This window comes from Aplidium turbinatum, chromosome 5 (genome assembly GCF_918807975.1).
Source record: "Aplidium turbinatum chromosome 5, kaAplTurb1.1, whole genome shotgun sequence".
NCBI classification, from domain to species: domain Eukaryota; kingdom Metazoa; phylum Chordata; class Ascidiacea; order Aplousobranchia; family Polyclinidae; genus Aplidium; species Aplidium turbinatum.
Window position 1 is genome coordinate 34,339,296 of NC_137476.1, and position 109,334 is coordinate 34,448,629.

The 109,334-nt window shown below is 37.8% G+C and overlaps 5 protein-coding genes across 6 annotated transcripts; 2 read left to right on the forward strand and 3 right to left on the reverse strand.

Moving 5' to 3' along the window:
* Nucleotides 1-7,953: 7,953 nt before the first annotated feature.
* LOC145770423 (uncharacterized) lies at nucleotides 7,954-13,396 on the forward strand. Its single transcript, XM_082582065.1, has 6 exons — nucleotides 7,954-8,132; nucleotides 9,159-9,252; nucleotides 9,396-9,529; nucleotides 9,927-10,115; nucleotides 11,297-11,442; nucleotides 11,992-13,396. Exons 1-6 carry the CDS (start codon nucleotides 8,064-8,066, stop codon nucleotides 12,092-12,094), a joined length of 735 nt encoding a protein of 244 aa, XP_082438191.1. The 5' UTR covers nucleotides 7,954-8,063; the 3' UTR covers nucleotides 12,095-13,396.
* Nucleotides 13,397-17,125: 3,729 nt separating this feature from the next.
* Nucleotides 17,126-27,806, reverse strand: LOC145771202 (alpha-1,3-mannosyl-glycoprotein 4-beta-N-acetylglucosaminyltransferase B-like). Its single transcript, XM_082582936.1, has 11 exons — nucleotides 27,693-27,806; nucleotides 26,867-27,040; nucleotides 26,321-26,437; nucleotides 25,432-25,658; nucleotides 23,726-23,959; nucleotides 21,918-22,037; nucleotides 21,395-21,558; nucleotides 20,545-20,645; nucleotides 19,917-20,128; nucleotides 19,072-19,207; nucleotides 17,126-17,569 (listed from the first exon to the last, which is right to left on the reverse strand). The coding sequence occupies exons 1-11, from the start codon at nucleotides 27,714-27,716 to the stop codon at nucleotides 17,126-17,128; spliced, it is 1,953 nt and encodes a 650-aa protein (XP_082439062.1). The 5' UTR covers nucleotides 27,717-27,806.
* Nucleotides 27,807-30,157: 2,351 nt separating this feature from the next.
* LOC145770759 (alpha-1,3-mannosyl-glycoprotein 4-beta-N-acetylglucosaminyltransferase A-like) lies at nucleotides 30,158-40,331 on the reverse strand. 2 transcript variants are annotated; one of them, XM_082582469.1, is made up of 10 exons: nucleotides 40,227-40,331; nucleotides 39,347-39,517; nucleotides 38,598-38,705; nucleotides 38,075-38,292; nucleotides 37,647-37,880; nucleotides 36,187-36,306; nucleotides 35,092-35,255; nucleotides 34,709-34,809; nucleotides 31,030-31,217; nucleotides 30,158-30,363 (listed from the first exon to the last, which is right to left on the reverse strand). In XM_082582469.1, the coding sequence occupies exons 1-10, from the start codon at nucleotides 40,263-40,265 to the stop codon at nucleotides 30,171-30,173; spliced, it is 1,536 nt and encodes a 511-aa protein (XP_082438595.1). In that variant the 5' UTR covers nucleotides 40,266-40,331; the 3' UTR covers nucleotides 30,158-30,170. The 2 variants fall into 2 exon arrangements, with proteins under 2 accessions (XP_082438595.1, XP_082438594.1); XM_082582468.1 differs by having other exon boundaries at nucleotides 38,598-38,708.
* A 5,550-nt stretch (nucleotides 40,332-45,881) lies between these two features.
* LOC145769899 (AP-3 complex subunit delta-1-like) lies at nucleotides 45,882-72,236 on the reverse strand. Its single transcript, XM_082581446.1, has 31 exons — nucleotides 72,139-72,236; nucleotides 71,726-71,821; nucleotides 68,627-68,707; nucleotides 67,573-67,761; nucleotides 66,966-67,095; nucleotides 66,396-66,535; nucleotides 65,798-65,871; nucleotides 65,363-65,412; nucleotides 64,761-64,789; nucleotides 64,027-64,047; nucleotides 62,976-63,024; nucleotides 62,454-62,599; nucleotides 61,942-62,090; nucleotides 61,429-61,558; nucleotides 59,999-60,102; nucleotides 59,371-59,602; nucleotides 58,797-58,942; nucleotides 58,111-58,258; nucleotides 57,959-58,015; nucleotides 56,295-56,414; nucleotides 55,640-55,807; nucleotides 53,067-53,143; nucleotides 52,524-52,662; nucleotides 52,072-52,191; nucleotides 51,560-51,639; nucleotides 50,979-51,105; nucleotides 49,996-50,180; nucleotides 49,423-49,662; nucleotides 48,994-49,118; nucleotides 48,464-48,546; nucleotides 45,882-48,073 (listed from the first exon to the last, which is right to left on the reverse strand). Exons 1-31 carry the CDS (start codon nucleotides 72,232-72,234, stop codon nucleotides 47,981-47,983), a joined length of 3,624 nt encoding a protein of 1,207 aa, XP_082437572.1. The 5' UTR covers nucleotides 72,235-72,236; the 3' UTR covers nucleotides 45,882-47,980.
* A 22,355-nt stretch (nucleotides 72,237-94,591) lies between these two features.
* On the forward strand, nucleotides 94,592-102,863 carry LOC145770299 (uncharacterized). Its single transcript, XM_082581897.1, has 6 exons — nucleotides 94,592-94,807; nucleotides 95,375-95,587; nucleotides 98,094-98,226; nucleotides 98,527-98,650; nucleotides 99,636-99,877; nucleotides 100,399-102,863. Exons 1-6 carry the CDS (start codon nucleotides 94,668-94,670, stop codon nucleotides 100,621-100,623), a joined length of 1,077 nt encoding a protein of 358 aa, XP_082438023.1. The 5' UTR covers nucleotides 94,592-94,667; the 3' UTR covers nucleotides 100,624-102,863.
* The last annotated feature ends 6,471 nt before the right edge of the window (nucleotides 102,864-109,334 follow it).

Consider the following 109,334-nt stretch of genomic DNA (forward strand, 5'->3'; position numbering starts at 1 on the left):
ATGCCGAAACTTTTTCAACGTAAGCAAATTTAGTGAGAGAAATGAAAGTGAAAAGATCGCTTTTCGTTTTTTTTTCAAAATTCATCAAGGTAATCACGGACCCCAGGTTGGAAACCACTGCTATAGTGCTTTTGCTTTTTCGGACATTACGCGTTGCATTGTCCAAATGTCGTAGAAATTTTGCTTTTTAAAAACTCTGATTTTTTTCCAACTTTTTGCCACATTCAGCATTGTCAGCATTCTTTTTTTTTCTAAAAAATAGTAGGCCTAATTAAGGTTGTTTACGGTTCCGTTCAGTAGTGATAAATAACGTAAAAATTACATAAAAAATAAGATAGGCTATATATACGGTACCGAATTTTATTTTTGGATTTGAATTATTTAAATAATTTAGGATTCGAGTCGATTCTAACCCACTATTCTAAATTTTCCATCCCTGGTTCAACACCAGTCACTACTCCGAGGATCAATTTTTGGTATATTGATGCCATCGCATCACACGTCGGTACGGAAAGACAAGTCAATTGTGGGGGCTTTTTTTCAGACAAAAGCAAGTCCTTGAGCTTTTCCAGTGCCTATTTAAAATGTCTCTTCATTCAATGCAACTTCCCATTCCCTCCAGTCTACCTCCAGTGCTGTGGTGGAGACGTTTCTTTGCGAGAAAAAACTCGGGAGAAAAAACGTGCAAGCCCAAGTAGGACTCAGCAACTCGCATTTCTAAATGCTCTTGTTTTTGAAAGATACGTAACAATAAATTCCACCTAAAATGTGTTGTCTATAACGCCTGTGAAATGGTAGTGTGAACTCTCGGGGTGTGTGCTTGAGCAACGCATTTCAGGAATGCTCTCCATTCAGCGGCACCTAGTGAATGGAATAATTCCCCGGTAACAATCGGAAAACTTCACTCTGTCAATCTCAGTAATCGGCCTTGCATCAAGAGCCTCTACAAGTAGGCTATGCAAAACTACCAGAATCAAACCAAACCACTCCATTAAGCGGGCTGAAGATGTTGCAGTCGTTGATGATGTGGTCTGCAGTCTGTTCCTCAGCACCACATTTGCAGTTAGAGAAAGATGCCGTTTCCCATTGGTGTATAGTTGAGTGGAAAAACCCGACGCCGGTACGGTCGAGACGGTTGAAAAGCGCACCCACGCCTGTCTTAGTTAGCCTACATCAGGCCGGTGGGACGGGTGTTAGCAATCTCGGCAGCCAGGATGAATGAGTGAAGTCTGGTGGTGCTTGATTTCCATTTACTGTCCGCTCAATTAGTTGCAAAGATATCTTATTTGTCAGCTTCGTCAAGCAGAAGTTGAGCGGCTGGCACGAATGGGTGTCTTGATTTCTATCGTCTGGGGAGCAGAGATCTTGGAGTGGAGAAGGTGGTTTAGTTCCAATGCATGTTGACCAAGAGACAGAATGGTTTCTTCGCGACAAAGCTCAGCAGGTTGGATGCAGCAAGAATAGGAAGATTGTCAAATGGTGTGGGACTCAGGCATCCGGTCACAGTGCGTTAGGCGCTGTCAAGAAGCATCAGACCAATAAGCTAGACGTACCATTAATGTTTTGCCGAGAAAAACAGTTTTATAATTGTGGGCGTTGAACCGACAACGTTTAATGTGTCGATTCAACGTGATCGTTGCGTAATTGTGCAATTTTGAGAGTTCATGCTTGGTTTTACCAACTTTGCAAACTTTCATAAACATAAAAATTGTTCATTCTGCCACAAGGTGACGCATTTCTATAGAGATAGTTTGTTGTTTTGCCATGGATGATGATTTACGTAGCCTACGGTACATCTCTGGTTTTGCGAAAATGTTGCTGTCCTGTTGGTCCATAATAGTCAGTAGCGTTGACTGGAGAGTCCAGGGGGAACTTTTGGACCCGGGCCCGTAGCCTTTCCAAAGGGTTCAAAAAATTGAAGAAATCACCACGTATTCTTTGAATACAGTGTGTTTTTCTTGAAAATGTGTTAATTTGGAGCCAAAGAATCTCATGAAAACTGGGTCCAAATTGTCCTCTCAACGGCCCTGCATATGATATAGTGTTTTATCATTTTGAACACGTTTTTGAAAAACAGTGAGAATGCATATTAAAAAAGATCTTTTACTTAGTTGGGTACCAAAATCTTAGAGGACATGCAAACGAATATTGGAAATTTTAGTCTCAAGAGTTTGACATCATATAGTACGGATGTGGAAGGCTGCTAAGCCTATGGAAATATAACAACCTATATTTTGCAAACGTGGGAGCACTTAGGAAAAATATTTGAACTTTTTCTGACATACCGTATAAAAGTTATAAGAAGCACAGACATTAGGCTGATTTGTGTTATTTTATAAAGAAAAAAAAAAAGATATGGAGCCAAAACATCAGGCAAGGCATGTGGCAATCCAGACAGTCTTCTCATAACAAAATAATTCATCTTTAAATGCAGGCATACAGCACCTGATTAATTTGTAAAAAATACGTTTTGACAACAACAAAAATTATTTACAACTTATTCTTTATGTAGGCCTATGCAGTAACTATTAGAAGCTTTTTAAATTTAACATTACGGTACACGCTTGGATGATGTAAGGTGTAGGCTACCATAAAATAATATATTGTTGCCTATTTTATGCTGTAAGGTTACAAAATAATCCTATTTATTAGTCTACTAAAAAGCTTACTTCTGTGTGAAAATCTTTTCTCCACATCTAAAAAGAGGCAATAAAACAGAGTGCTCACATTACTCATAAAATATCAATTTTTAATACACTCATGTTGTCACTAGGGATTGCTTGTATTGCCAAAGGTATAATCACCCAGTTGACGTGTTAAAGCTGGACTAGTTTTTAAAAAAAAAGAGGTTTTACCTTCAATAAACAAATATAACAATATCTTTAAAACATCAAAGAATAGAAACGTTTTCCTAATATTATCATTGATGAACGAAATAAGTTACGGTCTGAGAAAATTGTAACAGCATCTAGTCTAAACGGTTTAAGTTAAATTGGATCACTACTGGAAAATTGAAAAGTAAAGTTTGACTCACTTGGATAACCATAATATTTTTCAATTATTTTAAGTACCATACTGGGTTCATTTGCTAAACCTTTACCTGGTTGTGCTGTCTTATATGGCAGTACTCCCAGATGGTATTTCTAAACTGTTTTCTTTATTGTTTTACGAAATTGCAATATGTCTTGTATCCTGCTTTATATGATATACCTAAGGTACAGTTGTATATATACCACTGCTTTTTTTATTGTACCATAATGCAACTGCAATGTATCTCGCAGCAATCTCTGTTTTTTTTTTTTGGTACAGTAGGCTACCAGAATACTTAAGGAAAGCGGGCAAACATTTCTTATCACCCATTTGCCAGATGTTTTGATACAACTACCGATTGATGCCTTTAGCCAATTTGCTGAAGAAAAAATGTTTATCATGAATGAACAGTATTGTTAGGAATGTGTGTGTGCTAACTTGGCTGTAATGTGCATTATAACTGGGTGATACAATTGTACAACTATTTACAATGCTAGTTAAATTTGGAGAGCTCATTTTTGCTGTGTTGCACAATGTCAGCTGCATATCATAGCCAAGTAGTAAGATTCCTGGTACAACGCTCGAAAGGATGCCAGTTCGACACCGCTCAAGAGGCTGTCTTTGGCAGGACAATTAAAGGCATGCCTGAAAAGTGAAGGTGGACATGAAGATCGGCTTCCGTGCCTTCCCTTTCACTTAATCTAAATCTTCAATCACCAGGCGTAAGCTTGGATACAACAACAAAAAACAGCATAATGCATTGCCAGGTAACCTCCCAGGGAGCAAGTCTTTTAAGCGCAGACAGTTAGGCGCCGGTCAAGTAGGCGCGCACACTGTGGTGTCTGGATAGTTAGGTGTGGAGCACTGTGGCGCCCGTTCATTTAGGTGCTATTTGTAGTAAAGTCTGCAGATTGTATCAGCTTGGCAGGTAAGGCAATGCTTTTCACACAAAATGTTATATTGAACAGAAAATATATCGTTTTGTTAATGCGCGTGCATTTATTTGTTGTTAATCATGGCTTCAGTGAGTGAAGCTGCTTTATTTGGCAATGCTTTTTACTCAAAATGTTGTATTGAACACAAAAATATGTCATGGCTTCGGTATGTGAAGCTGCTTATACCGGCAATGCTTTTTACACAAAATCTTATATTGAACAGAAAAATATGTTGTTTTTTTAATGGGCGTGTTCGGCATTTATTTGTTGTTAGTCTAGTTTTGCATTGGCGAAAGCTTTATCAATAAATTATTTAAGTTTCCAAACATGACGAGTTCACTTTTAGTTATATAAGTCAAATAATAACTACACTAAACATCAGTAAAAAATGTGCTGTAACCTATTATATTCAAGCGGGTGGTAGGCTTGAGTGAAGAGTAACTTAATTTTCCATCAAAACCCTGACTAGGTTTTTCCAAAGCTGAGTTTGATTGATTGATTGAATTTTTATCCTCGGACTGGGAAAGCTTCTTGCAGAGCTTAATCCTGGCAGTTTCGCATACTTGTAGACTGTAGAGTAGGCTGGCGCAAAATCTCCAAAAAAAAATTTTTTTCTTTTAAATTTTTCGTCAGTTTGGAATATTGTTCCTTTTGGTAAATGTATCTCCTACACCAAATTTTACAAAAAAATATTAACGTTTGACCCTGGTTCACCTGGTTTGAATTTTTTCAAAATATAGAATTTTCGCTTATCCCTGAAACTGCTCACCCGCTATCTTCTAATGCACTCTAGCATCTTAATGGACACAATAAGAGGCAGTAACACAAACTTGTAGCAACCAAAGTGGTTTAATTAGCAGTTCCATGAACACTGACACATGCATTACTCTCAAAATGTCGAATTCTACCACATTTCAGACATGATTTTCTTTGTGCACTCTTCACGTAGTAAATATCTACTGCTTTCAGTTTCTTGAATCATTTGACGATGTTTATCGATTTTCACAGACCAACAAAACTTTTTTTATATAAAGACATGTGAGTCATTTTAAGGTATTTCGAGGCCCCTGATTCTGAAAATGCACAAAGTTTTCTCGAATTGGCTTTAGTTTTTGAATTACAGCAAAAATATTTTTTTCGCAATTTTGAGCCCCTCTCGATTTAACGTTGTGTCGTTTACTACATAGACAAAACTGGAAGTAATCCCAGGCACATTTCTGAGTTGTATAAACGCTATTTGGAACCAATCACGTTGATTACAACCCAAACAAACAGCTATTTAACGTTTACTGGCCTAGTAACAATCAAAATATGATGCGAAGTAAGCCTGAGGATACAAGATGTAGAATATATAACTTGCGTTTTGCATTAATATATTTGTTGATTTCAACAGTCTCAGACTTACTAAGTAAGCTTTTAAGTACAAACAAAATGCATACATTGTTTTGCTTAACAAACTAGACAAATAAACAAAACAAAGCTATCGATGAACAAACGCAACTCTTTATTATGATTGGCCTACTGAGCAACACACATCAAGGTACGAAGGCCATATATATAATTACAGAATACAAAGTTATGTTCTTCAGTGAAGTAGCTGCTTAGAATTTTATCCTTGCTGCGGAAGAACGTAATCTCGGCCTTGGAGTCAAGAATGCCATGTTGATCGAGATGAGGAGCCAAGATTGCAGCTACCACTTTTGATAACTAAATCTTTAACTACTACAGTAGGTGGTAGAAATGGTTTTGAGAAAAAAACTTGACCTTGCTCCAAAACATTACTGAAGGTATTGAGGTTACTCTCAGTCATGCCCGTTTTCCTATTGTTTCAAGCAAATCACCACTTGAAACTATAGAGAGGGCAAACAAAAAACAGAAATAGCAACGTCCGTGCAATGACTGCCTTGCACACTCCATGTAAACATGATGTTCCAACTTCCTTCGAACATCCTCACCGTGCAAAAGTACCAATTTTCATGGTGATTCCACGGCTCTCTTTATGCCATGGCACTCTGAACTTCTTAGCCTTGAGCCCATCAGAAACAGGTTTGAGTGCAATGTTTGCATACTTTAGGAGGAACCCAGGACTTATCTTGATCACCCAGCTTCATGTCAAAGTAATAATAATAATGCTTTTTTCATATAGCGCTGTATCTATCGCAGAATGTGTTGGTCCTCTGCGTTGCCTCATGCAGCAAAATATATCTGGGTTGTTTGTACAGCATCCTACTTGTCAAAGGCATATTTTATTAGCCTATATGCCATTTATTTAGCCTATAGACCAGAAAAAAATTCTTGCAGCAAAGACTTGGCCTTAGCAAAGGCTTGGAATAAAACTTCGTTTGTACAAGTATCCATTTCAGTAGGCCTACCTTTTCAATATAAAGCTGCATTCATAAACACATGACTTTCGAGCTATTTTTCTTGTGATGTAGGCCTACTGATTCACAACTGTTTTCATTGAGTATTTATGTCTCCCTTGCGTTAAACACAGTTCATGTCAACCTTTGCCTGCGTTTTGAACTTTCGTGCAATATGAACCAATTGAACTAGACAAGTGCAATTATGACATCATAATGGTAAACAGGGCTGAAAATAAGTAATTTGCTAATTGAAAGCTTTGGAGAAACGATTTCAAAAATAGTTTCATTGTCGAATATCTCGAAAACTAGAGACAACTTGAAAAAACTAAGTGCATTTTCGGAATGAGGGACCCTGAAATACTCTAAAATGACTCTCATCTTTTGTGCCAAAATTTTTTTGTTGGTCTATGTTATAGATTCACTGACCGCGAAAAGGCTGTAAAATCATCTAAAATGACACTAAAAGCATGCACTATTAGTGACTCTCAGACTTGGAGTAGGGTGAAGATGTTCCACGTGGAAGTTAACAGGGGAAGTGACGTCAAAGTTACGTGGTCAAATTTTGAGAAATCCTCTCTTCAGATACTGCTAAGCCACTTCGAAATTTACTAATTTTTCAGAAAAATTCAGAATTTCTCCTTGGGTGAACCAGGGTCAAAGGTCAAAACCCAACAAAAATTTTTGGTTTACAAATATCAGTGAGCAAAATGGAACATTATTCCAAACTGACAAAAATTTTAAAGAACATCAAGGAAAATGAGCCACCCTACTGTAGAGGCTTTTGAATCACTGACGCAGGCCCGGTCACCGAGATTGACAGAGTGAAGTTTCCGATTGTTGAAGTCTTGTTGCCGGGGAATTATTCCATCCATTAGATGCCGCTGAATGGAGAGCAGTTCTTAACATGTGTTGCTCAAGCGCACACCCCGAGAGTCGAACCAGCGCCGCTTGATCTTGAAGCTTCTTCGTTCCTGAAGTGACGCTAACCAATCGGAGCTATCAGAGTTGATACAATCTGCAGACTTTACTAGGAATAGCACCTAAATAAACGGGCGCCACAGTGCTCTGCACCTAAATATCCAGACGCCACAGTGTGGCGTGCCTGTTTGACCAGCACCTAATTGACGACTAGACGTGGACTCTCGTCCCAGAACAAGTTGTTCAATCAAGACATCTTTCCACAATCTGTGACAATCAGACTGTTTTTAATGATTTGTTATGTCACAACATAAAAACTCTTGACTACTTGACTTTTTTACCTAAATGAAATCAGGCCTGTGCAAAGATTGAATATTTGCAGCACAATGTCATGTACATGGTACCTGAGACAGTGCCAGAGGATTTCAGTTGCTTGTTTTTTTTTGACTGCACACATTTGTTTGTCACCTTATTTTCTATGCTTCATTTTTAAAAGTTGCAGACAATTGTGCAAAAGAAAATAGGTACGGTACATTCTCTTTTCCCTTACCGTACCAGTTATCATTTGTCACATGACTGTATTCCTTTGCTTCAGAACAACTCACCAAAGACAATTACATGAATACAGTATGCAAACGAAAAGCAAATTTTGATATAATTATTCCTTTAAGTGGTATACAACTAAATGATGGTTTTATTTAGTGTTACATAAGATTTGATGTGGGATTTTGGTAAAAAAAAGAAGATTGATACATTGCAAAATAGTGTTTGTATTTTGGATCATTAGTTGTTATAATTTCTCAAAGCACTTTTTATCATGAAGACGAAACCAATGGTTGTTGTTTCAGCACCAAAAGAAAGTGAGGACTTTATATTTCCATCAGAAGTAAGTACGGTACTTTTTATTTACATTGATATACTACCAAAGTTTGTAAGTAGAATTCAACATACTGATAACCCGAATGGCCCGTTTCGGTGAGTCCGATCCCTTAACGGGGGATTTTTTCAATTTTTTTTTTAAAATTATTGGGTACTGTAGCCTAATTATCATTGCCGTTTTAGGGTTAGGATTAGGGGTTAGAGGTTAGGAACTCACCAAATCAGACTCACCGAATCGGACTCACTGAATAGTAGCAGACCCACTGATAACAAAGCTTCAGACAACACCACAGGACATTGCCGTGGAAAACTCTAATAAAATTGCCTAATCTACATGCAACATTCTGAATTATTGCTCTTTTATGCTTATAGTTGCTTTTACATTGGCTTTTCGAATATATTGATTAAAAAAAAGGTATTTGATATTTAAGCAGATGCTGCTTTGACACAGCATTTGTCCATTAATTGCAGGGAAAAGTGAAGAATTTAAGAATATTTAAAGCCATGTTGTTAGCATCTAAATAAAATTTATGTTTTCTTACTTTTAAATAATAATCAACAAAGTTTTTATAATTTCCACCGAAATCAATTTATTGACAGTTGCATTTGTGTGTCAATGATGATTGGCTGAGGGAGAGACTTTTCTTCAAAAGTGTTATTTTTGGGAATATGCAGAGGTGCTGTGCAAAGGTCAAATAGGGGTGCCCGAGCTGTCATCATGCATTGTATATTAAGGTTAAAATGTAACATACTCTGAGGAGATGCCAAAAAAACAACAATATGATTGTGTATGATATTTACTATATTTCAAGGCTTACAAAATGTAGGGTCTTCTACTACTAATAATGTACTGTAAAGTTTTTATACGTAATTTATGTATTGGACCTGCCATCAGTTTTATCATACATTTTTGATGTGGCTTTCTTGTTAGATTTTAACAATACAAATACAAGAAACAAATTGGGTTTTAAATTTTAATTTCTGTTTTAAGTTTTCTGTTTAACTCTATTGAACTGTAATCGTTTTTTTTTAGCTTCCTGGAAATCATATGAAGCATGCAGTATGGCACCAACTTCCCAAGAACAAAGTAAAGGGAAGTGAACTACATTGCCCTCGAATTAGAAGAGGTAGGTATATATATTGTATTTTCAAAGGTATAATGACAATGTAAGAGTTGGCACAGCTACATAAAATGCTGAGAATTATCCAATGACACGGTTGGTGCAAGCTTAATTACATATTGATTCGTAGAGAAAAAATTGTTTTTAAGGACCCAAAGATGGGGAGAGCAGCAGTAGTAGCAGCAGCAGCTCAAGTAGTAGTGACAGTGATATAGAAGCAGGAAAACGTATAAAGTTGAGGCACGATTATAAAAGCAAACATGAAAACTGGAAAAAAGCTAAGGTATGTAATTCTTTTGCATACTGCTATTGTTTTTCACATAATGACTTTTCAAATCCCTGCGAAGGGTTCGATCCCTCACAGAGCACAACCCCGAAGAACTGCGACAGTTGGCTGAAAATCGCCAATTATGGAGACTTTTAATTGATGCTATTTTGCACCCAACTGGTGTGAAAAAAATTATTGTTATATACTGATTTTGTATTATAGAAAAAAGCAACTGTTTAGCACATGTACAATTTTAGTGATAACTTACATCGTACGCATAGAGTTATGTGAATTCAGTATAATATTTGGCTAAATGACGGGTAATTATGTTTTAGTAGACAAAGTGTAAAATTTGGTAACATGTTGACTGCTGGTTTTATTGGCTTCAAATGAAAACGAAATTTGAATTTAGGTGATTAACTTTTCCTACCAAGACTTGGGTCATGCTTTCCAAGTCAAGAACTTCTTACGAGTGCTCAAATCTCTCGAGTCGTGTGTGCAGCTCCACCTTGTGGATAACTCTCTCACAGATCTTCGGTCGGTGAAACTTCCAAGTTGCCACATGCTCAACACACAGAAAAATTACTTCAAGTCTTTTAAGGTACGTAGTCCACATGCGTCGTAACTAGTGATGCACCAGATGTTCGGCTAGAGAACTGCAACCTTGGTCGGCCCTTCCGGCCTTTGGGAATATTTACTTTGTACAACACGGGTCTGCAAAAAAAAATTATGCGGTTCGGACTTTAAGGACTGATTTAGGGTAATTTTGTGATGGTGAATTCGAACTCAGATTTTTTCTATTGCGTCACATTTTTAGATATGATTACAAAAATACTTTATTTTTGTCAAAAGTGGAAGATTTGACGTTGCGTTTACCACCAATATATGCTGCGCTATAGCGAAAGGTTAGTGTTGGACAGGCCAAAATAGCTTAAATAAAGTTAGGCTACTGGATAAGCATTGCCATAGGCTTGCTTCAATCCTTGTGATATGATGCAAAACTATGTTATACTTGTACCTTTCCTATTGGCTTGTGATTAGCCTGCATTTTGGTTAATAATTTTGAGTCAAAATTGTAGTTTTGGGATGTGTTTCAGCTAATTATGAACCCCCATGGTACGGATGGCTGGATGTAGCAATGTTGATCTGTGACAAACGCAACGTCAAATCTTCCACGTTTGGCTGAAGCAACAATTTGTTGTTATCACATCTCAAAAATTTGACGTGGTAGAATAAACCTAAGTCTGTCAGATTAGGATTCAGCACTCCAGAATTACTCTTTATCAGTTTTCAAAGTTTACACCGCAAAAATCGTGTTGACCAGTGATAATAATCAATGATCTAACTGAGCAGTTGTTAGTACAACACTCTCGGCAAGTAATCACCAAGCACTGTTAAAGAAGGTGCTTTATTGTAATGTTTATGGTCCATTTAAGAGTAAACGTTTTGGTAGATTTCAAATTTGTCCATATTTTCTATCCACTCGATGTAGCATTGTTTTTAAAATACACATTGAAGACTTTTGATTGAATTCCTTGACCCCATTTTCAAAAAACTGTTCAATAGAAGGTTTGACGTGAAATCTTTTCTCAATTTCTTTACTTTCATTTTCCCACAAAATGGAATCTTTTTAATAAAAACGTTGTTACAGTTGAACTAAAGATTTGATTAAACTATGTATTTTTAACAGTAGGAGCGCTTCAAGTAACCTAGTTTGGCATTTTCAAATCAACCTTTAATCTCACGCAATGCAGTTAACATAATGTGCCCTTCCATTTCCAGGACCTTCCTTCCTGTAAGGAATTGCTACATTTAAACCTGTACGAGAACAACCTCTCAACGCTAGATGGTAGTGAGCGCTTCAAAACCGTCGAATCGTTGGACCTTCGATTAAACCCGATCACATACACGTTGGACTACAGAAGCAGGTTGCTGGTCTGGCTAGCTGTATATTTGGAAATTTGATATGATTTGGTTGTCTAATGTCTATCAATGAATGGTGACTGAATAAAACAGTAACCGATTACCACTACAGGGTTTTGCGTTAATTTTGATTTATTTCAATAAATGTCAAACTGAGCCTCATAGAAAGTTTGAACATGTATTGGAGTCACTGTTAGAAAAAAAATTCTTCAATTTGTATTTCCTTAGTGTTGTATCTTAGTGGTACAACACAGTAAGCTGTACGGCACAGGTCTGAAGTAAAATATCTGCAAAAGATATAGCCACTTCAAGATGGTGAATTGTCCAATGCTGATGGTGTTTTCTACTTTGGTTTGTCTGCAATCGTCGATAAAATATTACATAACTAACACCAACTAAAATCTCAGAATTTGTTAACCTCTTGAGGTAATTGAGGTGTTCTGTAGGTTAAAGACCACAACAGCACAATCCCTATTGACCACTTCTGCATCAGCAATTTATGTAGACCATAAACCACATCTACCATTTCTGTCGTTGATAAGTTTTCTTCGCAGGGTAATCGCTGCGTTTCCAAACTTGAGGCAGTTGGATGGAATTCCAGTCACAATGGAAGATCGTTCAGGGAAGCCCAACAGCGATGCTTGCGTCATTTCTTAATTTGCAATATTACGTTGATAAAACTTGTAATAGTTAATTTTTTTATCATGTAAATACACTGTCTTTTGGAAGCCAATCATTCACAATTGAAATACTTGGCTGAGACATTCCTCAGCTGCTAACGACCCGTCCTAGGGTACACCAGACCAAGAGAAAGTGCAATGAAGGATTTGAGTTGATGTTTTTATCATATTTCATATAGCATGGTTCGTAATCGAAGTGATTAGTGAGAACGTATGTCACGTGTTAGGTCTGCATTTCAACAACTGACTCCCTTTTAATTTGTACATCACTATGTGAATGATAACGACGTATCGCAGTTTAACCTAGGAGCTTTGCTAATATCATGTGATGCCCGTAGTGGAAAAGTGTTGTGTCATTAGCACGTTGTGTTATATCTGTTGGGGAAACGTCACTGGGTTAAGACAATTGAGTTTGTTTGAAGAAAATAGCATCATTGTGATATTTTTAACAGCCCCAAGGCAACAACTGTTATAAGGATACTTTGTTTGTCTTTTTGTTTGTACTGTGATATTTTTGGATGGATGCGCTCTTCGACCATCTCCAAGAGGTGGACATCCTGTTACCAGGGTCGTCCAACTCGAACGACTTCGGTGTGTTAATTATGCGTTGTATCATAATTCAGCAGTGCACAATGCTATTTTTACTTCGCGATGTCAGTGAATGGTGCATACATTATCTAGTGTACTTGTTCTCAGACATGTCAACCTTGCATCGTTTCTCTTATTCGAACCTTGCGTTCGGGTTTTGCATTTGTGGGCACTTTAATCTTCATTACGACACTTTGCCACATCGCAATGAAATCTTAGTAGCCTATAGCAAATCCCAACAAAATGCAATTCCTTATCACATCAATGGAACTCAGAACGCATAATTTTTCTTGTGCTTCATTTGCTACCCTCTTTTGGCAGCACCAAAATACATCATTGGTGTTGTTTGTTATCAATATTTTGAGATGCAAAAGTATTGGTTGCTTCGTCGTGTTTTGTTACTTTACAATAATCGTCGCATCCCAAAGGTATTTGATATTTAATTTATGGTGTTTGGAAATATTTAGGTTGGTTTGTTCTTTTTCCAAATCTGAGTTAACATTGATTGGCCATTATACGAGAATGTTAGAATATCTGTGGAATGAATGTAAATAAATGTTGATACTATAACCACACATTTTATAGTTAAAGGTGGAGAAAATTAATTAATTTTGCTTCGGTATTATTTGCACTTCACTTTGAACATTTTTATCATTTGTTCAAAATAAACGTCAGACACGTAGCAGGCTCATTTGTCAGGAGCTCGAAGAAAAGTTTCAATGAACCTCAAGATTAATATGTAGGGTTATTGGAGTTGCACTTCCTCACACCACCCCGTTAGCTCAGTCGTTACCCGCCCGGCTCAAGATCACGCGGCACTGGTTTGTCTCTCGGGGTGTACGCTTGAGCTACTTGTCGGTTTGTTGTCATTAGTCGAATCCAGGGCTCACCACGTGGAGGTTGACAACTTGAGCCCTTGCGCATCATCACTGGCTGTCTCCGCCCCACACCTACTGCTTATCTGCCAACTTTGGCTGGCATTGCTCCTGCTCATGTCCGTAGGGAAGAAGCCTCTCACAAACTGGCTCTACATGCGAGACTCGATCCTCAACACCTTCTCTACAGTCACTCCCAAACAAATGGACCAGTCAGACCTCAACGCCTATCATCAAGGCGCCCATTCCATCGATATGCTACACAACTTGTGGATAAGAACTTCAGCTGCATGGAAACATGGACCCAAGAATGGAACGAGCTGCCACATATCCCTCCCCAGTTTTCAGTTATGCCAGCACTCTCCATCCCTCCTGGAGCAGACCTCTCAAGAAAGGCATGGGTCACATTGAACAGGATCAGATGTGACGTTGGCTGTACTGGAGCTAATTTGTTTAGGTGGGGGTTGCATAATTCGCCGATATGTGTCTGCGGAGCGGTAGAACAAACAATGCAACACATACTCCACGAATGTCCCATCTTACGACCCCCAAGTGGAATCACTGGTATTCGACAACTGGACCCAACTACCGTATCTTGGCTGCACGAGGAGGCATTGCCAATCTAAGCTACTGCAAGTCAAACGAGAGAAGAAGAAGTACGCTTGAGCAACGCATTTCAGGACTGCTCTCCATTCAGCGGCACCTAGTGAATGGAACAATTCCCCAGCAATAACACTTCAACAACCGGAAAGCTTCACTCTGCCAATCTCGGTAACCGGACCTGTGTCAAGAGTAGAGATGTAAAAAAACGTTTTTTTTTGTTTTTAAAAAAAACGAGCTCGTTTTTTTTGTTTTTTATCGTTTTTTTTGTTTTTTATTCGTTTTTTTTGTTTTTTTTACCTATTTTTTTATTAAATGTCACAATATGCAGCAATTAGGGTAAACTCATTGCAATAGCGTCTCTTTCAACAAAAAAATAGTCTCATAACTCGTATAACATCTTTCAAATGAGACAATATGTCTCTCAAGTCTCAACACACGAGCCATAAAGGTTTCTCATCGTCTCAAATAGTAACACAGTGTCCTATGGTTGGCACATCTCAAGTATTGTCTGTAATTTGGTTCAGCCAGTTGTTAAATGCAGTACCACACTCGTGTACAGTTTCGAAGCCACCTGGGATTTTGGTTAATGGGCATGTTACGTTAGGACCAGGTGGTCAGGGTCCTGTTTCTCTACTTCACAAAGGCACTTTTCACCAGCACACCACACCATTACCAGTACAACGTCAAGAGATTGTTCCAGTTGATGTGCATTTGGTGCAAACGTGATGAAAATCACACAAGCGGTTCTCGAGTTATAAGTGAAATAACCTTAGCCACTAAGTGGCTTTATAGATAAGGAGCAATAGAAAAACGGCCATATCTCAAGAACCGCTCAACATATTTACATAAGTTTTAGCTCTACCCCCATGTTTTATGGGGTGGGCTATCTGTTTATGAATATTAAAACAAGTTTTGGCTACTACTTTTTGAGCTAAAAAGAAATTAACCTCTTGTCGTTACGCACCAATAAAACCATGGTGCGTAAATTAAAAAAAAAATAATTGGGTAGAAGAAAGATTGATGACAAGTTTGGCAAAAGCAGTGTAGTGCTAAAGTCCCAACTTTTAGCCCAAATCACATTTAAATGTAGTGAAAGATGGAAACGTTTTGATGTTTTTTTATTTTCCCTGAAGAGATTCAATAATCCTTTGTGACGTCATAGTCATGTTTGTTTTCCCTTAATCACACCGTTGTGCTGTCATAGACATGTTTAAAAGAAGTATGGTTATTGGTTGCACTTAATCCATCCAATTTGAACTAGTTTGCAGAACTTTGAGACTTTAGCACTTTTTTTTGTTTTTGCCTAACTTTTCGTCAATCTTTCCTCTGCCCAATAAAAAAAATTAAAGTTTGCATCATGGTTTTATTGGTGCGTAACGACAAGAGGTCAATTTCTTTTTATCTCAAAAAACAGTAGGCCTAGTTCTCAAATAAAATAAGTTTTCATCTTTGATGTTTGTTTTGTATCTTTATCCTGCATTGTGGGAATATGGGTAAAACTTTATTCTTGTCAGGAAAAGCATTATAAAGCATTTATTCACTATGTGAACACTGAGCAGTGCTGAAAAACTCCACTTTAAAGGAAAAATTTCTTCATTCAAGGTTGGTAGAATGGTAGTTAGCCTACTAGCAATAGTCAACATGGGTGGTGGGCATTTGAAAGGAACATTAACCTAAACCTTTCCTGACAAATGCACTAACTTTTGACAGCTAAAAATATCAGTGATAAGGTCTCTTGCATTATATGTCCCAAATAATCTGCAAGAAGCATCAATGACGAAGTGTCCAATCCAAGATCTTACAACACACGAAAAGAATACTTCTGTTTCAACATTTATAAAGCATATACATCGTTGGCAAGCTATCAGTTACAAAACATGTTTAAACAAGCTATTGGCAATAGCTTGCATTAGTAAATTACCACGTCCACAAACAAGGTAAATGTGTGTACTGAATACTGCCACCTTGTTTTGTCAAAATTTCGTCAACCCATTGAGTGTGTACAAGAATAACCAGTACCACAGTATACTAACATCATAGGCTAACTTCCATAAAAGGAAAAAGAAATTAACTCATCTACATTATGTCATGTATCAAATTTCATTAATTCAATGTTTGTCAGGTCTACTGCCACAAACATGCCAGAGAATGAAGAAGAAAGCGAAACAACATAGGTCCTCATAGGACTATGCAAGAACATATGCTGCCAAACACAAACACTTAGGAATTTCAGCACACCAATAAAACTATTTTTAGTAATTTAATGTTTTTCAAGAGCACTATAATGAAACTAAGCTGTAAATTGCAAAAAAATTGCAACTTTTTCAGAAAAATATGAAAAAAAACAAAAAAAACCAAAAAACGAGTGTTTTTTTTGGCTCAAGTTTTTTTTGAAAAAAAACACGTTTTTTTTAAAAAAAAAACGGTTCGTTTTTTTTGCATTTACATCTCTAGTCAAGAGCCTCTACAACAGGGCTTCCCGATTCGTTTATCACCCCACACCCCATGGGATTGATGAAGCCAATCTCGCACCCCCTGTTTTGAAGCGAAGTAGTTCTGAGAAAAAAATTCAAAATACGTACGAAAACAACGCAGAAAAGCAGCTCAATGGCCTTTATATGGCTAATGAATAGAAAAAAGGGCAGCCTTCAACAACGCAATCACACAAAATACAAAAGCAAATAAATAAATAAATAAATAACACAAACTGAGAACATAATGAAAAAAAGGGAATTTCGACACTTTAAACCCTGATTAACGTAAAGTCAATAGAGGATCCGCGTAAAGCAGATACAAAAGCATCTAATTTAGTGGCGTTAATCAAGATCTTTGACTTTTCTCCTGTCTCTTCATTGCACTTATCTGTTCGAAACGTGGAACCTTGTGGGACAATGCAATGCGCAGATCATTTTCGGGGTCCAGGGCGTTGCGGTATTTATTCTTCATGTAAAGTAGAGACGAAAATCCCGATTCACACAGCCAAGTGGTAGCAAATGGAACCAAAACTTGCAATGCTTTCTTAGCCAGAGTTGGATGTCCAGTTGGAACGCTGCACCAGAAAGCTTCGAGTGAGCTGGACCCATAAAGCAGCTTTGTCGATTGGCATACTTGCAATCTTGCATATCTATCAGATGTTCCTTATCTTCATCCTCATCTCCCATCTTCTCTAATTTGAAGGCAAAGGGGGTGATGATCCAAGTTTCCGGTTTTTCCAGATCTCCTGGGAAGAAATATCCGTCAAATGACTCTCTCAGGCTTTCCAAGTGCTGACTGATTTCTGCCTTGACATATCGCATTATCCCGCCACCAATCACGTGACATTCGGACCACAGCCTTTCTGTTATCAGCAACTTGTCGAGTGGTATTTCTTGTTGTTTTGCATTGTGCTGTATGGACCAACATAGAATGCTCTGAGAGATAATCACCAACTCCCTCTTCAAATCACCAACAAAATCCATCTCTATATACGGTATGGCTCTTCTTCATCTGTGAATTCTCGCACCCCCAGTAACAGCTACTCGCACCCCCAGGGGGTGCGAGCACCCCCAATCGGGAAGCCCTGCTCTACAAGTATGCGAAACTACCAGAAATAACCTATCAAGGCTTTGTCAGTCCGGCCAGCGAAAAAATTTTTCCCACGAGATTTCTGTCTCATTTACATATGTTGGTAAAAGTTTGGATTAAAACCGTGTGAATGCAACAGTTTCTCGTTGGCACGGTTGGTTCAGTGGTTTCATCCTCTGCCTACTGATCGAGAGAACGGCGGTTCGACTCCCGACGTAGTCAAACTTTTTTTTTCTTTAAATTAATTTTTGCGGTGCACAAGAGCTTTTCAAAAAAGTAGGGTTAGGGAAAGCTTATATTTTATTATCATTGCACAATTTCATTGGCAAATAGTTATTTCGCAATCTGAATCAACCAATCTCTCAAAACACTTTCGGAAAATCTTACTTTTAGAGTGACTAGAATCAATGAGACAAAAATCTCGTGGGAAAAAAAATTTCGCGTCCGGCCACCCCCACTAGTGGGGAACAAACCGACGATGGATTATGATGATGATGAGGATAAAGATTCAAAATCAACCAACCAGTGTTTCAGTTTTTGAAGGGACCTCTGTGTTTGCTAGTTCCTCTGCCTTCAATTGTCCCCTTTTGTGTCATTACGTTTTAAAACTTTTTCGCAGTAACTGAAACTGTCTTATGTTTGCTTATTCTCTGTTGCTGTCAATTTTTGCTACTCTTAGCGGCTGAGAAACATGTTGATGGGAGTCTTAACGTCTTGCATGGAAGTTACATCGGTACGGTTAGTGCAACGCAATAGGCTACTCGCTCTTTTATCATAAGACTCAGCCTCGTCATAATAGCCAGGAACAAGTCAGACCGAAGCAAACTGATTAGTGATTCCTAAAGTAAAAAATATTAATTTATCTTCTGAATTGGGCTACTCTTGAAGTAAGCTACAAGAGATTTTTTCAGTGCCAATGCAGCCTACTACCTTTTCTTCTTCTTACTTATGAGGCAGCAATACAGGCAACATCTCCCAATTATTGCAACCAGTGCGATATCTTCATATCAGGGTCTATGAGATCCATAGGTTCTGCAGGTTGAAACACTGGACAGTGATTTATGATGTGCTGTATGACGTTCACCACAAACACAGGCTGGTGAGTCACACAATCCCCAGGAAAACATATTGTTGTGTTTGAAGCGACCAACACCAGTACGGAAGTGTTGGTGGCCATTAACAGCACATCTTTCCATAGTCTTTTTTAAATAGATCTATTGAAAAATGAAACTCAACACACACGCATAAAGTGAACTTAAAACTGAACATGAATAAGGTCCAGCCAAGCCAGGGAAGGATTACTTTTAACGATTCGTATTCTCACAGCGCCGACTTGAACGCTGTCAAAACGGCACTCAGCTTCCCCGTTGTGGTCAAACATACCACATTGCTGGAAGATCCACGATTGTGTTCCGTACCCGCGCGAGGCGTATTCAAGCACGGTAGAGTTCCTTAACAACCTGTGCAAAGAGATGTCGCAAAATGAACTCGAATCAGAAATTCTATTTTCAAAGCCTCTAACAGCTAACCTCAAGTGCGTACAAACAATAAACTATTTTTTACCAACTGCTCGTATTTCCTTACTTAAACATTGTGGTAAAAAACATAGGTAACAGCTGTCTCTGCTACCTCAGGAAAAACGTCGTGCTTTGGTCATCTTTCAAGCAGGCAAACATAGGAAAATTGACGATTATGGGAGTGAGTGAGGTAGGCTAACAACACGTCGCGTTATGCCTCCACTGTACAGAACTTAGCTGCATGACCATTGACCAAGTAGCATAGCCTTAGTTAGAATAAAACATTTTGAAGGTGCAAACAAAATTCATCAAATTTTGTCCTTGCAAATATAGTCTACTTTTATAAAGGCAACAATTTGCATTTTGTCCAATTAACTGGACATTTTTGCCTAAATTGCGACGTATTTTTGCAGCGGGCCACCCCCCATCTCCTACGGCTATGACCAAGTAGTGAGAGGTCGACAGGACGCAGGTTCGACTCCTACCGATCACAAGGTTTTGTTTTGGTAAGACACTTAATGACGTGCTTGAAAGTGCACACGAAAATTAGATTTCCTGTCGTCTGTCTGTTTGATCCAAATTCTTCACAACTAGCAATAATATTAGCTGTAGCCTACAAAAAATATTTAACTTCGTCATATAGAAAGCTTACGTGGTCACTTTGTTTAGAGATAGCTCAAAGATTTCCAACATTCCAGACTTGACCAGAATTTTAGTGATAGTCTGCATTGAACTGAATTTTATAGTGAGATGGTCTCCCACCGTTGTTGGCATGATTAAAAAGTGCTGATTCATGCTGCCACTGTCGTCGTACCAACTCTGACCTGCTGATGAGTCATCAACTGTTCGAAATGTTGTTGTGACCTAATAAAAATTAAAACTAAATCATGCTCTTGAAAAGCAATTTGTTGTGTTTCTTATGAAATTACCCTCTTTGGTATATCACACATCATGTCTACTTTCAATATTGCTCAGCAATATTAGCAACAAACGACTGAAGTCATCAACATTGAGTTTTTACCTTAAAATAGAAATCGGCAGAATAATGATAATGTAATCGCCCAGCTAGTAAATCAGTTATTTTTGTGTGTAAAAATAACTGATCTGGGAAATGGGGGCCTTGGTGCTAGTAACCGTCCTATATGCATGTCCTTCTGGATTACCTGTGTTTATTGCTAAACTACATTTTGAGGGTATTTGCTTGCGCTCATGCTCCGGTACTCCACAACTTTTCTTCAAAACTGGAATTTATTTACGAAAATTTCTGATGAAACACCAACCTTGGCCTCTGGGTTTCTGTGGGAGTTGTTTGTTACAGGAAGCGGAGAGAAATTTCTATCAATGGTGTACACGAACTTGCCACGCAAAGACGAATACTCACCTAAAACGCACATAACAAATCTTATGGTTCAAGTTGTGGCTTGTATCCCAGCAACAGTGCAAAAGGTTTTTTTTGTGTGTGTAGTTTTGTAAAGTTTAAATCGCCTTGTTGCAAGAGTTCATTGTACAGTAATATTCGGCCTATTTTTTCTTTTGTTAAAGAGAGGGTAAGAGAGTTTGAAATTGAATTGAAAGAGAGTTTGGGCTTGGGCTCAATTGAAAGAGGGATTGAGCTTGTTATGTTTAACTTCAGCTCGTGTTTAAAATCGCCCTTGTTGCACTGGCAAGTGTTGTTTGTAATTGTAGCCCTATTTTTGTAGGGTCTGCTACTACTCGGTGAGTCCGATTCGGTGAGTTCCAAACCTCTAACCCTAACCCTAAAACGGCAATGATAATTAGGCTACGGTACCCGATAATTTAAAAAAAAAATTGAAAAAATCCCCCGTTAAGGGATCGGACTCACCGAAACGGGCCATTCCGATTTTTGTAGGCCTATTATACTTCACATAATTTTTTTTATCTGTTTTCTAGGTTTGGTGGTTGTGCAAATTAAAAACAGTGACATCCAAACATTTTTTTTGCATATTTTAATCCTTTTGGTTTTGCCATCTTTCCCTTTTGTTGGTGCCAAATTCGTGCGTTTACTTTACCGTTCTCTACATGTTCGCGCCAGCAATGAAAAATAAATTGAATTGAAATATAATCTAAACATCACTGTTTACTGAATGAAAGTAGCCTACACCCACTTACCCATGTGTTGAAAAAGACCTTGGTTATAAAGAGGTTTCAATAATTCTTTTCTCTTCTCACAACGTTGCATGCTCATCTCGGGATAGCAAGCTTTGATGAACAAGAAGTCACTCATGAGCCAATCAATTGGTTTGATCCAGTAAAAGTTAAAGAAAAATGTGACCCTGCAATGCATTCACGAACCTGAATAATTATCACAATGTAGATTTGGCTTAAGAAACAACAACCTACATCCCACAGTCGTGGCATATGATTATGAAACTACATCGATTTTTATTGACCACTGAGGCTTAGAAATGAGATATCCCATAAGCCCCGCAAACCTATATGACATCAGAGATAGTGTTTGAATCCAAACGTAGGCTAACCCATGCAACAAAATAAAGCCCGGGAACAAATACTCAAACTATAACATAAAATAACGTTAAACAACTCAAATTTTAATGACGAAAAACAGATTTAGGTTCATACCGGGAAATACAGCCTACAATGTACATTATAATGACAAGAAATAGGCAAATACCAGGATGGAATATCTGATGACCGGAACAACTTTCCGATGGAGTTGAACATGCAAAAGGAGAGATACACGTATGGCGTTTCTTCATGGCTGCGGGCAAACTGATTGATCGCACCCATGAATCTGTGTGATGGAATTAGAATTACTAAGGATCAAAAAACAAATCACGTACTACATTTAAAGTTTTTGAAAAAAAAGATGATAATGGAAACCTTTTACGCGGAGAACGAAAGGTGTGCTTGAAACTGTGACCAGATTTTACCGTTTGCAGTTGCCACAAATGTCACAATGCACATAACTTGCAATTAAAAACTCTAGCTAAAAAGTGTGATTCGAACGGTAGGCACTTTGACATAGGACAGTTTTCCTTGCTAATTAGCTGATTTCAGTCATGCGACTCAGCACGTGATATTCTGACCGATCTTCTCGAAAGATTTTTGATAGAAAGAAAATTAAGTGAATGTATCGCCACCAGCAGCGTGGCCTAATGGGTTAAGGCAAGGAATTAGTCATTTCGATTGCATGGGTTCGATTCCCACACTCTGCTAATGTTGTTTTTTCTTCTGCAACTGAACTGAGTGCAAGAAGGATCTTAAAGGGTGGGGAAACCCAAACTAACTTTTTGCGAGTTTTTTGTTTCAGCGTGATGTCATTGTGTACAACATGCGTTTTAGCAAAAAAAAATCCAAATTTTGTTGCCTCGTCTCGCTAAGGCCGCTTTTGTTTGATACCCGTTTGCGAGGTCTCGTTGCGCATCAAGCTGTGATCCTGTTCGCTGTGACGTCACAAGGTACAGTTGTTGCCAAAATTTTAAGACCAGACTTGATTTATGACCATTTTTGCACTATTTCAAAATACTGGATCAGATATTGTTTCAGTTGCATCATCTTTATGCATCATCTTATATCTGATCCAGTATTTTGAAGTAATGCAAAAATGGTCATAAATCAAGTCTGGTCTTAAACTTTTGGCCACAACTATATGTACCTTGTGACGTCACAGCGAACAGGATCACAGCTTGATGCGCAACGAGACCTCGCAAACGGGTATCAAACAAAAGCGGCCTTAGCGAGACGAGGCAACAAAATTTGGATTTTTTTTTGCTAAAACGCATGTTGTACACAATGACATCACGCTGAAACAAAAAACTCGCAAAGTTAATTTGGGTTTCCCCGCTCTTTAATGACTGTAATCCATTGAGTTTATAAGGAAAATTGTCCTAGGCTTACCTTTCTTAACCAATGCGCCGTGGCGCAATGGTGGTTGCCGGTTCGCATGGAAAACTGTCCTATGTTAAAGTGCCTACCGATTAGAACAGTGTAAAGAAATAGTGACGTTGGCCGCACGCATGTGGCGGTTCCGTGTGGTTGTAATTGACCGCACGGTGATCGATAAGTCGTCATGTAATTCTGCCATGCATCTATAAGGGTAAAATAAACAAAAATATAACGGTAGTTCAGCTAAATAATGCAGTGTAACCCTTGTAAAAGAAACGAATAGGGCAGCCCTGGCATTCCACATCACTTGCCTAGACAGCGTTCCATCGCCTTCAGCAACTACGCGCGTAGCGGTGCAGGATTAGGCCTTGGCCGTGCTTACTACGTCTCTTTTGCCTACAATGAGGTGGCTTCTGTCTGCAGCCGAGTTCTGTAGCCTACCGCAACACGTGTGGTTACTAAAGGCGACGTGAACGCTATCTGGAAGCAATTAATGGAAGTGGAATACCAAGCCTACCACACGAGTCCACAAAGATGTAACAACCATCAGTTGTTTTGTGACTTAACACTACAGACTATACACTGGTAGTTTACCCTCGGGTGGCCCACAGATCGTCTTCCAACATGAGGTAATAGTTTCCTTTGTCTCGGCAATAGAACATTAGATAGGCCGCATCAAAGACCTCTTTTGATCTCCATCCTACTCTTCTAGCGCGTTCATTCAGAGTTGTAGGAAGATTATAAAATGAAGGGTAAAATTCATGTGGTGAAGAAATGATCTGTATCAACCCATTGTCAAATTCACGAGTAAAATTCTGATATATCGATCTGTAAAAAATTAAAAAAAGCTTGTTTGTCGTACATTTTTTTATATCATGTAATTGTAGGCTAACCTATCAAGTACCGTGCCGTAAAACAGCACAACTTTTTTCAAAATTTGTGAGTTAAAGTGTGAGCACATTATGGGCTTCATGTTTTATTGGATTTGGTCTAATGGATAATACTGTTGAGTATTATCCATTAGACAAACCCAATAAAACATGAAGCCAATATTGTGGCCAGACTTTAACTCACAAATGTTAGGCAAAGTTGTGTTGTTTTACGGTAGGCCTACATTCTTTGTTGGCATTAATAGTTAGGAAAAAAAACGGTCGTCAAACTATCTTTTGGTAGGACAGCCTCAATGGTCTCGAATTGAACAGTGACGATCGGTGAGGGAAAGCAAGGAAAGCAGTGCTTACCTGAGCAAAAACTATGCAAAATATAATGACTGAATTGTAAGTTTAACTTCTTATTATTTTTATCACGTCTATCTTAACTTGAAAATTACTGTATTCGTGACTAGAATTACTCGTAACGCTTGTGAGTAGTCTAAGTCCTCACCAAACCGCATGTCTTGCCTATAAATGCCAATTAACGCAAACGCTTCTGTCAGAAACAACCACTGAAGCTCCAGGGAAGCAACTATCAAATTCAAAGTTGGTTTCCCCAGGTTCAAAAATGTCAGAAAACGCCTTCGTTTTATCCAATCCTCACTCGTCTTGCAAAACGTCACCAGCTGCTTAGCCAATCAGATGTGTTATGGTTAAAGTTGCTTTCCCAGTGACGTCAATGCGTACATTCGCTAGAGCGGCTAGACTAACTCGTCAGAATGGTCTTTCGTCACGGTACACAGCACAGCATCATAATGCCGAAAAGATTGTTGCTGTTTTTTGATGTCTCCTCGCCATGTACTTTTTGGCCTACTAGCTTTCAAAGTCATGCTTTTGCCCTTTTTACAGCGTTGATATAACGTTACTTCGTCAATGAACGTTCATGAACGTTCGTTAAGCTTCTATACGCAGGAGGCAAACTTATCCAGCTTTTTGTACAAATTGCTTGCTGTTGTAATGTTTAGGCCTAAGTGTTAGTTTTTGTAGTGTAGGCCTAACTGAATATCTGAGAATGAACATTCATGACGAATTAAACATTTAGACAACTATTATTCCATGTCTAACACAGGATTTTGGTCCTGCAACGTTAAAATTAAGATTGTTCATGACTTCTAAACATTAAATGGATGTATGATCACGACATAGGAGAAGCACAATTTGACAGATTTTTATTTTTGATTTGTTTTAGAAATGCTCTCAGAGCGCACCAAATTGGAAGTGTTTTTCAAAAATTTCTGGGGGAGGCCCCTCAGACCCCAGAAAGAAGACAGGTTGGGTAACAGTTAATACATAGCCTAGCTGTTACTAGAAAAAAATAACATTGAGATGTCTCCACCACAACATAAAACATTTTAAAACCAAACAAACCTTGCTTCAGCTTCAACGTAAGACTCGTAGAAAGCCATTTCCTCTGCTAAAAATACAACGATTGCTACATCATCCTCCTCAACCGGGTACATGTTGCTTACAATGCTCCGCAGCGTGTCTTGAAGATAGCTATGATCATCAGGACGCCGTACTGATGGTATACCAATGACAACAGAAACTTTTTTTGAACGACCTTTACCCAAAATGTATCCAGGAGTGAAGTTTTTCTATGTACAAGTGTTGCCTTTTTACTAAAAAATCATATTCTGAAAATCTTGCAGTACAACAAGTTGTATTACAAAGAGACGTTACACTTATCCTATATTAAATGTGACTGTTTAACTGTTTATCAGATCTATTTAAAGTTTGACCCTGAATTTGGAGTTCAAAAAGAATAGTTATCATAAAAACAATAGACTAATTGTGACAGAAACAACTTAAAATTGATTGAAAGCAGAAAATCTGTGGATACTTAATTAGAATGGTAGGGTTCCTCATAGTTTTATGATTTCCAGTCTGATGTGCGGTGTCACAACAGTTCAACTGCATATCACATTGAATAATGTTGAAAACTTTTAAGCATAAAATAACCTTACCCAAACGGGGTCGCAAATGGTAATTCTAGGGTCGACAAACATTTTAAAAGTTGTATTACAGTGGGTAGTTTACACTATAAATTGCCCACCAAGGGGTCGTATAGAAAATTATTTTTTGAAATAGGGCAGCACAATAAAAAAGTTTGAGATGTCCTGATTTACCATACAAAATGAGTGGACAGCTGCTAACAAATAAATATTGGAAAGTGTATTGGAAAGTATATTGCAATGAGCCAATACATTTGTTAAATAATAAATTTTTCAACCATTATCTATTAGGAATGCTTACTTACATGAAATAAATAGGGAGTTGTGTAAACATATTTTCCATGATCAAACCTCCATTTTTTCTTCATTGTATCGTTTATATCATGGCGATATATTTCAGGTAATGAGAGATCTTGATCTCGCTAAAGCAGAAAAAGTGTTTGACAAGTTTTACACCAATTGTTTGCTAGGAGGCATTACTGCTTGCAAATTACTGTAATTGGTTGAAGTACTGCACAAAATATACCGTACTCAAAAATTTATAATAAACAAGTTGTCTTAAATCTGTTACTTAACCATGATACTGATGCAAGATATGTAGTTGAACATGCCAAAGCAATGAAGATTAAAATCTAGTTTCCATATTGCATGTACCGGTAAACAATATTATATATTTTATTCAAATAATAAAATTTTTATTAAATGCATGAAGCAAAGTCAGTGTTAACTTGAAATCAAAACACCAGCCAAAAATTAAAAACTATGTAGTATGTACGCCTATTCTGTCAAGCTTTTTCATCTGAAACAATTAAAATCAAAACAAAGTAAGCTACATACTCAGAATTTCTTACATAATGTTCTGATGGTTGAATGACATGCAAAGAGTCTTTTATCATTTCTAGCATTGCCTTGTGAAATAAATCAAGGTATTCCTTACTTCCAAAAGTACTTTGTACGGAAAACATGATCTTTACATTGAACACAATAAATCCAATATATACGACAACAAATGTCACAAAAACAACCTGAAATATCATTGAAAAGTTATTCTATCAAACAGCACAGAACTTTAGTGATTTTTAAACATTGTTCTTAACTAACTTTTATTTTTTATGTCATTTGCCTGATAGACAATATATCAATCCTGTTGTAGATCATTGAGAAAGTCGTTGACATTGCTCATAAAAAGTCATGATTACTGCAAGTAATTTCTGGTATGATTTTGATATAGACAAATGCAACGCATCTTGATCTTTTTAATTAATAGTTTTATGAATTTATTATTGCATAAAAAAAATAGCAGAAATAAAACTATGGTTACAAGAGAAGCAACTATTTGGGAGTTATATAATCATAATAAGTCTACCCTTTTAGACACTCTATCAAGAAGGCACGTTTTTCTTTTGAAATGCCTTCAACGATTAATACGCAGTTTTAACAGGTACTTTGACTACCAGTTGCAGCCTTATAGGTATATATAGGCCTAGTTAAAAATACTTTTGAAAACAATTTTTCTAGGGGGTCCACTTTGTAAGAAAAACCAATTCAACTAAATGTGCACAATCAATCCTCAATATCATGTTAATGAGTGTTGTCATACTTATTCAGCAAGCTCGACTTTCACTAAATGTGCAGTTACAACAAAGTGATATTACTTCAAATGTATAAAGGACTTACCTGCAGTCTACATGATGTAAACATGTTGCAAATAGCAAAAAATATCCAAGATATCAAATAAGGAATACGACCAGCAACAATCACCGACTGTAAAATGTGATATGAAAATACACAAAAGCTAAGAAAAAACAACAAAAAATAAGATGACAGTCCATAACAGCATAGTCAAAATGTAATTGAGCTTGTGAACCGACACTCTGACATCAATTTCCTGTTACCAGATGCCACGCATGATCTTTCCCACAACCGCTTCTAAACTTCCCCAACGGCAATGTCATTTAGCAGGAGGTTTTTCAAAAAACAGCATTTTATAATATTTATGTTCAATGTCTATTTGAAGAAAAATAAGAGACTTTCCTTTGTCATACGCTAGCATTATTAAGTTTCCAATTCTTAGCTATCTTTGTTGGTTTTTGCCAAAGCCTCGAAACTTTACCTCTGGCAACACTGTATCAGACAACAGTGTTGCCCAAATAAAAATCATGTATGGTGTTATCTTAATTTTGCAGTCGTTGTCTTCTGTCACATGAGGCTGAAAATTCATTCATCAACCATCTCGGGATGTCAATGTTTTCCTGACTATACTGAACGGCTGATCGAGGACAACCAATCTTTGGTCTCATCATTCAATTGTCTCCATTCAGCAAGTGCAGGGCCGAGTTACTCTTTTTTTCGTTTATTATGAATTCTTTCCGTGTTGCATTGGTTCAATTTTTTATTATTAAGTAATTAAACGTATATTTCAGACCTCGCGATTTATATGAAGCGAAGAAAACGATTCAACAAGGTTACTTGCATGCAACATACACCATAAGACATAGGCTATGCCAGCATAACACATTCAGAATAAGCTTTTAAAAAAATATTTTTTTCCCTGCGCACTATCCTATAATTATAAAAAAAAAAACTACTCAGTCAACTACAATCCATCAATGCTTAGCAATTTTGTTACAAGCAAAATATGAGCTATTTTATCCCTGCTTGTAATGTGAGCGTGGCTACGTATGAGCGTGTATGCTGAAAAGCAGCATCCGCTACATGACAAATGTCAAGCATCAGCATTAGGCTACGTTGAAACATAATAGGCTGATGTTCAGTAAAAATGACAACAAAAAGTTGTTTACTGCTGCGATAGTCTAGTGAAAGTGAAATCCTGTGGATGGCTGCATCCGCGATCTGTGAGAGTGGCAAGGAGGAACAAACCGCAGATCACACCATTTACCATGCGCCAAATAGTGTGTGTGGTCTTCGTGAACTGCATGACGAATTAATTCAATGGCTGCTCGACACCTGCCCGAACATTTAGACCGCGTTACCGCCCAAGGGTGGTAAAAGGCAGAGTCCCTCGAGTGGCGAAAAAGTTTCCAACGAAAAAGAGTTTAAATGTCAAAAATATGTCATGCCCTACAAAAGTAGTAGGCTACCGGTATGTGAAAAAAAACGAATAGCCTAAAAGCACAAAGCAAAAACACTAAAAGTAGGCCTAATCATAGCCAAACATGATTTTTCTTCAATTGTAAGCTTAATCTTTCAACTAAAACCAGTGCATTCATTATATTTTCCATCTTTCATTCTTTGATACAGCTACAGCCTATAGGCTACTACCATCTAATTGTTTAATAGCCCACTCATTGATGCAGTTTGAACTCTGACTAAGAATAGTTGTTCTGAAGTCCAACCAGTTTACATCCCAGCCAATAAAATTGATTCTTTCTATATTAAAAAAAAGAAGTTTTCTGGCTGGTTTCAAAAACGTACAAAATCTCTTTTGGTGTTTTCAGTTGGCAGTGGTTGGTAACCTTTCCCACAGAGCACAATAATAATATACGGTAATTAACAAGTTTAATAGTGAAAAATTGCGCAACAGAAAAGGTCCACCGAGTTGAAACAATTTTTAAAAAGATAGCCCAACACGAAATGTAAAAACACAGCGCTTAAAATAAAAATCAGGAAAAATCCTTAGGCTATACTGTGTAATTGTGCATATTATTTGTGAATTAGCCACCGCGGTTGCCTGACAATGCTGTACGGTAACGCAAAAAACAACAAGAAAGTAGGACCAAGAGTGCTAAGACCTACCCTAGGACCGTCAAGCCCAGCGCCGAACAGGTCACTTTTGGAGCGGCCCGACCTGATTTTCCTCTACGAAAAAGAGCAGCCTATGTTTAACAGTAGCACGAGAGGCTGTTCGATTATCCTATGACACTATGTTATTTTGTTTTTGCACTTTCCAATAACGCCAAATAGGACGTTTGTCGTCAGCCAATCTGTAATATGATGGTTCTGACGACGAAATCTTAAAATACACGAAGCGACTATACCGGCTGCGGTTAAATTCACAAAAAGAGTAAGACCAACGAGGTGACGCTACAATCTTGATTACGCCACCGAATGGTAGTCTACAGGCTACGTCTCCGTTTGACCTGAATACAAGCTGTTTAGTAAAAACCACGCGAGGATTATTTCATAAGCCTTTTATCAAATGACGAAAATAAGTCGAAATAACACAGAAAACACCCTTTCTGTCACCCGTATTCGTAGAGCCCTAATCTCGTAATGATGTAAGTGGCACTCTGCCAGCCCGTTGGCGTTGAAGTCGCTACACTTCTCGAATGGCTCATCCTGGTCGTCTTGTGTCATCACCTCCAGAACGCCATAGCCTTCCGTAAGCCTAAAAATTGCACGCTGATATAAATTTAAATGTAACGGCAACAAAGCGGCAATTCATCCTTCATCCGCATAAGTAAGTTTCAGAAATCACTACAAGCGTTGATTTGAAATCACAACATGGTTTGAAACAGGATATTTTAAAGGTTGAAATAGTAAAAAAATAGATATTGAGATCAATAAAATAAAATTTTGATAAATAGATATTATTTTGTAGTTGTTAAAGTGGTAGATAAAATAGGCATTAAGCTAGCATATAGGCCTAGCCTACAAAACGGTCAGTACCTGCATCTACTGTAGTTCGTACAATTCTTAAAATAGTCACTCTGTCATTGCTTAACATTAATATACAGTAAAAATTGACAGGCATTTACTGAAATAACATAATAATTATGCGTTCTTCTAGTGTGAACTAAGCTGAACTATCACAAGATGTATAAGATGATAATCTGCTTTCATTCCGACGTTTCGTCAATCAGACACGACTGACTTTTGACACAACAAACTTTATTTTATTGATCTTAATATTTTTTTTTTCTATTTTAACCTTTAAAATATCCTGTTAGGTAGGCCAGAAGAACGCATAATTATCATGCTATCTAATTAATATGCAGTGCCAAAGCTAAACAGGAAAAACAGGAATTTTCTTAATCACTCAACATCATCTCACATCGCCTTTCTATCCTGGTACCCTGTCTTGACCAATATCTTTGTAACCTTTAAGGGCTTGGCATAGTTCACAGTTAGGTAGTCATCGAAAGTGGATTCGGTAATCAACAACAACTTAACCATGCCTCCGCTGTCTTCATACCACAATACTGGATCCGTTTGATTCAGGAACATAAAAGATGAGTCGATCTGAAACCAAGCACTTGTTATAGGGAAACATTTAAATAAAATTTGGTTATGAGAAAAAATTGTTTGGTTATAAGAATAATTGGTCACTGAAAATAGTAACCAGGGAATACGTCGGCTGCATAGTCGAGAGTCATGATTCGATGTCCAAAAGGGCGCTGATTCAACACTGCTCATGAGTATGCGCTTGTGTCTTTGGTAGGACACTTAACCCATATGCTCCAGCATCGGTTTAAACTGATGAAGAATGCAGATGCAGCACAAAAAGAGAGATTCCAAGCTTATTGATGCTGATGGGAGTCCAGTGTTTGGGTTAAGTGGTCAAATTGATCTAAATAGATTTTTTATTATTAGATTAACCAAAAAGCTGGAATACTATCAGCATTAGCATGGTTGGAATCCTTCTTCTTACGCCGTCTGTTTAAACTGATGTTAGGGGGATACAGATTAATGACACGCCTGAAGACGGACACAAAGAAGATTGGCTTCAATTGAAGATTGGCTTCCTTACCTTCCGGTCTACTTAATCTAAATTGTCAACCACCGGTCTTAAGCCTGGAGATAACGATTGTCAACACAGAGTTATGTTCCAAACGCGTTTGACGGTTAGGTTTACAATTAGGGTTGCCAGATTTTTTTCCTCAAAATAGTGAACATTTTGAAAGCGCGCGACTGCATCCTCAAAGTTCTCAAAGCAGTGGCGTAGCCAGGAATTGTGAAAGGGGAGGTTGACGGCCGGCGGGCAAAGCCCGACGGCGTCTTCTCCAAAGGCGACACCCAGTGGCGGGGGGTCTGGGGGGCCTCCCCTAGAAAATTTTGAAAAATTACTTTGAATTTGGTGCATTCTGAGAGCATTTTCGACAAAAATGTGGGTATAAATATTCCTGTAAAATGGTGCTGTCTGGTGGCATAGCAAAAGGATAAGATCATGTTTTCTTGGGCATTTTTCGGTAATAGAGCTATGTCTCTATGTTTTCTTGTTGCTAATTCCTGACTGGGATATTTGAATGTTTGGTATTGGTAAAACTCGCTCTTTTAATGCAGTTTCGTTTAAAATTAGGCAAACTTTGTTTTAAAGACATAGAGACTAAAAGCATCATTCTCAATATAGTGACGTCACACGCGTGCCAAAAGGGGGTTGCAACCCCAAAAACTCCCTTCTTGGCTAGGCCACTGTCTCAAACACATGCCAAAGCCCAAAATACGCGCAATTGCACCCTCTAACGCATGCAACACGCCTAAATGAGTGCAACCACGCCCAAATATGCAAAGAATTATTGCATAAATTGTTGCAATACAATATGTGATGTTGTCTGACACAACAATTTGGTTCATAAGTGATACCACAGATGAAAATTAATAAAATTTTACTTTCTTGATCTTCTTTAGCAAGTATAGTGCTCTACTTATCACAGTTTGAATCCAGGTAATTGGCTAGCTAGTATCTTGCAGTGTAGGCCTACACACTACACAGCATATACCTACTGAACCAAAAAATGGCAAGAAAAGAGACCCACGATTAGAAGCGCTAATTAGAACACTCCTACTTGCTTATGTAACTTAGTTTACTTAACATACTTTTCATGCGACTGCTGCTTTCAATAAAGGTTTATTTGCAGAAATTTGTTCGTTAAATTCTAAGCAGCTAAAAGGTATGTTAAAGAATACACACAGCTAAACGGTTTCGCTCAGTGGCGTAGCCAGGAATTTTGAAAGGGGGGGGGGGGGGGTTTGACGGCTGTCGGGCGAAGCCCGATGGCGTCTTCGCCAAAGGCGACACCAAGCGGCGGGAAGTTTGGAGGACCTCTCCCAGAAAATTTTGAAAAATTACTTTGAATTTGGTGCATTCTGAGAGCATTTTCAACAAAAAATATGGGTATAAATATTCCTGTAAAATGGTGCTGTCCGGTGGCATATCAAAAGGATAAGATCACGTTTTCTTGGGCATTTTTCGGTAATAAAGCTAAGTCTCTACGTTTTCTTGTTGCTAATTCCCAGCTGAGATATTTGAATGTTTGGTATTGGCAAAACTCGCTCTGTTAATGCAGTTTCGTTTAAAATTAGGCAAACTTTGTTTTGAGGCATAAAGACTGAAAGCATCATTCTCAATATCATGACGTCACACGCGTGACAAAGGGGGGGGGGGGTTGTAACCCCCCCCCCTTGGCTACGCCACTGCGCTCATCTGTCAATATGTTACCCATAACACTGAAAATTCTCTCAACATTGGCATTAGATACAGGAATAGACATTGCATACTGGACAAATTTTAACAATTTAGGTGCAGTTTCTTTCTGAAAGAAGTCAGTCCACTTTTCCAGCGATGATCTTAACTTATAAGCACATCACACATGATTGAGTAGCTGGCCTACACAGTCTATAAACAAACAGTTAAATGGCCAAACTTCTAGGCTGTTAGTTGCTCAGGCTAGTGGCTTTCAGTTTGTCAGCTACCTAGGCTGTACGGTGGCCGGTCGATTGGTCGACAGACATTTGGTCGACAGTCATTTGGTCGATAGACATTTGGTCGACAGGACGTTTGGTCGACAGACAATTGGTCGACAGACATTTGGTCGACAGGACATTTGGTCGGCAGACATTTGGTCGACAGGACATTTGGTCGACAAGACATTTGGTCGACAAGACATTTGGTCGACAGGACATTTGAGTTAGAGTTAGGGTTAGGGCTAGAGTTAGGTTAGGGTTAGTTAACCCTAAAATGAATCGTTCTGTCGACCAAATGTCCTGTCGACGAAATATCTTGTCGACCAATTGTCTGTCGACCAAACGTCCTGTCGACCAAATGTCTGTCGACCAAATGTCTTGTCGACCAAATGTCTGTCGACCAAACGTCCTGTCGACCAATTGTCTGTCGACCAAATGACTGTCGACCAATTGTCTTTCGACCAATTGATCGGATACCGGCTGTACAGTGTACACTCCACTTTTGGACTTCGTGCTGGCCAAGCCTGGCTTTGGCGAAATTACACTGGGGTAGCATATTAGGGGTTTTTCCTCAAAGCACCAGACTCATGTGCTTTTACTCTCTAAGCAGCAGAAGTGTATAGTCACTGGTTAATCCATGGCTATTGGCTAAAATATATTGACAGAATTGTAGACAAAAATTAATTGTCAAAATAGTTTACAGTGAATATTTTCTTAAAATAGTGATTTGTTCACTAAAATAGTGAACATCTGGCAACCCTATTTACAATAGGGATTTCCAAAAACAGCAAAAACTATATGCTCAGAGTGGAATATGTTAAGAAAGTGTTGACAAATGTTTTTTAAATCAAAATACATGTTGACACTTGACATTTTTACAAAGGTTAGTCTCTTTGCATTCCCGCTTACGTAGCAAACCTTAACCGCCAATGTTAAGCAGAGACGCGGCTAAATATAATATCAATACAACGTCGGCATCATTATATGTCTTGGTTACTGGCCTGCCTCTGGGTTATGTGACTTGCAATGGAAATTCCAACAATGCTCACCGTTCCGATCGGATTCATGTGAGGATTACTGGATGCAGGATGAAAGATAAAGGAGGAATCATATAGATTTTGGTACTTCCCATCCAAAGAAGAATGAATTCCTTCAAATAAACGAAATATTGGACAAGACAAAAAACTAAAAAATTGTATGTGTCGTTTGCTATGTAGGCTATAACATCTACTGCATTCATTCAACCGAATTGCTGTACTTCATCGTCAACTATCTGTTTATAGTATAGAAAAACCTCTAACACACATTTGATAGCATGCTTGAAAGAGAGCGCAACCTCATCTCAAACTAAATCATCAATCACTGGAGCTGAATCAAATGCCTGGATACGACAAACGGTCTCTCAAAGCATGTTGCCATCACCCAATGTTACCTATATGCTGAAAGATTCCACGGCTAAGAGCAGGCTTTAAACTATCTTTAATCTGCCAGCACTCGGTGGGTTCCATCTCGGGATGGCAAGCCTTGATCGTTACAAAGTCATTCATGAGCCAGTCTATTGGCTTATCGCCGTAAAAGTTGAAAAGATATGTGACCCTGAAAAAACGAAAACAATCGAAAAAGTTCAAAAGATGAGTGGTGGGCTAAAAACAAGAAAATACAAACATAATTATTCTATAAAAAACTAATGTATTACTTAATAACATCAAGGAACCAAAACAAAAGCTGAGAGATATCAGCGTCTATTTCATTGTTTATACTGTATATGAAGAATTTATTTAGTAATATGAAATTACTTGCGTTCATCCGGTGGCTGCACTAGGCGACCACCTGATGGTAGTGGCAGGAAAACACCAGGCTACCTGTTCAGCAGTAAGTGGCATAACACCGGAAGAACGCAAATCATATTATAATCAATGCCTGGTGAATAATCTCTTTCTGTAAATCTAATTAATGTTAAACATATGATACATTTTTATTTCCTATTAAAACTATCAAACTTGAATACGATTACTGCTTTTCAGCTCATTGTGTAATGGCCAATGTTCAATCACCAATGCAACAACGTCCTCATAGATTGGCTAAATGAAAACTGTTTGACTTATAACGTCATAAGAAACAACAACGAAAATAAACGAAAAGCAAAATAATAGTCTTACAGTTAGAAAATAGAAAAAGCAAAGTTATCACATGCCCCCCACTAATGGCTTTATGAAGTTCGTGCGAACAATCCTTGCATTTGGTTCGTTATAACTTAGCTCTTGGGGAGTTGAGTTTCTGTTTTATTTTTCTTCTACGTTTTATGATATGGACCATTTGAGTCTGGTGCAAAATGTGAAGAAATAAATGTGAGAGTAGTTTTTGACAATTGCGGAAAAAGATGTCAAAGGCTTCCTAGCTTTACATGAGGTAACTTGTTCAAAATTTTGAAGAAATCCTAACCCAAATGACGTACACAAATTCCTAAGTTTTTTTTATATTTTATGACAACGTCACAATGGTTGAAAGTGACCTTGAGCTTACTTACCAGATGGGAATATCCGATGTTCTAAACAGTTTCCCGATAGAACTTAAGTCAGCCAGTGACAAATAGACGTATGGATTGTTTTTATGCATTGCGGCAAAATTTTGTAAAGCTCCGATGTAACTAAAACAAAGCAACACTCATATTTTAACTTTCTGGAATTTCATGCACATGAAATACAAAACAAAGTACAGTAAGTTTTTGTCGTCACCTGGAAGACATGTTAGACACAGAAACATACAAACGGAATTAACTCACCAAGTATCAGAATCAGGGTTGAGAAAAACCCGGTTTTTTTTAAAAAAGCCCAACCCGCCCGGATTTTTTTAAAAAAACCCGGGTTTTTTTGGGTTTTATTGTTTTTTTTTAAAACAGGTGCAAAAAAAGGTAGATTCATGCTTATTTCACCTCAAAACTACTTTTTACGAATGAAGTGCCTTTCACTCACAGTACATGCTTGCATAACTCAATAAAATAATGCACTAGGGCTGTTGTTGCTTGAATGTTGCATCATCCATTAATTTCAAGATCAAGTTGGATGTTGCATCATCCACCGATTTCTATACCAAGTTGATGCTACCGTGGTAGAAATCACATTATTGCATCATCATTTGCTTTAGATTTGAAGGCAAGGAGCATTTATGCCATCATGTTTAAACATTTTTTATCATTTATATATATATTATATATAGTAATGGATGAGCAATTGAGCGATTGCGTGGCCAATGGCCATTTAGGCAAATGCTCTGAAACAGCCATGGGTTAGAATCCAGAATCTGTAATTGGTAAATAGCCTCCTAAATTGCATTTCACATCATATTATATATACAGACTACAGCAGAGTAGTACTTTCACCAGTTTAACTATAAGGCCTTCTTGCATAAATGAGTTTTAATGTAGTATACACAAAGTGGCATTACTTGATTTTTGTGTACTGTACAATATCCACTGCGTGTTCAGTTTATTCTTGGAAATTTACTTCACAATCACATCCTTAAGTCCTAATTTAAAGTTTGTTTTAAGTGCCTTGTAGTGTTTTTGTTCATTTTTTTAATTTTTTAATAAAAACTGGAAAAATATGATGCTCTGGGTTTTTTTATGGGTTTTTTTAAGTGGGTTTTTTTAAAAAAACCCACCCGGTTTTTTTTGGGTCGGGTAAAATACCGACAACCCTGATCAGAATCAATTAAAGAATCTTGTTGCAAACTCATGTTTCATATCTTTTGTTAAACACTTTCTGTGCCATGAAACAATTTTCCACTCTGATTTCTGGTGCTCATAAAATTGATGCAAATAAAATAAACAGCTTGATGCACGAAACTGCTTGGCAAAGGTAAAAATTATATTTATTATGAAACGTCATCTTCCCAAGTCTAAAACGCTTACTTATTAGACATGCACGGAGTTAAAACTATTACTACTGTACATATCTATTGTGTCTACTTAGCACTTTACCCACTTACCCTATGGCAGCGATTACGTCATCTTCCATCATGAGGTAATATGGTGCAACATTTCGGCAATAGAACATTAGATAAGCCGCATCAAATACTTCTTTAGATCTCCATTGCAACCTTTTTGGGAGGTCTCCAAACGTTTGTGGCAGCCGACGAAAGTTTGGATAGAAATGTAAAGGGGGTGATATGATTTGCAACAACCCATTGTCAATTTCTCTTGAAAAGTTTGAATAAATGTGCCTGGACGAAATCAGGAGAGTCAATAAAATATAGAGAAAAGTAAACAACACACAATGACTGTAGGTCTATCAAAGGTATAAACATATGTTTTAGAATGAATCGATCCATTGTGATGTATTTTTCATTGTTGGAATGCAAAAGAAACAATGCAGTTAAAATAGAATACAGTGATGATGACTTTTGTAACAACTCACTCTGCTGTTCCGTACACGTAGTCCATATTGGTTTCAGCAAGTAAAACAACAATGGCAACATTTTTTTCCTTTACCGGGTACATATTGTCGATTAAACTCCGAAGTGTTTCATGCAAATAAGAAACCCCGTTTGGCCGCTTTATAGAAGGTATCCCAATCACCACAGAGACATTCTTTGTCCTTCCCTTCCCCATTATGTATTCAGGCTTAAAATTTTTCTGTAAAAAAAACATCACTGAAATTAATAAAACAGAAAAAATTATTATTCAACGTAAAATTGTTATCTTCAACAAATAAAAATGTAACTAATTCAACAACAGGTGATATCAGCTTTAATTTTATGACTTTTAAAGAAAAAACGGTTGGTAAAGAGGTGACTTTCTTCAACCATAGACAGATAAAACCAAGCAACCACACGGCATTTAACATTATACATTATATATTATGTAAATGCCGTGTGGTTGCTTGGTTTTATCTGTCTTTGGTTAAAGAATAAAAAAAAAGTTATTAATATTGTAAATACCTGAAATAAGTAAGGTACATTGTTAATGTCGTCTCCGGTTTTGTACTGTCCATTATCCTCCATGGCATCAAACCACTCGCGAAGACGTTCATCACGAACAGGCGACTCCTTCTAACCATCAATCCGTGTGTGTCAAATTCACTTTAAGTAACTTTGCTCTATCTATCATTCCATGTACCGGCACGCTTTTGCCAGGAAAAAGCCATGCTTCACCAAATTGAACATCTATTAGGCTACGTGAGCATAAGCTGGGACTTTACAAAACATGACATCACAATCCTTTTAAATATTGTAGGACAAGTTGCACAAAAATGACATTCATATAATTGTACTGTAAAATTGGCACATAAATCATGCTAATTCTATCACATGTTGAAGTTTTTAAAAGGCTAAAACGGAGTTATTAAATTACATCTGAGATTAAATTCACATTTTCAAAGACTAAACATTGTCAACATCTCTCATGCGTGTGAAAAGTGCAATGATAAAATGGGTGTTTAGAATGTTGAGTGTGTGAAATAAAAGTAAAAATTAACAACAGTGCTCCACTTCTTATTGTTATGATAAGCTTGTGAGGAAAGTAAAATTGACATCTTGCAAAACTTAACCATGAAACTTTAGTCGCTTTATGTGAAATCTTTCTGCTTTCTTTGTACTGATTAATCCAAAAAATTAAAAAAGGATGATAAAGCATCCTGCAAAAAAAGGAAAACATAATTGAATTGATTGATGAAAGAATAGAAGCTTACTGATTTTTCTGGCGAAGACAAAGCTTTATATTCTTGGATGACACGATGCATTTCATCATGAAATAAACTCCGAAGTTGGTTTCTACCCAACATATTTCTCATTGACAGCAAAATGTTGGTATTTATAAACATAGCACCAATGGACACCGCCAGAAAAAACACAAAAGTACTCTAAAAAATAGAAATGTGAAATAATATTGTAATTTTAAAGCAGCTTTACTGTAATTTTACTGTATGCTTGCAATTTGCATACTTGGGTTGTACAATGTACATTTATTCATAATCTTGAACCAATAATATCAGAACTTGGTGATAGCTAAAAGAGGTTGACAAAACATACTTTTGCCATGGGCCGAGCAAATAAGTCTATACTTGCAACTACTGTCATACAAAATGTATTGTTTACGACAAATATCAAACAAAGAAACAAACTGTCATTAAGGTATTTTCTATTGTCTTTACCACTTGGCTACTAATTAGTGGAATGTGAAAAGACAAACTTTGAAACTTTTCTTATGTCACAAAAAACTGTGTCTGTGAAACATATTTTGGAAAATCAAGTTGATTTAAAACTTAATGTTTAAAAACCTACCTTGGCTCGCACAAGTTTACAAAGTTCTGCAAATCATTACGGTACGGTGCTAACATACTTTCTGTTGAACAATCAATCATTGAAAGTTGAATAAACCACATTAATAGCATATGTTATATTTGTTGAATATAAGGTTTAAAAAGTATTGACAATATCATTGACCTACAACACACTAGCCCAGTAAAAATCAAAAACTTGTTTCTTTCAAACAGATTCAGGGTTAAAATCTCTATCATATTATGCAATAAATTGAGTTATAATATTAGGTTTTAAGCAAAACTTTCTTACCCGAAACTTTGTTCCCAAACTCATTATAGATGTCTTCATAACAACACTTAATCAAGGTTTTTTTATTCTTTTTTAATTGTCTAACAAAGATGCTCTTAAACCTGTGATAATATTGTTCATTAAACTGAAACCACGTTCACATTCTGCTTTTAAACAAGGTAAAGTTGAAATAGCTATCATTGTCAAGAAAGGCTTCAAATTATTGGGCACAATTTCAACTTTTTCATTAAAGTCTCTTAATCCTTGGATAAACTGTATTTCATCAATGTCAAACCATCTAAAAATTCTTCGCACTTCTGCTTTTCCATGACACAAATTTCCTTCTATCAGTTTTTCAGGTTGCAAGTTAGCAATATTAACCAATAGTTGACCATTTTCAGTGTCGGCATTATCGCAAAGTCTCATCTGCATTCTGCTGACATCTAACAATGCTCTAAATAAATTAATTCGCGTCAGTTGTCACCACTTTGGAAAACTCTCTTTGGAAAACCAGAGGGCATACTTTAGTTGCTCGAAAAAGCAGAGAGTATACTGAATATACCGCCGTATATTGCGTATACCACCGTATACCCTCAAATACAGCACTGCTTAAGTCTGAATTGATATTCTTTTTTTAACCATCAATTTGATGTTAAAAATTATAGAGACTGTCATAAACACAAGTGTAGAGTACAAAAGGGTGCTACACACCTACAAAATTTTCCATTTGTTTGATGTCCTTTTGCAGGCTCTTAGCTGTTGCGAAAATGCTTAGGGATGAAAAAATTGTCAAACTTTCACCACAGTTATATTTTAGAAAAGGTACCACAGTGCAGTATTTAGCCTAAAGCTTTGAGATCAACGCATATCTGTGATGGAAACAGCTATAAGTGAACACACCTCTTTATTAATACATTTTCATAAATTGCTGTCCTGCATCCTAGCTTTTCAGCAAGGCACAAGGTAACCCCGCAACTAGCTAGACCAGCAGAAAACATTTTGGCGCAATATAATCTGATACAATATTGTTGACATGTTATGGTTCATTGATGTTTGTGTTACGTGTTGCCATGTTTTTTTTTAATTCTCCAGAGGGTTTTTGTGTTCATTCGTTTCCAAATCGTAGCAACTTGGTTTCGTTGTGTACTCGATCAAATCTGAAACGAATGAAAATCTTAAAAAGCACAAAGCTTCGTGCAGTGAAAAATGAGCATCCTTGAATTAATAAAGAATTCATTCATAGTCTACGTTGTGTTGCGCACTAAACCCAGAACAACAACAAATTCACAATGTTTTTAACCAAAAACGTATCGTTGGATTAGATTTTACTCGACTATCTTGGAACATTGATCTTTCAGTTACAGGTTTACGTACCGTAGTTTATTTGTTTTACGTAGGTTTTTCTTAATCCACCCTAAAAATTTCTTGCGTTTGGCATATTGATTGATTGAACCTTTCCGGTGTGAGAAAACTTATTTGTAAGTTTATTCCGAAATATAGAGGTTTTGAACCACTGACGCAGGCCGGGTCACCAAAATTGACAGAGATAGGCTATGCAATCATAAGTTATCCAGACAGGCCTATAACGTAGCCTATGTGATAGGCCTACAAATCCGGATGAGTCGTTACATGCCTTGTGTTTATAGCCTACTTAGGTTTGTAGCCTACAGAATACTTTAGTAAGCCACATCTTCACATCAGCCTAGGCTGAAATTACATGAGATAACAAATATTGCTAATAGTCTACTTTATCAACAAAGATTTGTAATTTTAATTGTCATGTCACGTGGGGTATTAATTAGCTTCATTGAGCTGCTTTAATTACAGCGTCATCTGCATCTTATTGTTTCATGAATAAAGCAAAAAATATGCAGAATAAGCACAATTTGAATAAATGGTGATCAATTAATTTCACATTACGAAAATAAGAAACATTTTGTGCATATGCCCCATAGCCAGGGGCGCCGGAAGCAGGGGGGCAGTGGGGGCGAATGCCCCCCTGCCCTCAAAATTTCTGCAGATGGAGGGGCAGGGGGCAATGGTGCCCTTTTAAAGTCATGTAAGCTACTGCACATTTTGCAATACCGGTATACAATTTCTGCTATTCGCTTTTAGCCTAATTATAATCTTTCATTTTTGCCTCAAAATAATATTTATGGCACAAAAGTTTGCAACACAGTACAGGCCTTAAAACTCGTTTTTTTTTTCGGCAGCCATCGTGGCCTACCGGGAGCTCCTGCTCGGTTGCCAAATCTGCGTGCTTGGAGGCCAAAATACAAAATAAAAACAACGATAGCACAAGTAAATAGCATTAAACTTGCAACAATGCTAAAATGATCACTTAGCATTGTTGAAGTCTGGGCTTGGGCGACGTCCTACAATAGAATCGTTGCACCACGCAATAACTGTTTTATCGGGATTGTAATCCAGTACTGCGGGACCATCTAACGACATTCGCACGAGTGTCTCCAATGTGGTTGATTTTAAAGAAGTTCACCATTCCCCTAGAATTCTTTTTAGCAACGAAAAACAATCAATCAATCAATCAAGTTTATTTTCGGCATAGCTCCACATTCATTTTCAAAGTACACATCAGGAGATATAACAAATAGCTTTTTTTTTTATATGGAAACTACACCATGGAGGCACCGAAAAAACCATGCGGTTATCTATGTCAAGGTGCCCCCACATGGGATGTTTTACTGGATACAATATATAATTGGATTAATAGTACAGAAAAAACAAACAAACACAAAGAAAAACAACAACAACAACAAAAAAGGAAAAAAAAAGTTATCAACAACAGTAGCCTAAAGCAACAATATAATCACAAAATGACACTTAAATGGGTCAGTAACTGGTAGCCTAGGACAGTTTATCAATGCCAATAATGTAAATAATGCCAAAAATCAGCTTTAGTAATTTGAAATGAGTTGTTTTTTATATTCCTTTTTGAAAGAAGAAAACGACAACATTGTGATTTGCTTTGGGATATTATTCCACAAGGTTGCTCCAGCATATTTAATGCATTTTTTCCCAGAATTGGAATTTATTTGCTGAATATATATAGACTCTTTCTTAGCACTTCTGGTTGAATACTTGTGAATGTCTTTAGATTTTGTGAACATGTTTTCAAAATGATTTGGTAATATATTATGGTGGATTTTAAACATAAATTTTCCTAGTTCTAGTCGATGAATATCTTCTATCTTGAGTATATCAAACTCCTTATATTTGGGGGAAAGTTTTGTGTAGTAGTCACAGTTGGCTATACATCTCAGTGCATTGTTTTGCAAGGTGTTCAGAATTTTAAGATTGGAAGAGTCAGCTGTGCCCCAGCTTGTGAACGTTCGACATGTGTTGACGCCGGCAAGGTAATAAGTATTTCAATGATGTGAAAGACATTACTAAAAGAAGCATAATTTTTGCAAAATATGATCAAAAAATGTTTTCCCCTCGGATGTCAACTAACCTAGTTCTCCTTTTTAACAACGATTCAATGTCCGACAACATCGAATCGACATAAAAACTACAATATTGCCAGCCGATGTAAATTAGCACTTCGGATTAAGACTTTGTTAAAATAAACGTCGGGAATTACAAACAAGACTTACAGCGCTAGTGATCGCAGATGGATATATTCCATCAATAACAAATATTCCCGCACAATACAACAGTGGCGATTATATCGGGCTGACCTAATTTTGCATCACTTTTTGATACTACATATTTTCGACATTTAATCCACGATAATTCTATTGCGAAATTAAATAATTGGCTAGAAGAGACCGGCGGCCGAACTTGGCCGATTGAGGAGGTAGCACCGACGGTCATTCAAGCACTACTTAGCGGCCATGGCCGCAGGCTGTTTTAAGGCTTCACAGTAGGTGACATCATTATAATTTAGCATGATGCTCTTCTTTGTATACCGGACACTTGTAGGCTATCATTACTCAATACTTAGTGAGCTGATAGATTAGCATTGTCGCTATAACTTATCTTAAAACTTGAAAAAAATTGGCCTTTTAGTTAAAAAAAGTGCCCTTTTTTCGTAATCCTGCCCCCCCAGTCAAAAATCGTTCCGGCGCCTCTGAGTAGGCTACTATTCAAACGACACTCGCACGAGTGTCTCCAATGTGGCTGATTTAATAGAAGTTCGCCACTCCTCTAGAATTCTTTTTAGCAACGAATGAACGAAAAACAACGTTCGACATGATTGTGTTGACGATGACGGCAAGGTAATAAAATAAGTATTTCAATGATTAAAACATTAGCCTACTTGTAGGCTTTAACTGCTCTTCATCAGAACTGACGATGCACTAGCAAGTGCGAAATATTTTTTCTGTTACATCTACTGACATCTGATCCCTGTTGTCTTAGCAATTAAGGTTTTAGCTATTTCAATGATGTAGGCCTACATTACTAAAAGAAACATAATTTTTGCAAAATATGATCAAAAAATGTTTTCCTCATTGATGTCAACTAACTTAGTTCTTCTTTTTAACAACGGTTCAATGTCCGACAACATCGAATCGACATAAAAACGACAAAATTGCCAGTCGATTAGCACTTCGGATTAAGACTTTGTTAAAATAAACGTCGGGAATTACAAACAAGACTTACAGCGCTGGTGATCGCAGATGGATATATTCTTTCGCCATGATTCTATCAATAACAAATATCCCCGCACAATGCAACAGTGGCGATTACGACGCGCTGACCTAATTTTGCATCACTCTTTGATACTACGTATTTTCGACAGTTAATCCACGATCATTCTATTGCAAAATTAAATAATTGGCTAGAAGAGACCGCCGGCCAAACTTGGCCGATTGAGGAGGTAGCACCGGCGGTTCATTCAAGCACTACTTAGCGGCCATGGCCGCATGTTGCTTTAAAGCTTGACAGTAGGTTACATCATTATAACATAGCATGGTGCCCTTCTTTGTATACCGGATTATCATTATTGCTATACTTTATCTTAAAACTTCAAAAAAAAAATTGGCCTTTTAGTAAACAAAAGTGCCCTTTTTTGTAAACTTGCTCCCCCAGTCAAAAATCGTTCCCGCGCCCCTGCCCATAGCCTCTGTTGGCAGGCTATGAGGATGAATATTGAGATGCTGTTTGATAAAAATAGACTTAACCTATTTGATCTACACCTGATAGTAATAATAAGTTGACTTTTTTAATTCGGTAATTCTCATTTTGCACAGTCATGCTTTAGATTTAGACCAACAGAGCCCCACGCGTTCACGTTTTGCAATGTTCGTACCATACCTTATCAAGTCACCAGAGAAAGAATGTATCCTTTCCACCCAGAGTGACGTCACAGCAATGACTGCCAGATTCGCCGAAAGTTTGCAAGCGCGTAACTTAGTAGCCTGTTGATGTTTTTTACAATTGCCTGGTCAGGGAAGTTTGTTAGTGTCATCTTTTCGGTGTCTTCGCTGAATTTATTTACATGTCAGAGGCAATTAAGTAAAAACAACTATACTGTTATGTGTTGTTATTTAGCGTTGTATCTTTGGCGGACATGCGTTGCTTTACAGACCATGTCCGCACAGCCGTAAAGAGGTAGCCTACTGTCAAGTGCATAACCAGATTTCATGATACTCGTTTAACAACTAATTGCAGCTACATATTAACTCAAATAAATAATCAGACAACACTTTTGTCCTTGTGGTTTATTGCAACATTACCATGTCAACACATTAGTTAGCAATAAATAATACGATACCACAATTACAGTATTAAGCCATTCAACAATTTGCTTTGAAGTTAAACGGAAGCAACTCAGCTGATGAAACCGGTATTATCCGCCTGATAGAAGCCTTCTCTGCAATCCACAGCAACGTAGCAAGTATTTTTTAGCTTAGAGTGTAAGATTTCGTAGCCAAGGACACATCAAAGACCCCTTTAAACTTTGTCAAACCCAAAGCAGCATTTAGCTTAGTAACATATTGGTGTGGGTTACACTAATCAAGCATGCTGACTCTTCGCATAGGCTACAACTAATGTAAACGCTCCTTAAAAAGTAACAACATCACGACTATTTGTTACATTCACAAATTACGACACAACACCAACGTAATGACGTCACCGGGACGTCATTGTGACGCACGGGGATGGAATGACACCGCAGTAAGCAGAGACTACAGAAAAAGCAAGATAATGAAAATCTAATCAAAGACGGGGCAACATGCATGTGAAAACGTTTCGACAAATATAGTGTTCAACATCTTTACGAATAAACATTTGATCATCGACGTTTTCAAAGTGAGTAACTCTCTTTACTAAAAGGGTTCCTAAACGTCAGAGCGAGATATTAAAAGCATAATTGTGATCTATAAAATTGTAGAATTACATCTGAGAGTATAATAATTCATTTAAAAAATGCTATAAATTGTGGCGTAATCCTTTGTCAGTAACCAAAAACATGCAACAGGGTAGCGTCAATTGTTAGGTGCCAATTTTTTATGTCAAACTACAAAGCTGCGATACAGCAAGCTGAAGGTCTTGCTGTTCAATTCAATATTTGTAAACTCTGCGAAAAGAAAACGGCAACACGTAATGTTTTGGTTGTTTCTAGATTTACGGTCAAAAACGAATTCCAATTCTTTCAATTTTGCTCCCGAGAGAGGGTAATGCGTTTTCACAGGGACATCCTGACACTATTCCTTGCACCAACAAATGTAAGGTAATGCTTGAAACATGCCACAGTTTCCAGTTGTTATATAATGCCATTTGTTATAGGAAATATTTTCATTGTCAGGAGACTTTACAGCAGTAGTCCTCAACTTTTGTGTAACTGCAGGCCCCATTCCAAGAAAGTATCAAGCCTGCACAACCCCCCTAAAGATCTAGGGGGTGATTCTTGAGTGGAAATTGCTCTTAAAATACCACTGTTAGCACTTTTTCTCAAACCAATGCATTCTAGGACCCGCTTGAAACTTTTTATCGTGGACCCCGAGTTAGGATTCACTGCTCTACTGCAATACCACCAACCCGCATGGAGATAAACCCGGTGATTTCTCTACACGCAGTGTCATTTAAGGAAGCACAACTTCAGGTAAACCAAATTTTTCGTTGGTAACTTATATCGAGAAAAATCGTTTGTTGCATCACAAACGTACAATGTTGACCTACAAGGTAGAGATAGCACAGAACACGTGGAATCCTTGTAGTGTTGTTCAGTACGAAATCTTCATTAGAAAAAGGCGCATTTACTGAACATTTGAGTGGCAGAATTTTCCTGCTTGATATTGCAGCAACACACAAAAGCAAGTAAAACAATATATTTAAACGATAAATACACTTCAATTGGCTATTCACCAAAGACAAGCATAGACTTGACGCTGAGACATTATAAAGCAACTTTTACTAATCAGTCGTGTATGGAAAACTTTGTACTGTAGTTGTTTCGGCTGTAACGGAACGAAAGAAAGGCATTGAAAATTGAACCCAGCGTTTTCGGAGAAATTGGAGTGGAAATTCAAGATCAGACATTCAACAAAATCACTAATAAGTGATGCGGAAACGCTTCTTTCTAGCCGAAAGACTTCTTTACGTCAGTTTCACAAACTTCTAAGGAAAATAACTCAAAATTTTTTTAGCGAAGTGTAGCGGACAATTATATCTCAGCTTGAATGCCTTCCCGTCAGGCTTCAAAGCAAATATTTATATGAAGCATGATTCAACATATCTTCTTTTCAAAGGTTCGCTTTTCGTATCGTAGAACTTCTAAGAGTGTGAAAAAGCGTATTGCACCGGCTAATCTAACCCTGTAAGACCTCCTTGACCTGATCCATAATGTTGGAAAGAATCGACGAGTTGTTGCTTTTGCCATCGATCGAAAAAACCCCATTCGGCTGAAAACATGAACGCGATGTTTAGAACAGAGGTTCTAATGACAGAAATTGTCACCTATCAAGAGGCAACTCAAAGACTTGGGGATCGATGTTATTGTCTGCTCCAACTTGAGTATTTTAAAGGTTTATATACACGAAAGTTTTTTTTTATAAACTAAGAGGAATCACCACAAACAAAAAGATTAACTTCGCACTCATTAAAATACTTATTAACTCCTATCTGCAAAATTTGTTTTTTATCTTAACTTGTGTTTTTATTTTCACAAGCTATGGTATTCAAGAAAGAAAAGCTTTTTTATGAGATTTAAATATCTTAAAGAAAGTTATTACAGTTTATGCGACATTGCTAGACGATGAAAGACACAAAAAGGTTCACATGGAGTTTCTCACCATGGCTTTGACCAGAAGACAGATGTGATGGCGCTGGATGGAAGAGGAGTACAAGGAAGCAGTCTCTTCTATTTGCTCCACAACTGGAAGATAATATAATGTTGTGAGTGGAGGAAGATAATATTATAAATTCGAAAAAAAGGGACTATATAAGTTACCTAACATCCTAACTAACAAACGTAACTGGCCATCGTAAATAATAAGAACTTTTTTTTTTAACCCGTACTGGGAATCAATTGAAAGCAGTTGGAAGCAGCTCAGGAACAACTTAGTCATCTGCTCCCAATCCTTCGGACACGCTTTTCGGTGTCGTGCCGAGACACAGCCGCGTGAACTGGAGCTTTGTCGAATCGACATCTTTTCAAATGTCGCGCAAGCGCTTTGAGAACTCAGCCACGTGGTTGGCAGAACATAGAGCAATTTGTGACGCATGCAAGCGCGTCCAACAGAAGATTGCAGCAACCGGATTTGTCGGTGGATGTGGTGATTTACAACATCCGTAAACAAACAATTACCCAAACATAACCTACCTGAAAACTTAAGGAAGAAACAGAGCTTTTGCAGGGCGTGGTCAAGGGGAAGCCCCCCAAGTGTAAGCTTGAGCGACGACTTCTCGGAGACTTCGCCGGACGAGAGGAGCTTTGTGAAATTATTGCTGAAACGAAAGAAAATGGATTCATTTTGTCAAATTAAGTGGAAACTTAGCAACTACATTTAACCATCACAACAGAATTTGTGAATACGAAACTGATGCAGTCGAACTGGAAATCGAAAAGCTCTATTTCATTATTATAGGGCTGCGGTGTTAAACCGGAGCTGCATAAATAATTTCTTCCTGTCAACTCCACACTCGTTCTTGTTACGCCAGTCTAAGAGTATGCAGAGCACTAGAGTTACTTCTTGCACTTTTAACCGAAGGCGATTGCGAATCTAATAGCTTCAATAACCCACAAATTTACCTTGAGTATGGAGTGGGTACCAAATACGCTGAGCAAGGAATGTGGAGTTTAAAGTCCAGTTTCTCCTGTCGTGTGTGATCTCCGTCAGTCACCATGTAGGTAACAGTACCGCGCATGCGCTGTGGCATTGTCACACTGGTGGCAGTCAGTTCGAGCTGGCACTCGTTGCAAGAATTTCCAGGGAGTGTAAACGGTATTGGAACAGCGTCACGTGATGTTTCCCCTCCCGGACGAACAAGTCTGAAAGCAAAGCGTAAATTTTTAATAGTCGTCATGGCCAAACGTTCAGAGTGCTTAGTTGTCAATCATGCGACCTGCTTTTGAACCATAGCGATGCCTGATATAAAAAAAATGTTACTTTCTTTCCAAATTGTAAATCATCCGCTAAGAGTGATTCTGAATAGGCGAGATCGTTTTATTTCACAGTGGAACAAGCAGAGGCGGTTTGACTGAAAATCAATTGACGCTATTTTTAGTTTTCTTTTTTTGGTACTTGTATTCACCTCTCATGGCACGACACAGTATTGTGTCGGGGCACATAGCATGAAATTAAGGAGGACTTCGAAAGCTCACCTTGTGTTAAGTGTGTCCAGTACGTTGAATTCAATGGTTTTGATGTGGTTGTCAATCTGGTTTGAGAATACGCAAGAAATGACGATCTTCTTCTCTTGTCTGGATGAAGACCTCGTTTCAAATTCCACCTTAAGTTCCCGATTCTCTCCAAGAACTTTGTAATTATTAAGTTTCAGTAACGTTTTCTGGAAATAAAATTACAAACACAGTTGACTACTAAGAATCAAAAAATGAAGGGGTGTACCAGCAAACATCTATAGGATTGGCCCATGATACAAGAGAAGGATCCATAGAGGATACAAACTGATATGCATAAATCAACAAGTGACATCTCAATAGTTGACTACCTCTGTACCAGGCCTGCACAACTAGTCCAGTACGTAGGCCTACTTGTTCCTAATTAAAGTAATGCACCAAATATTAGTATTGCTGTAAGAAGCAAATACAAATTGGGAAATAATAAATTCGAATCTGCTTCTTCGTCGTGTGTCTCACGACCGTAGCCCAGATCATCACGCAAGCTCTTGGTCTATCGTTGAATTTGGCTAAATCCTGTGAAGAGCATCTTGCGTTTAGGCAGGACATTCAAGGAGATGTTGCATTTGTTTGCTCCAGTTTACGTTTGCAACTTGCGGTTCCTGAGGAATATCTCCAGTGTCGCATCAACGTCTTACATCTTCCAATATCAGTTCTTGAGCGGGTTGAGGCAGCGCCAATATTTCCAGGGTTCACGCTGTCCGAGAGAGAGCTCCATATTGGCCGATGTCGGCCTGGCTGCCAATTTCTCTTGCCACAGTTGGACCCGCACATTGAATATATTCGAATCATCTCGCAGCCGTATTAAAAGTTTGCCGCTCCCTGTTGTGCAGCTTTGCTCTGCATTCATGTTACAAATGCCTTTAGCCATTCCAACATGAACGCAACGAATCTAATTCCCACAGAAAACACTCAACATCTACCACAACCATGCAGATTGAACATACCTCCACTTCTGCAACCTCCTCTTCTTCTGCATCTCGGCGCTTCCTCTTGTGCTTCTTTCCTTCTTTCTTTTTGTGATGTTTCTTTTTATCCTTTACTCCACTCGCAGGGACGTCTTCGTTCACATCACTGAATAGCAAACAACTCAACATGAACGTGGCAATGAGCAATATTTTCAATAATAATTAAACATGAGCGCAGTAGCATTCTATCGAGTAAGGCCCAAGATGCAGAAAGACATGATAAAGATTTTTTGCCCAGACAAAAACGATCATTTCTAAATCGTGCTTGGTAAGAGACTCAACATTGAGGAGATTGAAAGGAAAGCATACTTTTGAAGTTGAATTGATCCGTTATGTTACGTTTTATTAATATCGCTAGATGTTTAACTGCCATATAAACTTGTATTATGATTTCTAATTGTTATTTGGGCAATCGATCATGGGAGCAGAAAAGATTAACACTACCACATACACAAGTTCAGGTCCTCAAACATCTCGTGAAGATAGCTGAGCTGCTAGGTAACAAGTGGTTAGGTTGGGACCTGTTAGACCACAAATCGATCTAATAACGAAAAACCTACCCGTTAACTTGGGTGACTTTCGTTTGTTTTTGGTTTTCGGCGTCAGGAGTGGATAGCCAGAAGCTATAGTCGTCACCCTGCTGGAAAGTAAATTAAAAACGGACATTTGAAATAAAAATACCACCATTACTGAATAATTACGATAAAATGGTATAGTAAAAATAAAGTAAACAATAAATCATATAACGAAATAATAATAAACTGCTTTAATTTATCCGAAATGCTAAGAATATGTGATGCAGCGCAGTAACATGAAGAGTAAAATATCATAATACGTCTTGTGACATCATTCAGCATTGTTCTTACTTAAAATGTCGTTGCAAACTGATGCGAGTTTATTATTTATATTGAGCCATACAGAGCGCAATGCATTGTTCTGAAACTGCCTGCATTGTACATCCACTAACATAGTTTAGATACCAGCAGTAAAAACATACAATTACAGAATAAGCCATCAAATGAATGCGCCTTTTAACTTCAACCAACCACAAGACTGGAAGAAATCTTCTTACCTCTTTCTTAGTTTCTTTCTTGTCTTCAGCAATCACGTCACCATTTACTTGGTTGTCATGGTTATCCTGTGGCTCGTCAACCAATAGGCTTTCAGCTTGGTGGTGTCTGCGGGATTTCTTCTACAACAGCCGAGTAAATTACACGTTGTGTTGACAGAACGTAAAAATGAAACAAGTTGTTAAAACACAAAGTCATCAACATATTTGAAGAGTCTCTCCCTTTTTGAAGTAACACCCTACAAAATCCTTCCAAACACTTTATGTCATTTTTAAAAATTAATGTATACACGGACCCCCAAAAACTTTCCCACACCCCCCAAAGAGTCTATGGGACTGTGGATAAGAGCAATTCATTTATATTCTTAGCGTTTATAGTTTTCCAAAATAACTTCACCTATGACAATAAACATAACATAGTGTTCATCTAGCTGGCATTTGAAGCAAGTCCCTACTTTTGTCTTCTTCTCTTTCTTTTTCTTTCGTTGTTTCTTCTCCGGCTTTTCATCAGCAACTTCTTCGTTCTGTACTTTCAAGGAAGCCTTCACTTCTCTGTGACGTGGCTTTGGAAGGGCCTCTGCTGCCGTTAGTGGCCTGTAAAATAGACATAAATAATGTGAGAGCCTTCTTGCTAATACGGATATACAAAAACAGCAAAAAATGAAGTTTGTAGTTAGCACATTGAGCAGCCCACTTACTACAACGCGAAAAGTAGGTGCTTTTAAATTCATCACTTTCAGAAGAGGTAGTCCCGTAAATTTCAGTTAAGCTTTTTAGGTCGAATACACGTTAAAATTATCCTGATTAGCTGTCATGGGTCAAAAGTTCAAGTTCAAAGGTCAAGAACAATTGCAACACTTGTGATAACTTTCTGATACAAAGTATAGTGTAACGGCATATATTAAGTACAACAGTCGCGATTAACACAACACAAAGCAGTTCCAGTTACAAAGTATAAGAGGTGAAATATGTTATAAAATGTTTGACAATGAACTTACGAGTCGAGATCGATGTCTAAAGCCCTGTACGGGTCGTCTTTCTTGTTGTCATCTTCGGAGTCGGTTTTAACAGCTCCCTGTTGAAACCAAGTACGGTATGTGACATTTTCCATTTGTGGCATAAACATTAGTGGCACAAGCTTAGCCCAACTCTGATCGGAAATAATATAATTGCGTACGTCATGAGGAAACTAAATGAACCCAGGCTACAACGTTTGTATAACTGAGTGGCAAGTCAGTTCAAGGTATGCTTGAAAGTGGACACGAAGATTAGCGTCCTCACCTTACTATCTAGTTGATTTAAATCTTTAACCACCAGGTATAAGCCTGGAGGAGAGGGCAAGATAATATAAAGGAGGCCACCACAAGGATGGAATTTCTAAGGCTGCCTTAAAAAAACTCTCATGTGATTTGGTTTTGAATCTTTATCCTCGGACTGACAATGCCTTGGTAGGTTATTCCTGGTAGTTTCACATAGTTGTAGACACAATTTTGGTAAAGAGGTCACTTTCTTCAACCACAGACATATACAACCAAGCAACCACACGACATTTAACATAATCCATTAAAATTGAACATAAACTATAAGCTACAAACGTTTTCGGCCATACACACGTTAGCCCTTATCAAGTAACACAAAAAATAACTGCTTATCATATCTACAATGAAAATGAATAACTGATCTAAACACTGAATTGAAAAACGAAATGCAAAGTGAAACGGCAGAGCATAGGAGAAAGGCACATCACATGGCGTTTAAATTACGCGAGGCAAAAACGCATCATATGACATATCAAGAAAAGACGTTGAGTAAATAAGAAGCACCTGAGGCAAACAACTGTGTATTGAGGCGAGGATTGTATGATTTTATTAGCAAAGCCTCGTGGAATTTAGTGTCGAATTCGGTGGAACATTTACGCATAATTCTAAACGACTCCAAGGATGGTTTGTTATTTGAACATGTTTGACAATCGAATATGTGATCTTTAACGGCACTTTGCTTGTTCAAATTAGTTAAATCTAAGTGCTCCCTCACTCTCGTGGCCAAATGCCGCGTAGACATACCGATGTATGTACAATTCGCGTCATGCGAACAAGTGAACTTGTACACGACATTTGAACACAAGTAGGAGGGAGTCCTAGATTTAAGCTGAAAATAATAGCCAACTTTGAACGTTTTATATACAGGAACAATATCCACGTTGAAATTCATTTTGATTAAACTTGACATATTATTGACAAAGCGTCTCGATGCTTTACCCACAAAGGGAACTGTAAGACAGTTTTTCCATTCACGTTCGTCCGCTTGAGAGTGCGTAGAACGTGAATCAAAAAAAAACCCCTCAGCACCTTATTGAAAAACCATGTAGAGTAGTTGTTCGCACTAAAATAAGACCGTAAACGATTGACTTCAATATTAAAATTATCAAAATTAGAGCAAATATCTTGTGCTCGCTTGAGCAGGCATTTAATTAATCCAGATTTGTAGGTGATATTGTTCCTGTGTATAAAACGTTCAAAGTTGGCTATTATTTTCAGCTTAAATCTAGGACTCCCTCCTACTTGTGTTCAAACGTCGTGTACAAGTTCACTTGTTCGCATGACGCGAATTGTACATACATCGGTATGTCTGCGCGGCATTTGGCCACGAGAGTGAGGGAGCACTTAGATTTAACCAATTTGAACAAGCAAAGTGCCATTAAAGATGACATATTCGATTGTCAAACATGTTCAAATAACAAACCATCCTTGGAGTCGTTTAGAAATATGCGTAAATGTTCCACCGAATTCAACACTAAAATCCACGAGGCTTTGCTAATAAAATCATACAATCCTCGCCTCAATACACAGTTGTTTGCCTCAGGTGCTTCTTATTTACTCAACGTCTTTTCTTGATATGTCATATGATGCGTCTTTGCCTCGCGTAATTTAAACGCCATGTGATGTGCCTTTCTCCTATGCTCTGCCGTTTCATTTTGCATTTCGTTTTTCAATTCAGTGTTTAGATCAGTTATTCATTTTCATTGTAGATATGATAAGCAGTTATTTTTTCTGTTACTTAATAAGGGCTAACGTGTGTATGGCCGAAAACGTTTGTAGCTTATAGTTTATGTTCAATTTTAATGGATTATGTTAAATGCCGTGTGATTGCTTGGTTGTATATGTCTATGCTTGTAGATTGTAGAGGCTCTTGACGCAGGGCCGGTTACCGAGATTGGCAGTTTAAAGTTTCCAATTGTTGAAGTGTTGTTGCCTGGGAATCATTCCATTCTCTAGGTGCCGCTGAATGGAGAGCAGTCCTTAGAATGCGTTGCTCAAGCGCACACCCCAAGAGTCGAACCAGTGCCGCTTGATCTTGAAACTTCTTTGTTCACAAAGTCACGCGCTAACCAACTAAGCTATCGAGGCGGATGTGCTTTGCAACGTTTGGGGATGGCAATGATATCAAAGTGTAATGCAAAGAAAAAAATATATAACTTATGCTTCCAATACGGTTTAGTTATTGCAAGGTGGCATTTCTTGTTTTAAACAACAAAAGCAGACTGACCAAAAGCGATAAGAAGCACCACTACCTCTGGCATTTCCTCCTGAGTGATTTCAACAGCATGTGCTGGAAGAGCATCTTCCTCTTCTTCCTCACTAGCAACTTCCAGCTTTTTCTTGCCCTTCTTCCCATCTTTCTTCCGATGTCGCTTTTTCACTGCTTTCTTTGCTTCCGCCCGACGTCTCCTTTCTTGATCCTGAAGAAGAACAACAATTTATCAAAAAATGTTAGTTTTTTAAGTTTTTTTTCCTCCAAAACATTCACTACAACAAAAAGTCATTCCATTAATTTTTTTTGTTTTAATATGTTTGTGTTTTGTTTTTCCACATTGCAATACTACAATAGCAGGGCAGCAAAGAAAACTCGATAAAATAGAGCACCAATCATTGCAGGACTGCCACTACTGAAACGGCTGTGGACCATGCTGTAATGCGCAGATACACTGATGTTGACAAACATGATTAGATAAAAAGATAGATTAAAAAAGAAAGCAAATATTTATTAATTAGTGTAAACACAAAAATACCATCTTAAGCAGCAGTATGCCATTGTAAACCAACCAAATAGTGTTTATAACACACCGGTACATTGAAGGAAATCAACAAAATCGTTGACATAGCTCAGTTTTCCCAATAGAACCGTAGTGCAGAACCACAACTAACCCCAGCCAAAAGCCAACCAACCTGTCTGAGGTAGCGCTCGCTACTCGGCAGCCCTGGTACATGCAGTGGGACGGCAAGATCCAAGTCACCTGACAGGCCTACGTCATCCTCGGCATCAGGCTTCTGATATCCTTCCGCTTTCTGGGGATGTGTGAAGAGAGAATTAATTCACAGCTGGACCGCAGACCTTTTTGATTCCCCCTTGGGTGATAGGAAGTACCCCCACCAAAAACAGCTGTTTTGGGGTTTTTAAGTCTCGTTGCAAGCTCCCTCGAGCTACAGCCTTGGGGTTCAAGCTAGCGAGGATAAAGAGGTATCCAATACTATGCATATGTTTTACGCCTTGCTAAAGATGTTATAAACCCCGTTATTAAAGATGTATTTTAAAGAAAATTAAAGGACAAAAGCGCTACACAAGCAGTGAAAGGGGAAGATTTGGTACAATTATTTGAACTACTGCTCCCATGAGCTGTCGCCCGATGATTGGAAGACATTGTAAAACTAAGTTTTTGTTGAGAAACAACAAAAGCAAATTATGCTGCTGGCGTGCAAGAGCAAAGGTTTTCAACTGGTTTCAACTGGTTTTCAACTTCAACTTTCAAAATTTCAACTGGTTTGAATTAGAAATGAAATTAGAAAGTTGTTTTTAGGATAAATATCACTTATTCAGGCATTAGTTCAACGTAGAACTTTAAATTTCAGTAATGTGATATTTGCAAAATGCAGGGACAAAAAGTGAAAACAGTCGAACCAAATTATATCTCATAATAAAAGGTATAATGAGGTTTAGTACCGTAAAATCGTAAATAATGTATTTCATGCCAATTAAATAAAACATTTCTTTTTATGTATAAAATCCTCATGCCAAGGAAAGAAACCTGCTTTTCGGCTCCGAAAGCGATAACTTAAATTTCAAATACTTTACTAAACTATCTAAAAAAATCACTACTAGTACTTTGCAAATTATGCATGCGACAGTTTAAAAGATTTTTCGTGTGACAGTGGTATCATTTCGTTGAGCATTGGCAAACAGGTCCCAAAAGTTTGAAGTCTTGTTCTTAACACAGAACAAGTTAAAAAACCAAACAAATACTTTGTTAAAACAACGCCAATCCGTATTAGAAAAAACAAAAAGATCATTCCCAAGTAATTAAATAAATCAGTAAACATCGCTTTTCAAAAGAAAATATATTTAAGCAGACGAACATTGAAAAAATTGAACAAACCACATTCATATATACTAGTCTGCTAACAAGTAACATTACAACTGTCTTCAAAATGCTTCATACTTCTATTCGTCTTTTTACATTGACTAAACGTCAGCAGTCGTTGAGACAATGTAAAAAAGAACCAACCATGCTAACTGGATTAAAATTTGAGTCATAAATTAGGTGTTAATTTAACACATGCTGAAAAGAAACCTTCGGTGTCCTGGGATCGCTCTGGTGAAGAAAACATGTGAATACTTAGTTGGAAGCAATATGTGCAACTGATTTAGAAGTGATAAAAAAGTGGCTACTTCTTGTGTATCAAAACAAAGTAAGGCGGTCTTTGCATAACTATTTAAGATTCCAAACGTGTCTTTAATCTTTTGCTCTAGCGTTTCTGGATCATGTTACAATCACTACCAATCAAAAAGTTATTTGTGCCAAAGTAAACATTCTACAACCCGTTGGCGCGCATACCTTGCTCATCAAGTAATGCGGATTGCTTGCTTGTTCCTGACGTCTTTGTTCTCGCAGCTGCAAGAAACAACATTAAATTATGTCCGTTCAACATTGCACGACATCATTAATATGTCACGGCAATTGTGATGTGATAAAAGAATGCAGATAACCTTTTCCTTCTCTTCAGGCGACAAGTCCATGCGGCGCTCCCTAGTGGGGGAGTAGTACTCGTCATAACTAGTTTGGCTAATCTCCACGCTCGGCTTCTCATCTTCACTGGATGATGGAGGATCGTTGATCCATGCATCCAAGTCCAACCTAAGTGCAGGAGAATCACATTTGAATTTGTCACTTTATGAAGAAAAACAATTAAAGGTTATGCCCAGGTTGCAAGACTTTAGTTTTGCATCGTTTTAACATTGATAAATGTTAAAAAAAAAAACCTTGGTGGGTGGCATGAAATAATAAAATTTGGGCAGAGACTAGAGAGGTAACTTTTTTAAACCATAAACAGACATAACTCAGCAACAACACTACATTTAATATTATCAAACCAACAAAAAAAACATAAGCGAACGTTTTCGGCTAGTCATACAGCCTTTTTCAAGCTTATAAGAAAAATATCTTAAAGGAATACTGAAATATTGCAAACGTCTGATTCATCCAATTAGATTGATTGGAAACTACCATGCTGCGAACGATTTACCAGGGTGGTCGTTAGGAGCGTGATATTTGCCACTTAGCATTCGAACTATAAAATAGAGGGAACTGAAAAACATTAAACTACAGTACTTCAAATTGAATGTCAGGTACCGTAAAACAAACAGGTTGGGAGGTGACAATGTTCTGTTCTTACCCTTCGGGAACCGGGACTTTTCGTTGGGCTTTGGGAGCAACAGGGTTAAGTTCTCCCTTAAACAGTGTTGCCAGCTCAGCTGCGACAGGAACATCTTTGGTCTGCTGCTTCTCGATGTACTTTAGCGCAGAAAGAATGCACGAAGACTGAAAGATGACAAATTACTTTAGATCTAGGGTGGTGACGACGCAAATTATGAGGTAAGCATGGCGGCAAAGGTTAACACAAGTCAAATTTTGCGAATCGATTTACTTTGCCTACAACGAGGAAAGTTCAGTTATAATTTCTTTTTTGCTTTTTGTTGTCAATGTTTTGTTTCTGTAGGCTATGTCCCAAAATTACTGTTAAAAGTACGCTTTTGGCTGTCCGAATCTAAGGGAGTACCGCAATATAAGTAAGTCAACCAAGTTATTGAAATTTTTTAGCAAGTCTTCGTTTTGTCGTAGTGATTTCAAACGAATATTTTTATTGAGCAAGAGTCACTTGTAGCAGACTCTTTTAAATGTACATTCTTGAATACACAAAACGCGATGAGTGTACACTGCACAATTACATCTTAACATTAAAAACGAACCCTTTCTTGGACTTCAAGATCGGAACTTTGCACAAATAAAGGAAGCTTCTCCAACAACGCCCTTGTTAAAGTGAGTCCCCTCTCCTTGTCCTCTTCCTCCTCTGCTTGAGATAGGGAAACAGAATAAACTTTCATGATGTTCTGGATGTAAACACCTTGGATGTGGCCGGGAAGAGTAAGGACTCTTGGCCGGATCATGGCGTACAAGAGTGAGTCTGAGTCCGTCAGTAAGCTGCGATGAAAGTAGTTTGTAAGTTATTTGAAGATTCAACTCAAGGATATGAAGACATATTTGAGTAGATGTGAGATTTGACAGAGGCCACTTGCTAGCTAATTGCACGGTCGTTTTGTATATTTGCTGCTTCGGTTATCGGTTTAAAATTTGTTAATTAAATCTTTTAGTAGCAAAACGCAAATAACTTGTAAGCTAGTAGCAACAATACGAATTTGAACATACAATAAATGAGTGAGAAAATAGACCATAAAAAGCGCCTGGATCTGTCACATTTAAAAATAATAAAAATGCCACGATAGCCTATTAATTGCCTTTTTTTTGTAGAATATGAAACTGGACTAATAAGAACGGCGTGAAATAGAAAGACAGAAATATCAAATAGTGAAAACTTACTTAGCAAATTCTCCGCAGATATATGAAGCAGCCACTAGTACCTCCTGCATGCCATTGCGACGTAGTTGGGACATAGTGGCGTGCGCATTTTCTAGGAAGGACGCCTGTAGGGAGATGCACGCGGTGATATTGTACGCTAAAAAACTGTCGCATGTAACCAAGTAACTACAATATAACAAGGTAAAGTTGGAAGTATTGACATTATTTACACCAGAGCAGAAAAAAAGAAAACTCAGCACGTCATTCACACAAAAGTATTTCTTATTGTAACATAGCCCATCATTTTTATTAACAAGACGGTACAACTTCCATTGCGAACTTTGTAGTGTTCCTAATATGCATGTTGTCTTAAAATATTGATCCTAATTTACTATAAATGTTGACTGTTGAGGTGTAAACTGCATGGACTATCATGTCAATTTACCAATTGGCAGATAAAATGTGACCAGTTTACCAGACGCTCGGCAAAACGACAACACGTTGGCACGTGCAAGTGTAGAACCGAACAAGCTCACTTCATATTTCCAGATAACATATCTACGCCTGTGGTCTAATATCCTTGCAACATGAACGTAATGTAATTGTAATATTGCTTAGTTTGTGGTTTGCTTGTTAGCTGTGTGATAGCAGACAAAAACTAGTCCATTCCCGACTTGCTGATCAATCACTGTTATTAATATCGTCCTCACACGAACCACCACTCTTTAACTAGATACCGTATATGTTCCGGAAAAGCAAATGCAGTAGTAGCAGAATTACACAACATATGGGACAATACTTCACTAACATCAGTCTCAAGCTATATCAATCACTTGTTCTTCTCGTTTCTACTTATGCTTGTGAAACATGGAATCCAACATTGAAACTTCAACACACCATCAACACATTTCACACACAATCATTAACAATTTTCAAATTTCATGGACTGAACATATTCACAATAACTTGTTATATGGTGCTGTAGAAGAAACTCCCCTGCTTCAACAAGTCAGCAAACGTCAACTGCTCTGGTTGGGACATAGAATATGACATCCAACAAACTCAGTTTACATTGAAACTCTCCTATTTATATAATTATCAAAACTGATCAAAAATCAAGGAAGACCAGCAGATACATTCATGCGAAAGGTTCGATCTCTTGCAAAGCAAAGTTCAGAAGAACTGCGACAGTTGACTGAAAATCGCCAATTATGGAGGACTTTTAATTGACTTTATTTTGCACCCAAGTGCTGTAAAATAAATGTTTTCCGGACAATAAACTAACATTTTTTAAAAATGGATTCAAGGTCTGCCGAACTATCTCAGTAGTGCATGCAGTGGCACTAACATTCTTAACGGAACTAAGCATGAAAGTCAAAAAATATTTCATGTTGAAATTGTACAAATCTCCTTCATATAGAAACAATTAATAAACAAAAACAGTCAATTACCATTTGGTTGGCGGCAAAGTCTCTAATGGTGACCACTCGAATAGCGACATCTAGAAGCTGCGAGGAAACCAACGACCCATGACGACTAGCACCATCCAAGCGTGTCAATTCAATTAAAATTGTGATGTACCTGTAAACGTGCGGGACATGTTCAAAATCAACACAATATTTAAAGCCATAGACACGGATAAGTGGTGGAACAGCATGGTGCATGAAAGCGTATTTTTATATGTAAAGCAATATTTAAAATGATATCCTCTTGTCAAAGATTCAAACATAACAATAGGGGAGTGGTAGTAAGGGACTTGTATAATACATATGCAGTACATACGCACTAAATTCATAAAGATTTAGGGTTGATAATAATTATTGACTTGTTAAGAAATATTCGTCAAGTAATCATACATAGACAAGCCAGAACAAAAACTTTTTAACTTCTAAGACTTTCTAAACAACATGCTCATTGCTCAGTCTTTGATTAGCTGTACGATTACCATAACACCAAGCACCTACCATTCGAAGTTGGTGATATAGTGGTAGTTCTTTTGGTTACAAATTTCTATTATTTTAACAAGAAGTTCGTCTCGATACTGGCTCCCGTCCGCTCGCTCCACGTGAGTCATTAGTTTCTTTATGATCTCCATGAGATTCTTCTTGGACACCTACAAATGGGATTGTTGAGTATTAGTGGTTGGACAACAAGTCTCGCCACACTCTATAAAATCCTGTTCAGGCTTATCTTCAATCTGTATTAAACGGACGGAAAGGCAGCATTCGTGCCTTGTTAAATCGTTTTCTATTGTATCCAGAAATAATTAGTGTCCAGATACATGTTATTGTTGTTTAATGTAATTGCACAACCTGCAGCGGACCCATACTTAGCAAAGCTCAGCAATCGGAACACGATATTTAGGTGCAGACGCGTAGGTGCTGTCTCACTGTGGCGCCGAGCAATTTAGGCGCTATTTAGAGTAAAGTATATTTTACTGGACAACTCAAGATGACGTAATAATATTTTGGCGTACCATCCCGAAAATCAAGTCAAGAGCTCTGAGCCTGATGGATTCGTCCTTGTCATCAAGACATTGCAGGATGAGGTCTTTGTGCGTCTGCACAGCCTTGGGGTGGGTTTCCAGGATACGAGACATCGCCAGCAGACCAAGATATTTCACTAAAAAGTATTAAAGGAAAGTTGAAATAAAATCTAAAAAAGTTTTCGTAACAAAAGATTCACAGTATCAAGTGTATGAACACAAAATAAAATAAAAATACAAAAAATTTGCAAAATAAAAGTACATGAATCATTCATAATATCAGTGCTCGTAAAGACCTAAAATAGTAAAAAGTAGTAACATACATTCAGTGCATCAACACAATGACCAAAATTTGTAGGTAAAAGTTAACAAATTCACACAAAATCAAAAGCTTTATTTTAAAAGTACATATTCTTTGCTTAATTGACAAAACGTTAATTAAGTTGACTTGAGGGTTTGAAAATTATTTGTTATCACGCAATACAAAAAATTGCTGCATCCTGAAAAACTTACAGTTTTGGTCTGAATCTTCGATGAGAACTCGCAGCTTTTGCACGCATAGCTGCAAAGAAGTTCACAAATAAATCGGGTATGACAAATGTAAGTTATAATCCTGAACAGTTTATTCACTTTCTTTTGTGAACGACGAGTGCTGAGAATAATGCATGAGGTACTTATCCATTCAAACGACAAAAGAAAGGTGAATAATGAGAATACTTAAAAATCGTAAGAGCTTTTGATATGAAACGAGATTATACGTGCAGCCATGTCATGCAATCCCATCAACTTAATCAACTGGTGATTGTATTTTTTGCACTACTTCTACGCTGCAGAATCGAATATTATATTAAACCAACCGCTATACATTATAGTATACAACATATCAGACATTGAAAGTACAGCAGCGAATTAAAAAAAGTTTGTGTTTGATATGTAGCATGGTGGCCTAGGTATATATGTATTGTACATGGCCATGATAGAAAGCAGCCAGTTGCAGTAAGAAAGCAGCCAGTTGCATGGCGTGATACACGGAAATTAGCCAATGATTGCTTACAATTAAAAGCTTAGCACAAAAAAGATAACACCAGCATCTACAGTACTTTTAAGACAATTATATATAGCTGGGATCAGTACTATATAATACTGAAGGTAATGAAGCAAAAGAAGTATAATTCAAAGATGTTAGCAATTGAGCTGAGTATTAGCACAGCCGTTTGGCATCACTGTTTTTATGCAAAATAAAATTGCCACCATACAAAAGCTCAAATTTAAAGTCACGATTCTACATGAATTGTGATAACTTTGGCAATGGCATTCACATGAATCAGAAAAGTCTTCGTGGAGTTAATTGAAGATGTATAAATCTTTTAAACTTAGAAAAATTTGAAATGAGATCATCAAAATACATGCAACTCGTCAGAGCAGTTAGAAACTGCGCATACTGCATCTCTCGACATACACTTGTCATCGTTTTTACGTCATTATACATCGAGTCAACGTTAAAAAGATGACATATGCTGTTTCGACTATAAACTGTAATGAAAGAGACATGCATTGGGCAAACCTTCATAATATTTGAGTGACCCTGTTGTACAATAGATCGACTTAGAATAAAGCTTAGCGAAGATATTGAATGAACGTTTGGTAAAACAACAGTAGGCCTGTCACATGTGACTTGATGAGGAAGTGTAGACTGTAGAAGTTAGTCTAATAATAATAATGGAGTCCACGATTATAGGATTTCTGTGCGCCGGTTGGAAGGCATTCTAACGACCACACAACACAGGTACATTTTGCCTGTTTAGAAGCGGTTTGTAACCTACTATACCACTACCTGTAAAACTCGCAAAACTTGTATTTTTTACATTGATTCAACGTCTGCAGATACAGTACATTTTGTTTAAAAAAATACAAAACTTAATATGGAACAAAATTGCTGAAAGAATCACTGAGGTAAATCTAAACTCAATTCGCTGGTTTAATGGAAGTTCAGATCTGAGTTAAAGTGGTTCTATAAAAAGCGACGTTATATCGATTAATGTAAAATAATTACGTGTGTTTCTACGGTGCTCATTGCAGACCTACATAGTGCATACATACGAACTCTTTATATACTGGCAACAATAAATATCATTGTGGACCAGCTAAAACAAACGAACATAATATTTGTCTTGAGCACAATAATACATGACCGACGTTTCCGCGGTTACTTGACTACAACCACTGATACAATGTTTACAAAGCATAGTTTGTAGGAAGCAGATACGTAGAATCAAGCCTCAAAAACAACCAACATACCTGGATTGATGAGGAATGATTCTGCATCCCTGAAGTGAAGGAGAAGAGAACTTCAGTAAGCATGATGAAAGAGCAGATCATTTTAATATTTCAAGCTAACTTAGTTGTCACATCTCTCCTGCTTATACATTAATTTCTCGTCAGCAAATGTTGATTACATATCTTAGGAAGTTATATCAGTCCAATGACAAAAATTAAGCTTTTGGATCCACATTGGTCAAAGATCCAGCAAAAGTCGGTCAACAGTTTCAGTGGAGAACCAAAATGCATTGAACCTATGGTTAGAACTTATAATGCCTAATGTGACTTCAATCTAATCTTGAATGACAATTACGCTTTAAGCCGGTAAGGCATGAAAATGCATTATATATGTTGTCTGAAAAATATTGATTTGCAAGACAAAATTCTTTATGACGGTGGTTAGGACTTGGGTTATTTCAGGCAAGAAATTTGCTCTAGTTGGCCGTTTTCCGATTTAGACTCAGAGCACGACATTTACGTTTGAAGAATTTTCCTTGTTTCAAGAAAGAAACATCCTAATTCCTAAGCTATTTTGCAATTCTACAAGAAAAAAAGGCTAAAACCTCTCTTCTTTCACTCACCTTGGATGACGGTATTGATGCATTCGTACAAGAGAGACATTGCGGACGTACTGGAAATATGTGATATACTGTTAGTGATATATTTACCATCCACTTACTGTGCTGCAGATAGAATAAAGCTTGTTACAGTAGCTTTACTTCACTTTTTAAGGTAGGCACGAGTAAATTTCTTGAGCAAAACCAAATGCAATCACAGTAATGTACCTGGTGAGACTTACTTAAATACCTATCATATCTAGTAGGTCTAGTATTATACTAAAATAGTAATTGCTTGCAGTGGTCTAAAGATCAGCGGCGCCATATTAGTATTGAATAGGCTGGTCAGTGGTCAGGCTTTCCTGAAGCAAGTGTTTCCAGTCAGCAAACTAGTCCTTTTCTACATGATGTTAAAAGGACTGATTTGTGACTGGGATAACTACGCGTAAGCATACTCACTTGTGTATAAGGTTGGTGAGCGGTTCAATTAGCTTCTTGCCCAGCCGAGGTTCCAGTGGAGTTAAGGCTCCAAACTGTCAAAAATAATGACACTCAACATACTTTTAACCAATGTGCAAGATCATACGTACTGTGTTGATGCACAAAACTTAAGTCTGTCAATCCCTTGTCCCATGCGTTGTATTTAGGCCATGTGAAAGGAGCAACGGATGGATAAATCATTTCCGAGATGTGCCGGTTCCCAGCACAAAGAAAACTGGTAAGTGGTAGCCCCATGACCAATACTAGTCCCCTACATCGTGATGGGTGGAGACTGAGTAAGTGAGTATGTGCCTTGCCAGATCCCATCCTACCCGGACTCCAGAAAATGAGACATACAACGGGAAGAAGTGATATATAAAAAATACTGTAGATAAATATTGTTTTGTTTTTAAGTACGGTACAGTATTAAAAGCGTTATTGATAAAAAAAAGTAACCTTTATGAAAACATGGGTTTACACAACAGTAGCAATTGTACATGTATTTTGAATAATATAACAAGCATAAAACGTCGAAAATATTTCTTGGACAAAGCCGAAACCAATTAAAGCTACTAACCAGTTTAATAATCTTGATCAGGACCCAATTATTTGTCGATGAAGTCATGAGCTTGAAGAAAACTGGAGCCAGAGAGAGATAGTTCTTTGGATTTTTTCGAGCTAGCTCACATATAACGTTCACTGCGGCCGACTGAACGCCTGGAAACAATATGAGTTGACATTTTAATACATTAGTGATTCACAACAGGTGTTCCATGAAAAACAGACCAAGATATTAAACCAAAAAAAAACAAACAAATATCCATCAACTGTGATTGCGTTCATTGCTTTACAACCAACATGAAATTTACAATTTTCTAAGCGTTTTACAAAGTGTTTTCAACATCAAAGTATTCTATGAAACACGCACAGTAGACAAACACTGCAATACCATGCTCCAAGTAGAAATATATACTCACTGGTTTAAAGCTTCAGAAAACGAACATATATTAGTTATACAGTATTACTTACAAAAAAGCTCCCGTGAAAAAGACTTTTAAAACTTGGCAATTAAGTTTACATATTCTATTAAAAACCAAGTATATAAATAAAAAAGGTAAAAAAATAATTTATGATTGTGGTGGGTTACCTGAATCAGGATCTTCTAATTTTTCTTTTAGCCGCGGAAACGCTGGGCGAAGTGCTTCAGGATATTGCAAGAAGATTTTATACGAAATCAAAACTGCCCGCTTTCGAGTGTATGGGCGAATAGACGACATCTATATATACAATAAAAAATATCTTTCAGATGAGATGTACAATGTACATGTAATGCGTTAATTACAATGTAAAATTATCGGCAATGATTTACAGTTTGAATATAGTTAGTTAGTGCACGTTATTGCGTCCTTTGTTTCCCGTAGGTATTGCAAAGGTTGGACATCAGCAAATTGATATATGTTACTATGTAGAATTAGATGAAATTAGTTGTAATTTGTACGGTATGTGACATAAAAATACTGGCGCTATAAGACATTAAAATGGTTTTGTTATACATTTTTCTATTTCAATGTCAATAAATCAGGCTAAGTCCCATCAGTGTTTCACATCGCAAAGTCAAATGTGATTAATATACAGTATATCATACTCATCATTGGAGTGTCAAACTTGATGCTCAACTAAACGTATTCTTGCTATGACGCTCTACACAAAGAAACCAACGTAGTTTATTAATTAACATACAAAACCAATCTTACTAGTGAAAATATGTCATTGGCAAGATCTCGTGCCAAGTCGTGAGTCATGAAGCATGAGAGACCATTAAGAGCAATCCCTGCATCAAAGTTGTTCTGAGAGCTCAGATCCTTTCGGATAAGATTAGTGGTCAGCATGAGAACGTCAGTTTCAGCGTGAAATGATTGTGAGGCTGCCAGATACCCAATGCGCTACAAACAACATGATTATATGTAGCAAATTGTAGTGTGTCCTTAGAAAAGCCTTAGACCAAACATAGTTTTGTGCTGCTTTTTGTGGTATAGAAATAATACAGAAAATGAAACACATTCGATTCATACATGAGAAATTTCTGCCAATTGTTTGCCACTATAACAGTATAGTTTTGAAACTGAAATTTATGAAGTTAGTGGATAGTGGTACAAAGAAAGAGCATTTTGTATGATAAAATATTGACTAGTCTATAACGATTAACGACTTTATAAGATTATGATACATCAGAAATTTGGTCATTCCAATTAAGACAGCTCTCCCATGAAAAGAGTTGCCAGCAACTCCATAACATGTAATTGCTGCAATGAATGGGTTCACAAAAGATGCACAGGAAGTAGACAAAGCCTGGTAAGAATAAACGACTTTAAATGCAAATGAAAGACATGAAGAGACAGTCATTCTAGAAAGATGGGGATAAACTGGAAGCGGTTGAAACATTCTGCTTCCTGAGTACGGATAGAAGAGTGCAAGATTCAATAATATTAGGAATAAGAGCTGGTTGGAAAAAATTCAATGAAGTATAGGAGATTCTATGTGGAAGAGTGCTATGAGGATTGTTTAAGGTACGAAGCAAGAACAACGCTCATACTAATCAAATTTAACACAGTAAATAAAGTAAAATACTTTACTACAATCAGTGAAACCCGACCAGCACAAATGGCACTTGATAGCTCAGCATGTACTGTATATAAACAAAGAAACATTTTCAATCATGTTTTCCGCTTGAAAAATTAACTGTTTAAAACTGTACCAATACAATTAATTACTGTACTGCATTAGCCTATTAAACCATCAACTTCATACCTTAAAAGTGAATTTCGGAGAGCTCATGACCTCTATAATGTTGAAAGCTGCCCAACTCACATCATACCCAACCATTTGCAACTGAAAAGCAGTAAAATTCAATTGCAATTTCAACAAGTGTTTGTAAATATGCAGTCAGGTAATAAGAGCAATAATAAGGCATTAGCATACAACTAACATCAAATTCTTCTTCGTCGTATGAGCTGTTCTTCTGGACTATATGTTTGGGCATGATGTCATCAGCCACTCGACAGTCTCGTCATCCAGGGCCTTCAGTCCAGGCGCTCCATGTGGTGGTTGATGGATTGGGCAGTCATGGACGACATGATCTACTGTCTGGTCTGTGGCGCCACACTCGCATCCCGGTGAGGGAGCCAGGCCCCATTTGCACATGTCTGAACGAAAGCGACCGACGCCGGTTTGTAGGCGGTTAAGCCGGACCCACGCAAGTCTTGCGAGGGACATTCCCGGAGGGTGGGGATCGACGTCGGGTAGGAAATCACGGAGTCGGGAGGTGTTGTTTTGCCACTCCATGTTCCATGTGTAGTTCGTCCAGTGTGCCGCACTTATTCCAAGATCTTCAACGTTGTTCAGAAGCTGTCGTGCGGCGGGCACAAATGGGCGTCTTGATTTCAGTCGCTGCTGTCCTCCAGGTAGGCGCTGGAATGTACTGTGGAGGAGGTGGTCGGGGTCCAGTGCGCGACGAGCAAGGGAAATCATGGCTCCTTTACGGCGAAGCTCAGCAGGTTGGATGCTTGCAAGGATGGGAAGGCAGTCCGTTGGAGTGGGACGCAGGCATCCAGTCACAGTGCGTAGTGCGTCATTGATGGCGGTGTCAATGTGGCGGGTGTGAGAGCTGTGGCACCACACTGGTGCGCAGTACTCAGCGGTAGAATGGACAAGGGCCAAGGTAGCTGTGCGAAGGGTTTTCGCATCAGCTCCCCAGCCGGAACCCGCCAGCCGCCTCAAAAGTGCAGCGCCGCAGATAGTTTTTTGCGCAGTGACTCCAGGTGTTGTCGGTACGTGAGTGACCTGTCCAGTGTCCAGGGTTACGCCGAGGTAGGTGGGTTCGGCGCAGTAGGGTAGGTGTTCGTCATCGGTGGTAATGTTGATCTCACGTTTTGCTTCCTTGTTGTTTAGGTGGAAGGCCGCCGACACTGTCTTTGCCTTGCTGAGCTGTAGCTTCCATTTCTGGAGATATGTTGATATAGTTGACATGTCCTGGCTTAGGTTCCTCTCCATTGACTGCCAATCTCCGGCTGGATGCAGGAGAGCCAGATCGTCTGCATAAGCATACTTCCTGGAGATGGTGTCAGGCAGGTCATAGATGTAAGTGTTAAAGAGGAGGGGAGCCAGGACAGAGCCCTGTGGGATGCCGTTCCTGAGTCGACGTAGTCTACTTCGTCGGCCGCTACCGGTGGAAAGGGTAAAGCTGCGGTTTTGCACAAGTTCCATAATCATATGGACCATGTGCCTGTCAGGAAGGAGACGGAGTAGTTTGCAGGTAAGGCCGCTGTGCCATACAGTGTCGTAGGCAGCCGTGAGATCGACAAACACGGCGCCAGCCTTCTTTTTTGCCGAGAAGTTGTCCTCGATGTTTTGGGTCATCAGAGTGACCTGGTCTACAGTTGATCTTCCGTGGCGAAAGCCGGCTTGTTCCCGAGGGAGCTGAGGGTCTATTATCGGTTCGACACGGGCGTAGATAAGTCTTTCGAGTATCTTGAAGGGGATACAGAGTCAGAGAGATGGGGCGATAGCTCTTCGGATCCCCTGGGGGCTTCTTCGGCTTTGGGACTGCAACCACTAGGGCTCTTCTCCAGATTCTTGGGATGCGCAGGTGACACAAGCAGTAGGAAAGGAATTCTTTTAACCAGGACCTCATAGAGGGGGCAGCTTGGAGTATTAGTTCCGGGCATAAGTGGTCAAGGCCCGGGGATTTGCCTGGCTTTAGGAAATTAAGTTGAACATCAAATTGTCACCTATCAACAGCACAAGCTGTGACTTTGCATGGCACATAACAATATGGTTGAAGGTGGACAAGTGAATTGAATTTTTTTTATAAACATAACATTATCATATATGTGTCAAGCAAATGCCTCAAACTTGCGTATGTTTTCAAGCAGCTACTCATTTCTACAGTACACATAGTGGAAAATAATAGTTAGAAATATAATCAAATATAGTTATTACTATCTGAAGCCTTTACAAATTGTTTCACCTAACGGATCATCAGAAGGTCTGAAAAACATATGCAAAAAGTAATGAATCGATAATTCCTGAAAAGATATTAAATATTACAACTGTAATTTAATCTGCAGAAAAAACCTTTAAACCTGTACTTCCTAAAAAGATATCAAATATTATAACCGTAATCCAATTTGCAGAAAAAAACCTCAGAATTACTAAGGGCTACCTCCATCCATTACTACAAAGTTTCAATTAATTTGTCCAACTGGAAACCAAGCAACTTGATGGCAACCTCTATGACATCACAAAAAAGCAAAATGCAGTTTTGATGATCAATGCAACCTATAGTAACCTGAACAAAATAAATGAAAATTGTTTTTTTAAAATCCTGTAAAAATTAAATGAGATTTATAACCAGTAAGAATCAAACAAAATTTAATTTTTTCAAAATTATAACCTGTGAAAATCACAAGGAATTGTGATGATGTAACCTGTAGTAACCTGAACAAATGAAATGAAATCTGTTTTTAAAACCTGTAAACATTAAACGAGATTTATAACCTGTAAAAATCAAATAAAAATTGTTTTTAAAATAACCTGTGAAAATCAAAAGGAATTTATTTTATTTTGAAGTACTTGAGTTTAAATTTGTTTCTATGACGACATTTACCCACCAGGCTTCTGATAATATGTTGTGTTACCCATCAGGCATTTATAAAGGCTTCAGATAGTAATAACTATATTTGATTTAATTCGCTCTGCTTTGTCTTTTTGCTTAGCATTGAGCACTTTTTGTAGTTTTCATTGTTTTTAGTTAGAAATATATGTATTGTACAATGTACAATTGTACAACCCAGATACCTCAGACTTTTTCTATTATGTTTGGTTTATCTCAATCATGTTCATGCTTACATAGATTAACTTGTTGACAGCATTGGCTTTGGCAGCAATATTGTCTTGTTTCAACTCGGACTTTATTTCATCAATGCATTGTGATATGTATTGAGCCTGTAATTAAACAATATCACTGAAATAAGACTAAAATGTAAGCTGAATATCAATAGTGTAAAATAGCATGGAAACTTGAGCTTTGTCCATGTATAAGACAAGAAAAATAAAAAATATATAAAAATATGTAAACTTTGTTTTTAACAACCAAAAAAAAAAATTAAAAATTTGAAATAAAAACACTGGTGAAACTATACTCAAGTCAGCTAATACCTTTAAAATTCTTATATTTTGTTTGTAAATTAACAATTTTAGATGAAACAAAAATTAAACAGACTACCGATATCACTTATTTTATAGGTAATAATGTATTTTACCTCATTCTCTTTATGATTCCGAATTCCACGAACCAAATCTTGCAAATTTTTGTCAAATATTCTATCTAAGCTTCTTTTAACATTTTTAAGAGCCATTGTTCCTATCACTACAGTCAAAGAACATTAATAAAGATGTTACTTTACTAACATGATATGCTCTTCAAATGCAAGGCAAAATAAGCTGATCTATCACAACATATTATCTTTGGTGATAATCTACATTTATTCCAATGTTTTTGTCTATCAGAAACAACTGACCTCTTCAGGGATATATAAATCAGGTAATGATTATATATCTAGTTTGAGAAATTAAAACTCAATATGCAAATTAAATTTTAATTTAAACAAAATTAATGTACACAAATTAGAAAACTAAAAAAAGATACATAAACTCACTCAACCATCAACTTAAAATGAAAGCAAAGACAAAGAATGATCAGTATGAGTCACAAACAATCAAACTTTACATGCCCACTGCATACCGTAGTTTACAATAAAAACAAAATTATTTTAAAGAAAGTGGCTATTTTTACACACTTGTTGCCATGGTTACAATCCGGTGTTGCCAGAGTTAGGATTAAGGTAAGGGTTAGAGCTAGGAATAAGGTTAGGGTTTTGATCTTTGCACAGGACTAAAAAAAATTTCCAAAATACAAGTTTTTGTTTTCAACAGCTTTTCTCAAATTAGGGCAGAATTCTTAATCTAGCAACACTATCGAGGCCATAGTTTACAGTACATAGTTTAAATATAGCCACAGCCTATTTTAAACACGTCAATAAAAATTTACATTAGGTTGTTGTAAAGAGAAGGAACAAGCTTTCAATAACAAGCTTTCAATAAATAAATTACTTAAAGCATACATTAAGCAAGGCGCAAGCACAACAGATTATGTGTACAGTCAACAAGCAAATCTGACGTAGCGCTTAAGGCAAATGAGCTTCTGGAACAGTGACAGAAAAGCAAATGTTAAAACGTTCTTGAGACTGAATAGCTAAGTTATTGTTTAATTTTATATCTCATTGCTGGTGTGAATATGAAAAAAACGATAAAGTAAACACAAGATTTTGGAACCAACAAAAGGAAAAAATGGCAAAACCAAAAGGTTTAAAATATGTATTACTAAAACAGTGTTTGGAAATTACTATTTTTAATTTGCATAGCCACCAAACCTAGGCTACTTATTCGGAGTTAAAATGCAGAGGACAGGAAGTCACTCCCACAAAAAGTTGACAGAAAATTGGCATGGTAGCAACACAATATTACATAACACCATTACAAGCTAATTATTATAAAATATAGCTTGTCAGTACGCTATGACTCAGTTTCATTATTACAGCAATCAACAGGCTAGCACACTGTGCCTGTGGTAGATGATCTTCCAAAAGCTGAATAATTGAATTAGGCTGGTACAGCAGGCTTAAAAGCTATATGATTAGCATGCTGGTCATTTTTTGATCAGCTTTGTTGATGTCATACATAATTTTGAATTGCGTATGCCCAAGCCCAACAGATTGAAAACTTTCCAAAAACTATGTGTTAAATATGTACAGAAGTTTCCAAACTAACCAACTTTTAGGTTTAGAAAGTTACCGGTACTGTAAGAAAAATGAAAGGACTTTTCCACCCAGTGTTGCCAGACTCCAGTTTGCTCACTGCACTATTTTAACTTCCAAATTACATGTTTTCACCTAAAATTACAACAACGCTCTAAATTTTATCCTAACTATACAGAAGTGTTAGAAAAGTAATAGAAATAACAAAAAATTACATAGCAAAGAACAAAAATCACATAGTTACATGTACGAGGTGTTGCGATCGTGCCATATTTTAAACTGATTTCTCTGTTTGGGTATCATGCACGCTATAACGTCTACGTTTTGTCGCTTCTATTTTTTTCTAGACCTCTGCTATGTTTGTCATATATTGTTTTTTCGTTGTGATGGTCAGAAATACAAACCAACTGAACTGAACAACACAGCCAATACAGTATGATAGTTAAGTGGAAAAGCTAAAAGGTTAAAATAAAAATAAATTTTTAACAAATTAACACTCAATTGTTCTTCCAATAAAAACAGTACAAGCGTGCAATGGCCAAAAGGTCATGTATTGGGCCTTAACTTTTTGCATAAAGAATTTTACGATTAATTAATTGGTTGGTTTTGAATCTTTATCCTCGGACTGACAAAGCCTTGATAGATTATTCCTGGTAGTTTGGCATATACCGTACTTGTGCAGGCTCTTTCTTGACACAGGGCCGGTTTCCGAGATTGACAGAATGAGATTTTTCGATTGTTGAAGTCTTGTTTCCGGGGAATTATTCCATCCATTAGGTGCCGCTGAATGGAGAGCAGTCCTTAGAATGCGTTGCTCAAGCGCACACCCCGAGAGTCGAACCAGGGCCGCTTGATCTTGAAGCTCCTTTGTTTACAAAGTCACGCACCAACCAACTGAGCTATTGGGGCGGACTACTCATGGTGTAGCATATACAATTAGCCGATGAACGTAATATGCAATAAACAAACCCTCAGTCCTCAGCAGACAAGCAAAACTCAAAGCGGCGGGCAATAGGCCAGCAAAGAAATATGGACAGCTTTGTCTGACCCAAATAAATAATAATAATAAATGCAACACAACAGTAAATATATATCATTACAATAAAGAAGCAAATATTTTTTAAAATTATGCCAAATTGCAGCAAATCTGTGATTGTGTAGAAGAAAAAATTTTCTACAACAAGCCGTTTTAATTTACATCATTTTTTTCAAAATTGGTGTCGTTCTTGTAGAACATAATCTGGCAACGCTGTTCCTACCGGCTTCATGACAGATGATGTCACAGAATGCACTTTTTTATTTATTTGAAAAGGAGTCCAATAAGAGAGAGAGAGAGAGAGAAACCTTTTATTTTGTCTGTTGCAAAAAATAGTATACGGTACAAACATATATATATATATTCAACAACAGACAGGAAGCAGCGAAAGACTATATTAGTCATCGAGTCAGCTGCTTCCCGTGTTTTTAATGTGACAAATGTAAAGCATCGGCATTACGTTGAAAACAAGATAAGCTTTAGTTCCGTGAAAATGAAAACAAAAAGGTGAATTCCTGTGGTTTTATTCAAACATCAAAAATATCATGCCCTACAAAAGTAGTATGAGGAAAAAAAAACACCTATGCAAAAACAACAACTGTTAACTGCTAGCATAAAGGACAAAGCAAAAACACTAAAAGTAGGCCTAATCATAGTTTTCATCTTAATACTTTAATAAAATCAGTCATTTCATAAGCCGACTTGAGTACAGTTAATAAGATGACAGCCGTTGATAAGCAGTAGGCCTACGTAGCACCAGTTCGTGAGTAGTAGGCCTACGTAGTAGGTTACCAACAATGTTCAAACCAAAACAATTTGCGAAACAGTCGTCAATGTTGTGACAATAAAAACAGTCACAGATCAAGTTTATTCATATAATGAATTTTAAGTTTTTTCGTGAAAGTTTTAATACTCGTAGCCCCGACTATTTCTGAAGGTAAATCATTCCATATTTTTGGGCCTAAGAACTTCAAACTGCCTTGACCTTTTCTTGAGCTGACACTACGTAAATGAAAGTTATTTTTTTGAGAAGCTCTCGTGCCATGGCAATGCACTTTAGTAATTTCCTGAAAGTAAGGTTCAAAGTAGCCAGGTAATAGCATATTTTTAAATTTAAAAACAAATTTAGAAATTTCTAATTTATGCAAATTACTGATAGGAAGTATGTCGAGATCTTGGTACAGTAGTGAAAGTTTTGCTCTTCTGTTGCTAAAGGTTATTGTACGAATGATTCGATTTTGCATTGTTGAAATTTTCTTGAACAGTTTTTGTGTGCTTGAACCCCAACATAAAATGCCATATTGTATTATTGAGCGTGCAAGAGCATAGTACAGTGTTAACATGCTGTGTTTGTTTGTGTAGTTTCTAATTTTATAAAATATTCCAGATATTTTCGCCAATCTCCCAGATAGATCTTCAATGTGATAATTCCAACTTAGTTTGTCATCAAGAAATATGCCAAGATATTTGATGTTATTTGATATTTGATGATATCATCAGCAAATAGCTGAGAATCGAAAGTTGTTATAAGAGGCAAATCATTTATGTAAAGCAGAAAAAACAATGGTCCAAGTACAGATCCTTGAGGAACACCACATGTGATATTTTCATGCTTCGATTTGAAGCCATCAGCAGAAACATATTGTTTACGGTTATGTAAGTAAGATTTTATAAGGCCTCCCATCAAACCTCTCAAGCCATAACACTCCAGCTTTTTTAGAAGTATTTGGTGGTTAACGGTGTCAAACGCTTTTGCTAAATCAAGAAATAACAGGTAAACGTAATGATTTTTTTCTTTGAGTTCAATTAGTCTTTCATAAAGATTACTTATTGCTAACGTTGTAGAATGACCTTCCCTAAATCCAAATTGTTGATCATTAATAACATTGAATTTGTCAAGAAAGCTCACCAAGCGTTTGTAAATGATTTTTTCTAAAAGTTTGCTGATATTTGAAAGCAAGGAAATAGGACGGTAATTAGTTGGATCTGCTTTTGCGTTTTTCTTGAAAACAGGAATAACTTTTGCAATTTTTAGAGCGTCGGGAAATATTCCTTGTTTCAAGCATGCATTAAAAAGTTTAGTTAAATGAGGTGCAATAATACTTTTTGATAACTTTAACATTCGAGAAGAGATGTCATCTGGTCCATCCGATTTTTTAACATCCAGTTTGTTTATTAGGCATTCGACTTCACTTTCATCAGTTTCATATACCGCACATGTTTGTTTTAAAGGAGGCCCCATGAATGAATCAAAGTTTGACTTTTGCTGTAAGTGTAAAGTTAGTTTTTCGCCAATGTGTGTAAAGTGGTAGTTAAGTTGGTTGCATATTTGTTCATGATTTTTGAATGAAATGTTCTCTGCAATAAGTTCATTGGGAAGAGTATTCGCTTTAGTTTTCTTTTTTTGAAGAAGTTCATTGATAGATTTCCATGTTTTTGATGAATCGTGTCTCGATTCATTGAAGCGATGCTTAAAGTAGTTTTGTTTTGACATTTGTTTAATGTGAGTTAATTTGTTTCTATATTTTTTATAAAAAGTTATTTTTTCAGGACAATTTTTTTTGTAGCAAAGTTTGAATAATTTATTTTGGTGTTTGATTGAAACCAGAATTCCTTTTGTGATCCATGGTTTATTGTACAATCCAGACTTTTTCCTACTGAGTTTTTTTAATGGGAAATGAGAGTTGATTAGTGTTTGCATTATAAGTATCAATTTATTAGTGCTGTCGTTAATATTTTGATAGCTTGTTGTTAATTTTAGGTTTTCAAGCTCATCTGAAAGATCACTCAAAAAACCATCAATTTTATTTTCTTCGATTTTTCTTGTTAGATACTGACGTTTTTTCATTTTGTGTGGCACAGTTTTGATTAATAAAAATGTTGGTAAATGATCAGATATATCATAAGTCAGTACATTAGTTTGTGCACTTTCACTGTTATTTGTATAAATGTGATCAAGTAATGTTGACGAACTTTCGGTAATTCTGGTAGGCACATTAATCAAGTTTGAGCATCCCAAAGCAGTTACAGCTTGCAAATAAGAAGAAATTCTGGATTCTTTGTTGGATTTGGACAAATCAATGTTGAAATCACCCAAAACGAAGAAGTCACAACGTTCTTTTTGAATCATATGTAAAGTATCACTGAAATTATCCAAGAAAACTTCAAAATTACTGTAAGATGGATGTCTGTATACAACGCCTATGATAATTTTTTTAGAATTTTTATGAGATAGCTCTATCCACATGTTTTCACAGTCTTCGATTATAAATTGTAGGTCTTGTCTTTCAGAGTAAATGATTGAATTATGTATGTATATTCCAACGCCACCAGCATTGGTTGGAGAATCAGCTTGTATAAAGTTATATTCATCTATATTAACTAATGGATTTTCCATTTTTAATTTTGTTTCCGTTATGCACATTATATTAGGTTTAAAATCCAACTGAGTCATTAGTTCTTCTAATTTGAATTTGTTTTTTATTAAGCTAACCGTGTTGAAGTGAAATATTGAGAAATGTTTTTTTGATCCATGTTTTAGTTTTGTACGAATTTCAGCAACATCTGCATACTCAGAGGTGGTGACAAAGGTTTTCTTTGACGTTTTTTCTGTGGCAAGATTCGCAGGCGTAGTAAATGTTTTCTGGTCATGAAAATATTTTTTGTTACTAGAGAGAGAGTTTTTTGAGTAAGAAGTTACGTGGTCAGCAGACATTGCAACAAAGAAAATATTTCCAATAGATAAATAAACAACCAATGGTATAGGATACAAAAGATTACGGAATGACGGTACAACAAAACAAATAAGTAAATAAACCACCAACACGTGCATTTATATCTTATAGTCAAAATAACAGAACTGAGAAATTACTTATGAATGACAAGAGAAACAATTCAACGGAAGAACTTGTAATTAGTTAAGACTAAATAAAACAAATCAAGTCGAAGTGATGTGAGCAAAACTTAGAAATAAAAGCACTATTATTACGTCATAATAAAAAAGGTTTTACAAGAAAGTTAAAGATTAGCCTTGCACGGTACGTATTAAGTTAATTTTTCTTAAGTAGAAATTTACAACAAAAAGTTAGTGCAGAACTACAAACTATTGGCCAACAAAAGAAAATTAAATCAAAAGCAGAGTTGTAACATACAGTACTATGAACAGTCCAAATTCAATCCTTCTTTAGAAATTTGATTTAATAGTCATAAGAACCTTTTTCTGAGTCAATGGTTACAGCACCAAGCCTGGACAGGGTTTTATCTTGTTCGGGGTGGAAATGAAGGTTGACTACGGTTAGGTGGAATATAAAGTTTGTTTGTTTGTTTATTTATCTTTATCCTGCATTGCGGGAAAGCGGACTTGAGCGCTATGCATCGGTGTACGCCTTCCGACATACACCTGACCCACGCTGCAGCCGACGGCAATGTCAGTTTCCGGTTGTCTACTCTACTTATGACTTAAATTTGGTACTACCCATTACTCGAAATCGATAACTAGGTAGAGGCAATTATCGTTAAGTTTCTTGCCCAGAGAAACAACAGCAAGTGCGGGTGGCTGGAGTCAAACATGCAGGCTCTCGACTGCGAGCCCAACGCGCTAACCACTCGGCCACGGCTCGGCCACTCGGCCACCGCTCGGCCACGGCAGTTGATAAAAGCGAAGGCAAAAAAGGCTTGACGGCTTGTCCAGCTCCAGCTTAGGGTAACGTATGTGAAGTAGCACATACTAATCTACAATACAGTAAGCTTTGCATTAGTAACTAATAATATCAAGCAAATTGCTGTACTGGAAAACGTGCTAAAATTGTTACTGAAAACAATAAACAGAAAGAGGTCACAGCTGATCAAACATGATTGAAAAAAAGTAGCGACTAATGCAGGTTCGAACAATTTAGGCCAACTGGAATATGAAAATTTTACCGTACCTAATACGGTAGTTTCTATTACCTTTGTTTTCTAGACCTCTGCATCTGCAATATGTTTGGCATATCTGGTTTTTTGTTGTGATAGTTTTTGTTTTTTGTTTTATTATCTTTATCCTGCATTGCGGGAAAGCGGACTTGAGCGCTATGCATCGGTGTACGCCTTCCGACGTACACCTGACCCACGCTGCAGCCGACTGCAATGTCTGTTTCCGGTTGTCTACTCTACTTAGGCCTATGACTTAAATTTGGTACTACCCATTACTCGAAATCGATCACTGGGTAGAGACAATTATTGTAAAGTTTCTTGCCCAGTGTTCCGGCGGGTCGATTGCCCTCTTGATTAGAATTGAAATTGTGATGAAATTTGTAACTTGGTTGGTTGAATTAAGCAACGTTGAATTTGCGTTCTTTCACTGTTATACGTTACGTGGCGCGCCTTCTGACCAAGACGTTTAATTTCTGATTGTCGCATTTGCCGCGTGCCGGGAGCCGTGGTTTCTGGAGAGTATTTGCCATTGTGTGTTGAGTTTCATTTCATTATCAAAAAAAGCAAGCTAGAGAAATGAATGTGTACCACGGATTTAAGTTGTCGTGTTAAAGCCATTGTAAGTTTATACAAAATCAGGTTTTTATCCCAACTCGCGCTCAATAAATCAAAAAACAACAAGAAACAATTGCAAGTATGATTCAGGCAGACCGAGGAGGGATTGTAGGTAGGCAGTGAGCACCTACTCATGTAAACAAAAATAAAAACCTGATAATTGGACAACTGAAGTAAAGAACTATAAAGTATCTAAATAACGAAATAAAAGAATTAAAAGAACTAACAAAATTGACAGAATTGAAAGAACAAGAACTAAAGGACTAACTTAAAGACTAACAAATTTAAATTTCAACCAAGGAAGACTTCTGAAGGGGTGGTCAGCACATCCCTGCAACGAAAGGACTTTAATATAACCGTACTTTAATTGTGTTGTAAACTGGAACTCTATTGTACCGGAGCCTAATTGTGTATAATAACTTGTGTAAAATACTGTATTGTTTGTCAAAAGGCTTGCTCCACCGTAACTCAGAGAGCGGTAAGTTACTAATTAATGTTGGTTACGCTGTCCATTACGTTACGTGTGTCGATATTACTGTGTGTAGGCTGTAGTATACAGTAGTGTAATTTCTTAAATTGATAAATGGAAGGTGACGGTGGCCATCCGGTGTCTCGTACGCTTCCCGTTGGCAGTGGGACAGGGGGCGCTGCGTCTGGGGGTGGTGCGGCGGAACACCCGGGCGTTGGGCAGGTGTATCCTCAGGGGGTTCATGGCAGCCTTACCCATGCTGATTCCAGTACAGAAGCTGTGCTCAGGGACGTCAGACACAAAAAAGAGAGGTGCTGCAGGGGGTTGGAGAATTAAGGAGAGGTCTCCCCATGGTACATGATGAAGCGTTGCTAGAGCGGGCCTTGGTTGATATGGCGGAGTTAGAGGGCAACTTTGGAGAACTGTTAGAACTTGCGAATTAACTAAAGGATAGCACTATGATATCTGAAGCTACAGAACAGGTCAGGTCAGAGATTGAGGAATTGAGACGTACTATAAAACAGAAGCAAATCTCCAAGGTAGATACAAAATTAGGTACAATAAAAGGAAAATCAACCACCAGTGCCTCGAGTAGTCGCTCGCGCCGTTCAAAAGAAGAAGAGATTGAAATCCGGCTCGAAATGGAAAAGTTGCGGTGGAAAAAACAGATGCGGGTGAACAAAGCCAAAGCAGAGGAAGCCGAAGCCAGAGCCGAAATTGAAATGCAAATCAAGGCAGCCGAACTGAGAGCAAGGCAAAGTAAGCTTGACTTGTTTTCACAATGTGGATCGGACCAAGGGTCGGAGCGCGGGCAACGACGGCCTACGGCCAGTAGTCTCGGAGTCACCGACTACATCCCTACAGCGATAGAAAAGGTCCAGAGGTGGGACGCTGACATTATCAATCCGCCTGGGAGATCCCATGACATTCATGGGGCCGCTAGCATAGATGCCCAACCTAAACAGAGCCAGGCTAAACAGGAGAATTTAATGGAACCGCCACATAGAGAAACTTCCCTAAGAAAGCTCTTTCCAGGAAACGCCCTCACAAACAAGTATAGAACGTGGACTAAAGATAATTTTTTGGCAAAACCGCCCGGGGGGACCCATGGGGCCGCTGAAAGAGAACCTCATTATGATTATCAACGTGATTTTTATAGAGAGAAGGTTGTGAAACCGTCACAAACATGCCCCTTAACTGTAAGGAAAGATCTTAAAGGTGAGAGATGTAATTCACCACTAGTTAAAGATGATGGCCGTGAAACTAGACATGTTATGACATCCCCGCCAGGGCTTAATGCAAACAGAGGTGCTGAGGATCAACAAAACTGGTTCTATAAATATCATAATTGTCGCACTTTCTATGACAGGGCCGCATTGATCAACTATGACGGCAACAACATGCCATTTATATTTTTTAAAAACCGTATTGAATCACTAATGGAGAGTTGCCCATTTGAGGGAAATCGGCTGACTTTGCTACAGGCAGCCTGCGTACGTAGCGCCGCGCAAACCATCTCAAACTTAGCATCGGATACTTCTGGTTGGAGCGAAAAGGAAAGGATCGATATGTCGCTGGATCGCTTGTCCCAGCGCTTTGGTGTTAGAGGCGGATTTCTCGCGGAGCCGGAGATTCGGCGGATACGGCATGGCAATAAATTATCTGGGATGTCATCATCCTCAATAAAGGAATTCAAAGACGAGCTGGCTCAGTGTACCCTCTTCGCTAGAGCGTATAACCAGCGTCATCAGCTAGAAGGACGTTTTGTACTAGACTTAGCAGGTCGATTACCTGGATATGCGAAGAAAGACTTTTTGTACTATCTGAAAGAGCAATATGGTAGCACCGAGGAACCAAGCTTCCAAAGCCTAATGGATTTCGTAAATTGCGAAGAGACGTGTCGCTCTACGGACTTCGCCATACGCTTAATGGAGGAAGTCGTTGCTAGAAAAGATACAAAACGGTCGGCAAGTGATAATCACATTATGCGTATTCGTCAAACCTCAGCACAGCCTGTCAGAAATGTCACCCAAGGTAGCAGTCGCGGGTCTGGCTTTTGTTCTGGGAGCCGAGAAGAAACGTTTGGTAGCCGCTCTTTTGAGGGTACGAGGAAGGACATACTTTGTATCTATTGTGAGAGTAGGAATAAGCAAGAGCGTCACAGACTACCCAATTGTCCTGAGTTCCTAAACTTCGTAAATTGCGAAGAGACGTGTCGCTCTACGGACTTCGCCATACGCTTAATGGAGGAAGTCGTTGCTAGAAAAGATACAAAACGGTCGGCAAGTGATAATCACATTATGCGTATTCGTCAAACCTCAGCACAGCCTGGCAGAAATGTCACCCAAGGTAGCAGTCGCGGGTCTGGCTTTTGTTCTGGGAGCCGAGAAGAAACGTTTGGTAGCCGCTCTTTTGAGGGTACGAGGAAGGACATACTTTGTATCTATTGTGAGAGTAGGAATAAGCAAGAGCGTCACAGACTACCCAATTGTCCTGAGTTCCTAAACTTGACGCCGTCGCGACGCCGAGATGTCATCGCCACGACTGGTCGTTGTCTAAACTGCCTACGTCTAGGACACGAAGCAAAAAACTGCACCCAATCATGTAATTGTAGGCGCTGCGGCGAACATTTCCGATTTAAGCACTATTATCTACTGCACGACGCCTATGTGAATCCTCAAGGAACATCGGGCAATGGCAATGATCTTAGAACGGCACCTGCCGTCACTAATCGTAGCGTAAGCATCGCTCATAAGAGGGCAGTGTTTAATCGTGTCACGGCTGCACGGGTCATAAACCCATCTAATGGAGAGACCACTCTGGTTTACTGTCAACACGACCCAGGCTCTCAGCTCACATTTGTTTCAAGCCGATTGGCTAAAGAATTGTATCTAAAAGCCACGGATAATGTATCCTTCCGCATGGACACTCTAGCAGGCAAACAAGAAATACACTCTGATCTGGTTAAATTTAATATCCAATCCTTAGTTACTGACGAACTGTATGGTGATGTGGAAGCAGTGGTAAATGCACCTTGGAGTGACCATGTCGAAACATTGCCGCAGCATCAAGACTTAAATAGGTTTTCACATTTCGATAATGTTGAATTGATTTCGTTACCTAACAAAATGTCGGTCGATATTCTAATCGGGAATGACCATGCTTACTTAATGCGAGTATTAGAAGAACGTGTTGGCATGACTCGGGAAGAGCCCCATGCTATTTTAACCCCACTGGGCTGGCTGGCTAGTGGAGGTCGAGGTTCTATGATCTCTGGTGATTCTAAAGTATGTCGTGTTGCCATTAATGGTAACGTCGCTGAGGAGTCACTTAGTCTTGACAGTTTTGATGCGCAGGAGATTGAAATCAGTCGTTTAAAACATGTAATAAAGGATTTAACCCTAACAGATGAAACGATAGAACTGTCCCGCAATGATGTCATAGCACAAAAATTTGTTGAGACGCAAATGAAAGTTGAAGATGGGAGATTTGAAATGCCCGTACCTTTAAAAACCGACTTTGAATTACCGGATAACCACTCTTTGGCTTTTGACCGTGTTCTGAGCTTACGACGAAAGGCTTTAAAGCAATTTGATGTTCGAATATTCTTAGTAGAAACGATGACTGAAATGCAGTCCAGTGAGTACATTGAGCCGGTAAAAGACGATGACTCATCAGCATGTGTGTGGTACTTACCATATTTTGTGACATCCCAAGCAAAAAAGCGAGTGGTATATGACGGCAAATCTGAGTTTAAGGGTAGGTGTGTTAATGATGTGATTTTGTCGGGCCCAGACATATTAAACCCTTTAACACAAGTTCTGGCTCGCTTTAGATTGGGAAAGTTTGGCCTAATGGCAGACCTAACCAAGTGCTTCTTCCAGATTCAATTACCAATGGAACAACGCGACTTGTTCCGTTTGCTGTGGTTTGAGAATAATGATATCGAAAAGGGCAAAGTAATTCCGTTTAGATTTTGTGTACACCCTTGGGGAATTAAAAGCAGTCCATACGTCGCCTGCTTAGCCATTCAAAAGATGATTGAACAAAACCCCACTGGAGCCAGTGACCTGACCCTGCGTGCCATTCGAAAAAATATGTATATGGACGATCTGATATTCTCTGGAAATAGCCTTGATGAGGTCAGTGAGATTGCTAAACAAGCCATTGACTTGTTCGATAGCCGAGGCTTTAGTTTGGTGAAATGGAGTGCCAACAAAGGGGCGTTGGATGTTTTGTCGGACTTTAAAAAAGAGATGCTGGCTTCCTCCTTTCGCGATGTCGACCTCGAAAAAGACGACACAGACTTACCAGTAGCAAAAACTCTAGGTTGTGTGTGGCAAACCGAGTCAGATTCATTCTTCATTAAGTGCTCTCTCCAACCTTTAGAGAAGTACACACGTCGCTCAATGTTAAGCCAACTTGGCCAAAATTTCGATCCACTAGGGTTCGGCGCTCCATTCTTCCTTAAAGCTAAGTTAATTCTGCAGCGTTTGGCTATTGAAGGCCTCGATTGGGACACCGAAGTGCCACAAAGCTACATAAAAGAGTGGAAGTCGTGGATTCATTCATTAGATTTACTAAAAGAATTTTCCATACCTAGATGGTATTTTGTAAACACAGAGCCGTGTTGTGCAGACGATGATATCGTATATCAGTTACATGGATTCAGTGATGCCTCCAATCACTCCTTTGCCTCCGTTGTGTATATACGTAGGCTGTGTAACGGAGTCCCTTGCGTATCCTTCGTTTTTGGCAAAAGTAGGGTTGTCCTCAAGCATCAAAGTGCATGGCCGATTGCCAGAAAGGAGCTTGTAGCCGCGCTTAATACTACGGAACTGTTAAACCAGGCAGCTAATGCACTACACCTGCCTGATCTTAGAAAACATTTCTGGTGTGACTCGAATACTGTCCTTCAGTGGATCAGAAATCCTGATTTACGATTATGCAAGTTTGTTACTCGTAGGTTAAATCATATTTTACTCTTGTCAGAGGTGAGAGAATGGCATTTTTGTCCGACACATCTCAACTCGGCAGACGTTGGAACCAGACCGAATGCCATCACAAAAACAGGTTCCAGAGAGATGTGGTTGAGCGGTCCATCTTTTCTCATGCAGGAGGACGAGGTCCCAACGGTGAATGGAGCAGATGCTGCTATTCGTAAAATGGAACTGTCGCCGGCGATAACGGTAAATGAAAATGCAACTGCTGGCTCCATTAGCAAGATGATCGAAACCGCACCTACTTTGTACGTGTTGAAAAAAAGAGCCGCCTATCTTGTATCTTTCACGGAGTTCATTGTATCCAAATGCAAGAAACATGGGTATGTAAAACCAAAGTTAAATGCATCCTATCTTGAGGACGCTTTAAATAGGGTTGTTTCTTACGTACAAAAAGTAGTGTGTAGAGATTTGTTAAGTTGTGACGGCCTGCCGGAGTCGATCGATGTGGTAACAAAACGTCTTGCTTCGAGCGAAGCTGGCGCTGATAAACAGTGCCTGAAGGAGTTGCGCTCTCTAAAAAAGTATCGTCCTTGTGTGGACACACGGGGGAGACTTCGTATTGAAGGTCGATTGAGTAAGTCTCCCGAAATAACTGTCGATGCGAAGCATCCTCTTATTTTGCCTTCGAGGCACGCATTGACACGGCTAGTTGTCCTTGACGCTCATTGTGATAGCTATCACTGTGGTGTGCAACAGACACTGTTATCTACTCGTCAACGTTTTTGGATTGCAAACGGTAATTCCTCGGTGAAACACTATTTGCATGACTGCGCTCCATGTGCCTTAGAGAAAGCAAAGCCTATCAGGCAGCTTATGTCGGATCTACCATTACCACGAACCACGGCCTATAACAAACCCTTCTTCAACAGTGGCGTAGATTATTTTGGTCCAATGACGTTTGTGGAAGGAAGAAGCCAAAAGAAAGCATGGGGATTGTTATTTACCTGTCTTGCGAGTAGAGCAATCCATGTGGAACTTGTGACGTCACTATCTTACAGTGAATTTGTTTTAGCATTTACCAGATTTGTAGACTTGCGTGGATCTATACGTAACATGTACTCAGATAACGGGACCACATTTCAAGCGGCAGCTAAAAGACTACCAGAAATTTTGGAGTCTTCTGAAATTCAAACTTCTTTGCGAAAAAAGGGAATTAACTGGGAGTTCATTCCTCCGTATGCCCCGGCCCAGGGAGGGGCCTGGGAAGCAATGGTCAAGCAATTCAAAATTGCCTTTTCCCACGTTATTGGGAACTCATCACGGAAACCCAACTTTGTTGAACTTCTTACATTTACTGGTAGTGCCACAAGAATAGTCAACGAAAGACCTTTAGTCCCTGTCTGTGATGACCCTAAGGATTCTACTGTTATCACCCCAGCCGCCCTCCTTAACCCATTCTTGAGCCCATTTTCATCAGTAGGAAATCCTCATGATCGAGATGAGTTACGGAGAGACTATAGGTACAACCTGGCTCTATCTCACAGTTTCTGGGAGAAATGGATCTCTTTCTATTTACCTTCCCTGCAGGGTAGAAAAAAGTGGGCCAGTTTGGTGGAAAACCTACAGCCTGGCCAATTAGTGGTGGTTGGTTCTCCAGAAGATATAACTAAGAGAGGAAGGTACCGTCTGGGGAGAGTCCATGAGATCATCCCCCAAATTAGAAAAGGAAAACCGATTGTCAGGCGCGTCAGGGTGGCAGTCTCAGTGGTGGATGAGGCATCGGGTGAGGTCAAAGTGGACCTGGTCCTAAGGGATATATCGTGCGTTGCTCCTGTGGGGAATGCTTGACTGCGTTCAGGACCCGGCCACGCCCTGGTCTGTTGTTAGCTGGTGTCGTCGAGGCATCTGTACCACCCTTGCCTTTCATTTAAATTTGTAGTGTATTGTAGATATGTACCGCGCAAATCTGTTATTAACCTGCGTATTTCTATGTGTCATCCGCAGGACTCCAATATGCGTAACTCAACAACATGTCTTAGTAACGTATGCTCTACAGCAATCTCAGTCATCGGCCTCGTTATAAGTAGCTAGTTATAGTTAGGCCTACTGTGTAATGCATTTGATTTGTTTGCTATTGTGTGTTTCATGCAAATGATGTAAATGCTAACCGTGTAAGTATTCGCAAGCGATCTCAGTAATTTGCGTCATTATAAGTAGCTAGTTAGGTACTGTGTAGTGCGTCTGAGTTGTTTGCTACTATGTGTGTCTCAAGAAGCTAACGTAGATATTAATCGTTAATCGTGTAAGTATTCGCCAGGCCATTGTGGCCAGGGTGTCCAAGTGCCTTGCACTGCTATCAAAAGATAATCACCGTTTTTGTGTAGTTTTAATGTACATACTTTCTGTGTATTGCATGTCGGGAATCGACCCTTCTACTTCAACCTTTATTTAATTATGTGCCATAATTAGGGGCCGCAATGTTCCGGCGGGTCGATTGCCCTCTTGATTAGAATTGAAATTGTGATGAAATTTGTAACTTGGTTGGTTGAATTAAGCAACGTTGAATTTGCGTTCTTTCACTGTTATACGTTACGTGGCGCGCCTTCTGACCAAGACGTTTAATTTCTGATTGTCGCATTTGCCGCGTGCCGGGAGCCGTGGTTTCTGGAGAGTATTTGCCATTGTGTGTTGAGTTTCATTTCATTATCAAAAAAAGCAAGCTAGAGAAATGAATGTGTACCACGGATTTAAGTTGTCGTGTTAAAGCCATTGTAAGTTTATACAAAATCAGGTTTTTATCCCAACTCGCGCTCAATAAATCAAAAAACAACAAGAAACAATTGCAAGTATGATTCAGGCAGACCGAGGAGGGATTGTAGCAAGGATGCCAGACCTTGGTTTTTCCACCTAGATCTGGGTTTTTTTGACCAAATCTGGGTTTTAAGTTTTTTTATTTCAAATTTAGGTAAATCTAGGTTTTTTTGGTTTTTAACTTTGTACAGAGCTTGCACGGTATTAAGGCACTGGGATCTTCGATAAATGGTCCCCACTGCAACACAAAAATGATAAGGTAGCCTACTGGTAATGTTTTTTTGCATCAGCTACTGCAGTCAGTGAGGTACAGGATGCTAAAGAAATGATCCAACTTTATGAAAATGTGGATGACTAAAAATTGGAGTAGTACAACTATTTGTGTGACTGAACATTTACTTATTGTGAATTTGAGTTATTCTTTTCAACATTATGTTCAAATGAAAAAGGCTAAGCAGGGTTTATTGCTAAGAACCAAGTTATCGTAGTTGTACACCAAGCAGTAAGCAGGCATGATGATTCTCCTCAGCCGCAGTCTACAACTCACACAGCAAAAAGTTTAGTTCAAAAGTCAAAACTAACCTTATTGGTTTTGTCTAGTCAGTTTTAGAAATTTTGGTTAAACACGCACTGAACCTTGCTAGCTAGACGCTTTACCATAAAGGTAATTTTGAACCAAAATCTTTGCTGTGAGCCCATATAGGCCTACCAAGCTCTTGTTTTTGTATATAGTTATATTACATATATATTAACTACCATACCAACATAAGCATGTATATATATTGTATAATTATATATATATACCGTAGGCTACGTGTTACTATTTGTAGCTTTCTGAGGCTTCTGTGTAATGATTTAAAAATGGTGCTGAAAGCGCACGCAGGTTTTTTTAACCGCTTTACTACATATTTTCTGGACCTGGGTTTTTTTTGCCTCATCTGGGTTTTTTTTAGCGCACAATCTAAGTTTATTGGAAATTTGTCGCTGGCATCCTTGGATTGTAGGTAGGCAGTGAGCACCTACTCATGTAAACACCCAGAGAAACAACAGCAAGTGCGGGTGGCTGGAGTCGAACATTGCAGGCCATTTTTACACACTTGTTGCCATTGTTACAATCAGGTGTTGCCAGAGTTAGGATTAAAGTTAGGAAGAGTTAAGGGTAAGAGTTAGGAAAAAGATTAAGGTTTTGATCTTTGCCCAGGACTAAAAAACTTCCAAAATGCAATTTTTGTTTTTAACAGCTTTAAACTTTTCTTAAATTAGGGAAGAATTCCTTATTTGGCAACGCTATTGAGGCTATTTTTACATTATATAGCGGAAAAATAGCTACAGCCTTCATTTTACAATGTACCAGTGTATTGTTGTAATATCTCTGGCAAAAAATTAACCAGTGGACTACAAGTGGTCAAAAAGTTCAGTTTATTTTGTTTTGTTGGCGACAAAACAAAAACAAAACACAATAAACACAAATATTCACACAACAGGGATGGCAGGGAAAAATTAAAAGGTCACCAAAGTCAGCTGCCACCCAAACATCTAAACAAACCATCAAAAATTAAGACCATTAATAACAATACTGGTAGATAACACTCAAATAACACAGAAGTATTAAACAAACTGAACAGAAATACTTTTGACCACTTTGTATAAAACTTTGTTAGCATTTAGTACATTTTTACTAGAGCTTGTTAAAAATTTATTTATGAAAGAATTTTGGGTGCTGGTTTAGGATCGGCCGCCTTGGTTAGTGACGTCACAAAAATCTGTGACGTCATGCAAAAAAACGCAACTACTTGTAGGAAGGGTGCAAAAACGCGGAATAGAAGTAAAAGCGGAAAGCCTATTAATTTTTAAATATTTGTAGGCATTATTATTGATCTAGCGCTAACTTAAACTGTTACTATTTTGTACCAATTCTCAGCAATTGAATTTTTACAATAAAAATACTTGCTTTATTAACGTAACCTACAAAACGAGCAATCGTGGTTCAGTATAAGCCGCCCACAGTTTGCTGTGATCGATGAATACTGCCTCCACCAAATATGCTGTAGCTTTCTCATTTCTGCTTGGATTCTAACAATTTTACTATCGTTGGATGGCATTATGATTCATCTACTCGAATGGATTAATTGCCAGTCTAAAGTAGGCATTACATTTATGTAGCGCTAACTTAAACTTTACTATTTTGTACCAATTCTCAGCAATTCATTTTTTACAATAAAAATACCAAACCAACACAAATTAAAAGAGTATGTCTTGGTTTATTCATATGTTAACTTTCACATTTATATCTAATCCACAAAACGAGCAATCGTTGTTCAAACGTAACCGCTCGACGAAGCTTTTTACCAAAACAATGCAAACACAAAGCGATCAGTTTCGAGTGTTCATTACAAGCTGCCCACAGTTTGACGCGATCGGTGAATAGTGCCTCCACCAAATATCCTGTAGCTTTCTCATTTCTGCTCGGATTTTAACAATTTTACTATCGTTGCATGGCATTATGCTTCATCTACCCGAATGGATTAATTGCCCATCTAAAGTAGGCACTATAATTATGTAGCGTTAACTTAAACTTTACTATTTTGTACCAATTCTCAGCAATTCAATTTTTACAATAAAAATACCAAACCAACACAAATTAAAAGAGTATGTCTTGTTTTATTAACCTAACAACTTTCACGTTTATATGTTATCTACAAAACGAGAAATCGTTGTTCAAACGTAACCGCTCGACGAAGCTTTTTTCCAATGCATTTTTCAAGGTGATTCGATCGTGGTTCAGTATAAGCCGCCCACAGTTTGCTGTGATCGATGAATACTGCCTCCACCAAATATGCTGTAGCTTTCTCATTTCTGCTCGGATTCTAACAATTTTACTATCGTTGGATGGCATTATGCTTCATCTACTCGAATGGATTAATTGCCAATCTAAAGTAGGCATTACATTTATGTAGCGCTAACTTAAACTTTACTATTTTGTACCAATTCTCAGCAATTCATTTTTTACAATAAAAATACCAAACCAACACAAATTAAAAGAGTATGTCTTGGTTTATTCATATGTTAACTTTCACATTTATATCTAATACACAAAACGAGCAATCGTTGTTCAAACGTAACCGCTCGACGAAGCTTTTTTCCAATGCATTTTTCAAGGCGATTCGATCGAGGTTCAGTATAAGCCGCCCACAGTTTCATGTGATCGATGAATACTGCCTCCACCAAATATGCTGTAGCTTTCTTATTTCTGCTCGGATTCTAACAATTTTACTATCGTTGGATGGTATTATGCTTCATCTACCCGACTGGATTAATTGCCAATCCAAAGTAGGCATTTTATGTATGTAGCGTTAACTTAAACTTTACTATTTTGTACCAATTCTCCGCAATTCATTTTTTACAATAAAAATACCAAACCAAAGTATTTTAAAAACTCTGAAAGAGGCCAGTGACACCCCTTTTTGGGGTTGGCAATGAGCATGTCTTGAAAAAAGATTACTGCTTATAGTTTTTTTAAAACACTGGAGTGAAAACCACTTATAGTTTTTTTTTTTTTTTAAACTCTACGCATGGACCAAATGACTTCAAACTTGGTAACATGTAAGGGCTCTTGATAGCCCTCAATATGGGTAAACTAAAGTTTTCTCCCAGAACCATTGTAAAATTAAAGTAAGCGGTGTCTCATAACTGGACCAAAGTCACCCCATTCTACTTCTCGTATTAAGATAGGCGATGTTAAACTGCTTCAAGACGTAAAATTTGATGCTGTTAAGACTACTGATTTCTGCATCATTAAAGGGTTTCTATTGTTCAATCTTGAAAAGTGGTGCTGCTGCGTTTGGCTAAATGTGTAGCCTACTATTTTTGCTTGACCAACTGAATCTTGACTTCAAAAACTGCGTAGGCCAAGCACATTCATCCAACATGTCTGGAATAATTAAAAATGTTCAAGCAAGATTCAATTAAAGGGAATTAGTAAACACTTTTTGCCTATTGTCTGCTTATGGATATCATAGCTTAAGTCTGTTTGGAGTTCATGGTGTTGTCCAAATGTCATAGGCCCAGGCCCGGATTTAAGGGGGGGCAGAGGGGGCAGTTGCCCCGGGCCCCCCGACTTTTGAAGGGCCCCCCTATGTGGAAAAAATGTGATTTTGTGCTATTTTTTCCTTTTGGCCTTTAAAGTTTCTGCAAAATGCTGTGCAGTACCGGACTGATGCTACTGTAGACGTAGAGATGGTTTTTCGCGCCGTAGGCTTGAAAAAAATTTTTGCACGGGGGCTCCCCAATCTAAAAGTGCCCCGGGCCCCCTATCAGCTAAATCCGGCCCTGCATAGGCCTATCACTTTTGGAGTAATTGATGTTTTAATAGTAAAGTTTAAATTAGCGTTAGATAAATGTAGGCTACTGTATACCTTGGACATGCAACCAATTGATTCGGGTAGATGCAGTATCGTGCTTTTCAACGATGGTAAAATTGTCAAAAAAGCTTCGTCGAGCGGCTACGTTTGAACAACGATTTCTCGTTTTTTAGATATAATATAAACGTGAAAGTTGTTAGGTTAATAAACCAAGACATACTCTTTTAATTTGTGTTGGTTTGGTATTTTTATTGTAAAAAATAAATTGCGGAGAATTGGTACAAAATAGTAAAGTTTAAGTTAATGCTACATAAATATAATGCATACTTTAGATTGGCAATTAATCCATTCGGGTAGATGAAGCATAATGCCATCCAACGATAGTAAAATTGTTAGAATCCGAGCAGAAATGAGAAAGCTACAGCATATTTGGTGGAGGCAGTATTCATCGATCACAGCAAACTGTGGGCGGCTTATATTGAACCACAATCGAATCGCCTTGAAAAATGAATTGGAAAAAAGCTTCGTCGAGCGGTTACGTTTGAACAACGATTGCTCGTTTTGTTGATTAGATATAAATGTGAAAGTTAACATATGAATAAACCAAGACATACTCTTTTAATTTGTGTTGGTTTGGTACTTTTATTGTAAAAAATGAATTGCTAAGAATTGGTACAAAATAGTAAAGTTTAAGTTAACGCTACATAAATGTAATGCCTACTTTAGACTGGCAATTAATCCATTCGGGTAGATGAAGCATAATACCATCCAACGATAGTAAAATTGTTAGAATCCGAGCAGAAATGAGAAAGCTACAGCATATTTGGTGGAGGCAGTATTCATCGATCACAGCAAACTGTGGGCGGCTCATACTGAACCACGATCGAATCGATTTGAAAAATGCATTGGAAAAAAGCTTCGTCGAGCGGTTACGTTTGAACAACGATTGCTCGTTTTGTTGATTAGATATAAATGTGAAAGTTAACATAAGAATAAACCAAGACATACTCTTTTAATTTGTGTTGGTTTGGTACTTTTATTGTAAAAAATGAATTGCTAAGAATTGGTACAAAATAGTAAAGTTTAAGTTAGCGCTAGGTCAATGTAATGCATACTTTAAACTTGCAACCAATTTAATCGGATAGATGCAGTATCGTGCTTTCCAACGATGGTAAAACTGTTAAAGTCCGAGCAGAAATGAGAAAGCTACAACACATTTGGTGGAGGCAGTATTCATCGATCACTGCAAACAGTGGGCGGATTATAGGCTACTGAACCACGATCGAATCGCCTTGAAAAATGCATTGGAAAAAAGCTTCGTCGAGCGGTTACGTTTGAACAACGATTGCTCGTTTTGTGGATTAGATATAAATGTGAAAGTTAACATATGAATAAACCAAGACATAATCTTTTAATTTGTGTTGGTTTGGTATTTTTATTGTAAAAAATGAATTGCGGAGAATTGGTACAAAATAGTAAAGTTTAAGTTAGCGCTACATAAATGTAATGCCTACTTTAGACTGACAATTAATCCATTCGGGTAGATGAGGCATTATGCTTTCCAACGATAGGAAAATTGTTAAAGTCCGAGCAGAAATGAGAAAGCTAGGAGGCACTATTCACTACAAATATTAAAAAATCAATAGCCTTTCCGCTTTTACTTCTGTTCCGCGTTTTTGCACCCTTTTTAAAAGTAGTTGCGTTTTTTTGCATGACGTCACACATTTTAATGACGTCACTGACCAAGGCGGCCGATGCTAAACCAGCACCGAATTTTGATTCAATAGGATAATTAGTGGTTATGGTAATTAAGTTTGTAATTTTTAATCATGTCATCCAAAAAGCTTCCACCATTAACAAGTGAGGAAGATAGTGATGACTGGTTATATCCCTGGGAGAGACTAAACGGCTTGGGATTTGAAAATTGGTGGATAGATGCAACCCGGAACCCTTCAGCAGAAGTTGTACGGTAGGCTAGGCCTACTTATATTTATTTTAGCTTCTGTAAACTTTATTTTAGTAGAAAGCACATAATTTGCTTTTGAAACATATTTACTCTGCTTTGACACATTCTTATTTCAACATTACAACAATGTCTTTAACCCTTTGTGGGCCCTGTCAGGCACATGTGTCATACGTGACATGCTTTTGCTTACCTCGGGTTTTGAGTGGCAGAGAAGAAGCTGCCTTTGAATCATCCACATACACCGCTGGTAAGCAAAAAATAGTTGTAGATTTTAAATACAGTAGTGGAAGATAGATTGTAGTGTAAAACAGAGTTTCCTCAGTTTGTGCAGTGGCACGGCTGTGCACTATGAAAGGGCCGCAAATGTGCCGTGATAGTCTGGTGATTTGAATGTTGTAGCTATAATGCAAAGTGCAAAATTAGTTTTCGAACGAAGAATTTAGTTTTGTGTTACCATACTTTATGATAAAGTGAATGTTATATAGTTTGAAGGCTACAAATAAAACTTATGATTGTAAATCTAAAAGCTTAAAAAATATTAACTGAAAGTTAAATTTTTTTATGTTACAGACGGCCTTCAATTGTAAGACATCCTTCATTGGAAGATGTTTTAGCAAACACTGATTTTTCAAAATTACAAAGCTCAGCATCTGTAGATATTGATGCAGCATCAAAAACATCTACACCTACACCACCTGATGACTTTGAAAGGCGAAAATTACAACTTGAATTTGAAATTGAAATGCAAGATGATTATTTGAATGCCAAGTTTGGCCTTCACAGGTGACCAAGCTGTTGGTGAAACCTTTTTCTTTTTGATTTGGTTATCATATTCTTTCTATAGATCTGAGTGAATAATTACAGTTTAAAATAGGGTTGAGAAAAACTCGGGTTTTTTTTTAAAAAAGCCCAACCCGCATGAGTTTTTTTTAAAAAAATCCGTTTTTTTTTGGGGGTTTTAATTGGGTTTTATTTAAAAAAGATGCAAAAAAGGTAGATTCATGCTTATTTGGGTCAGATGCATCAATTTTGTACCTGTAGTCTCCAGAACGGAGAAAAAATTCAGAATGCTTGGTGCCATAAAATTTTGATTTAAAAGTCTTGAGATACTTCTCTACCAACTAAATCAAAAGACTGCCCCCAAAAAATATCATGTTTTTATACTGAAAATTAAATATCAGTGTGAGTATACCTATTTTATCAGTTTCTAGCAGGTTTACTGCAGTTGTGCGATAATGTACCTAAATATTCTGATACTTCAGCCAAAGTCATGTATTGTTTGACCTCAAGGTAGTAATAAATCATATGCTAGCAATAGTAATAGCAATACTTTTTTCATATGGAGCCATTGCCAATCAAATATGCGTAAAAAGCACCTCACAATCACAGCTAAATTAAAATTTAACAACTTTAACTGTATCTATGTTCTCTAAGATCAAAAATAGGTTACAGAATGCTTCAACAGGTATCATTTCTTATGAGCAACTTTTATAGTAACATTACATGTAAAAATAACTGTACAAAGGAGTGCTTACTGGTTTTACAAAAAAAAAGAAAAAAAAAAAGTTCTGGAGACTACAGTGTTCTGGAGACTACAGACAAATTCAATAAGAAAGAAATTCCTAATCTTTTATTTATTCCGAGTCCTCTCTATGAAATCCTGCTAAGTGAGCATACTAGTCCATCACATACTGGAAGAATGTTTGCCATTTTAAACAGGGAAGCATACATTTTTTGTTAAAGTTTGTTCTGGAGACTACACAATTTTGGAGCCAGGCTAAATAGCTTCCATAGAAGAGTGAACTATCATCACACTTTTTAGTAAATCTGTTTTCTTGTTTTGTAGGTTTGTTTATATATAAATTTGCATCATTTTACACCCAAACAGGAGCACAGAGTAGGCATTGGTAGAGTAGTACCATGGGTCGTTCTGGAGACTACAACATAGTGGAGCCAAAATTGCAGATTTGTAAAATTGAGAAAAATACAAGGCCAAAATTGTAAAGCCAGTGTCATTTCAACATTAAAATGTAGCTAAAGCTGCACAGTGTTAAATAAAAGTCAGTTTAGCACTGCAGTATTTGCCTGTGAAAAATCACAAGGGAATTACAGAAGTAAAAACGTGAAAAATCCAAAAAAAGTGGGCAATTTTGTGATAAATCCAAAATTTTTGCTAAAAAGTTAACAATTTCCATTGAAAATTAGCATTACATAGGGGGGGCACATATCTAAACTGTAACTTAAAGCCTAAAAAAGTAGACTGAAACCTTAAGAAATACCAAAACTGCAAAAATGCGTTCTGGAGACTACAGGGTACAAAATTGATGCATCTGACCCATTTCACCTCAAATATAATACTACTTTTTACCAATGAAGCCTCTCACTCACAGTAGCCTACATGCTGGCATAACTCAATAAAGTAATGCACTAGGGCTGTTTAACTATGAGGCCTTCTTGCATAAATAAGTTTTAGTATAGTACAAAGTGGCATTACCGTACTTGATTTTTGTGTACAGAAATATCCACTGTGTTTTCAATTTATCCTTGGAAATTTCCTTCACAATCACATCCTTAAGTTCTAATTTGAAGTTTGTTTTAAGTACCTTGTAGTACTTTGGTTCATTTTTTCAATTTTCTGATAAAAATTGGACAAATATGATGCTCTGGGTGTTTTTATGTTTTTTTTTGGGGTTTTTTTAAAACAACCCACCCGCGTTTTTTTGGGTTGGATAAAATACCGACAACCCTGGTTTAAAAACATTCTGCTACGGTATTTTGTGTGTCAAAGTTTAGCTGGTATTAGAAAACAGCAAAAAAACAATTCCTTTTTGTTTGCAAGACTTTTACCATTTATTTTGTTTTTATTTGATGCTGTAGGCCTATTGAGTATTGACATATTTCTTTCTTTTTGCTCAAATTTATGTTTTCATTAAAAATTTACAATTTGCAATGGATAGTCTTTAAATCTCTCACATATTTAAAAACTATTTGTGAAAACTATCAAGAACAGAATAAGTAGCCAAACCAAACTGAATACACAAACTTTTCAGTATAATGTTAAATGTCGTGTTGTTGCTAAGCTATGTTTGTTTTATGGCTGAGAATTGTCAATCATTCGATACTCCCACTCGCTTAATAAGCCCAAGATCGCATAGTCCCGAGGTGGACTTATTAAGCAGGGATTGCTGTATTAAACTGTGTTCAGAAATTGATTTTAATGGTATTGAGTAAGGTAAATAAAAATGATTAATCGCATTATTGGTAATGATAATACTTTTGTGTGTTATAGATTTTTAATTATTCGAGATGGTAACTGCATGTACAGAGCATTAGCACAGGCTTTGGTTCATGACCAAAGCCAACACTCTGCCATTCGTAAAGAAGTTGTGCAGTTTATCAAAAACAACAGAGAAGATTTTGAGGTGAATGTTGTTTTGATACACCTTGATCCAATAGTACTTTTATAGCGATTTAAAGATATTAGAGTCTTCGAATTATATAAAACGATATGTATAGAATATCTTATTCTTTAATATTTAAAACATAGCGGTTCTGCCTCGTTTATCCCAGCATTTGGGTTATAAACTTTATGTTTTAAATCCAGTTTATATTTCAGAAGGATAAAGTTTCTAAAAATTTTCAAAAAAAGCTGCTTCTAAAAGCCATTCCACGTGACAATTTTTACCTACTTAGTTCTCATAAATGGTAATTATTTTAACCAGGAGATCATTGAAGGCAAGTTTGATGGGTTTGTTAAAGAAGCAGGGAAGGAAAATGCATGGGGAAGCTACGTTGAACTCCTTGCCGTCACAAGACTCCTGTCTATTAATATTATTATCGTCACAGGTGAGTAAGAACAAAATGTTGTCGTACGTTTATATTTAACGTCTTAATAAAGTTAATTATGCTGATCTAACTTCACAAGTGCTTTTTGAATAATGACTGTTTGTCCCCAGACATCAAATCAACTATTTTTTACATTGATTCGACGTCTAAGACGTCGAATCAATGTAAAAAACAGTTGATTTGATGTCTGGTTTGTTTTCTCCTCTTAGCACTGAACGTCATGTGATATTTGAATATTGTAATTTCATTAAGTCTACATGAGCAACCATGTGATGCGAATAAAGATTTATAAACATAAACTTGTGACAGTGCAAATAGACCTTTTGTGCTTTCATGTCTCTGTAATGCATTTAGTCTTTCCGTACTTGATTGCATGTGTATATATGTAATGCAATGCTTACATAAGGTATTACTATATAAGCGTGACTTTTGGTGTGAAGTAACTTCACAATACCATATACAGATAAATAATAGACAACAAATTAATGAGAATAAACAGAAATAATTCGTACGCTTTGGCAAAACTCTATTTCCTTATCAAAAAATAATCAAATTCAATTGACGAAGACAAACGATATCTGTGAATAATACTAAAACAGCAATGAAAGATATTGCAGTTACACAATACACAGTAACAAGCTGGGTGCAACAACACTAATTTCATCTAATAAGTGGATGCTCAAAATATTTTATTGCTACTTAGTTTGGTATCTTTTATAACTACGGCGATAAAGCCTGTGTACATAAGCTGCAAGGTTGTCTTATCTGCAAAATTAAATTTAAATATTTCAAGCTAATCAATAATGCCTAATTCTTTATTGTTGTTGAGGATTTTAAAGTTTTCTTCACAGCCATATTATTTACTATTAGTGCATATGAGATTGTATATTTAAAGCTTAATCTATGCTATCAACGACAACATTTTTCTTTCAATGCCGATAATATGTTTTTCTGTTTGCGTTTCAACGTATGTACGTCTTCATAGGTGGCTGTTCAACCAACCCTGACGTGAGCGTCACGTGCCACCACTACAACCCTCACGACGAGTCCATCACTCCCAAGGACACTGTGTGGCTCTCCTGGTTGTCAGACGGCCATTATGACGTGATATTGGACAGTGTGGTCGAGAACAAGCAATACGACGAATGGCTTCTGGTGCAGAAAGATCAAGTCAGAAGCGACGCCGAGTTGGCCGAAAGCTTAGCCCAGCAAGATGATTCTTCCGATGTAAGCTTTAATGTTAAGTTGACTTAGATCTTCCCATGAACTTCAAATGCCATTCAAGGGCTCTATTTGGGACGATGGTCAATTACATGTCAAAGCAGTTGTCGAGCAGCTTTTTGATGTCGTTTTGTCGCACAACCATGAGCCCCGTTTAGAGCGCTTTAGTTTAGGCAATAGTTGATGTGTTCCTCCATTCCATACGCTAAACTATTAGCCTAGAGAGGAAGGGTCATCCACTACTTGTGTGTGGTTGAACTAAAAAAAAACTCACGCCAATGGCTTTTTATGCCCAAAGGACATGTTTACTTGTTTATACTGCAATTTATTTCATGGCATTATCTATTAAGCTTATATGACGTTTGACATTTGAGTTTATTTGGCTCGATTGTGTGTAAAAAAGAAAGTTGTATGTTGAACGTTGTTTGTTTTTAGGTTTGTGGGTTGACACCAGTGTTTTTATAAAGTCTTTTTTATCAATGCTTATATCAGTATTAACAAATAATACTTAAAATTTATTTTAACAGCCTGGAGCGTGGCTCGACGCCCGCGAATCACAATCACAATCTCCCGACGAAAAGGAGCAAAAGGAATGCGTAAGAACACCTTCTCTAAGTCGGAGCTCGTGCCACAAGAAAATCGGGTCCTCCTCCAAGAAAGAGGATGCTAAATGGGATTTGGATAAAGACGAAGAACTGGCTAGGACTCTGCAGGAAGAGGAAGATCTTGCATACTTTGATCAATTGGTGTGAAAGATCTGCTATCTGCAATGACAGTTATGACTGAAAGTGAATTATAAATGTGGCAGGAACATTAAATGTTTCGCCTTATCTGTGTGATTTAATCCTAAACGGCATCCAAGTTTATATAGTTGTGGAAAAGTTTTAATCCACGAAAAGATGTTTGATCAAGAAGTGAAAACAGGCGCACATGAACTTGCAATTATTGTTTCACAATTTGTTGAGAGATTTGTAACTTTGATGCGCCACAAGCATATAAAACTACGTATAACCACCACTGGGCTAAGCTAACACTACCTATAGCTTCTAAAAAACGTCTCTACTGACCAGTGTTATTTGTGCGTAAAGTTACGTGACGTAATGCCTAATTTTTTAATACTGACGCAAAACGAATAGACGTGAGTTTTTTAAACTGGCTTCCATTTTTTTATCGTTAACATCGACAAGTAAGAGATGTTTTATTGGGCCCTTGGGAACCTGCAATTATTTTTTGTACCGAATGCTTTTTTGTGTAGAAAAAAATCTTGCCATAGTAGCTTTAGTTTTGCGTACATGTTCGTGCAGTCACTGAAATCTGTTCATTCAGTACTTACTGCTGCTTGTCAAACAGACGATACGTAATTGATATACCCAACGTTACCAAACGTTGTTTTATGCGACTTTGACGCTATACGTTGTGCCTTTTCAGCTAATAAGGAAATCGCGCGTAGACTCGCCGATTCTGATGATTCTGCAGTTTGAAGTTTGTCGGTTAGTTTTGTGCCAATATTTCTACACCACTTCCATACAAATATGCAGTATTAACTTTGCAATGCTAAAAAACTGAAGAATCTACCAGAAAAATGACGTCTTTTGCTGGCTGGGCTTAATTTCTTTCTTGCTTTTATTTTTTTCTAAAGTGGTTGCTGTATATCCAGACTTTAGATCGTTTATTGGTTTTATGAACTTTTGTTGAGGTACTTGTCAAAATATTGACAGTGGTAGTTTGCGCGTAGAAATAGACAACTTGTTGGGGCGTTTTGTGCATTCAATTTTTCTGAAGCATCAGATATTCTTCTGAGTACTTAGAGATTAGTTTATCGTATTTGCATTGTATATATTTTGCACAAAGCTCCACTGTCTTTACATAAAAACCACTTATTATACCTAATACCCTACACCACTGGCGTTGACACCTATTATACAGCGTGATTTTAAAATGCTGTCTGAATCTTTTTAATAGTTTTTAATCTTCTTCAAAGGGGCGACAAGAATAGTGGAATTGATCTGAAAAGTTATATTTGAGTTTCAATCAAGCTCCACGTTCGGCCTTCTCGGGTTGTTCAAACTTCACATGACATCATTTTCTTGCCTTTTCCCCACCCCTCCTATTTGACCACAAATATGATGCTTCTGGGCCCTCAAGGGCGTGACAAACCAAAGAATCTTCTTAGATTATGACCATAAATTAACATACTACCATGTAGTCATTGCCTTCTACTAACACATTCAGGGCATGATTAACAATATTGTTAATCATTATCACAGTTAATCACATGAAAATTATTGTCATGTGCCCAGAAGCATTTGGATCATGTGCTGGTCTTCGTATAAAATCGTCATGACATGACTGACTTGTTACCTGGTTAAAATTTCCTTGATTTGTTTCGGTGTTTGCTGAAACGAGATATTATCAATAAGGAACCTACCGTTGTGGAAATGAATAGTTTTATGTATTTTTTACATCATTTTCACGAAATATCGTTTCGATTCAGGTCCATGTCCAAGTGGACGTCAGATGTCGTTTAATTTGATAACTATTGAAATGCGACTTGTGCCCTACCCAGACAGCAAATCACTAGTTTGCTGTCTGGGTATAAATATTTAACATCTACTCGTTGTCTCCGTTTAGTTTCAGTTGCGTGGGCCTGCTCTTTAATTTTCTTTTCCGAATGGCTGGTTTTTTAGATTATTTATTGACTACTTTTATATTTTCATGATCATTGAAAGCACAAAGTATAGATTTTCTACAGGTAAGGTTTTGATACGAATTTTATTTGCGCCTGTTTGTTTTTAGATAATCTCATTTGACCTTATATGGCAATTTCTGAGCATAACTGGAATTTTAATGCGAACCTATTTCATTTCAATGCGCTGTTTCTAACATTTGTGTACGTAGTGATGCCTATTATAAACGAATCTTTTTTAGTTTAGTTGTTTAAGTTTTGTTGATTGTTGCTTTTGTAGCTAAATACACGGTTCAAATACGTTTACATCTCATGTAGAGTTACATTGGAAACTGCATCGATATGTTGCAGAGCAGTCATTTTCGATCTATCAAAATATTCGCGCCATCTTACCTTTTAGGCAGAACTTGTGCATAGGAGGTGCAAAACATAAGATTAAGAGATGTAAAATATGCAGCATCAAAAACATGGACATAGGAGATTTAAAACAAGTGAATAAGAGATCCAAAGGAAAATCAAAACATGGTCATAATTAAGAGATTTAAGACATGGATATTAGGGTGCCACAGGCGCCCCTCAAAAATTAAAATTGCGTCCAATACACCTGAACTTTTTTTTGTATGTGACACTTGGTAAAAAAAGCATATGTGAGAAATTTCAATAAGTTTTGATAAAATTTGGACGTGCAGATTAAGTTTAAAGTTTTTAAAGGTAAATTTTCACAATTTCAATAGTAAAATCCTCTCTAAATCATCAAAACTCAGACATTTCTTCTCAGTTACGGAGCATTTGAACTTCAAATACTTTCTGGTGAACTTACTCACTAATTTACAATCGTACAGACCATGTGTCAATTGTATATGTTCAACAATTTATGAAAAATGCCTAAAAATATGAGGTTTCATGCATTAGACAATTCTTCCCGCTTGCTGGCAAGCAGATCAAATTCCTCGTGCGATTTTGATGTATGAAAACAACCTGATGCGCTATCAGAAAGAGTTTGAAAATTGCTTTTAAAGCGTTGAAATATGGAAATGTTGGGTCTACTGCTGCTTTCTATTTTGAGTTCTTCCCAAACATGCGTCAGTATTATCTCCCCAATATGATGCCTGCATGCTGCCCAAAGTAGGTCTTTTCCAAGATGATCTTGTGTTTGGATACAGGCCGCAGTTTTGTGGCCGTATTGCTACTTGTGGTGTCAAACACCATTGCAGCAAGACATGCAGTACAGTTCTAATTGTTTAACAATTCCATGCTTGCATTGGCTATTTGCTTTCCTTTTGGATCGGATGTTTGTGCAGGCAAATAAGGAACACCAAGCAGTTTTGAGCCTCCAATACCTGATAGTAATATCGGAAGCTTATCAACTTGCTTATTAGGGTTTGTTAGTGACTCCATCATTTTACCATCCCAATGAATGGTTCCAACTTCAGGAGGTATCCAACCTTTTTTAACCGCTTCAGAAATATTGAAAATCGTTTCAACTCTATACCTTTGAGCCGTCATGTGGTTTAAGTTTACGCGAATAGTTTCACCAGAACAACTCTTGATTAACGAGTGTAGTGTTGCAGATAATGCAGTTGGTGTTATTCTGTTTAGTAAACTTGTGGCCACTAAACCAGGTGATCGTAAAATGTCGTGTGGTACAAATATTGCGGTACCGGTTTTTACAACTCGACGGTGACTCCTTTTACTTCCTGTGGATGTAGAAGGCTCGGCAGTGTTAACTGCAATCACTTCATCACTGGTATCATCGCTAGAAGAAAGTAAAATGTTACTTTTGCTGCTGGATTCAGCCTCTTGACGTTTTATTTCTTTTTTTTCCTTTGCACTTCTGCTTCTTTTCTAGAATGTTTTCGTTTCAACATCTTACGCAAAGCATTGTCTCTCCCTGCCATTGACGCCTCTCTGGTAGTTTGCATGCTCCACAAAAATTCTTTATCTTCCTCAATTGACATCTTCTTCATTACATCGCGAGGCCAGAAAGGAAAGGTCAATTGAATTTCTTTTTAAATTCCTTAATCCTTTCCGATTGCTTTCCATCACTCCTATGGAAGTATTCCATCTGAATTTTGAAGATAAGACTCATTTCATCTCGAAAAGATTGAATTTTTTGAGCCATTTTTTTTTGGATGAATTGTTGGAATATTAGCTTTGTAGTAAAACGTTAAGATGTCCTTCACTGTCTCGTTTGCTGCATCTACTGATATTTGGATTTTCCTTTTCGTGGGATTTTGAGATTCAAGCTCCTGCTTAAAGGCAAGAAAGCTTAAAATCACTTGATGATAAGTTGGCAGTTTACTTCCCTTGATTTTCTGATCATCTTTCGTTGGAATAGTAGAAAGAAGATACTGTTTCTCAGCATTCTGAGACTGGCTGTTCATGATTGTAATACTAACCAGACCGATTTGTAAAAGCACTACCGTATCAATTATCATTAGTAGAATAACCTAAAAAACAATACAACCATAGGTTTTACAACATTATTAGCCTTTCCTGCAAGAAGCAAAGGTAACATAACCCTTTCTTACAGTAGGCTACCTGCCTTATCTTTGCTGTCTGCTATATTCTCCCAGATTAAGTCACAACTTGCATGGGTTTAATACTAAGCTTTCCTGGGCGCTGCAATACTGATTCAACAGAAGAAGAAATACTAAAGCCATTATTCCAAGACCCTGAGTGAAGTCAAGCCAGCTATGTTGATTCAATGTTGCAAGATGGTGAATCAATGTAACAGGCGCGGAGCTGTCATGCTTGACCTCAATTGAGATCTTGACATACTGGCACTGGTCTCCTAACCTAATTCTTGAATTTACCTTGTTTCAATGTTGAGAAAAAGATGAGAAATAGCAAAAAAACTGATGTTCAAACTAGGGAAATCCCCTAATTTTACTGTATTTCAGTTTAGACTTTCGTTTTCAATCTGCACATCCAATTTTTGTCCAATCTCAATCAAACTTTGCAAAGTGCCTTAATATGTGAAATGTCACACCAGAAAAAAAGTTCAGGTGATTTCGGCCACATGAGGGCGCCTGTGGCACCCTAATGGATATGGTAGATAGTATAATCCGGTGACATATCACCCTCTTCCAATCTGCCTTGAGCCAGCATGGAAGCAGTACGGCAGTCGGTAGCCGTGGCCGAGTGATTAGCACGTTGGGCTCGCAGTCGAGAGCCTGCATGTTCGACTCCAGCCACCCGCACTTGCTGTTGTTTCTCTGGGCAAGAAACTTTACGATAATTGCCTCTACCTAGTGATCGATTTCGAGTAATAGGTAGTACCAAATTTAAGTCATAAGTAGAGTAGACAACCGGAAACAGACATTGCCGTCGGCTGCAGCGTGGGTCAGGTGTATGTCGGAAGGCGTACACCGATGCATAGCGCTCAAGTCCGCTTTCCCGCAATGCAGGATAAAGATAAACAAACAAACAAAACAAACAAACAATCACATGGAACCCTGTCAAGTAACCCATGTTGATGCGCAATCTGCTGCAAGCGGCGATAGCGAATGATTATTATGGTAGATGCAATATGCTACGTAAATATAGGAAATAAACTGTATGGGCATAAGAGATCCAAACATGAGAATAAGAGATCCAAAACAGGAGCATGAAGCATCCAAAACATAGGCACAAGACGTCCAAAACATGGGCATAAGTTATCCAAAACCTATTAATAGGAAATTTAAAACAAGTGCATAGCACAAGAGTTACAAAGCATGGACATAGGCAAGGGCGCGGGAAGTAGGGGTGCTCAAGGGGCTGCAGCCCCCCTAGAGCTAATTCAGCCCCCCCTGGAATTTTCGATTATTGCTTCAGCCCCCCCTAGAAAATTCTGACAATTTAAGGTACATAACGTTGTAAAGGAGGTGAGGCTTGTTGCCGATGGCCACTTCGTTTAAACAGTTGCAGTTGTAATTCGTGAATCGTCTAAACTAAACGTAAATATTTATTCATGTCGCTTTTTGGTTCCGATGAAGTTGCCTGCAATTTGCTGGGTTTGTGTCCTACTCGTTGGTGCGTTCGTGCTTCTGCTCTCGCTCGTGTTAAGTGCTACCCTACCCTGTTGCAATGTCTCACCGACATGACAGAAGATAGTGCAATGAGAGGAGACGCACGTACAAAGATATTCGGCTTGGTAAAACAAGCACGCACGATGCGACCTTATTTTGCGATTACCTGCAGCGGTAAAGTTTTTCAGGCTGCAGAAGCCGTCGCAAGGTAGCTCCAAAACAAGAAGATCTCTGCTTCTACAGCTTTAGAATCCATCACCATTCTCCACAAACGGATCCAAAATCTCAGAAAATATAAATCCGTTTATAAGCCTATGGAAGCAGCAAACGTCTTTACGTCTGCTAATAACCTAAAGACGCCAAAAGATCCCGGAGTGAGCAAAACTCCAGTAAGATTTCGAAACACAGAGAAATCGGATGCTTTGTCGTCTGCGGGAGAAGGAGCGTGGAAACGGCAATACCCTAAAGCCCTTAATTTGGTTCAAGCTGAGCTTGATCAAAAATTCAACCAGGCGGATCTGATCAGCAGCCAACAGAGAGAAGGCCCTTCTGAGCTGTGCAAACGGTGACGAAAGGTCTGATACTGAGATCAGCTTACCCGATGCCATCAGAATAATCTCCTAAAAACGCAACTTACCTTGCTCAGCGATGTTGTAAGTGGAAAAATCGCAAACTCCGTTAAAAAGGTTGCTGAGATACTAGCCTATAGCAACTAAACCTCCAAGCACTAGATCTTTTCAAAGAAACGCGAAAATTCGTGGAGCTCTGTCTTTGCCTCCCGATTTCAGCTGCATCATCAGAACGTTCTTTTTCTGCTCTAAATGCCTGAAAACATGCTTGAGAAGCTCAATGACACAAAAAAGATTTACTCATCTTGCGTTGATGCATGTCCGGCTGCGTAGTCGTCGGCATTCGTCGGCTGCGTAGCCGAGTGGTGAGAACGTCTGCGCGACGTTCGAAAGGACGTGGGTTCGACACCGCTCCAGAGCACGCGTCTGTGTCTCGGCGAAAGACACAGGCAAGCCAAAATAAGGAGAGCAGCTGACTCAAAAACTATATGTCACTTCGCTGCTTCCTGTCGTATCGCATCTGTGATCGCAGTGAAAGACACTTAAAGGCAAGCCAAAATAAGGAGAGCAGCTGACTCGAAAACTATATGTCACTTCGCTGCTTCCTGTCGTATCGCATCTGTGATCGCAGTGTATATGTTATCGCAATGGGCGCAAATAAAAACATGATTATGTCCACTAAAACACTGTCGATGTCAAAGAACTCATGACACAGTTTATAGAAAAAACACTTGAGCGAAAACCACTCTTCGGAAGCGTATTTCATATTGATTTCCTAAACAGCTGCTTTGTTGTTACCGTTCTTCATTTGTTACAATAACAAAGTGTGTGATTTGGCGTCGTTTTTTGCACAGGAAGGGACCGAATTCTTACAACCCGCTCTTAAAGTTCACCTGCATAAGGGGGGTCTGGGGGGCGAAGCCCCCCAGAAGCTGACAACACTACGGAAGCTTCGGCCCCCCCTAGAGAAAAATAGTTCCCGCGCCACTGGACATAGGCTTGGGAATAGAAGATATGTTTAGTCGATGATCTAGGTGCCACTGCTTGGAAAGCTGTTCTTGAAGTGCGTTGTCGAAGCGCACACTTCGAGAGCTGAATGAGCATTGCAGGATCCTGCCATTTCTTCAATTTTGCGAAATCCGATTTTTATCCAGTTGAGCTATTCAGGCGGATTAGGCCATGATTAGTGTCAAGTTTTTATAATAATACTTTTCAATGTTAATTATAAGTTTAAAAAAATTACACATGGAAGCACCTCAATGGTTGATAAAATTAGAACAACTTCATTTGTTCCCTTTCAATAAGTTTGGTCCGTTTACCATATTTTTGGTCGCTAGAGGGTGCAGTTGAGCGTCACTAATGTCAACAGTTTCATGAAGACATGGTCAACAAGAAGACAAAATTCCATTTATTTTGCTTTGTCGGAAAACAACAACAACGATAAAGTTACAAATAGTGTACTGGAACAAGGAAAAGGTGACAAAACCACAGGAGTTTAAAACGTGCATGCGTTGCAGGTTTAAAGGTGACCTAGATGAAAGCAAATTAAGCAGGACCACCAAAATAAGCATTTTTAAAGTTGATTTTGCAATTCTTGTTTCAAATCATTCACTCGTCTAGTTAGAAAATTAATCAAATATGTATGTTTGTTCTTGTGACTTGATATTAGATGAACTAAAGGCGGAGAAAATCCATCCTCATGTTGACTTTTTTGCCACCCATCTTGCCTAAGCTTACCAGCATTTTGGCAACAATCTTGCCTTTTATTGTTATTGACTGAGTAAGATTTGATTATCCAGTATTGTTACTTGTATTGTTATAGGCTAGTGAAATCGGTAGATAAATAGCACAAGAAAAAGCACTTGTTAAAGCTAAAAATCAAACCATGAAGTTGAAAAAAAGGAAGACTTATCGAAATCTTAGCTTGTAGGTTATCTGTACTTTGAAGTGGAAACAAAAGTAATAATAATTTCAATGTGAAATTGTCATGCTTACAAATAATATTCCAAGCATATCATGTGTTAAGCCTGGATGTGCCACGAAGTTTTCCTCTAAGACAATTACATAAACTATGGTGAGCTGTTAACTAGTAAACTTAAGTAATGATTCAATGTACTTATTGTTTAGCCAGCAAAATAACTGACAGAAAAAATGCCAAAACCAGTGGTAGGCTACTGTATGTCTTTTTTGCCATT

Coding starts and splice junctions, on each gene's coding strand:
- LOC145770423 (XM_082582065.1), top strand. CDS start 8,064: ATGAAGACGAAACCAATGGTTGTTGTTTCAGCACCAAAAGAAAGTGAG. Junction 10,116..11,296: donor ATTACTTCAAGTCTTTTAAG/GTACGTAGTCCA, acceptor TTCCATTTCCAG/GACCTTCCTTCCTGTAAGGA. Junction 11,443..11,991: donor ACGTTGGACTACAGAAGCAG/GTTGCTGGTCTG, acceptor TTTTCTTCGCAG/GGTAATCGCTGCGTTTCCAA.
- LOC145771202 (XM_082582936.1), bottom strand. CDS start 27,716: ATGTTTACATCATGTAGACTGCAG. Junction 21,559..21,917: donor TCATCAGATATTCCATCCTG/GTATTTGCCTAT, acceptor AATGCATTGCAG/GGTCACATTTTTCTTTAACT. Junction 19,208..19,916: donor TCTCTAAACAAAGTGACCAC/GTAAGCTTTCTA, acceptor CTCTTTGCACAG/GTTGTTAAGGAACTCTACCG.
- LOC145770759 (XM_082582468.1), bottom strand. CDS start 40,265: ATGAAGACATCTATAATGAGTTTGGGAACAAAGTTTCGG. Junction 37,881..38,074: donor TACGTGTACGGAACAGCAGA/GTGAGTTGTTAC, acceptor GATTTCGTCCAG/GCACATTTATTCAAACTTTT. Junction 35,256..36,186: donor ACATCGGATATTCCCATCTG/GTAAGTAAGCTC, acceptor TCGTTTTTTCAG/GGTCACATATCTTTTCAACT.
- LOC145769899 (XM_082581446.1), bottom strand. CDS start 72,234: ATGGCTCTTAAAAATGTTAAAAGAAGCTTAGATAGAATATTTGACAAA. Junction 66,536..66,965: donor ATTAGAAGATCCTGATTCAG/GTAACCCACCAC, acceptor TATTGTTTCCAG/GCGTTCAGTCGGCCGCAGTG. Junction 59,603..59,998: donor ATCTGCGGAGAATTTGCTAA/GTAAGTTTTCAC, acceptor CTTTCATCGCAG/CTTACTGACGGACTCAGACT.
- LOC145770299 (XM_082581897.1), top strand. CDS start 94,668: ATGTCATCCAAAAAGCTTCCACCATTAACAAGTGAGGAAGATAGTGAT. Junction 95,588..98,093: donor GCCAAGTTTGGCCTTCACAG/GTGACCAAGCTG, acceptor TGTGTGTTATAG/ATTTTTAATTATTCGAGATG. Junction 98,227..98,526: donor ACAACAGAGAAGATTTTGAG/GTGAATGTTGTT, acceptor TATTTTAACCAG/GAGATCATTGAAGGCAAGTT.